The sequence below is a fragment of the Embiotoca jacksoni genome, unplaced genomic scaffold (genome assembly GCF_022577435.1).
Source record: "Embiotoca jacksoni isolate LCO1_2020_lvr unplaced genomic scaffold, fEmbJac1.0.p SCAF_9, whole genome shotgun sequence".
Lineage (NCBI taxonomy): Eukaryota > Metazoa > Chordata > Actinopteri > Embiotocidae > Embiotoca > Embiotoca jacksoni.
Window position 1 is genome coordinate 7,626,868 of NW_027185447.1, and position 144,179 is coordinate 7,771,046.

Sequence of the window (144,179 nt, forward strand, 5' to 3'; positions counted from 1 at the left end):
AAAGGAATTATGATTCTGTCTCTTCTAATAGCTTCTTCTTCCAACTGTGTTTAACTCTGCAACACCACAACAAATGTTTAATAAAATGTTTCATAATACATTTTTGCTGGCACACCTTCCCTGCAAACGAATCATGTTCACAGCATCCATGGTGTGAGCTGGTAACAAGTAAAAATGTATATTATAAACTAATAAATTATGTGATATTCTGTTAACTCAGAGCTGTGCAGAGGGGTGTATAGGTTTCAGAAAGATTTAGTGCCACTAGGATGTAGCTGGTGAGCGAGTCATTATTATCAGCTCTGCTTAGACTTCTTAAACTAGCCGTCGTAAAGACAAAATTTAAGAATATGCCTGTTCATAGGAAATATTTTATTTTGCGGCAGCACCTCCGAGCTCATCACTGGAATTAATGTAGAGTTGTGAAGCCAAAGTAGCCTCGTTCCATTATAAGCTGTTGAATTATGGACAAACTCTTCATTGAGGTGGTAAAACATTTCAGGCCTCAGTGAGGTGTAACTTTCACAATTTTTTCCCCCCCCTCAGATGATGGGAAGCTGTCCTTGGAGGAATTCCAATCATACTTCACTGATGGTATCCTCACTGAAGAGCAGATGGAGGAGCTGTATTACTCCATTGACAGGAAGCAGACAGAGTAAGCTCATCTTCCTTTTGGACGCGCTCCAACTCTGCTGCCATCGGTAGCCCCGCCTGCTCTCTTGCTGCCTGGCAGTGAGATGTCAATACTCCCTTTCATGAAGAAAGCTTTAATTCTGGGTTGCAAGCCCAAGAGTCTGCAGCAGCCTGTTGAGTAACTGATGAGCACAGATAAGAAACATGTAAACATTTGCCTCTGCCACTGGCTTACAGTTAAACTAGAAGAATGTACATTGGTATAACATTTTTTTTAATAATATAGCACAAACGGTGTTTTCTTTGATGTGTCTGTGAGAACAGCTGTGATGTAGAAGAAATTACCTGAGCTGTTGGCATCACTGAAATAACAACCAATCACAGTGATAAATGACCCCTCAGGTGTTACGATAGAAGCTACACCTCTTTTATTTCTGTACTGTCAACTAAACAGCTTGCAAAACATAACATACAACTAAGTACTCCAGCTATGCATTCATTTATCAAATTGATATGTTAAAAGTAAATTGTATATGAGATATCATTGTCAAAGCAAATCCTATTTTAAATAAGTCATGGTGTCACTGACCTTTTTGTGGGACATTTCTTTTAGCCAATATTTGCACATTCCAGCAAATTGACACCATTAAAAGTATGTCAAATGAGCTTTTAGCAGTTCTTGTTTTCAGTGTACTGGTGAATCTCCAGACAACTCATCCTGTTGCTTTAATCCTGTGGAAAAGTAAAGACATGAGGTTTTTTCTGCAAGGTCTGGAATATGAGGAACATCATTTTTCTGATCCTTAGAGGATTTATGGATGTTAATTCACAATAGATAATGACTTTGAGTTTATTCAGAAATATTGATATAACGATAGAAGCCACACTGAATAGAAAAATGTTTGTATGATGTCTGCAGGTTAAGATTTGATTTAGTTATGCCTCAAAAAACGAAGAGACATTCTGATGCAAATTGCAGCTATGGAGCACTGAGGGTTTTTTAAATCGAGTACCTTTATTAAGATGTCACCACGTCAAACCCTCTGCCGCAGCTCCAACTGCTGAACATGCTGCTATAAGCAGGACCAATTAACCGCCCAATTACAATGCGCCCGTTCCTCATTCAGTATCTTTCCATCTCATCTCTCCACAACCGGCTGAAAATCTGATGGGCATCACAGTTTAAAAATCTGTGCACTAGAAGAAAGGAAAGAGGACCGCCAAAGTCAGAAGAGATCATCATCTCAGGATGATGATGGTGATCCATCTAATCGTCTGGACTCTTGATCGACCAACACACACAGACAATCTGTCATCCCTAAACTATGCTGCTAGCAGGGCTAAAAAGGCAAAGCCTGGGCTCTTTGTAATTCTAGAGAGAAATATTTCAGGCTTCCCGATTATATCTATTTAATTAACATGCCTCTTTCTGTTTTCTTCTGATCGCCTCACAGCAACTTGGACATAGACAAACTCTCAGGTATGTGTCATTCTTCCTTTAGTTTACTGCTAATAGAATGACTTAAAGACCTTGTAAAGTAGATGTAAAAATGTGTTCAAATTTTTAATACTACAGAAAAACATGTTTTTAACCACCCAGCCACATACACATATGCATATAGTACATAACATGGGTTCTACTTTAGGCTACAAAAGATCAAGGCTTCATGGTTTTAGCTGTTTCTTTTTGCTTTGGCTGGCTAATGATGACCATAATTCAAACACAAGTATGCTTCAGTCTCAGTTATTCAGTACTTAAGATGTCATTATGGCCTTAGCCAAACTACTTTAAGTCTTATTAATGCCAACACTGTCAGCAGTGATTAATTTCCTTCTTGTTGAAAACACCACTGATCAGTCTGCTGATCAGACACGAGGCATGTTAAGAGTGACGAACTAAGCTTCGCCCTCTTCTCCTCCAGAGTACTTCGCTCCTCATCTGGGAGAATACGTCAACGTCCTGTCTGCTCTGGAGAAGCTGAACGTGGCCATTTTGAAGGCAATGGATAAAACTAAAGAGGTGGGTGATGATACATTTTGCATGTCAATACAAAATGTAAATGTTGCAAAACAGCTTTTAAAACACTTGTAAGCATCCCTCATCTCTCGAAGCATTTGAATGTTTTCAGTAGTGTCTCAGCTGTCAGTTTAAAAGGTCTTTGAGCTCAGTCTGTTGTAGCAACGTTACACGAGAAAAGAAAACCGCTCAGCATGACTGACCCTGCCTGCTATCTGCTCCTCCTGTCCTCTCTGAGAGAACATTTTCAAACATGAGCTCTAAGACTCTTACAAGATGAGCCGTGCTTTCAAAAGTAGCTTCTAAAAACATGGCGGATGTTTGTCTTTGTAAATCAGCCAGAAAATAACATTGTGGCCTCATTTGAAAAAGGCTGACTTACATTATATTTTTTTTAAAATCTTTTTTCACATTGTAAGTCAGAGTTACAACATTTATTACAAAATAATCTTTCTTCCAGAAATTTGTACAGAAGTGTGATTTTCCAGGAGCCCGACGTGATACATAAATGAGCCTTACCATTCAGACTGCTCACAGATGAAGTGAATAACGTTGATCATCTCATAAAATCATAACCATGATGTCAAGGTCAGGGTGTAATAGACGTCAGTGTGTGAGAGCAGCTACATTAATTAAAATAGAGCATATCTGTCCAGTCAGATGTGTTTGATATGGATGACTGAAAAACAGCTGAAATATGGATTTAGCTCCAGATAGAAAGTAAGGCTGAGGTTGATGGGAGATGATATTCGTTTTGGAGAAAATACTGGACAAATTCTAAATTTGACCTTATGATGGCGCCACATGGAAAGTTACTTTATCAGTGAAGTTAACCATCTATTCAGAGGGGGTCATTAATGTATAAACCATTTTTCACGCCAATCCATCCAACAGAAGACAATTCACACAGAACCACAGATGTAAACTTGCACTAGAGGAGGCATTAAAAGGAAACATTAGGTGATCATAAGAGTCAGTGGGATTCCTCATCTGGGGTCCATGAAGGCCAAATAAAGTTTGTAAATTTTTTTACATCTTTTCGGTAGGTGTTAAACTTTGGCCCTCTGGTGACATCTGAGAGGCTATTTCCATTTGGCCACATTCGAAAGAGGCCTGAACAGATCAGAGCTCAATGCTTCCTGAGTGTGTTTCCATCTGTACTTTTGCAGGCCACTTGTGGTCTGATCACGGCCAGGTTGCATATGTCCGGATTGAGGTAGCCAAATGGAAACAGGGTCTGAGAAAAATTAAGGCATCACCAAAATCTAGGATTATTCTTCAGGACATTATAAATATGTGTAAAAATGTTCATGGCAATCATCCAACAGTTGGTGAGATATTTCCGTCTGGACCAAAAGTGTGGACTGACTGGCAGACACGGCCTCACCAGAGGCAGACTGCTCACGTGGCTAATAAACCCAAGAGGAGAATCAACTGAAAAGAGAAATAAAACCAGAAAATGTTTGAATTTGAAGAAAACCAGATGAATAATTTATCAGAATTGTTGACGAATACATTAAATGATTAATTGAGAGTGGAGTAGATGTTGTGAAGTTTTCAGCATTTATGCAGACATGTTTTGATGTGGGATGTACAGTATGTGTCTTGTTTGTTGAGCCACCACAGGTTACATCTGTTATATCTTTTATCTTCAAGGAATGGCAATGATTGAATTACATAGTATTGTTTTATTCTCAGAAAATATTATTAACAGAGTATTTTTATTTAACACCACTATTCAAATATCTAGTAACTAGTTTAACCAAGTTAACATATCGCTGGTTTCATGACTCATATTATCTATCCTAATTGTTAAGAAAAAAGACTTTGGAGTTGCTGTTCAGTTCAAAAGAGTGAAACTTTGACGCCGTCTCTTTTATCTGTACTTTCAGATAATGAGACACAGTATCTCATAAAAATCACCCTCCTCGGTTTGTGAAGCATGCTAATTAGAGCCTTAGAAATCTTGTTATGAGGCCCAGTCGAGCTGAAGCGTACACTTAATATTCCATGAGATGTAGAAGGGATTTAAGTGTCTGCCCCTGACAAGTAGGGCTATAATCATGTTGTTTTAGGCGCACACAGTAGGGATCAGCATCAGAGAACGTCCACTAAGACTCTATCAATAGCTCAGCTCAGTCTTCATTGATCCCACACAGCCCTCCATGTTAAGCCAACTGGTGAATATTTTTGTTCTATTTGGCAACGGAGGAGAGTCACGAGTGGACCGAACAGAGAGACGCTTGGTTGTGGATGCAGAGTTATAATGAGGTTGTTTTTCTGTGATATGCAGCAACTTATTTCCACTGCAGTTGCTGATGATTGTCAGAGAATATAGGGCAGTAGTAGAGTGTAGATGACAGTAATTAAGGATGACAACCTCCCCCCCAGCTGTCAAACTGATCTGAAGTCAGAAGTCCTCTACATAAATGCAGCACAAACACATCACCATCTCCTTTTTTCCTCTTTCTGTTCACTCAGGTGCATACGTTTCTTGCTCTCGGTTTTATCTCCTTTCTGTCATCCATCTTCTCCGACATGGTCTCCCTCTCTGGCTCTTTCTCTTGTACTTCCCCTTCTCTGTATCACTGTAAGGTTTTGATTGCAGAATAGCCCTTACTTAACTCAGGATGCCAGTGAGAGATACAGCCAGCAAGAAGCAGCACAGCCTCCAAATGTCTGTCTTTTACTGGCTTTTTACATTACAGACAGATTCACTTAAAGCATTGGAGAGAGAGATGTAGATTTCCCTCTACCTACAACCAGGATAGAAAACGTAGCTGACATCTAGTCAGCATAATAAAGACAGTAACATTAACCATCGCAAATATAAAAAGGGGTGGTGTCTACAACAAGAGCTGGAAGCAGTATGTACATTATGTAGAGTAGTTCATCTTTAACTTCACACAGTTTTACCATTAATATTAATACTTCACTCAGATTACTACACTACAGCCAAAACAAACAACTAATCAATCACATATGAGCCAACATCTCTCCAACCCTTTTCAGTCTGTTTTTTTTTATTTTTTTTTTTTAATTTATTTGTTTGTTTGTTTGTTTGTTTGTTTGTTAGCCGGATTACAAAAAAACTATGAGCCCAATTTTCATAAAACTTGATGGAAAGATATACCTTGGGCCAAAAAAGAAGCCATTCAAGTTTGGAGCAGATCTGAATAATGTGCCGTATCCTCAAATTATTTTTCACCTTCATGAACATTGTGAGATATATCACATTTGGGTTACTTAATCCCATACATTTTAAATCCAGTACACGGTAGTAAAGTTATAGTAGTGACAAAACGTTGGTTATTCTAGAAATCATGTCATTATTCCACATTCACAGGTCCCAGTAATCATCTGGGATACACATGCATTTGTTCAAATTTAATGCAGCAAGCAGTTGTTATGGAGCACTCAGGGACAGTGTTTTCATACAGGAGAACTGGAAAATGTACAATTCACCACAGCGGTAAATATATACAGACATTATCAGAAAAGGGTGGACTATTGGCTGTGGCGGAGGTATGCTCTCTTCAGGTGCTTTTACTTGTAATAATGCTTTCATAATGCCCAGTAATGTGAACAGTAAAATAAAATGTATTTCCTGCTTTGTTGGGGTGCCCTGAGATAAAAAGAAGATATCCACTCTGGTGTTGCAGCTCATCTATCTCGAAAAGAAAAAGAGGATAAATTGAGAAGGACCGGGGCTCATTACTCATGTCGTGCAGCTCCTCCATGAAAACAGAGCACATAGAAATATTGAATTCCAACAAGCTCAGTGGTCATTTTTCAAATGTCTGCCTGTCATGTCTTCTGAACTCTATTTTGTGGCACCGCAGGGTGCTGGTGAGGGTGATGAGGTTCATTATCCACGAAGATTGAGCTGGAAAGGTTGTGTTTGTGTGGAGGAATACAGCAGCTGCTGCACTGAAGTTAATCATTCTCAGAAAGCTCTCTGAAAACTTGCTTGAGGCTCTATATGTTATCAAAATAGCACTTTCCACTCATTGGATCGATCATTATCACTTTTTGTGCTTTGCAATGATTAATTAAAGGAAATCTGCACAACACAGTGACATTTTCACATTATGCATATTTACCACTTTAACTTCATCTCTGTGTTTTTGTTCAGTTTTATTTGGTAGTAATAATACTATTTAAGCTTGGCTCCTTTCATTGAATACCATTAACAAGAGACCTGATAATTGAGGATCTTATGGAGTGATAACCTAATCAACCAAACATAAACAACCCGAAAATGCGATGGTTTAATTGGTGAAAGAAGATGGCAGTTAATCTGAAAACCAGTCACAATAGATATTTCTTTGATGTAAGAGAATAAGTGAATGATCGAAAACAGAAAATTTGATTTATTTTACCTACATCCTGGCTGATTCTTTTCCTTCATTTCTACTCTTCCTTCCAGGAGTATCAGGGTTCATCAGTGCTGGGTCAGTTTGTGACACGCTTCCTGCTGAGGGAAACCTCCACCCAGCTGCAGTCCCTTCAGTCCTCACTTGATTGTGCCATGGAGGCTGTTCATGACCATGGCAGCGCGGACAGGAGGATACTGAAGAAGCCCGAGGATCTGCCTATCCAGAGGATGACCAAACGGCCCGGCCGACGCATCCAGAAGAACATGTGTCTCTCCCCGACCGACCCCTACTCTGGCATGCTCACCACAGGTACTTTTCAGGAACACAGGGATAAAGATGCTGTAGGTCGATCTGATGCGGACAAAAGGTTGACAAAAGGCTGGAAAACACTTATAGTGGTGTACCCAAAACAAAACACTGCCGTGCATCTTTTTTTTATAAACTGTCATTACTCTGACGTCTTGTGCTGTGCTGTGCTGTGCTGATGTCGTGTTTCTGGGTTCAGGGGTCAGCGTGGAGCCAGACAACCATTGGGGCTCGCAGATCAACCAGCTGGAGCAATTCATAGACAAACTGGAGTGTGAGGTCTGTATCAAAGCTCCACAAGAAAGAGAATAAGTGTATTTCACTAGATACGGATTTATTGCTTGCAGTGCAAATAGTTGTTTAAATTGTTAAAGAAACAAAAAACAAGGATCTCATCCATGAATTTAAGCCCTTTAAGTACCACCGGCATTATTTCCTCCAGTCTGTAAGTAAAATGTGCCAGAAAGACTAATTTGCAGCAAAAAGATTTGTCTCATGAGGGAGCAGTGCTCTTTCGGGGGATCAGGTTTCACCACAGGCTCAGTTAGCCTTGCAGTATGAGACATGTTGACAGAGGGGATGATTTGTACAAAGTGCAAAGCTGAAGTGCAATATACACACACACTCAGTATCATGCATTAGTTATCAGCCTGTGACTACAGACTGTGCTCCACTCAGGCTGAACCCCGTGAGGAGGTTTCAGTGAGAAGCTGCAGTTTGATGAAAGATTTGATACATCGTGTGGATGTTGATGCATCACTGCTGCACAGATTTAAGCCTCTAAATGGTGCAGATGTTTTACATTTCCTGAAAATGTTCAAAATGTCACCGATATTTTGATTGCAGATCTGAAGAAGAGCACACATAGCTTCAGGGGGATTCATTTTTATTCTAAATTTAAAGTAATCATGAGAAAATATAGAAGAGGCATTTTCCAAGGATAGATATCAGTGCTTCAAGGATATTGAGCTAGCCTGCTAACACACTAATAATTATATTTTCTTATCTTGGTCATGCAGACAAGAATTTTGTATAACCTGGGGCTGTTGGACGGTGATGGACGGTGGACGATGGTGATCTCCTCCTTGTGAAAGCCAATGCTTTGTGACAGACTGTAACAATGTGGTTGAGGCAGATCTGCTGTTAATTTCTGTTCTGCTCATGGCTGACTGAAATATGTATTCCTCTATTTTCAGAGTCCACATCTGGAACCTCTCAAAGAAGACACATTGGCAGGGACATATAAATCAGTGAGTCCAGAATGTGCTAAGCAAAGGTTCACTAATACAGTGCGTACATACAGTGCAAATTGACATTATTTTATGATTCTCTCTAGAACATACTTCTGGTCCAGAGACAGATGTCTGTGAAGGAGAAAGACGTGGAGCAGTTTCAACAGGCCCTTAAAATCTACACAGATGCCACCACCAGCCACCTAAACAACCTGCAGTGCGTCCTTTTATCTGCCTCTGTGCCACTGTTTGCCTCAGGATCTCTGTGATTTGATGCAGCCACTTAAATTTTCCCACACATATCAGATAAGCCCGACTGCCCCCTCTTTGTTTCTCTGTCTCTTTTCATTCTCAGCATTTCAGTCCAGAACCTGCCAGACAGATCATGCTTCATCATGTATGAGTTTTGGCAGGACCGACTCTCCTGGATGAGGTAGAATCAGACGGGCTTTACGGCACATTTGACCAGAAAATGTGTTCTGAAAATTTCTCTCCCAGCACACACCTGGCTGCTCGCAACCTCTCTTTGAAGTGTTATTGCCTTGCTGAGAGGCAAATGGCAGTCTCATCCTTTTCATTGCTCTGTCCTCTCAGCTACCTGCAGTCATCCATCAGTAAGACCTTCCAGCGCTGTATTATCGACTCACTGGAAGAGCCAGAAATGGTCTCCACCATGCTTCTCCCAGGTAAAACAATGCTTTCCGGCTATTGAAAGCTGCTAATTTAATTCATAAAAGCTTGTGAATTTTATGAATTCATAATGAGTATTCATAGCTAAACTGTGAGAATAAAGTTCTTGATTTTTTTTTTTTAATTAACTTGGGTTTTCTATGGTTCAAGTTACAAATGATTATAGATAAAGTAAACTCCAGGGCTTAGTTTTTCTGGAAGAATATTTTGTGGAAATGTCACATTCAGTTGCTTTACAGGTAAAATATACATTTGATAATAAAGCTGCTATAATCATGATTTTTGTATGGACAATGGATCAAAATAACTATATGTATTTGAAAGGAGTCGCTCATAGTGATGAATCCACAGTTAAACCAACCGTGTAGCTCCCTCCAGCTCTAACAGAATATTTGATCCTCTATCAGCTGTTTGTTTTGGTTTTGTGGCCTTAAATTTTAATGTTGGTTCTCTCTTGTTGCCCTCATCAATGTGGGATCTTACAAGCAGATTTTTGTTCATCTAAAAAGCACAGCACGGCAAGCGCTCAGGTGGACAGTTGGTGACTAGCAGCTAAAGAGACCAATATTTTCCTCAGGAGTGGGTGGAAACCAAAACAGAGCCAAAAGCAGATTGAATATTGGACTTGCATTTATCAGCAGCACAGAAACATGCCTTCAAATAAATGCTAATGTTGCTCCATGCCTGCTGCATTATTGTTAAATATTTGCCACATTGCAACAACTTAAAGTTAATAATAGGATATCATTGCAATTACAACTCATTTCTGCTGTCCTCAGATGGCCAAAAACAAAAATCATTTAATGTAGGTTTAATGTGTGAGCAGTTGTGTATGATTTACCTGGAAGCCACACTTAAGTAAAAGAACAGGTATCTCACCAGATAATTACTTTGGTAAAAGTTAAAGTCGCCTGTTAGAAAATTACTTGAGTAAAAATCTTACAGGATCTGATATTTGCTGTACTCAAGTATCAATAGAATTTTTTTAGATATTAAATGTACTCAAGTGTTGGAAATATAAGTGAGTGCTGTTATTAAAAAAGGAAGGGGTCAGAATTTGGGGAGTTTAAAGTTTATTCTTTCAAAGCAAAGCTGTAACTAATGTTATTAATGTTATCATTATGTAGTCGCAAATCGGTAACATCTGCCATGCCTGGACTTTGGTGGAGACAGAAATTAAACCAGGATCTTTTAGAGCACTTGTTTGTACTTGCATGTCAAGTTGATTTACCAAAGATGTAGTTCGGAAGCTCGGACCACCGATTCACCAGACCTGCTTGTCGGCAGTCTGTATCATCAAGCTATCAATTTTACTTTCCTTTTTCCTTTTTGTAGAAGTTGTAAGTAACTAAGATGCTTAAGAGAAATGTATTGCAGTGAAATTATATATTTTAAGTAGTAAAAGTGAACCCTGACATAAATATAAAAGAAAATAAAAATACTGAAGTGCTATATCATAGTATTATTACTTTGTCACGTTACACCCCTGAGTGAAAGATACATAATAGATCATGGATTTTAAGCTTCTGTCTCGGTTGTCATTGCTCATGTGTTTGGCTCAGGCAGAGACCATAAAGCATTGTTGCTCAATGATTGTTTCATTTTACAGCCTCTTGGTGGATTATGAACAACAACTGACAGAGCAAAGCTGCTGCTCTTCAACACAATGAAAGCACGAGAAGAAGGCGATGGTATAATCCTTTCTTCTTTTTTGTTTTTTGATATTAAATTTCTCCTCATGGCATGACCAGGATTGTTTTTTGGATTGTTTAAAAAAAAAAAAAAAAAAAAAATCTGTTTAGATAAATCAGTCAACAGTGAAACAAATGAAAACCTTGGATAGAAAGACCTTGAGGTAATGCGAGGATTTATTGTGTGATCAGAATGTGTTCTGATTTTCATTTCACCGTATCGGCATATTTTCCAGCTTCTGATTTAATAGAAACACAAGAAATAATAATAATAATAATAAAAAAAGATTTGCATGGTTTTTATTTCTCAGCGCTAGTTTGTTTCACTCAAAGCAGCACCTTAGAGTATATATATAATGTCAGCAATGCCACAACAATAGAAAGACATGAATAACAACTGATCCGTCACTATCCATCACTTACTCCTCCGTACAGATGAAAGCAGAAATAGTGGTAGGGAAACCTTTCCTCTTGTTCTCTCTGTGGTATTGTGCTTTGTTGTCTCCTTCAAACCTTTGCTACTGAGTGTCATTTTGCTGAACGTAGCTCAAACATAGCTTAGATCAAACATAACTTTTATCATCTGTGTCACTCCTGCACTTTAGAAAAACATATGAAACATGGACCTTATTGTGAAGAACGGATATTTATTGTAGTCTTAAAAATGTAGAATTAACTGCTGTTATAAAAAAATCCAGAGCTGCACTGAGGTGTTGTGTGACATTAGTGGACAATAACAATTTACCAAATAATTGTGCAGTTTGCCTGTACTGTTACTCAAAAAGCCATTTTACATTTGCAGTGTGTAATCAGAGGAGTTTAACGGTGCAGTACAAACAAATAGAAGTTTATATTTTCAGTACAGAAATTAAGCAGGATGTCTTCTGTGTAATAATATTATAAAGAGCATCTGTTAGGATCGTGTACAGTAGCTAATGAGAGCTGTAAGTAATTGTTGTAGAACACTGGTAAATGTACAGTCTGATAGTATGTTGAGTTTTGGTTGCTCTGATAATGTGAGGAATGAATGTGTTCAGTCTTTTTTGAGGTATTTATCATTTCTTTTATGTAGAAAATGCAGTTGTTATGTGGATGCTATGTTTGTTTCCTGGCATGAATTAAAGTTTGACATGTTGATGACATGAAAAGAAGCATTACTTGTCTGGGATAAATTTACTGGAGTGATGCTTCATTTGACATGCCTCATACTCCATAATCATTTAGCATGAACACTCTCCCAATTTGGCTGTCTATTTAAGCAGGTAAAATGTCCTATCTGGGTCCTTTGCCTGTCAACGACACTCCTGCATCAACTGAACTCAAGTTTATTTATTTATTTTCAAGGCACCTTTAATGCAAACATACGAGAATGGATCAATATCTGACCGATATTCTGTGTGTGTATATATATATAAATATATATATAGACGTCACAGTGTATATATATACACCATGACGTATATTCTATATGTTACAGTGCTGGACACTGTTCACCAGCAACAATAGCAGTCTCGGAACTTATTGATCCAACCTCCAATAACCCAAAGTAATTCATAGAGCAAGATAACAGCACAGACAAATTAACAAGACTTAAAATTCACACCAATAAAACAACATAATTTTAAAAGAATAAATAAAGTCAGTTAGACAAATAAAAACAAAGGATTAAAAGTTATAAGACCAATGCCAAAGATTTGAATTAAAGAACACATCTGGCAAGTGGTTCACACATTAAGCAATCGCTCGCATCATGTTTATGTTTCTTACTGTCAAGTAATCCTCTCCTGTATGTCAGGAAGGGGACTTGTAAGGAATGTACAGCCTAACAATGATCAGCAGGAGTAAATAATCGGTTCTTCTTTGGTCTGAAGGTTTTAAAACTAATTTCAGCATTAAATTGTACTACAATCCTCGTGACACCGACATCAAAGACGCTGAAAGAAAACAAACAGGATTTCACCCGTCTTGGCTGAGGAAGAGTGACAGACTGAAATACCTTGTAAATCATATGAGCAGCTGGAACCTTTGAGAAATGTCTAAAAAGCAGTGGAGCAATTCAATCTCACCTCGTGTTGAAACTGGGGCAATTAGCTGCTTCTCACTCTTCAAAGCCGGTGTGCTCTTTTACCCAGTTTCCTCTCCTCAAACACAATCTGAGAGGACTCTAACCTGCAAAGTTTAAGCCCCAAACTTTCCATCACAGAAGCAGGTGACAGCTCACATTCACAGTGAATGTTCAGTCTTAATAGTACATACTCAACAGTTATATTGGACTTCATGGCATCAGTCAGTGCATTAGCTGCCTTAAATGAACTGATTATGTTGTGGATTTTTTTAGTGCTTTAAGAAAATCCTCCTCGTGTATATTCTATCGACAATGTAGCTCACACATGAGGATTTCCTTTTATATTACACTAGTATACTGTTGTGAACTGCACTTATTAGCAATAAGTGGATGTTCAAGCCCTGAATAGAGTTCAGTATAATATATTACCTCACTTTATAGTGGCTCAAAGTAGCACTCAGATAGGTCTTAAAAAGTAGAAGTTATATGTCAATTCTACTTAGTGTTTCACACGATTCTAATAAAAACCTGAAGAGCTGGAGGGCAGAATCTGAGATTGTTCTAGCGGGCAGAACCTTTCAGGTTAAATGGAAAATTTTCTCTTTGATGGAAACTGTAGGAAGTGAAGATGGTGAAGGCAGGAGGCCTTTTACAGCTGCAGCCTCTCATGGAGGGAAATTCTGCTGCCACTTCAGATCTCACGCCATAATCCTTCCCTGCTGCTATTATCTCCTCAGTGACAGTAGGGCTTCTGCGAGGAGGTCGGGACCAAAGCAACTGCCAGTTATGTGAGAGAAAAAACATCCTATACTGCATGTTCCAGTGTGAATAGACAGTCTAAACTAAAAAAAACATTCGGTCAGGTCCACCCGGCGATCAAAGAAGTTCTATTTGCAATCCCTATAGGAGCATATACAACACTACATTAATGATGTTATTTCTCTGTGTAACATTTCCTTGGGCAGAAAATAACACTGTATTTCCACAGCACTCTTATAAATGGAAGGTGGACATAAAAGAAGGCAAGTCAGTCAACCTGATGTGGATTAATTGCCTTTTAATGGATGCTGTTTGTGATGTTTGACGACTTTTCAATCTATGACGTTAATGCATTTCAGCGTCACTACACAGCTATTTGATCGACTAGGAGCGTACGTGTAATTAAAAATAAGTGGTTAGAACAGTAGGAGACAGAGCGAGAGGAAATAAATGGTCGAGAGAGAGAAAGAGGTTGAAAAGTGGTGGTGTGTGAAGAGACGGGGACGCACTGGCAGAGGAAAATCAGGGTCAACTGTCAGTGCGCATTGACGCTAAAAGAAAGCAAACACCAGCAGAAAAGCTTGAGCTCCTATTTTCTCAAGTTTACCACACACAAACATAAACATACACACCAGTATAGCCAGATTTGTGGTGCACTATAACATTACAGAAGGGCAGATGTAGGCGGGAGCAGGCGAGTGCAGCAGTGGGTACAGTAACATGTCTCTGAGCGTTTTCCTGGCCAGTTTAGTGACAGTCGATTGAAGAAGGATTGCTGACGGCCCAAGGCACAAAGTATGTTTCTGGAATTAGAAGGTGTTTGATCGGTCTTATCAGATGGGCTCTGCTGCCTGCTTTTTCATTGGCCGCACATTCACGGCAGCAGCCGCAGATGACAGAAAGCACAAGCGGGGGAGTGCATCTGCTCACAAACCGTGGAGCTTGTTGAATGTTACTCAGTTCACTGGTGTAGATGTGGATAAAGCGCAAGTGATCACGTTAACTTTTGGTTTCTGCTGCTGTTACTTTCATTTTACTACAACAAAGGCATATTATTAGGTCACACAAGAGCTTTGTTACCATAGAGATCATAAACCCATGAGGCATATAACTATGTTCCTGCTTATTGGGTTTCAGATCACTTAAAAACAAGCCTTGGATATTTGAGTTAATTTACTGGAAAGGAGAACATATCACAGTTTGATACTGAGTGACGAGCCGGATAGTTTGGCTAGACAAAAAAACACTTGAACAACCTCAGAGTGTTGGATAGGTTTAAGAGGATGTGAAATTAAAAGCATGCATGCATGGGGATCACAGAAAAACAACAAAAAGAAGGAAATTAAATGGAAAATCAGAGGTAAAATACAGCTTAGAAAGATGATGTGAAGCGAAGGAAATGAGACACGGTTTTGGTGGACGGGGTCTAATGAAAAGAATGATGAAAAGAAATATGATACAGGGAGGTATGTCAGTGGGTGATGGAAACAGGAGGTGGCTGTTCTCTGAAGACTGGAGAGATGGTAAATTGGCACCATAAAATAGAGGACAAAAATGGTGGGGGAGAGAAGAGAAAAATTAAGGAATTAAAAATTAGGACATGAAACTTTTAGAATCAAAGAATATAGGACAGCGTGGGGTAAGATGACAGAGCATGTCATCTGAATAACCCACCAAAAATATCAACACAACCTAAGATCTCGAGGTTGACATAATGAAAATGATTTCAGATTTATATATATAAAAAAAAAAGATAAAAAGGGTTCAGAAAATCTAACTTTGAAGAAAAAAATATGCCGTTTTAACAATCCATGTACAATATATGTCCAAATGTAGGTTGACACCCCTATCCATGTTATCGTTATCTGCATTGTTGAAATAAACCAACTGCTGCAACTCATGGCCAAAAAATTAAGGAATTAAAAATTAGGACATGATATACACTCACCGGACACTTTATTAGGTACACCTGTTCAACTGCTCGTTAACGCAGATATCTAATCAGCCAATCACACGGCCGCAACTCAATGCATTTAGGCATGTAGACATGGTCAAGACGACCTGCTGAAGTTCAAACCGAGCATCAGAATAGGGACGAACGGTGATTTAAGTGACTTTGAATGTGTCATGGTTGTTGGTGCCAGACGGACTGGTCTGAGTATTTCAGAAACTGCTGATCTACTGGGATTTTCACCCACAACCATCTCTAGGTTTTACAGAGAACGGTCCGAAAAAGAGAAAATATCCAGTGAGCGGTAGTTCTCTGGGTGAAAATGCCTTGTTGATGCCAGAGGTCAGAGGAGAACGGCCAGACTCGTTCCAGATGATAGAAAGGCAACAGAAACTCAAATAACCACTTGTTACAACCAAGGTGTACAGAAGACCATCTCTGCACGCACAACACGTGGAACATTGAGGCAGACGGGCTGCAGCAGCAGAAGACCACCGGGTCCCGCTCCTGTCAGCTAAGAACAGGAAACTGAGGCTACAATTCGCACGGACTCACCAAAACTGGACAATAGAAGATTGGAAAAACGTTGCCTGGTCTGATGAGTCTGGATTTCTGCTGCGACATTCAGATGGTCGGGTCAGAATTTGCCGTAAACAACATGAAAGCATGGATCCATCTTGCCTTGTATCAGCGGTTCAGGCTGGTGGTGGTGATGGTGTAATGGGGTGGGTGATATTTTCTTGGCACACTTTCGGCCACTACATAGCCACACTACATGTACGTACCACTGGAGGTTACCACTGTGTACCAAAACAAATTCCCCATGTACCACATCCCACTGACGATACCAACAATTTATTTATTTATTTTTTATTTTTATTTATTTAAAATTCACTGATTTAACCATGCAATACTGTGGGAGAGGTTCAACAGCAACAACATAAGGCTCTTAAGCATTAAAATATTCATCTGACTTCAGGTCCAGCTTTAACACTTTTCTATCGACTGTGTTTTAGACCTTTTAGCCCTTTCAAACTTTAAATCCTTCCATTTGATAAAAGCGGAGGAGTCTGAATATGACTGCATCGAGCCAATGTTAGCATTACTTAGTTCTCAATTTTTTTTTTTAATGATTATTAGTACTTATATGGTTGTCTTTACATCATTGTAATGTGATTTGTAAAACTGTTGTCTGTAATTAAAATGAAACTAAAGGACAATTATGTGGACTTGGCTCGGTTGGAGGGCAATTGTTAGGCCTTTAAACACTGCTATAACACTAGGTGGAGCTTTGCTTACCACCGATAGACTGTATATAGAAGAGGACGTAGCTTCTGGGTCTGGTCCATCTTGAAATAATCTCAACATTAACTAGATATTCAGGCTCAAGCCATAGTTTTGGGGGGTGTCTGTTTGATTGAAAGCCCTGTGGTGCAGTCAGGTTTCAGCTATAAGTGGGTGGGGCATACTGTTCTCCATTTCAATTTAGTCAAATTCACCAGTCACTCCTCCCCATCTCATCCAAAATTAAAAGCTTGAGGCTTCAAAAAGTCAGTTCACAAACCAACTGATGACATCATGGATGGTTGACGCTTGTTACCACCAGAAGTAGAGTTGTTCCCAAACCACTGCTTTGGAACCCAACAGCTGATGTCCTGCTTTCACTTCAAGCCATTGAAACGGGCGCAGCAGAGATAAAACACTCACAATGACGTTATCACTGCCTCCCCTGACTTATATGATGATATCTACAGTGTGGGAGGTGTAAGATGGAGAAGAGGCAGAAAGATCAGAGGACAAGAAAAAGAGATGTGTATACAGAGAATGTCAAAAACAGATAGAGAGAAAGAAAAATTAGATCTAGAAAAAAAAGATTATGGGATCAAAACGAGAAATGCAGAGGAGACTGAAGCAGCCTGTGAAATAAGATTACATTTATGAGATGGTTGTAAGTGAGACCAAAGCCGCAGGGAAAAAAGGCACAAGAGAACATCGAAGAGCAGTAAAAATAGAAAGGCTAAAAACAGATGAGAGCAATCCAAGAAACAAATGGAAAACCACATAAAATGAGAGTATAGAATGGGATATGTGTAAAAGAAAGCATATGAGAGAAAGGAGGAAGTCATAAAATTGATGCACAGACATTCAGTTGTGTGTTTTCTTACATGGAGAAAAAAAAGTCACAACTATTGTAAATTCTTGTAATCTTATGCTGTGTTCTGGTGAACTTGTATTTGCAGATCCTTGAGAACGGGTGTGTAGTCTTTGTCACGATCAGTGCAGGTATTTTTGTTTTGCTGCAATATCACAGATATCTTCTCAGCATCCACCAAAGGTTTGAAAAAACTTCCTGCTACTTTTAGTCAATAACTATTGCCCACTTACTGATGCACCTCTGAGATACTGGAGTTTATACCACCACATTTGAGAGCAGAACATTAAACTAATTATCCAATGTGAGTATGTTGCAGATTTAGATGCTACATTCAGCATCAGTCTTTTCTCTGTGACTTTTTTTGTTGTTGCATTATATAAAAAGCACCTCACACGTTTTAAAAGCATAGATAAACATCTCAAAATCAGACAAACCGGATGGTAATATTTTAACTTATAGATCATTTTTAGATACTAGTTTTGAGTAAAATCCCAAAAAGCACTATGGCACATAAATTATATAATCAAATTAAGCTCCACCAAGACCAACTACAGCATTAATTGTCAACTAATCAATATTATAACACCCTGAAATGGCCCATTCTTCACAGTGAGTCCTTTAACATTGAATTGAGTATTTGTTCCCTGTGGAATTGTTACTTTTTTAAATTTTTTTAAATGATGATTTTAATTCTTCTTCCATCCTGGCGATGTCACCTGTGGTTTGTATTTGCCTAAAATATAATGCTCGCTCACGTGTAACATACTGCTGTCTTCGATCAGTTAATGAAGGAGCCAAGTGTAAAACTATCTTAACCTAAATGCAGAGGACATGTAAAATCATGGATTTCGGTCACAGCAGGTTGTTAAACCTTCCTGATGCCACCCGTCACAGTTCCTACTGTGTGTGTGGGCTGCAGCACGACCTGTCTTCCTCCAACATCTGTCAGCACCCTCAGCACAAGAAGCTCTTAACATTGGTGCAATGTGTCAGCTATAATTTTCATGTCAGCGTAGTCCGACAAGCAGTATATTCTCTAGCAGCTGTGGTCTGAAAAACCCTCTGCAATGAAGTCACACCACACACATATTGGTGATAATAATAACAATCTCTGCAGTGAGATTTTAAACTGAAACGTACTGTAAGTGCAACATAGCAAACAATAAAATGATCCATATAAGAACTTCATAACTTAACTTAGGTGAGGTACTTGAGTACATATACACCACATCTGACTTCACCTTTATTGTAATATCTCTTCCCAGAATCACATGATTAATCAGAAGCTTTATCTTGAGGTTATGAAGCTTATCAATTAAAGCTACAAACAAGAAGAGAAATGTACTCCTATTAAAAATATGAACCCGTAGAGTTCAAAGTGCTTTTATTCAAGCAAAGGTAAAGTTACTGGAAGAACCAAGTACAATATTCACTCAAAATCACATCACAAATCAGTATTAATTTTCTCTCCACGGTACTTTAGAGGGAACTATTGCACTTTTTTTTTAATTTCACATACGTTAACTGTGACGCCGTTGCTTACAAATAACATAACAAATAACAAACTAAATAAGTGAATAATATTTTTATAGTATTTATCGTAGTTTTGCACTTTTGTTTAGTTAGTTCAATTTAGTATTATTCTATTTTTATCATATATATTGTATACATTTAATATTTTTTACTGTTATTTTTATAACTTTACCCCGTAGCTACAAATACTGCTGTAGTGAAAAAGTATCCAGTATTTTATAATACTATAAAACTGTAACTGTATAGTATTTTATGATATTACGACTGAAATTATAAGTAAAATGCATAAAAAAAGGAGGTGGGGGGAGAGTAGTCTGAATTGGGTTCTGGAGCCGTGCTCCACCTCATACATCGTACTCATTTGCCAGCCGCGAGTGATTCCAAGCCAGCGGGCAGCACATCCACCACGGCGGCGAAACTGCGCCACCTGGCTTCTACTGTGAGAACCTGCCCGGTCGGCCCCATTATTTCTGTTCACTCGCTCACCCGAATCAGATGACGCCCTGCTAGGGCAACGATTGGCTCTTGTCTCAGACCTTCCCCGAGGTGATTGGTGGAGTGACGAGCACCCAGCACGTGACCTCTACAATGAGCTTCCGCCCACCGAAGGAAGTAAAGCGGTAGGGACTTATTTATTGAGCCCGTTTGGCCACAGCGGACTGTGTCACGGTGCACTTTGTCACGCTTACGTAAATGGTGCGTGATCGTCTTTATCGTGAGACGATCTGTTTTCCTGCTCATCATTTTAAATACTAATCCTGCCGGAAATATTCGATTTTTTTTTTTTTTACTTTCTCTGTCTTCCATGTTCATTTTATGCTGTAATACCATGCCGGGGAAACATTGCATGCTGGGAAATAGAGCCGTAACACGTCACTTTTTGATTTTAAAGACACCTTTTTCTTCTTTAAAAAATAACTCATTGTAATATATATATTATATACATAATACACAGTATTATTGCATCACTTTAAAACAGAACATTGTGGTGAAAATGAACATGGAAGACGGAGAAAGTCAATTATTCCTCTTAAATAAAGATACCATAAAATTATCAGTTTAATGTATCGACAAATAAAACTATTGCCTGTAAGCATAAAATGTATCGTTTTTCCTTTTTTTTTGAGTTTCCTTTCCTTTTTTGAGCGTTTTAAATTCAATATTCAATGCTAATTAAGATCATTTAATAAAATCTCAGTGAGAATTGACTGATTATTACAGTTTTATGACAGTTTTATTATTACTTTCTAATTAATAATGTAAAATTGACACTATAAATTGACAGGTAAATGTGACATATACAACGAAAACCTGTTCATGTTGCTGTGGCAGCAATTATTCGGCTCCGTCTTTACATTTTCCCATGATCCTTCGCGGGTTTTGACTGTTTTAATTTCAGAACAAGCGGATTTATAAACACTAGAGAGGATCTTTGTCTGAGAAATGTGAGCTACCGCATATTTTTTTTTTTAAATAGTAACGTTACACTACATTTAACTACGCACTAATTTTTCCGACACCGTGATGTTGACCGGCTGCTCTCGACTCTGCTCTTTATAGTCCGAGGGCGCATTTAACATCCGGGCATTCAGAATACTTGCTCTCTGGGCTACACGCAGAGGACTCTGTTCCTCCCCACCCCGCCCAGGGGAAAGTCCCCGGACCCCGCGGCAGAAAGTGTCCTGGTTGAAACCAGTGTCGACCCGCGCTGCACCGTCATGAGCCGAGATGTTCCCCGGAACTGAGCTTGGTGATCGCAGGTCGACTTTGTCAGCGTTGATAGTAATGCAAGTAAGCAGTTACTCACGCCTTAACAGAACGGGGCTCATTCTCGGAATGCTCTCATTTTATCATCTTTTTAATCATGTAAATATGATTTAACTATTATTTAACTCGTTGTTTCTAACAATGCACAAAATGTATCTTGACAGCTCAAATAACTTTAAATAACTTTAAAAAAAAAAGTAATTAAATAATAGTTTAAATAATATGACGCTTTATTGTAAATCAAACAACCCAACTTTATATAGGCTATACAGATACAACTAAAATGGTTAATTGACAGAACATTAATTGACAGTGTTTTGCTAGGTAGGTAGGTAGTTACTTTATTAATCCCCGAGGGGACATTTTTTTCGCTACAGCAGCATACAGAAGCAATAAGATAATAATAGAATAATAGAAAAGCAATAAAATAGCAGTAAAATAGTAGTACAAAATATTAAATATAAAATATAAAATGCACAGTATATACAGTATATATATATATATCTATATATATTATATACAAGTATGTCAAAAAGTATTTTTTTTAACATAAATGTGCTCAGTATTTAATGGTTACGTGTTTCTTAAAGGTCAGGAATTGCTGCTTCTCTTTTCATGCAGCAGCTATTCTGCTGCTAATTTCCTGGTGATGCATTTGATACACTAGTTTCCCAGCTGAGGATGAGCGTGTATGTTTCATGTTTTGAAATGTTTAGGTCGCCATCTTGTGGTTAGAAATGTGACATGCAACCCATCAGCACCAAGCAGGGTGCTCACCTATTATCACCACTCAGTAAAAATAGGCAAATCAATGACATTAGGCAATAGCTTACTTATAATTTTTTTTTTTTTAAATTTGTGATTATAAAATGCCACAATCTCTTTCTCTTTTAGTTTAGGATAAACTCCATACATGATCAAATTTAGGAAACCAATAGGCTGCATGGTTTGATATTTAAAGTCAAACATCTGATGCTTATATTTTAATTATGACAGGTGAATAGGAAAGCTTTTACCAGCATAGGCTGTACATTTTTCACGTAGCAAATAAAACATACAGCCTTAATGAGCAGCAGTAACTAAACAACAGCAAAATATTTGTATATCCTACGCTTTAGTTTCATCACTTAGACTAACACGTGTCTGTTCATATTATCATGGAATAAGAGTACATTTAGTGTTGTAATACTGGCTCAGTTTGAACACTTTTCCACCATAAAGTTAGCTTATAAAATGGAAATCAAGAGGGGGATTAAGCGCAAGGTGTTGCAGAAACACAATGTGCCTCGTCATTATTACTCTTCACTGTGTGCATTGAAAATGGCCAGTAGGTCTCCATTTTCTCGGTGGTCTCATCTTTCTGGGGAGAACAAAAGGGCTTGTCTTTCCATGTTACCACCAGCAGAGGGAGCAACAGCATAGCAGCATCCTTCCTAATACTCTATGACATGAAGGCACACACTGACACACACAGACATACTGTATAGCACAGGATTAGGCAGCACACAAAAAGATTACAGCGTCACATGGTGGCCAATCCAAATGGTGCCTTCGAGTAACCTACTTCTCCCACCCCCCCCCATCAGGAGCTATCCCATCATTCATTGGGTGTGGGCGTAGGCTCACCCAGCAGCAGCATCACAAAGGTTGAGCCCCTCCCTGCTGTATGCCTGAATTAGGGAAGGGGGGGAGGGAGGGCGGGAGAGACAGAGAGGATCAGGGTCGGATGAATTCCAGTCTGACTGACGAGGCAGTGTGTGCAAATGAAGAGGCGAGTGTGTGAGAGAGGACGAATAAGGGAGGGCTAGAGAGAGAGAGTTGGTTGTGAGCGTGTATATGTCGATGTGTGTATGTGTGTGTGTGTGTGTGTGTGTGTGAGAGAGAGGGGACACAGAGGCTACATCCAGGCAGGAGGAGGAAGGGGACATAAAAAGAGGAAGGAAAAGGGGGACAGGAAGAAGAAGAAGACAAGACAAGGGGAGACACACTAAGAGGGAAGATGGCTGAGCCGGAGCTGAAATCAAGAGGCAGCCGGGAGAGCGTTGCCAAGGCGTCGAGCCAGGAGAAGATGGGGGGTAAGTACAGTGCATGCTCACACTCCCGTAAATACCACATGGTGGAGGGCTGCGTTATTCCACCATGCGCTCTGATGCAACATGGCCTGATGCAAGAGTCGCATGGCAGAGTTGACGTGGGTCGAGTGATGCATCGTGCTGTTTTTGGGTGTGTGGTGGTAACAGGTGATGAAGATGACAGATGTGGCAGTGTGACACATATTAAACAGAAGAAAGTGGGAATGTAAACACAACTATCTGATGCAGACTGTGTTTACATGAACAGAAAAGAGGAAGTAATCAGGATGATGAGGTGTTATTCTGGAGAAACTAATTAGGTTTGACAGGGTAACCTGATATCCACCTTTTCCCAAATCTGAATCCCAATGCATATCTATGTTTATAATGTCTGTTTTGTTTTCATGTTTATAGTCATATAAGTTTGGTATTGCATTTTGTTAAATAAACCAGTGGCTAAAGCATCTCAGCAAGAAACTCTTACTTTGATGATTTCCTCTTCCTGATGATCTCGAATGTAAAAACTCTTGTGTCTGATGTTGTCCTGCTGTCCGCTGACGTCTCTCCACCAGCTACTGAAGCAGACCCCGACCAAGATGGTCTGATTGTGGAGCAACCAGCTTCTCCATCTGCCGACACGGCCTCGGCTCCACCTCCCACGAGCCCCACCGACTGCTCGCCCGGCAAAGGAGAGAAGATTGAGCTGAAACGCAGCATCACCCTCTTCAACGGTGTGGGGATGATCATAGGCACCATCATCGGCTCGGGCATTTTCGTCACTCCAACAGGTGTGGTCAAAGAGACGGGCTCAGCCGGGCTCTCCCTCATCATCTGGTCTGTCTGTGGAGTGATATCCACCATGGGCGCGCTGTGCTATGCAGAGCTGGGCACAACCATTACCAAGTCTGGAGGAGACTACACGTACATCCTGGAGGTGTATGGTGAACTGGCGGCTTTTCTGAAGCTGTGGGTGGAGATGCTCATCATCCGTCCATCCTCCCAGTATGTGGTGTCGCTGGTGTTTGCTACCTACCTCCTGAAACCTCTCTACCCCAGCTGTGCTGTGCCCGACAGTGCCGCCAAGCTCTTCGCCTGCATGTGTCTTAGTGAGTAGATGATGTGGTGCGGGTGTTACCCTGCTGAGTAATAGAAACATATTCTCTGAGTCATTTCAAATGCAATGGTTTGATACACCTCACTGCAGGTGAGTATCTCCTGAATTCCTGATTGTACTCCTGTTTGTATCTCCTCACCTCCTGCAGCCTCCCTGACATTTGTAAACTGTATCAGCGTGCGGGCGGCCACCAAAGTCCAGGACCTGTTCACAGTGTCCAAACTGCTCGCCCTGATCATCATCATCCTCTTTGGCTTCATTCAGATTTCCACAGGTGAGCGCCACTCCCTGATAGACCGAGACTCTACGCACAAAGTCACAAAAAAGTCCAGATTGTCTTTACTTTTCCACAATCCATCCAAAGTTTTTAATTATTTAACTTTTGAATGTTTGTTTTAACTATTAACTCGAATTTCTTTTATTCATTCACAACTTAATATCAGTTGCATCACTGCCGTTCAGTTTGTTTCACAAACTGCTTTAAAAATTTTACACCTTATGAAAAGTTGTGAAAAGTCGAGTGGACAAACCACACGAGTTTGTTGGCTTATCATCCCTCCATTGTTAAAGAAAACCTGGTTCTTGTTTCATGTGTGTGATGACGCATGTACCAATATCAACAGTTATAGCATACTATACTTATTTTAGGCAAATCACCCCCAACTTTATTCCTGAATATTACTGCAATAAAATGTAAAACCTCAGAGTATTAAATACACATTATTGGCATGTAATAGTCTTCACAGCGTGATTTTAAACTCTCCTTACAAGAAAAATACTTTCCATTGCAAGTGTGTTTCTCAGCATGTAGCTGAGTGTGTTTAGTCAACCGGCCTCCCTTCCTCTCATTATTATTCATTGCAATAATGATGCTAAAAACATTATACAGTAAATTTAAAAAAAATGATTACACATTTTGTAGGATTCATTCAGATTTAGAGTTATCAGTCAATGATCAGTTATTGTCCCATCTTTATTTCTCATCTTTATATATGTATGTGAGGTTTATTTATTTTGTCTCTAATGATCAACACATTGTTGACTGACGCTAACGAGCCGAATGAAGCAGACTGCCCTCCTTTCAGTTTATTTGCACAGTTGCTGAGTCTGAACACAAGGCTCGTCTGTCTGCAGCAATGCCACTGGGGCTGAGCAAGTGTGCAGCCATGTGCATGTGCATCTATGTGGGTGTTCTTTGAAGCTCAACACTGCCGAGCAGGATTTCATACATGACTCATCTGCACAGGACGTATCTCACAGAAATGATAGAAACAGATTTTCAGAAAAATGACACGCCGCAGACAATAAATGACTCTTGTCGGTCAATGCAGTGAATATCATGAGCTAAATATTCCATATGGCTGCCCTAAACATGGCGGCAGACCATCACTGCTGATGTGCAAGGGCAGCTCCATCTTGAATAAGAAGAGAAATGCATGTACGCTTCCCAGAATTGTAACAGCGGAGCGACTGAATCAGGCTCGGTCACACCGTTCAAAATATAAAGCAGCGCGGGAAGACGGTGTGGCCATCACTTGCTCCATGCTTCATCTGCCGCTCTCTCCCCTTTTTGAAAAGGCCACGCCCACCGCCATTGTGCTCCACACTGTGTTACCATGGAAACTAGGTGGCGAAGCTTGCCCGCTGTTGTCACACTGTGGTCTTTCAGAGTGTAAGAGAAGGAGGACAGAGTGAGAAAATAATGCGTGTGTAATAAGCCTCAATGAAAGGCGAGTCATTACCATCTGAAAGCGACAGGTAGAGGAGAGACTTCCAGCTCCGAACTCTTTTGAACACACACACACACACACACACTCTTCAACAGTGTCCTTCACTGATGCACTGGATTTGTTCGCTGCTGTGGATAAATGAGTGGATTGAAGTTTTTATCTAAAGACATTTCTGCTCATATTTAAATGTCAGCTGTTCTGGACCTGATTATGTTTCTGTACATGAAAGGAGGCGGTCAACCGGCTAACTGCCGGTTGAAAATCTCAAGCATGTCAAAGGGCAGACAGCAACAGTCTGGTCTTGGTTCAGGAAATATAAAGTGGCAGCAGCTCTAAACGAGAATCCGTTTGATGTCCAACTACACAACACCTTCATGAACTAAAGCTGCCAGCGAGAGGAATGTTTATCTTTAGCCTGTTTTAGTTTTATTTCTCTGTCTGTGTATGTCCAGGTGATGTGCCGTATCTGACACCAGAAAAGGCATTCGAAGGCAGCAAAATGGGAGTCGACAACATTGTCTTAGCGCTGTACAGTGGTCTCTTTGCTTTTGGAGGCTGGTGAGGCATTTGTGGTCTTTTTACAGGCCAGAAATAGAAATTATGTATTCGTAGCCGCTAACTGTTTACAAGTAATACTAGTTTTTATCCAATTTTTTTTAAAAACGCTTCTCTTTTTTCCCCCGCGCAGGAATTACCTGAATTATGTAACCGAGGAGATGATCAATCCAGAGAGGTGACTTAAATATGATGAAGGTTGTTTTGACGACTGTACTGACTCTCCTGTAAATATATGCCAACAGCATGAATTCCCTCATCCGTGACTGATTGCATGGAGACTCATAAGTTTTATATCTTTATTGCATTATTGCAGTGAAAAGCACCATGTTTTGTACACCCTTTGTGTGATGCCAGAAATATAACATTTTACAGAGAAGCATGTGACGGTTCTGTTTTTTAAAATTGAGCTTGACTGATCACTCTGACCAGATATGACACTGTGCAGTCCTGTTTGCCATGGGACTGCAGGATAAATCACTGATCTCATAAATATAGTACAATATGACTGGAAAATAAATCTGCTGTTAGGTTGCTCTGTCTTCAAGTGACCTTTGACCTTTCACCCCACAGGAACCTGCCCTTGTCTATTATTATATCCATGCCTATAGTGACGGTGGTGTACGTTTTGACCAATCTGGCCTACTTCACCACCATCTCCCCTCAAGAAATGGTTGAATCCGAGGCTGTTGCTGTGGTGAGCATCGTGCTATGAAGTTATCTGCTTCAGTTCATAGCCACATCTTTAACTCGGACATGTTAAATCTGTTGTTTGTTTTTCACATAATGTGAACTGCCCTCATGCGTTTTTACCGTGCTGTTTTGCAGAGTTTCGGGGAGTACCACCTTGGTGTGATGTCCTGGCTGATTCCTGTCTTTGTGGGACTGTCTTGCTTTGGAGCCGTGAACGGGTCTCTCTTCACTTCAGCACGGTGTGTGTTAGAGAATAAAACTACATACTGTTTTGTGCTTATTAGGAAAGTAGGTGGTTATTCTAAGATCAGAGGTTGTTATTGTTTGGAGAGTTTACATAGCCTTACTATTTCATCACAAACATCCCACTAAAGAGCTTTTTCTTTTTTTCTTCTAGCTTGTTTTATGCTGGCGCTCGAGAAGGTCAGCTTCCTGCTGCTCTGGGATTGGTTCACACAGACATGTTCACACCGGTGCCGTCCCTCATCTTCACAGTAAGAGTCCTGCAACTTACAGTGCAATTTTGTTTTTTGTAAGTAACTTATGATGACATCCAAAAAAGTCTGTTTAAGGAAAATGTTTTTAACATCTGGCAGGGTTTTTCTTTAATTTTTGAGTTGGTGGCTAAATATAGTACAGGCCATAAATATGGCAGCCAAAAGCCTCATATAAGCCTTATGGAAACTATTTCCTGGAGGTAATTAAAAAGTTCACATTATTCAAAGCATATATGTTACAAAACCCTCTTAGAGTACAGTCATTTAGCATGTGTGTATATACTATATATGAGTCCTCCTTTTCCCTTGTATTAGTGTTTGCTATCCATGATGTACGCCATCTCCCAGGACATCTTCTCTGTCATCAACCTCTTCAGCTTTTTCACCTGGTTGTGTGTTGGTATGGCCATTGCTGGCATGCTCTGGCTGCGCATCACCAAGCCCGAACTCAGAAGGCCCATTAAGGTAAAGTATGAAAGGTTATCTCAGGAGGTAAATGTTTGTCAGAGTTTTCCTGTGAGACGTCATTTTTAAAAAGAATGTGAGACTCCCAGAAAGGTTAACCCTGGGTCTACCTGAACCTCAGCCACTTTCTTTGTCTGCCCAAAAGATCAGCAGGTCTCCTGGCTTTATAATTTTTTATTTTTTTTATTTATTTATTTTTTTTTTTTTAATGAAAGCACCATTATATTACTGCCCTTGTTATTAGTTGGAAGTGGAACCATAATGTGTTTCCAAGATAGGAGGGAGTGGTGTTTGTAAATGGCTCTTTGTTTCTCTTTCAATGTGGGAATATTACCTTTGTAGACTAGTCTTTCATCTTTCCTTTGAGTCAGAGTGCTCTCAGCCCATTTTTAAAGATAAACTACTGAAAAGTAATAAATAGATCATCTTTATATTTAGAACTTCTGTCAGGACAATACATTTTACTTCATTCGATCATAATGCTGAGCCATAGTGGCTGAGCATCACGTTTTTCTCAAATACTGTATGTATCTGTAAATACAGCCAAATTCTCAGAATGTAAACAAATGTCAGTTTAGTAGTTTAAAACCGATACTAAACAGAATTTAATTATGTCTGTTAGAATATAATAAAACCCCAGATAACAGTGCAATCACATGACAACTTGACTTAGATGTACAGTGGGTACGGAAAGTATTCAGACCCCTTTACATTTTTCACTCTTTGTTTCATTGCAGCCATTTTCTAAAATCAAAAAAGTTAATTTTATTTCTCATTAATGTATACTAAGCACCCCATGTTGACAGAAAAAAATAGAAATGTAGAAATTTGTGCAAATTTATTAAAAAAGAAAAACTGAAATATCACATGGTCATAAGTATTCAGACCCTTTGCTGTGACACTCATATTTAACTCACATGCTGTCCATTTCTTCTGATCCTCCTTGAGATGGTTCTACTCCTTCATTGGAGTCCAGCTGTGTTTAATTAAACTGATTGGACTTGATTAGGAAAGGCACACACCTGTCTATATAAGACCTTACAGCTCACAGTGCATGTCAGAGCAAATGAGAATCATGAGGTCGAAGGAACTGTCCAAGGAGCTCAGAGACAGAATTGTGGCAAGGCACAGATCTGGCCAAGGTTACAAAATAATTTCTGCAGCACTCAAGGTTCCTGAGAGCACAGTGGCCTCCATAATCCTTAAATGGAAGAAGTTTGGGACGACCAGAACTCTTCCTAGACCCGGCCGTCCAGCCAAACTGAGCAATTGTGGGAGAAGAGCCTTGGTGAGAGAGGTGAAGAAGAACCCAAGGATCACTGTGGCTGAGCTCCAGAGATGCAGTAGGGAGATAGGAGAAAGTTCCACAAAGTCAACTATCACTGCAGCCCTTCACCAGTCGGGGCTTTATGGCAGAGTGGCCCGACGGAAGCCTCTCCTCAGTGGACTTGAGTTTGCCAAAAAACACATGAAGGACTCCCAGACTATGAGAAATAAGATTCTCTGGTCTGATGAGACCAAGATTGAACTTTTTGGCGTTAATTCTAAGCGGTATGTGTGGAGAAAACCAGGCACTGCTCATCACCTGCCCAATACAATCCCAACAGTGAAACGTGGTGGCAGCATCATGCTATGGGGGTGTTTTTCAGCTGCAGGGACAGGACGACTAGTTGCAATTGAAGGAAAGATGAATGCGGCCAAGTACAGAGATATCCTGGAAGAAAACCTCTTCCAGAGTGCTCTGGACCTCAGACTGGGCCGAAGGTTCACCTTCCAACAAGACAATGACCCGAAGCACACAGCTAAAATAACAAAGGAGCGGCTTCGGAACAACTCTGTGACCATTCTTGACTGGCCCAGCCAGAGCCCTGACCTAAACCCAATTGAGCATCTCTGGAGAGACCTGAAAATGGCTGTCCACCAACGTTCACCATCCAACCTGACGGAACTGGAGAGGATCTGCAAGGAAGAATGGCAGAGGATCCCCAAATCCAGGTGTGAAAAGCTTGTTGCATCATTCCCAAGAAGACTCATGGCTGTACTAGCTCAAAAGGGTGCTTCTACTCAATACTGAGCAAAGGGTCTGAATACTTATGACCATGTGATATTTCAGTTTTTCTTTTTTAATAAATTTGCACAAATTTCTACATTTCTGTTTTTTTCTGTCAAGATGGGGTGCTGAGTGTACATTAATGAGAAATAAAATGAACTTTTTTGATTTTAGCAAATGGCTGCAATGAAACAAAGAGTGAAAAATGTAAAGGGGTCTGAATACTTTCCGTACCCACTGTAGAAATGTTAGCAAAAATTGGAACACCATAACTTTAATTCTGTTCAAATGTTTTACTTCAGTAAAAAGTATCAGCATCAACTGTATAGTAAGAGACAAAAATGAACCATACGATAATAAAACTAGAATTGTACAACATCCATCAACACATTCTTGAGATATCGCATTTATAAGGATAGCACGGACGGATGGACAACCTGAAAACATCATGCCTCCGGGCACCGCCATTTCAGAGGCATTAAATAATAAAGAAAGATGCATTAATGTGTACTCCAATGATGTAGTCAATAAAGGCAGGTGTAATTTAACTTTACATACAGCTGGGTAACTTTCCACTAGGGATCAATAAAGTCCTATCTTACAGTAGGTCATTAAAATGTATTTATTCCTTTGATTTAGTATAGTATTTAGATTTAGTCATTCATTTGAATCTGCAAAACAATCAGTGACTAAACTGATTAAAAATGTACCAGAATAAAAGTATTTTTTTTTCCTGCTGTTTATTGAATGGAGGTATAAAGCAGCAGAAACGTAATTGATTTAGTATCTGTCCACTGCTAGTTTTAACTTGTGATGATATCCACAAATACCTCAATAAGGCATATCATTTTAATTAATAACTGTATCATTCTCAACACTCTTATCACATCATCAGTGTTGCAGTATATCATGAAGTTATCGAGCCACAGAGAGACATTACTTTATTTAGTATTTGATATCCTTTATCCTTTTCCCTCTTTTATAACTGTAACCAACCTGCAGCTGTTATATTTTCTCTCTGCAGGTGTACCTTTTTATCCCCGTGACTTTTGTTTTGGGCTGTGTCTTCATGATCTTCGTGTCCTTCTGGGCAGCTCCGTTTGAGTGCCTGGTAGGCAGCAGCATAATTCTCACAGGCATCCCAGCATACTTCCTGGGCTACAAGTGGAAAAAACCTCATGTGGTCAAGAAGATGCTGGGTGAGTGAGACAGTTTTTGTTTATTTTACAGCATTTTTGTGTATTTGTTCAGGTGAGGCTGGAGAAGCATTCATTACAGTTTGTTATGAGAATTCATGTGAGAGTATCTGCTCGAGTGCAGCTGTGGGCACTGATACATCTGGTTTGTTTATATAGTTGGTGCAAAGGACTCAGACAAAGTGTTGATGCAATGTTTAATAAAATCCTGCTACATCTGACCTGTTGTAACCCAGCAAAAGAAAGCAGACGCAGCTAACATGACGAGTTGTTTCTCCTCAGAAATCTTCACGATGTTCTGTCAGAAGATCTTCATGTCTGTTCCTGAAGAACGGGGGCAACATGAGGCAGCTGAATAATACTGGACAAACTGAACAAGATGAAAGATTGAGTCAATATTTGTGTCTGAACATTCTTGTAATGTTTACATTCATTTATTGTGATTTGGCTATTTTTTTTTTTTTTTTTAAACAAAAACCTCTATCTAACCAGGCAGGTAACTGTGGAAGACATTCATATTAGAGAGAAAAAAAGATTTATGTGAATTTATGCTATTGTGTGTAAAGTATGAAGACGTATTTTATGTACACTGCAACTAAAATGTCAAAAGGTCAAATCTTAGTCAGGATTTGACATTTCAACAATTTCCACTGCTTTATTATTCTAAATTGAATCGACAATTATATCTCCTTTAATGTTAAAACATGCTGAAATGCTGCATGTTAGTTAACGGAGAGTCATGCTTTGATCTTAACATGTGAATAACTGCCACGGGCACTTAACATAATGCAAACACAACATCGGAAGCTGCACATATTGTACTCTAGTAGCCTAAAACACACAGGTTTATTGTGCACCTGCAGTGTACAGATGAGTAGTTTAAAGAGAAAAGACTTTCTTTACATTTGATAAAACTATTACCGAGAATACACACAGTTTATTATAGTTTACAGTTATATAGAATCTGAAAGCTAATGACCTGCAAGTTTAAACTGAGGACTTACTGATATATGGACTAATTTGATGTCATATAAGAAACATCACTGACACTGTATAAATATCAGTGTATAAATAAAGCCAGGTTTGGATGTTTAACACTAGTATAACACTAATTGCATTAGTCCCATACTAACATTTGTTAAATAACAATTAATTTCTATATTTTGTATTTTTTGTATTCATTTGTAAGATGAATCTGCAGCACTATCTTAAAGCACAACGTGAGCTACAGCAGTGTTTGTAATGTTTTCTTAAGATGTGTTTCTGTAAAGCAGGTCTCTTTCTTGTATCATGTCATTGTAGGATTTAAACAGCTCCTCGTAAACTTGAAGAAATGACAATGGATACCAGCACCTTTGTTTGTGAGGCATTATTAACAGGAGCTGAAGACCTGTCTAGATATCATTGTAGTAGTTGTGTTATGTGTTAGTGTTTGTATAGGATGCATTTGTTGTATGTTCGAGCTGTGTCAATGCTGATATTCCTTTTTATTTTTGTTTTATTGTCACTATAAGACCAAAATGAATGTTGCAACTTCAGAGACACAGGCTTTGCTTTTAATTTCATGGGAAATCTATCTATAGAAATTGGACTTTTAAACTAAATATCTGAAGTTTTCCTAAAGTCTTTTGCAAGCACTGTCCCATTCCACTCAAGACCCCAGAAGAGAGAAGCCTCTGAGGAAACTGAAGGAGGGTGGAAGTTGTGCAGGTGTCTGGATTTTGCACAGAACAGGAAGACAGTCCCCTTAAAACATCCACCATACCTCTCTGTACTCTGTGTCAGCCTCTACTCATTGTGCTGACAGTTCAGGAAGTTGTCAAATCAACTGGAAATGCACACACTGACACTGGATAATAAGACATATTGGTTCAGGGAACAATGAGGGACATTTTTTAAACATTAATGGAGCTGAACTTCTCAGAGGGAGACAGCAGAACAAAGGAAAGCCTGACAAAAAAAATTGCCTCTAAAAGGTTTTTTCTCCTTGTAGCAACACACTTTTTGTGACAAGAGATGAAATATGTTGCTTACTTTTTGGAAACACAAACACTCCTCCACCATTATCTTATTTGTTGATGGAAATGGAATTTGAAAGACACCAACATAGACATTTATCTACATGATAAGGCAATAGGAAGCACATCTGTAATCAATGGCCCTTAAAATTTCCTACATATTTTAAGAAGGAAGTTGTTATAAAAGTTTGGACATTTTTATTTAGCATAATGAACCTTCGCCACTTCATGATTTATTCATCTTCAACAGTCAGATAGTTGTATGCACAACAATAAATAACAGATGTTGACGAAATAATTTTATTATTTGCTCTTTTCCTGATAAATCTGATTAAATTCAAACAGCGAACACATTTTGTGTCTAAAAACACTCACTGATTCCAACTCTAAAGATAAACAGTTTCTAAAGGCCTCTAAATATATGACATGTTATGCACAAAATACTGTATCTGTGTGTGTTTAAAGTATTGCTATCAATATTGCATCAACAATACCTTTAATGGCCTAATGAAACGTTCTGAAAAAAAAAAAAGGAGACTTGTATTTTTCATCTTAAACTTGAGACTGTAACTGTTGTATGTTAGTGACCATGGCAGGTACATGTAACAATAAAAAATATTTTGTTCAAAGTTTTATTGTTTGTATTTTGCAAAGCCAACAAAAGAAAAGCTCCTTTGACGATAAAATCTGATTCCTCACTGCTATATAAATGCAGTGGCTTAATATATTAGCATCAGTTAACAAAGGGGCCGACCGCACTCTCTCTGCAGATAACAGTTCCAAAGAGAAGAAGCAACATACAAGATAGTTTCCATCCCCTCGAGGATGTTTCACATGCACAATTTTCTCAAAATGTCGTCCAATGGTGTTATCGTCCCAGCCATCAAGTGTTTGTGTAGTGATCTGAATGAAATGCTCATCCCTTCTTGTTTGTCTGCCTTGTTTGCTCGCGGTCAGACAATGATGCTTCTGATGACTGTGCTGTCAGGAGAGTTCATATCCGTCTGAAGAGGAAATGAGAGAGTCTGATGGCTGCTGATGGTAGAAGTATCAGAGCTGCTGGACACAATATTAGTGATGGGAGATTGGACAGGCAAGGAGCCAATATTGCACAAGTGTCATAGGGAGTATTATGTCACCTTCAGAGAAAAAGAAGGGTATGGAATCAGGGTTAACAGTTATTTTCATTTGTAACATACAAAATCAGCACATACAGAATAAAAGAAAGTCCAGTTTTTGTTTGGGTTTGTTTTGAAGAAATAGTTACCCCTGTTAGACGTTGAAGGTATGGCTTGTTTTAACAGAATCAAAATGGGATTTGTCTTGGATTATACACATCAGGATATTACTTAAGCAATATTTCACGTCATTATTGGCACTTCAGTGTTTACATATGTTTTCTTATCACCGTTTTTTAGCTTTTCAGTTCCGGAAAAAAAAAAAAGAGATGTCTGTACAGAGATTTAATTTTTTTTTTTTATGTGAAAATGAGAGACTTCTCGTCAGTGCAGTGCAACTTCTCACCAGCAGGTGGCGATAGAGGAACATTAATAGAAGATGGCAGCAGTATGTAGAGCGGTCCGGTCACTTTAATGCCGTTGGACTGTTGTAATCGGCCACAGCGGTCAAACAAACATCTGTATTTAAATCCATGTGCCTTTTAAAATTTTGCATTTTTTTTTCTCCTCTTTTCTTCCAGTATTTAAAGAGTTCAGTTCACACATGTAACTTCTTGAGTTAATGTTAATTCTATGCCACTTTTGCCTGTATTTAAGCAGGATGCTTCTTTTCAGATATACCCTGTTTACATATTCATATCTGGAAACTCAGCTGCCTTGCTCAAGTAGTAATGATGTGGTAATGATGGTGAGACCTTTGATGGTTTTTTTTGTCATTACAAATAAAAGTATTAGTCTTTACCTACAGTACAAGTCATCAGGATTTGACTGTATGTCAATGATCTCTATCTTTGGGTAGAGGAGGTGAAAAACAATGTAGTGAGTTTTATGAGTCAGCTCTAGGGGGCACTGTGTCATCATCATGACGGCAGGAGAGAGAGTGCAGGAGGGGGGGGAGAGAGAGAGCTGAGGGGGAGGGATGATAGATTCCATTTCTATTCTACCTTTAATCCAACTGTGAAATTCATAACTAAAAGGCAGTTCTTTTTTTCCATCTCAGGTAGTTCTCTGAAAGGCCGTGTACTACTGCATCAACTCTGAGTTTCATCATCGCGCCTTTAACAAAAAACATGGCCAGCGGGCAGAAAAATGTTCCTTGATATACTATTGATCTAGTATGGATTTTTTTTTAAAGAGAGAAAAAGATAAAATAAACCATGAAAAGGTTAAAGTTCATTAAGTGAAGATACTCTGGGAAGCCTAAACTCTTCACCTAATGAGCCACGTGACAGCAGTCACATTAACTTCTGCAACATCAAAGATAATTCTCCTAATTAACCTCAGACACATGCAGGGGGAATGCAAAATTATGTTTATAGGCTACTGCAGCTATCAGGCATCGCTCATCAAAATACTAATGAATCTGTTGAGACTTAATAATGTAAACCACAGCGAGACGATCAAAATAAGTAGAGACATGCACACCCACTTTTCCACTTTAAACATTTTATTACAGACAAAAGAAAACAAAAAGAAGTATTTGTGACACAAAAATGAATCTAATGCTCGTACATCAGTGATGCACCAACAACTTTCTGAAAAAATAGTTATTATTCTAATAATAATGTTGCTTGATCAATAATAATAATAATAATAATAATAATAATAATAATAATAATTATGCACCCTGATGAAAATAAGCCAAAATGTTACTTCATATCATTCATAAATAGATGTGAAACCTGCAACCAAATTAAATAGAATGACCATATTGTAAAACATATGATATTCAACAAAACAAAATGGGTTCTCTCATCACTGGCTTTACAAATTAAAGAAGTACATTTGGCAGGTTTATACACAAAATTAAAATATCTACCCCCATGACCGTTCCTCTGAAACGCAAATCCTGCTACAGTGAAAAAACAAAATATCTTAAGAATTTTTTTTTCTTCACAAAAAAAGATAAAGATGAGTTCAACACAATTCTAAAACACCTAATAAAACTAGTCAAAAACTTTAAAACCCACTGTTATGTTTTTTTCTTTAGTAACATTTCACATTTAGCAACTTTTTTTATTCACCTGTACAAGTGGTGTTGGGACTAAAGGGTTGTGGGCGGGGTTACAGGTGGGGGCGGTCCTTACTGACCGAGAGTAGGAGGAGCTAAAAGGAGAGGTTTCAATCATCGACCCCTACAGTCCTGAGGCCACTTGAAGAGAGTGACTCTCTCTATCAGAGCTCCGCCAGCTGAGAAGGAAATTAAGCATCTTTCAGTCTTTGCGTTTCCCTCGTATTTGGAGAGATACAAGACCAGTGAACACAGTTTCAACACAAGTTTTAGTGTGTGTATTCCCTCACTGAATCCGCCTGCACAAAATCACATAACCAAACAAAAAGGATGTTAAAAAAAAAAGCAAGGGACTGCAGCTAAATACACACATAAGAGGGATCCATTTTGGTGATATTTACAATCACTCTGTGATAAATAAAGGAAACAAGGGAGTCCTTTACTAAGGGCAAGGATGATTTACAAATGTCTTATGTGACTATACCTTCATTAAAATGTTGCTTTGCTTTCACTCAGTCGGGGTGTTTCAGTCTGTCCTGAAGTACATCCACCCCGGATGAGGTGACTATATTCTAGTTTCCTGCATTCGATTTTCTAAGACCCCTACGCTTTGAGTATGCTTTGAGCATTTCATCTCCCCAATAAGGGCAGTCCATGGCAAACACAGAGTAATGGAGTGAAGAGGAGAGAAATCATCTTAAAAAGAAAATTCAAAACAAAATCAGAAGACATTTTTTTGGTCTTCATTTCCAGTATGTTGGCATGAGCTTAAAGCTCACTGCCCCTCAAAAAAATGGAAAGTTCACTGATAAGGAAAAAAAAGCAAGAGAAGTGCCTCAGGCTTCTGGCCGATCTAAGTGCTTGGCAAATAGGTGAAGTTACTGTAGCAGTCTTTGGGATTTTCGAAATCCATCAGAAAAAAAAAAAATCAAAATGGTGAAGAAGCAGATACATCGATGATGTTGTTGTTATGTTAGAAAGCTCCCTGGAGTCTGACATTTGGAGGTCTTTCAACTTCAAGTGAGGTAGAGAGGCTTGTCCCGAGCTCCCATGCCACTGCTGAGGAAGAAAGGAAAAACTGTTTTAATGTATGTCTGGATGTATTGATACAACTCTGTACAGTTTTGTTCTGACTACTTTTCTGTTTATTCTATATTTCACCAGGAAATCGCTGCAAGATTATCAAATAGTTTTTCTAGGAACGCCTTGCTTAGAGAGCAACTCCAAAACAAACATAAAAGCTGTCGACAAACAACAGACATCAATAAGTGTGAAGTCAAAATTTGCAGATCACTCGGTACTTGAAATGTCAAATATAAAATCTGTTCTCCAGTTATCTTGACTGACACACTGGAAACAATTCAGCAGCCTCCAAAACTCCAAACTACTGTGATCTGACATTGAGGGTGAAGGTTTAAGCAAAGACTCAATCTACCTCAAAGAGTGTCAAACATGATTTGACCCAGGCATGATCCCATTTGACAAACAGATCAATCAGTTATAAATGCAAGCGATACTGACTTCCTCCTCGGCTGCTTCTCGAAGTAGTAACACAGAGTTTCAGGTGTGAGACAAAACATCCCTCTTGTGCCTGCTTAAATAGCTTGATTCAATAAGGGAATGTGCGCTGAGCGAAACACAGGGAAACTTAATTGGATGTCACACTTTTTCCAAGCTTGGTAATAGCATTGTTCTACCGCTGCATTACTCATTTCAATTTCAAGGAGATGCGTTGCTATAGCTGGGAAATTGCAGTTTATGATTAATACTGGCTGAGTCTCTGGGTGTGAAAGTGAAGTGGTTTACAGTAACTCATTTGGAAAATGAGTTACTGTCAGAAAACTTCTTAGTATTCTCAACAATCAAATGTTCTGGGTTGGATTTTTGACCAGCTAACTTTATAATGTCTATCAGGCAAAACTCATGACAAATTTAACACAGTAACTGGTGGGATGAGCTCACCTGCAATGGTTGGGTCCACAGTCCCTGTTGCAGTACTCGCTATCCCAGTCGGGGTTCTGACCGTGCCCTGGATTGGGGGCCCCTGGAGACTGCGAGCCCCCGACACTGTTCTGGTAATCAGCCTGAATGTGGGAGAATCCCTGCAGTTCGGAGAGAAGGAGGAGAAGAGGTTATATCATCCCGGCTTTCAGATGGCCAGCCATTAGAGTTTGCTGAGCCATGATACTGAATACGGCCAAATGTCGTTATATCAGTTGCTCGTGAGGGTGGAAAACAGATATAGCACTTTTTCTCTCACCATTTGCTCTCATTGCTCGATTAAAATGGTTCTCAAAATCACACTGACATGACAGCCTGCTGCTGGATTGAAGACATTATGGACTCCCAGGGAAAGGAGAAAATAGTTTGTTTGACACTAGATGGGTCAGTCTTCCATCAGTTAAACGAGTGTTTTAGGCCTGTTATATTATACAAGTGAGGTTTTTTTTCTTCTGACAGCAGCAACTGATGAAAAAAGTTTGAATTTAAATGATAGCCAGAAAAGCCTCGCACCCTGTGGCTCTAAGAAATATCAGCAATGCTAAATACTGGATGCATAACAATGATTAAAGATAAACAACAACTAGTTACAGGTGATATTGTTTGTATATCCAGAAATAATTCCATTAAGTGAATGTATGAAGAATTTTATGCGATTCATCAATTCACAGATTCTAATAATGGCTTGACCAACCTGTTGGCTGAGAGGAGGGGAATGCAGAGGTGCCTGGAGCCCCATTTGGTGTGAGATGATTGGCTGCGACTGCTGCATGCGGATTGGCTGGTTGAGCAGGGAGCTCTGGTGCAGGGAGAGCTGAGCGTGCGGGTGCAGAGGTGGGCTGATCTGGAAGGGTGCTGGGGGAGAGGCACTCATGCTGGGTGGGAGCATCTGGGACTGGCTAAGGGTCTGAGCCAGGGTGTGGCGGGGCGGCCCGCCATAGCTCTGGAGGTCTGACAGGGGGAAGGAGCCCGGTGGGCCCAGGTAGGGTGAGGAGGGCTGAGGGGGCACACTGTACAGGGGCTGCTTCGGGGGCAGCAGGTGGGAGGGCTGGCTGGTCTGCTGGGCACTTTTTGGTTCAGGGTCATTGTATGTCTGTGGATGCAAAAATACATCATTTTAATAAGACAGCACTCTATTAATGACATGTAACCTGTAAACTAAAAAACCCTCAAAACATCGCACTAACTCATCAATCTCAATCCATCAACGTCTGATCCCAGACACATCTCCTCTTTCATTTTTTAAATAGCAGCATCCATTACACTTAAAACAAAATTTCAAGCCTGGACTTGTATTTAAAAGTTTATAAGGCAAGCCGGCAAGCTGACAAACTTTCCAACTCACAGAAATGGTGTTAAAGCATAGTTTGGAATATATGCTTATTCGCTTTCTTGCTGAGATTGACAAGCTCGCGGTTTCCCCCTGTTTCTAGTATTTATGCTAAGCTAAGCTAACTGTCCAGTGGCTCCCCCTCTGTATTACAGTGACTTCAATCTTCTCCTTAAAGTAGAAAGTGAATAAGCCTATCTCCCAAAATGCTAAATTTACTGTAGGATTTTTTTGGAAAGCTTGCAGTCTTTGCACAGATCACTGTCAGTGTTGACTGAGTCTTTGTTTACCAAATCTCTACCATGCAGGCTGCGAGTAAAAAGTAATCCATATCTACCGTCACAATGGACATAATTGAAAAATACAGGAATGTTCTGTCATCATTCACCCTATTGGTCCAAATTCACATCAGCTGCTTCAGTAGAGTCCTGCTTGTTTTCTACTTACGTAAGGCAGCTGTCCAATACAGTTTAAGAGGACAGTTGACACTTAAAGCTCAAAATACCTTTTACGCCTATTGTTGCATACATTTTTTTTCTCTCTCAATTTTTTCAGCCTGTTCTTGCTCTGACAGCTTTCCCCAATCATTTTGCACCACTTCACGCACTCATATGGAGAGACTGACGGATGGGTAAACAGGGTGGAGCTTAAAAAGGGCTGCGGTGACTTGAAGAGAAGCACCAAACTCCACCAAAATCACCCAAACTTGACCTTTCTAAGTCTGGACAGCATCCACTCTGAGCAGGTGCAACACCCACAAAAAAAAATACCCCACCACCTCCACCTGCACCCCACGCTCCTCAGGCCTCTGTGATGAGCTGTCAGATTGCTCATCTCCAGCCATCAGTGTTGATTAGAAGGTAATGGAGCCCATTTGTATGAATAGAGCTGGGGCCGAGGTAATGATCAATAGACACTTTGACAGATAGATGGAAAAAGGAGAGTGACTCACACACATACATACACACACACACACACACACATACACACACATACATATATGCAGGACCCCGAGCAGAGAAATGAGGCTGTTTGCCTGCAGAACAAATGGAATGACAAAAGGAATCTTCCCCACACTATATTGTGTGTTGTTAATACAAGAAGGCACTAAACAATGCAATCCAGAGCCCTCCTCCTTGCATTTCTTTATTCCCCGTGCTACTAAGTTGGTGCATACGAGACGCCATCATTCACTGGGCAAAAAGGATGTCATAGATCTGAATTAGCAGGAAACTGTCAGAGGTGGAAACAGCAGCAAAGCCTGTGATTGTCTGCTTTGATTTTGATGTACTTCCTGTTGTGAATGGTGAGAGGGGGAAATCGATGATCTAATGCATGGCACAGGTGTGGCGTAAGATACATTTAGGATTGCTATTTTCTAAAGATACACACAGTATAGAAGAGATCTACACCTGATAGGATGTGTAGCACTTGAGATAGGGAAATGATTTTCTATCCACGACCCCTCATAGATGTTATGGCCATATGCTGGTGTGCTGTGACTGGCTGACCCTTCCCCCAACCCTATATCACCATACCAACGACAAATCCCAACCCCCAATATGCACCCTATGGAAATCAGGTATTGTTCCAAATATGGACTGCTCTTTTTGCATCAGATGCACCCACCCTCTCCACCACCACCACCACCACCACCTCATCCCGAGGAAGCCCCTCCCAGCCCATTAGCAGGGATTTTCCATCCAATCCATCATCAGTCTTGGCCAGGGCTTGTGTGTCATAAGTGTTACCTTGGAAACCAGACTGGCTCGGTACGCGGCCAAAGCTTTCAGGTACTCTTTCTTAGCCGCTTCGGTTTTCCTCTTGTACGCCTGTGAAGAGTAGAAAAATAAATAAAAACACTCTTTGGATGAGAGGAGAGGTTGACATGATCATAAACATGCAGACAATCATTTCTCAATATTCACATACACACGGGCTTTTTTAGGTCACTCTAACACATTCTTAAGCACATCCTGCACATGTGAACACGTACACACACACACACACACACACGCACACACACACACACACACACACACACACACACACACACACACACACACACACACACACACACATTAACATGTCCTTAATGTTTCCCTTTCCATCAGAACCAATGGTACAGAACATCTCTATTTCCTCATCACAGCACTAATACTCCCTCATCTCAATGTGTCTACCTCTATTGTGGCAACACATCATTTCCATTCCAATCCACCTGGAGAAATGAACTGGAACTTCTCTCTCTGTTCCTTTAGCTCCACAATAACACCATCACTACACCGATATTAGTGATGAACCAAAATGGTTGTTGTCTTTTCGTACATTAGGATGTGATCCCGTTGTATGAGTATGTATGAGTGTATTTGAACCTGCCTTCCATATTATTAAAGTGATGTACAGACCTCTGTTGTCGTACAAACTACTTGCTGCTGTGTTTTTAAGGAACTCAGTGTGTTTGCATAAAGAATGTGGGTTTATGAGTGAATATGGACATCCACGTGTGATTTCGCACACAGTTATCTTAGTCGATAAAGCACTTATGAATTTGATCATCAGTGGAAGTAACAGAACAACGGAAAATGGTTCTATTAGCCAAAAGGACCATAAAAAAAAAATCATGTCTATTATGCACAACATAAAGAGCAGAGAAATGTCCCTCTTAGTAGGTAAAAATGTTTTGATGGATTGTACTTTTTTCTATACTAGCGCTGCTCGAGTACACTTATCTTACTGTATAAGCATGTTTTTCAACACTATAGTTTGTTCATCTAACAAAAGAAGTAAAACTTTTAAATGCTGACTAAAATCGAGCCGCTGTACAAGAACTGTCAAAATAAAAGGATGTAAAACTGTCATAAAACATCGTTTTGTGTAACAGATGAACATTTCTAAATTGCTGTTTGTAAAATATACAGGAATGCTTTTAACTGTTTAGTGTGTAAAGGAACATTATCTTTACACTGTATAAATTCTTGAAATTAAACCCCGCATGCCCCAAGAGACTCGCCAGTTGTAGAAGAAACTAACTACTATGTTTTTTCTTGGCGCTGAATACTCATGAAACACAACATCACGACCTCCTATAACTCCGCCATCATTAGCATTTGCTAGCTATTACTGCTGAGCCGGAGATGACACTAAATAGCAACGAAGACAATAGATTGCTCTTCCTGGATAGCCGAGATGCCCTTCAGCTAAATCCAAGGGTGAGACGATAGTGGAGGGGGATCACTAATTTTGTATTCTAGGCAGGATCAAAATAGCAGGCGGGAGATATAAATAAAGAGAGTGGAAATGAGAACTTCACACATCCCAGCTTGTCAAAGGGCCAATGAAGATGCATGGCGTTGAAGCATCAGCTATGGAGGCTGAAGGGACAGAGGAAATGGGACACTGCCTCAGCCTAGAGTTTTGTGGGAGTTTTATTTTGGCAAAGATGATTTTCACTTTTTTTGCTATATTTTCGGAAAATCTTTTTTTTTGGTTTTGATTGACACAGCACTGCTAAGAAAAACTGAGATGTCTTTGCATGGTGACAGTTGGAAACAAGTAAAGCAACAGCGAGGATTTGAGCGTCTGTGTGTGTATCCATATGTGATTGTTTGCTTTAGAAGGGGTGCACTAGCACATAAGTGTACTTACCCACTGCATAACATATCAGTCTTAAGACTTCTGAAATCTCCCCAGGCATGTTTATATTTTTCCCACACTGACCATTTCTTGCCTTTAAAATGTCCTACTTTGTTCATGCTCAGTCTTTTTTACGGCTATTGTTGCACAGAATGGTCCCCACCCTTCCTTCCCTTCCCTTCGCTAGAATTAAATTTAGAGAGAAAATCATTTTAATGAGAGTCAGGGGAGTGGGGATAAACGGATGGATTATCTTTAGAAAGAGAAGAACTAGCTCATTAAGGTGAGCTGTATCTCACAGCAATGTTCTGGTAATTACACAGCAGATAATGCCAAAGAAAGACTGCTTGCCTGCTGCAGCACACATGCCATCTACTGGTGGGACACAAATTATAAATGTATACATATGTGTTTGTGTTAATGTACATTGTGCACATTCCCTTGTTCCTTTGCGTGGCAAACATCCTCTTACTAAGCATAAATATTATGTTTACACACATATACATATATATATATATATATATATATATACACACAAACATAATGTACTCACACATGTACACAATAAGATGATAATAAACTGGGCAAATGTTTTAAGCAATCTAAATGTTTAGATTCTTATCCATCATGCAATGACATAAACGTATCTGATCAATCCCAGATTTATTCTGCAGCATGACAATGACGCACAACATACAGCTATAGTGCTAGATAACTATCTTCCGTGACAGGAAGAACAAGCAGCAGATAGTATGTCCCTCACAGAGCCCTGATCTCAACATCATGGAGTCAGTCTGGATTCACATGAAGAGAGAGAAGACACTATGACAGAGTCCACAGAAGAACGGTGGCAAGTTCTCCGAGATGATCAGTACAAACAAACCTGCAGAGTAACTTTAATAACTGCGCAAATGGGCGTTTCCATCCAGTATTATTTTGATGTTTTTTCTTTTAACATTTCTTTTTATTTAAGTTAACTGATAAATAAAATCTGTTCATGGCATTATTTTTTTAATCCTCATTTTAGCTTTGGTGCCTAAAACATTTGTACAGGATTGCACAGTATAATGATTGTGCGGTCAATATCCCCAATTTTGCTTCATAATTTCCCTTGCGCTTGTTAAAGAGTTCTGTTTCCTAGTCTGGTTTACTGTTTCAGATCTTCCACATCTGTGTGTTGTGTACCTGTTTCTGTTCCTCTCCTAGGCTGTCCCACATGGAGGCCACAATCTTGGAGACATCCCCGAAGGTGGCGTTGGGGTTTTGGCCCTTAATGGCTGCCTGGGTGTCTCTGAAGAAGAGCGCATATGCTGACACGGGTTTCTGAGGCTCGTTAGGGTCCTTCTTCTTCTTCTTCTTTTGAGGTTTGGGTTTGGGCTTCATCATTTCTGCTGAGGGTCGCTTCTCACTGCTTATCTGGAGACAGAAAGAAGGATGGAGAGGAAGAAAGACAAAGAAACCACCGGTCATAAATCAGTTAATAATAACGCTACTGCTGTAGCTACTACAGAGAGAGGCTTAGGGAGTCTTTCAGTATGCAATGTGTTTATGAGCATGATGCATTGACTGGATAAGATTGTTTTTTTACAAGGTTACATATATATATATATATATATATATATATATATATATATATATATATATATATAAATATATATATATATAATATACTGTACACATGCACGCACAAATGCACGCCAGCATGCATGCACGCACATACAATGATACACACACATACACACACACAAACAAATCAATTTACAGCCATGGGAGCATGTGGACTAAAAGAACCTCAGCCAGACAGGCTCACCTCTGGGGTGCAGGAAGGTTTCCTTAACAACTTTTAAAACTGACCAACTTCAAAATGGGCAGAGACTCAGTGTAATTAAAAATTAATCTGAAGCGGTTACATGTGGTTTTGCCTTGGTAACATTTTGTCAGTTGCTAAATCACTGAATTCACGGATATTGTATATTTTCTTTTTTTGTCTGTTTCATGTCGACCACAAAGAATTCAATAACACGTCCTGAGGTAACCGTAAGAAAAGGATATTTTTCATAGTGCGTGCCCAGTTAGTTTGTCAACAATAATTCACTGCAATTTCCCCACATTCTCCGAAGGCAAAACTGCTCACATCTGCGTGATGTACTTGATCCAATACACATGAATACATTTTCATTTTCCATGCAGGGCTTTGACTGAGAGTCAAATCCAGGTCACCTGATCCTGGATGTGATTCTAAATGGAAATTGCCTTCTTTGCTGAGGAGAGAACACGTCGAGCATGGGAGAAAGAGGGAGAGGAATGGAGAGGAAGAGGAGGAGGAGGAGGAGGAGGAGGAGAGAGAGAGAGAGAGAGAGAGAGAGAGAAGATAAGGAGAAAAGAAAGAGAGGAGATGCAGTTGTGGGTGGATGGTGAGGAAAAAGTGACAGCTTGATGTTGCCATTAGTATCGGTGGAACATCAGTTAACCTGATTTCCTGGTTGCTATAAAGGCAGAAAAAACAATCCAATTTCCATCCATATGATAGAAAATATAACGACATGCTGAATATATAATGATATACATTAGCATTATGTCAAATGAAGGATGCTTATGTCACTCTTTATGGTTGTGGAGAGTTATTCAAATGTTGTGAGAGGCTCTGAGTGAAGCGACAGTGAATTCTTTTCTTTTTTTGGCAACGTGACACTGACTCCGAGGCCAAGTTTTGATTTCATCATGTTGTATTTTAGAATTTTTTTGCATCATTGAATGTTTGCTTTCATAATCCACTGATCCAGGGTTTCGGTGTTAAACCTCAGCAGGGGGGAGAACAAACCATGAAAAAGATTTGTCCCTGCGTGAGTATCAAACAGCGACTTGAGGACATTTAAAGACGTTCATTTCTATCTAATGCATACTTATCATGAGATTAAGCAACGACCATGTTTTCCCCTTTCACTGTCAACTGGAAAACAGGAAGTGACTGCCTTTGAAAATTGCATTGTTTCACTAAAGCACTTGCCAAACAACACACTTTATTCCACACAGCATGAAATTAACTAATCAAAATTCAAGGTCCAGGAGCACATTTGGCAGCTAAAGAAAAACTTCAAAATGGCTTTTGAGGTATGTGGAAATGAATGAATGTTCCCATTCAGGCTGATGTGAAAGTATTGCTTGTCTATTTCACAGCTTACAGGTAATATTCATTTTTTTGTGTGAGCACGCGTGGTTTCATTAAAAAATAATCATCCCTCACTTTTAGGCAATGAGGCAGAAGACAGGCATTTGAAACGACATCTGTTCCACCCAAGCCTTTGAAGTGAAAATAGAATAAACTGAAGGTAGAGCTAATGGAATGACAAAATAGAAAAAAAAGAAGGCTACATAATCTCGCGGAAAATTCACATGTATTCATACAAAGGAAAGAGTGATGACATACAACAGCTCGCAGCAGCATGCAATCAGCCAGGAGAATGAATGGCATATTCTCTCATTTCTTTATTTTCTTCTCTTATAATAAGAGATTCATGCTCTTGAACTCCCATATATACTGTAAGGCTGAAAGATGATATATCAATTAATCTGAAAAACTGAGAAGACAACAGTTGAAAAATAATGAAGATGGATCAAAATACTTCTAAAAAGACATTAAACCAAAATGATACTCTTTTTGGACAGTTTCCATCAAAAAAGGGAAAAATCCACCCGCAGATACTGAATTTGTTCTCATGATGTTTCAGCTTATATCTATTTCTGATACTGGTTTCCTACATTTCCAAGAATACCTTTAGAAAAAGAAGAACAACCGTAGGTGTGAATTATACTGCAAAACAGCTAACTAAAAGAAAGTCTTATAATGTCCATTATTTTGTTTTGTCTTAGCTAACAAATTACTGCAGAGTACCACTTCGCATTCTATTACAAAATTTGCCTAAAGGTACTAGTTACTGTTCTTACTTACTTAAACAATTTATTTGTGGTTCATGTAAACTTCCTGGTTATCATTATCATAGTCCAAACATCTATTAAGACAAAATGGCCTTTGTTTCTTCAAGAAGACTTAAGTGCAGAAATGGGAGACAGAGGCTTCTGAAATGACTATTATGTCTCCACTAAGAAAATGTAGTGGTTTTACTTGCTGGCTTTACAAATTATTGACAGAGGATAAACAAATACCGACCACGTAGCTACAATATCTAGCTTATTTTCCTGCGTTTTCTCATGGAGGGGCAGGGAACTGTAATGATTATGACAGCTGTTGTTGTCAGTTGAGAAAAAGAGACAGTCACATCCCTTATTCATAATGTAACATTTTGTGACTGCAATGCATTCTGGTCTATTTTCTGATGTTGTCAGTGGGGAGATTGTTATCTGGTCCTCTTCTATGACAGACTTCTGTTGATGTAAAATGGTGACACCGTGAAACTCTTTGACTCCGATCTGTTGACACCAGATCTTGATGTTTAACATTCAGATTTTAGACGGATGGAGATTTGTTTATGTCCTGCACCAGTGGTATTGTGCTGAAGATATCTGGACTCAACCTGATCTTATTTTAACTGCAATTCACCTGTTTGGTTATGAATAATAAGATTCGAAAGTCGACAAACGAGAATTACCATCTTGTGGTTGTTAACTTTCACCAAATGCTGAAGTTGCAGTTTACATCCATGTCTGTCTGGACTCATATCATATATCTAGTGAAGACTGTGAAAGAATTTGGCCAATGAAGTTGATTTTGATAGAACCACACTAACAAGCTGTTGTCATGACAGCAGGCAATGCTTCAAATGGATGTTGCTGCAAAGAAGCTACACATTCTAAAATGTGGATGCTTCACACATCTTTAACCCACCAGCACAGAAAAACTACATCATCACCCAGCCCATCACGACAAACCATGTAAGGCATCCACCAGTCCAGTAAAGGACAGTGTGTCTGTGTGACGGTTAGCCTCACCTTTGAGTTGAAAGTACATGCACATCACAGACAGAGGTCTTTTCACGAAGCCTTAACTATAAGTTTTTGTGCTCCCCCCCCCCCCCCCCCCCACCTGTTTTCTTTTTCTAAACCAAATGTTTTCTGATGCCAAGAGAAGGCAAACCATGACACTGACACGCTGTCCTCTAGTGGACTGGTGGGTGTATTACACACTTTGAAGTGATACTGCGTTGAATCATCACGGTTTCAGGGTGGACGGACACGATTTGTGTTACCAATGTAGAATCTGATCAAATGTGAAATACGGTCACAATCTCTCTTCTGTTCCTGAGTTATGGATTGGAATAATGAACAGAGGAGTCTTTTGGACGAACATTATCATGTCACAGTGAAGTTGACCTGACCTTTGGAGAAAAAATGTCATCATATCTTAATTTTATCCTATTAAACATTTTTTCCTTTTTTGCAGGTCATAGTAACCTGTGACATTTGACCATTCAATTCTAAAACGTTCATACTTGAGTCCAAGTGAATGTCCGTGTGAAATTTTGAAGAAATTAACTCTAACTGGACCAACAGGAAACCTGAAAACATATTGCCTGCAGCCACAGCTGTCGCTGGCACAGAGGCACGACAACAGACTGAATCCCAAAATGCAAACTGCATCGCTTGTACCAATTTTCTACCAATTGGAAACGTCAAATTCCCCATACACTGAGTGGTTCAAGATATCTCTCCAAACACTCAACCCCTATAAATCTGGAAATGTTCCTTTAGCTTCCAAGTGACTGAGAAATAAGGCCTGTTAAAGAATTAGTATTCACATTTATAATACTGAGTGTCAGATGATGATGTAGGGTGGGGTGATGCTGTGTGGCTACAACAGTTTGTAGATGGATGGATGGATGAATGGGTGGGTGGGTAGGTAGGTAGATAGAGAGATAGACAGACAGGTAGGTAGGTAGGTAGGTAGGTAGGTAGGTAGGTAGGTAGATCGATAAATAGATAGATAGATAGATAGATAGATAGATAGATAGATAGATAGATAGATAGATAGATAGATAGATAGATAGATAGATAGAAAGATAGATAGATAGATAGATAGATAGATAGATAGATAGATAGATAGATAGATAGATAGATAGATAGATAGATAGAAAGAAAGAAAGATAGATATAAAGAAAGAAAGAAAGATAGAAAGAAAGAAAGAAAGAAAGAAAGAAAGAAAGAAAGAAAGAAAGAAAGAAAGAAAGAAAGAAAGAAAGAAAGAAAGAAAGAAAGATACGGACATTTTTTTCTACAGTTACGCTGTTGGATGATGCTGATTTTATTCACGAGAACACACTGGGCAGATCAGGTTAACATCAGTGTTAAAACAAATCTACCTATTAAAGACTGAAAATTAGACATTACCACAAACAGCACATGGCTGTTAACAGGTAAGACCACCATGTCCTGTACAGAGCAGTAGAGTCTAAATATAATTTTGTACACAGCTTTCTAGTTTACCAGCAAAACGATTGAACTATAGTGTCAGCCTAAACTTGCTCATCCCATCAGCGTTTCTGTTGTCTGAGAGAGAGAGAGAGAGAGAAAGAGATGGAAGAGTTGGTAAGTGAAGAGAGAGATAGGGAGGAGGAGGAGGGGATAGCTGTAATTCTGAATGGACAGCACTGCACTGGCAAAACGAGATTAGAATTGACAGCCTGATAACTGCGTCACTATCAGCAGAGAGAGAGAGAAATAGAAAGAGCGAAAGAGAGGGAGAGAAAATGAGAAAGAGAGAGTTAGAGTGATATGCAAAGAAAAAGAGGGCGAGAGTTGATGTGAAGAAAATAGATAAAAGCTGAAGGGGGGTGGAATGATATAGAAAGAAGTGAATTGATAACAACAACAAAGATGGGGCAGGAGCAGAGAGAGTTTAAAAGACATGAAAATTAGACAATAAAACCAGGTAATAGCACGGGAGAGTACAAAAGTGGTTGTCCAATCACAGCCTCCTGAATATTTGCATCATAATCATCAGCATATACACTGAACAGCAAAGTGGAGAGTGCTGCATGGAGTATCGATTTTCAAAAGGCCATAAAAACAAACAGGGACTACACTGAGGTGATGCATAGATACACTTTCTCTTTACAGTGATGGCCGTTACAACAAAGCATGATGCAGATACTGAGGAGCACGACACTAAATCAAAACCTGAACGCCAACTACTTCCAAATCTGTATACACTGTCTCATGGCTTTCAAGCCAAACAGCTGTAAAATGGGACACACACACACACACACACACACATACACACACACACACACACACACACACACACACACACACACACACACACACACACACACACAGAGTCACTGTATAATCATCAACAGAGAATACAGGATCAAGATTTTACATGCTATTTTTTGCAGGTAAATATTGTCCGAATGTATGCTGCCCTTAAGAACGAGACAAAGCAAACATACTCCCCAGCAACTGACTGATACATAAGAGGCTCTTTAAAACAGCAGTTCAAGAACATCAATCAAAGGTCAGCAGTAAAATGATCTTTCATCAAGCACTGACGGGAAAATAAAGCAGAGAAAGCAGATTTAACGAGCAGATTTCTTTAATGAATGATATATCATGGTTTTTATCAACGCAGGATTGCTCAAATGTTATCTTAAGAATGAGCTTTTTAAAGTCTTACAGTCTTCGAGTTATTACATATGCTTACATATCACATCTGCCCTTAAAAAATGCCCACAATGGAAACAGAAATGTTGCATTTATCATATCCAGAATATTTTCTATTAACAATCCCATAATGCAATGTGTTGCATTTCACAGTTATCAAACACAAAATTATGATTTTTAAATGTTTGTAATCGCAATTCACTTCTCGCTATTCAATCAGCTGCTCATTGTTACACAGGAAGTCATGAAGGAGTGAATGATGAATTGATTACAGATGCAGTTTAGGTAACTTTGGCAGTGACAACTGTGGTGACTGTGGAATAATAGCCAATAATTGAATTGCTCATCCTTTAACCAGGAATAACTGATTTTTGGGGGGGTTAGAGAATACAAGCTGTAAACACAGCAGGTCTGAAACAAACAAAGTCTGATATATTATCACCTTACGAAGTTAATGACCAACTTGATAGCAAACACTTGTCCATATGCACATACAGAAGATATTGAGCAGCATCATTGTTCATTAGGAGTTGTTGAGTTGTTTTTGGATCCACTTGATTAATTAAAATCCAGTATTCACTCTCTTTTTAGTTCTGTTTTGCTCCTCACCAACTCCTTGGGGAAATATCTGGCTCTTTAGCGGCTAAATACTCCATTATATTCACCAGCTGGTTGCTAACCTTGTCTGTCTGCCTTTTGGTGCTGGGCATGAAATGTATTCTGGGTGGTTTTTTCAGCTGTTTCCATTGACAACGCCAGCCTGTTCTGGTTGAAAAAGACTGATGAGAGCAGTGACAATCAATCAAATCAGTAAAATGTTTGGAGCCAGAACAAAAACTTTTGAGCTGAAAGATGCTCGTTAGATTTGAGAGGAATTACAATATACAGATTATTCTCACTGTTCATTATTCAAGTGATCCAATATTAATACAAATGTTTATTATAACTGCTTTTGAGAATCAATATTAGTCTTAGACTAACTTGTAAAGTATATTTAGGTGCAGTTTCTTTTATATTGATATTTTGTAATATATTTACCTTTAAAAACATTTACCAGGGAGATTTAATAATAAAATATATATATTTGGTACTGTGCAATAGATCTCTTCAACAGAATGAGCATGGACGTCTCCACACCAACAGTGCGGCTGTTGCAGACTCAAAGCCTTTGGGGGTTAACAAACAGATAAATGGTCATGGTTAAAGCAGAAGCAGGGAGAGTAACGTAATTTCAGCATGCGGCATATCATTTTTCTGCAATTTTTACCACAAGCTGCAATTTACAACAGTGAGGCAAACTGCAGCAGCGCAACACAAATATCAGAACACAATGATACTGTGGCAAATGTCTGTTTGAGCGTCTACAAAGTCAGCAGGTTTAAAAATGTAACAGCATTTTTGCATCCAGTTGCCTGCAGCTTGCAAGGATACAGGCAGTACAGAAATGTATGATAAATGATGAATACTATCCAAAGTTTTCCAGACAACTACATGGATTTAAAACTCGTCAGTCCTCTCTACTTTAGTCTCAGATGATTTTGGAGCGTAAGGGAACAAAATGCTGAAGTAGGATTTGAGAAAAAGTAAGGAAGTCTTTGTTAAGTTAACTATAATTGGGATAGGGATAATGTGGTCTCACATTTATTTTGTATGACTTGCATTTAGTCATTATTTAGATATAATTTTCAACTACTATTTCAAAATGCACCTGTGTATAGTGCTCTCAGGTCTGTTGCCTTACAAAATGTTGGCAGGCAAGATGAGAACGTAAACAAAGCTGTTTGAAATCGGCATGGTTCGCCCTTCTGTAAACTAAAACTGCCTGTAGATACCATAAATGGAATCCAAAATTCAAGATGGTTGTTAAAATAGTTTCCTGGAACTGTTTGATTACTACACAACATGTGATAGTCAACTCTTACTCATGTCTTGTGCTGCCTGTCAATTATTTTACAATCACCCCCGTTTTAGACTTTTTTTGTGTATTCCCATCATCTAGTTCACTTTGAAGGTTTGATAGGTTAAAACATGTCTTAAAATATATACAGTGCCCTCCTCATCTGGAAGCAATTACAGCTCCATGTCAGACCGCCCATCTGTAAGCAATGAGCAGGACTGCATGTCAAAGCCGCTGCACAGATCTCAGAGTAGAACCAGGCACTCGTCCAAGGAGCAGCACTCATCAAATAAAAATAGAGCCCGGCCCAAACAATAATGAACCGGAAGTGCACATTCATGATGGTGATCTAAAAGACATGAAAGGACATCAGTGGGAAGCGTATAGACTTGATCCATAAAGAGGCCATTATGGCATTTGTATCCAGTTCTGGTACCAGGCCATTACAAACATACAATGTCTTTATGAGGTGGAGTGTTTCGTCTGTGTTTTCAGACGGGCAGAGTTGCATTTCTGAGCAGGCAATGTGGGTTTGATTTCAGCCAACATTCCCATTGCAGATATTTTAATTCAAACTCAAGCCCAAAGCCATTTCTGAACTAAGCTGCATGATTTATCTGACAGTGGAGGATGACTGACAGCTCTGAGGAGCTCCTCCCTACGAGCTTTGCCTAACAGCACTGGACCTACTTAATCAGCCTAAATTGCAAAGTCGAGGCCCTTGTATTTGGTAATGTGGTGAAAACAGTGGCAAGTGAGAGCTAATTAGATTAACGGTAGTTTAACGAGCTGTTGGAGGGGCCCCCGCAGATTGGATTTTAATAAATAGTGGCAAAAGCATCTGCTATGCACTTCCTGGCTCTGCTGGCATCCTAATTGGCCCCAGTGGGTTGCTGTAGCTCAGCACTGCATAGTGCAATTTAAGAAGAGGAAAAAAGGCAAAATGCTTATTTTCTGTCCAGGTAATTCTGGAAAACGATATATATATAAAGTCTTCATGATTGTATGGCTTTATAAGCAAAGCTCTATCAAATTAATACAACACTAATGAATCTGATCACCACAGAATATCTACAAAATGTCAAAGCAGAGAAGAGAGAAAATTTCAAAGTGCAAATAAAACAGCTTTGGACATATTCATCTTTTCCTATTGTTTGTTTTCAAGATGATATGTTCTCATGATCAGGTCTTTGTTGAGCGAACAACACAGAAAGGAAAAAACAATTAATCAAACATGAATGAGCGACCATAGCAGGGTTATTTCCATAGCAACAGCCCGAGGGGACAACTTGAACCCTTTAATGTGAGCTGGTGATGTCTCTTTGTAAACATCTGCGCAGCGGGGGGAGAAAGCCAATGAGAGAGCCTGGCAACAGAGGCATCACAGGGCAGCAACCTCTTGGTATCAATCGAAGTTTCCATTATCTAGTGTTGAAAGGACCAAAAAGTGCTCTGAAACATTGTATTCTGAAGTGTTTGGAGTTGATAAGACTCTTTGTAGGACTTCTTTCCAAAAACAGAGGTGTTGCTGTGCAAATATTGTGGCTGATAAAATATATGCAAATCATTAGAAAGAGCAATGTTACAAGATATAAGTTCATCTCTATAGACATAATTCACCTGGTTTTGCTGCTTAAACAATCACCTTAAAACTGATATCAAGGACATTTACATAATAAACACAGTTTCTTCAAGTTATGACTTTTACATGAGGCATAAATCGCAGTCATGATATTTCTCATACGCATGCCTTATGCAACCTGCAACCAGGAGGCTCTTTCAGCCTCCAGCTGTGACCAACAGCAGGCACTAAATGCACAAAGAGTACAAACAGCTTTTATCTAGGGTTGCTTGTTGCTGGCCATGAAGGAACTAGACTAATTGTCATTTTGCAACTCCCAGCTCGGGCAGTGGGGAATTGTTGTCAAAGCAATCTGCTATCTGTGTCCACTGATGTGATTAAAATGCATTAGTCAAAACTTTAAATTTACAACAAGGGTTTTAGAGTTAGGAGAGTAATATATGAGCTGGGGAGAAAAAGAGAACCTCGTGCTCAGAGGGTAACCTGATTGCAGTCTAAAAATGACTCGAGCACCATAAGTATACAGTAGCAGAATAGTAATTCAGTCAGCCACAAAGCTCTCAGCATGTAAAACAGAGCATGAGCAGCCTATAGTTGTCAGCGGTTCCTACTCAAGTCAACAATCCTTGAATAAATCTTCAATCAGTTCTCAGTCTAACGCATCAAAAATCCCAACAAACCCAGTAACAGCAGAGCAAGTAACAGTCTTTAAAAGCTCTAGAGAAAACATGAATAAGGAGTTTTTCCACTCTCCCAGTGCTGAAACAACTCATCAATGACTTGGCTGGATTTGGCGCCTGCCAGCTCAACCGCTGGCAGTAGCAGGTATCCGTAACCTTCTTACAAACACTCTCGTCCCAGACCTCATTGGTTCCTTGGGCGAGAGTAATGGCTTCTTTGCGCTGGGCTGCGCAGTGCTATTGTAGAATCACAGAGCGGTTAATTGAAACAAATGACTCTAATAATGGGACATTATCCCCACAGGCTGGCTTTGTGGTGGGCCTAATTAGCGTTGCGGTGGTGGTGAGGAGGACGAGTCACCACGCTGATCCCTCAAAGGAAGCAGCCGAGGCCCCCTTTTAAGTGGCCAGAACGGGATTCTCCTACTCACAGCGTGTAAGGATGCCAGGCTTTTGCAAAACCAATGTGGAAAACATAAACATGTTGGGGCGGCCTACGGGTCCAGCTCTGTCAGGTTCTGTGGCTGATTTTCCTTTCCTGCTTCTCAACCCTTCCTGACTGAACCAGCTCAGAAGGTTTGAGGTCAGAACAATGAAATGCATTCCTATTTATATTTCTGTTATGATTAGATATAATCTGAAGATGGTTTTCTTTATCTGATAAATCTGTGGATAGTTGGTTTTCAAGTAGAAAAATTGTGAAATCACAGCTTTTCTACAGTTACATCTCAAGATTGGATGTTTGTCCAACCAACAGTTCAAACCCCAAAGCTATTCAATTAACTAACAAAACACAGTAAAGCAGCAAAGTCTTACATTTCTGAGGCTTGAACCAGCACAAATTTAGCATTTTTTTCCAAAGGATAAATGACTTTGATTTTATAATTACTGTCAATTAATATTCTGTCAATTGACTGGTTGATTAATCAACTAATCATTTCAGCAATTATTAGGATTATTGACAATTTTTCACACAGTTGTCCTCTTGCATGTCATCACGCTCTCTGTCGGAGTGTCAATGGCCCGTAACTAATGGGACAACATGGGATATTGTTTTCCAGATTTATTTTGATCACCGCTGAAATCTGTTTTTGCCATTCCTAATTGTTTACCCTTGTACATGATGATCCCAGAAAGTCAGATATAATGCAGTGTTCAAATCTCTGTGACCAAGCTGTTTTAAATATTCATCAGTTGTAACAGTTGCCTAAGGTTATTTGAATTAGTACCATGAATATTCATGAACTGCAATGAATGTGCATTTGTTTTTAATGCTCAATCCGTTAATGCTCGTCTTCATTACTTCACTCCAAACCCTGCATAATAAGCTACACAAAACAAAGCTTTACTTTTTTAAAGCACGATTCTCTTTGGAAGCCTATTTGTCTCTATGTTTAAATGAAACAGGAGTGCCCTACCAATTATCTCTCTGTCATTTCGTTTGACAACTACAAGACACATTGTTCACCCCTGTTGTGGAGTGTAGCACTGAAGGGCATCTGTCTTTTTGTGAAATGGAAAGCCACAACACAAAATATTTCTACTGTTACAAAAAGTGATTTATCTAGGAATGTCACCAAGATGTCATATCTATCCCAGTGAAAGGCAGCGGAGCAAGCAGGTCATATGAGATATGTCTAAAACTTACACTGGAAAAAAGATTGCTGTTTCAATTTTTTTTAAAAGAAAAGAAACAACACTGGTAATCCAGCTACACTGAGCATGTCAAATCAAACTGCCATTTTCAGCTACATTTTTTAGATACAGTCTTCTCATTAAATAGAAGACGGGGCCTGGAAAAAAAAAAAAAAGGAAAAACTGGTCTTCCAGGTTCAAATGTACAAGATGTGCACCTCAGGCCACTGAATAAATTTCACTCTATGTACTGAATAAACACAATTTTACTGTGAACACTTCCTACATATGCACCTCTTCAGTGCATTTTAATTTCTTGACTTCATGTTTGAATATTACAGACCTCAAACAAGATTTTTGATCGCCTCACTGATCTCTTTAATGGCTTGATTGGTTCCTATATCTAACTATCACTGTGCTGTCAATAACCACAGATGTCAGTACAGTTTTTTATGTCACTGCTTTGAAATAATTATGGCCTTTTCTCATGCCGTCGATGTCCTAAATGCCAAGTGATGCACAATGAATTTACTTTTGCAGATTAAATGAAGTCAAATGAAGTCAAGCTAACATAACATTGTAGCAATCAGTGACTCTGACAAAGACTGATCCTGAAAACACAGGCGCACACGCACACACACACAAGGTCAACACACTTATACAGAGCACACATATGCTGTACAAATAGTTCCAAAGTGCAAACACACTGTACTTATAGGCACTAATGTACAGACACATATTGATGCCTTCTGGATGAAATTAGGTCTTTTTTCAAAAGTTAAAGCTCAATCAATGTTTTTATGTTACATACAAGTCCAAAACTACCAAACAAAGCTAAAAAGTAAGTTGGACAATATTGTTGCAGTTGTAATATTGGACATATTGCAACTTTAATGAATGCTTATGTTGCTTGTGGATATGTTGGTTCAACGTGTCCTTGAGTTCGCTGTACTTCGAGCAGCCAAAATAACAAACCATGAACCAAATACGTTGATCCAGCCTTAAAATAAACTTTAAAAAAGATTTAAAACCATAAATTATCCATGATATCAACAATAACCTGCCACTATCAAAAACAGAAGAATGTTAAAATTGCCATAATTTAAAGGCATGTTAGTTACACAGCACCCTGCCAAAAATATTAATCTAGAACTACATATTTAACAAAAGTCTACATAATTCCCACAGAAGTCATACGACTGAATATGTGACGTAAACTTGTGAAGCTGGCAGCTGCTTTTTTGGCAGCAGGGGCTTTCCTCCTCCTTAACCAGCCTCATTACACCAGTAATGAGACAGGGACTAGTGCTCTGTTTCAATATTTAAACACACTGGCACCCCTCAAGGCTCCATGTTGGGGCCGTTCTACAAACTCCTTCTCGACCTCTCATTACCATCTGCTGGCGAGGGTCCCTGCTCCTTTATTTTTTTTTTCTCAAAGACATAGATCTTGCTGGCATCTCCCCCCGCTGTACCATCAGCCAGACCTGAACGATCAGGGGGCTTGTTGAACATGAGATCCCTGGGTGCCACCTCTTCTCCGAGTACTGGGATAGCAGAAACGTTGACAGCTTGGGGTGAGAGGGGGATTCTCCCTCAGCAATGAGCATTCACACGACAGCATGTTACATTTCACAGTATCCAGTCATCCAAGACTTGGCTCTTTCTGCCTTAGTTTAGAGAAGCTGAAAGAGTAGGTCAGCGGTGTGGGGAGGAGTTAAGAGAATATAAGAGCGTTTATGACAGACAGCTCTCTCTTTTAAAACGCAAAGTGTTGATGCTTCTTCCTTATAAAAGGTGCAGTTTTAGGCCTAAGAAATGGTTCAAAACTGGCAGTTAAGACTATTAGGAACAACATGTAACTGCAGAAGAAAAGATCTAACCATGCACCTGAACAAAGTGCGAGATCTTCCAAGTGAACATAAAAAACAAAGCATGCACTAGCTCTAAATATTTGCCTAATACTCAATGCATGTACTGTATTTGACACCTGTTTTTTCCCATCTGCTAAACATCTTTTTAATGTACCAGGTAATATTTTCAGCTGCCTGTGGAGTCAAAATTAGATAAGAGGAAGTTGCCAGAATAAATTTAGCAGGAAAAACAGAGCTCTTGCAGAGACATATGCCTTTCTGCAGGTCAGAAATCTCAAGATTATTATAAAGCTAGTCAACTCTAAGTGAGGAGAAATTACAGACTAATGCTACAAGGAAGAAAGACTGAAGCAAATTAATGTGCCCATGGAGCATGATGATGGTCAGTCCGCTGCTCTCAATCTTGTAATGATTTAACTCTGTTTGCTGTAGGATCGATGTGAGCTGAAAAAGAGAATCCCAAAGCAGGGAGAAGTTTACAGAGCTTTAGCCTTGGGCTAAATGTTGTACAAAAACCAGCAACAACATCCCTCGAGATGAAGTGTATCTGTTGCTACAGCTGAGCTTGTACTTGTAGGAGGTTTAAAATGTGCAGTGAAGGATAGATGTTATTGAAGAGGAGTGTATCCTTAAGGTAACGCTGTCGACTTTTTATTTGCTTCTTCAGCGGCAGTGAAAGAAGGCTGTTGAATGATTAGCGTTTTGGTTTTCCAGCTATCTCCTCCAATTCTGTGAGTTTATTGTAAGGCTTTTGTCAATACAGTACAACGAAGGCTTGTCTTTTCATTTCTGACCCTGGTTACAGTGAGAGCCTATTTCCATCCACCTTTATTATTTTTTAAGCATGCAGCAGACATAAATTCAATCTTGCTTATTATACCTTTATCAGTATGAAATTAAGGTTAATTGACTTTGCTGGGGAAACATCAAATGAAACATCCCTAATGGAACCAAAATGAAAATAACGTCATCTCCAATTGCTTTAAAATATTTCTCAATATACGGCCTACTTTCCTATTCCTCAGCCTCAGAAATAAGCTCCTCTTGTCCCAGGAGATAATAAATGAATTGAATCCCCCCACTCCAACCCCACCAGCTCCCCCTCCTTCTTCCTTATCGGTCATCTATTTTTCCAGAGTAAGCTATTACTTGCTGGGGTTGCTAGGCAACAAGAAATATTAATAGCGGCTATTATTAGCCAGCCTCTGCTAGAGTAGTACTAAAATGTGGAAGTGGGAAACATGAATGTGTTACATAAATCTTTGGACCTTTCACGGTGTGTGCAAGTCTCTGTTTGTGCAGTGATTTATTGCAATGACGGTTCATTTATGAGAAAAGGGGGTGTGAAATAAGAAAATGGAACATTACCCTGAAGGGCTATTTGAAAATAAATAATTGCAAAGGTGAAACAAAAGCTGTTTAAGAAGCAGGCCCTCCTTCTCTGTTTGCCTCTAAAATGTTACTGGCCAAGCAGGGCTGCTTTGCTACATATGCTTGTGCATGGACATCATATAAAGCTTCAATTGTACATGTACTGTACACGTCCATCCAGAGATTCATGTTATAATCTTATCATCAGTTTAATCAAATGATTTTAGTCTTGTCAAACCATCCATCGACACTAAAAAGTAGATTGACTGCAAATGTTCCAGTCAACAGCATCGTTCTCCTGCAGCAAGTATATTCAGCACAGTAGCCAATGGATTGTGACCTAATCCTGAAGACTAGCTTTAATGGAGGCCTTAGCTACCACCCACAGAAAAAAAAAAAAAAAAAAAAAAAAAAAAAAAAACGAAGCCTGCAACTTATGCAGTTTGATTCTGAAAATCACATAAGACCTGATTAACGGAGGATAAATGCCAGGGATGCTCACATTAAAGCATAAATATTCATGATGGAGGGCAGAGAGAAAAAAGTAATATTTATGTCAGATGAAAGTATATAACGTTGAATAATTCACCACACAGGCCATCTATAATTCATCTGATTCGATCCTATGATTAAAGCACTTGAATGTGTTCGCCGGGGGGGTGTTTACATGTTCAGTCTGAAGCATGTTTAACACAAGAGAAAGTCCCTTTACTAGAAGGGGGAATAGGGGTCCTCAGAATCCTTTTGAAAAGAAAAAGTAGCTGACAAGGGATACCCCCTCCCTCCCCATCAAGATTTTCTGTTGAAAACCTGCTCCCCCACCCCACTTTCCCCATCTTATTCAGATCCCTTTTTGCTTTGCCGATCATAACGACTGAAAATGTGCAGCACCGACTTTCTTGCTGCCTTTCTTGGCACACGTTAAGGCAAGGAAATCTCTGAGTTGTGCAGCTGTATGGATATTAAAGAAGCTCTGCTGCAAAGGTCTGGGTGTTAAGGAAGCAGCAGCTCTCTGTATTCATAAATGTTGCATAAAGCACAAAGAAAAATGTGTCATTTGACTGTTTTAGTGCTGTTTATATAAGGTTATAGCTTCACAGTATTGCAGTATTTTAAAAAATGAACTTTCCATGACAAGAACATGTGAAACCTTCACACAAAATGCTCTCTGCGCTGACTTGCTGGCTAACTTCCAACTCTCTGACTGCAAAGACTAATAGCCCACCACAGCGCTTGACTTGCATGATCACAGAGGGCCACAGCTAAAAAGAGACAGACAAAAAAAAGAAGAAGATGTGCTCACCGAGTGCATAGGCCCAGAGAGGAGGTGAGTGTCCTGACCCAGCATGTTGGACATCATGAGGGCAGGCAGCTCGGGGTAGGAGTAGGTGTTGAGCAAGCCATTGTGAGGCAGGGAGTGGAAGGGGTAACCTGACTCATGCTCCATGAGATGGAGCAGAGAAGGGTCGGCGTGGTTCGGGGGTGTGATCGGTGGGATCTCATAGTCTTCGTCCCCTGCTCCTCCTCCGCTGCCTCTGCCCTGACTGGAGTAGCTCTGAAAAAAGAAGAAAAAAAAAGAAAGTAATACATTTTTTAGAAGAGGAAAATACAATCACAGTGACCTTTACCTAAAGTATTTACTCCTTTTTGCTACATTTTAGGGTTGCAAGAAGATATTTTTTTCCCAGCATATATTAACAAAAACAATGAAAAATGCCAGGACAGGTCACAGAAATACTTTCATACTGTTTATATGAGCATTTTGGAGTCTACAGTAATTTGCTTATCTGTGAAACATGGGAGGAAGCACACAAGAAAAATCCACAGGAACACATAACAATATAAAAACGTCTGTACCTGCATCTCAAAACAGTGTCACACTTAAATAAAATAGTAAGCACATATAGACACTTGAATCTTAAGGAAAAACAAGTACAAAGAAAATCCCATCAGACAACCACGTTACAATCATATGCAACATTTTAATGGCAAAATGAACTTCAACAACAATCCAGGAAAGAAGCAGCAAACAAAAGATGTTCCAGAGTAATTAAAAAGCATCATAATTAGCTTTTAAATGCACCTGTTGATTTTTGTTGTTTGGATTTGTGTTTGCTGCACTCAGACACTGAACTGCAGCAGGCAATACAGTCTGTTTTGCTGAAAATAAAAGTAATTAAAAATGCAAATTGTTGCGCTTACAAAAGTGTAAAGAATTTATTCAACACAAATGTGCACAGCCAATTAATTAGTTAGACAGTTAGACAAGAACAGCTGGTGGACAGAAGAAGTTGCTTCAGAAGTCTTGACAGCTTTGAAGCAACAAACTGTCAGCCTGTACGCCTTTAAAATACAGTTAATCAATTTTATTACGTGGAAAAACACCACTGACAGTCACTTAGTGGCCATTCTGTAATCTCATAATTATAATGCCAATCATATTTTTAGAAACAGAAACACTGAACTAAACAAACTTCCTCATTCTAAAACGTATGCAGAATATCCAAATGACCCCGCGGCAGTTGAAACAGCACAGACTTTTTGGTACTAATAAGGTGATACATGAGCAGTGTCTTTTTCAGGGCCTATCTTGACATAATATTGCACTGAGAAATATGATTTTGTGCTCTCAAAAAGCATACTGAGGGTATTCACCAGGGAGTGAAAAGCAATTTTGTCAGAGGCAATCTGATGCCAACTCCCCTTTATAATGACTGAGGAAAATTAATCATCACAAATAATATTCCAGTGTCAGCCATTCAAGAGCTTTTTAATAGAATTTTTATTATTCATGTCTCGTGGTACACATCAACTAGTCCGTTCTGCAACATTTCAGAAATCAATTCAATATCATCTTCGTGTAGGCTGTCATCTCGCCTGCCAGTGCAGCAATTCATCTTGCAAACAAATACTTTTAGCAAACAAATGGCAAGAAACGTTGAGGAATAGCTACGATGTCCCCACTAGCAGAACCAGTGCTTGAAGATAGGATAAAAGTCTCATAATGTGCACTATCATTAGGGAGAAAATAATAATAATAAAAGGGAGTATGTTTACTATCAGGGGGCGATGTGCTGTTTTCTCTTCCCATAACACTCACACTCAGTGCTTGCTTAGAAATATTATCACAGACAATTCCTTTTCCCTTGATAAGTTTTGCAAATGTCTGTTTCTTTGGCGTCTAGCATTTAGCACTGTTGTCGTTTGTTATTATTGTTAACAAACATGTGCTGCAGAATAAATTCAAATAAAAATACAAACAAATCTGTGCAAATCTGTGCATCAATGCCTGCCACATACTACTACAGTATGATATCTAAGCATGCATACATTAAACTGAGGCTGGAGGGATCATCAGGTGACTGGTAAGTGACTGTCTGTTGAACATGTGTATTTTAGTAGTGATGCACCAAGGAGAGACCAACAGCTAAACCAGTGCTTACTTCAACTTCGACTTCAACCTTAATGTCAGTCCACCATATGACATACAGACATACAGATGGTGTGCAAAAACAAAAAGGCAAAACAAGTAGCATACATAACACAAACCCTTTACTGCATATACTGTTTACAGGTTTTGTGAACGCAACATTAAAGATGAAAACTGTTGTGTTATTAGTTGAAAAATCACTGATACTAAAGTGGACACTGTTCATAGATAAAGTATATGCATGCAGAGGTTAAGCACTGCTTGACTAAAATGAGTTTCAAGGCACAAAGGTTGGGAACTAGTACTCTGATGTAGCCCTGTCTAATCAACAAAGATCAAATGAAAGAGGAGTAGAGGCCTGTTTCGTATAAATGACTAATTAAACATGTTGAAGCACAAAAAAAAAGCTTACGAGAGGACATTAATTACTCTACTTCAGCAATTAGACCACTGTGGGCGCAAATTTAACTTAGCAATCATTTGACTTTGGATTACATTTTAGAACAAAAATGCTTACGTGCAGCACATATCAGTTTCTGATGAACACAGCTATGTTTCTTCACCCCTTGTTCAGTAATGTGTCAGATGCCACATTGAAGATGAATAGTAAATGTTACCAATACTGTTGAAATATCTCTAGGTTTTTGTGGGACGTAAACAATTGAGGATTGACCCAATAATATAGTTGCATCCTGTGTTTTTGGCCACTTTTTCTCCCCAAGATGAAACATAACTGTTGTCATGTACATGCACCAAGATTTAAATGCTGTCAGAGGCTATTTTATGGCCGCGCCTCTCATCGGTTTTGTGATTTTTTTTTTTTCTCCCCCCCCCCTTACAGCTTCTTATGATGCCCTTGGAGATAAGACGCAGGACAAGGACATCACAAGTTTAACATTTTCAAACACAGATAAATAATTCATAAATATACTGTCTTTCAGGACATGGAGAAGAGTGGATAAAAGAGAAAGGGGTCAGAAAAAAACCGCCAAATGTTGATTCAGCCTTCTCTAGCTATAACCTTCACCCCCCTTCTGCAGAGGTGAAATTTCAGCAAATCTGTCATTTTCCTGGACAAAGACGCTACTTTGGACCTTTGAAGACTCCACATATTATATATTATTTTTAAATGTTCTGTTTTTAAACTTGATAAACATGATAGTACCGAGCCTTGCACATCACTTGTGACTCGACATCAAAACACCATAATGTTCACAATCTTTAACATGATTTAGAGATGTGAGATATTGCGCTGAGGCATATTGACTATCATCATGCATAAACCATTTGCCAGTTCTTTGAGAAAAAAAAAAACAGGAGTGAGATGATTCACTGCATAGGATCAGTGTTGAGTTTTTATCGATGGGAGATCCAGGCTGACAACACAAGCATGTCCTCTGATGTTCAACGCTAACATCTTAAAGCAAAACTGAAAACTGGTTGTGAGAAGAATTTGAAGAAAACATAAAACTATATTTACTGTTTGTTTTGAACCTGAGGTAAAATCACTTATGTTTGCATTTTTAAATCAATAAATATCTGAGGTGTCTCGACCTAAATTAAACTAATGACATTACTGCCAAGCAGAAAAGGAATGTGAAGTATAAACTACAAATCATGCTTGGAGGGAAAAAGAAAACCTTCTGCACTGCATAAACATTTTTATTTTTAAATCAAGTTTCACTTAAAACAAGTGTGACCGAAGTCGATCAACCAGTATGACCTGGACAACACACTATTCATTGCACAGTTACATTTTTTTTACTTGTAGTGTTATTTAAAAATGAGCCATTAAATATTTTGAGTATTAACCACACTGTGTTTGTATTGTTTTCTTATAGTTGTCAATAACTGTAAAGTATTTCCAATTTCAACATCCAAATATTTTAGTTATTTTAGATCTTATGCATTCCAAATTAAATAATTCACATGCAGAGGTGCAACAGAAAAAGCAGTAAAACTCTGCTTTTTCACCTATTTTTAAGATACTGAGACATCAATCCCAAAATTGTATTCGAGTTTAGTTGAATAATGTTTTTTTTTTAATTGAAATGTGCTTTTATTCAGCAAAATATGGCATCACAAAATGTATTATTTAAGTACAGAAAGTCACCAGTCATACAGTTTTTAGTCCTCTTCCTTGCATGTAAACATTTCTCTGATTTGTTTAGTTTATGGACACGACATTATTCATGTTCACATTCTCAGAGAATAATACACACAGGCTGTTCAGCCAACAACAGAATTTTACCTTGAGATGAGAGCTTGTAGGTGGAATGGTCTCTGAAACCAAACATTGCTCCACCTTGTCAAGTAATCTTAAGTAATTAAGTTATCTGTAAGTGGAAAAACATTAATCAGCTTAGCTAAAAGTATTTTTGACACAAATGGCTGAGAAGATGAGATGAAGTCATTAGCCTGGTGATGGAGTCATTCGGGGCCTATGAGGTGTTTAGTGGAAGACAGCTCATCTGGGAACAATGATGTGTTCGTCAAAGGGAGGAGAATGAAAATGTTGCACAGTATACCAGAGAGCCTGTCATGGCTGATTGGGGGCAAATTGTCCAAAGACAAGAGCTGTCTGTCTTTGATGGACTTCGTTACTACAGTATCAGCTTATTTGTGATCTGAAACACTTTTAAAAATAGCTAATCAGAAAAGAAAAGAACATCTTCCTTGCGTTACCAAACCCCATAACTTTGAATGCGTATACAATGTCCTATATGGAAAGTCATCGAGCCATATGCTTCCTGTAAAAAAATGACAGAGCAGCACGGTTTAAGCGACAAACAACAGCTGGCCATGCATACATAAAGGTTTTCATGTCCACTATCTGTACTCCAGATAGATGGATGGCAACAGTAAATCTTTTAAACATCTTCTGGGGAATTTGAAAATTCCCCTTCACAGATAAATCTTGCGGAGCAGAGAAAGGGCAGAAATCAAACTCATCATCAATGAGTGTTTGAGCCGATGCGTGCAGCACAAGTGACCATTACAGCGATGGTCTGCAGGGTCCACAGAGGCTATCTGACCTTGCTTTGAGACGACAATAAACTCCATTTGGGTGATGTATCAAGAAAAGCAGCCGTTGTGGTACAATAGAAGGAGAAAGGAATAGCAGATCCACCGGGTTGACTGACAGAAAGACAGAACTGGGATAAGTGAAGTGGGTGTGTGTGTGTGTGTGTGTGTGGTGCATTTCACTAAGTCCAATAGTAGCTCAGGGTCATAGGTAGCGTCCGTCACTAAAGGACAGGTGGGCTGTGGCGGGCTTCAACCAATAGCGAAGGAGTGAGCTAACCTCTTCTCTGCTCCCCCATGCACTAGTAATTCTCTCAAATGTCACATCAAAATGGATCTCATTTAGGTGGGTAAAAAGGACCTGACTCTCCATTGCAGATGTGGGTGGACCTGCACTGGATTGTACATGAACTCTAAAAACACGGCCGCAAAGGAAATATTTTGAAAAGGTGTGAAGAAGGGCCGTGTGCCACACATTTAAGTCAGTTCAATTCAAGAAAGAAAATAAAAAAAGAAGTCAGTTATAGATCAAAGATGAAGGGTGAACAAATATCTCTGATCTTTGTACTGCAACAGAGAAGTAGAACATTATTTAATGTTGGGACCAAAGGCTGAGTTCCATTTTTTGTTGTTGACAAATACGGTAATACCGTGGTCTTAGACACATTTCCTATTCTTATTCATTAGAGAGAATCGTATAAATAAATAAAATATGTTGTCTCGTAGTCACTCATCCCCCCCAAGGGAACATGGAAGCCCCGGTAATCACATATGGCACAATAGCTTGCTCATAATCCCCTTTATTTTTATTTTCATGATGTCACTCTCTTTAAGCCCCTTGCTTTATGAGTCGCAAACTGAGTGGAGAGAGGGGAGAAGAGGAGGAGCGCCGAGCAGAGGAAAAAGCAAGGGAGGGGTGAAAACAAATGATGTGGATCCCTCATTGTTCTTTCTCTATGCCCTCATTCCAGTCAGGGCAATAAGAGAACATTGTGATTTACTGTCAGTGAAGCGCAAGAGTGCATCAGAGAGAATCCACTGCGGCAGGGGCCATTAAAATAGATTTAACTTCCCACAGTATTAGGCCAGATGTCTACACTTCTATTATATTTCAATCAGCCATGACCTTGGTCTCTATATGATGAGAAAGATCACTAAGAGAGAGGGAAAGAGAGAGTGAAAATACATGCGGAAAACCAATAGGAATATCAAACTACTTAGTCCTACTAAATCCCTGCGCTCCGTCGTGCTGCATATACAGAGAGAGGCCGGGACCGAAATAGAGCCAAGGGTTTCAAGTTCTCTTAAAAGAGTGTATGAATCATTGAGTGCACTCTTGCTGCTGATAAGTTGCTGTTTTTGGGGAGTGCTGTTTTTCTGCGGGGTATGTATTTGAGGTGGAATCGAGGGAGTACGCCAAAAAGAGTGGGACAGTGGGTCGTTTTGATGTTTTCCAAAGCCTCTGATATCGACAGATGAAAGAGGAATCTGTTCATATTCTTCGGAAAAGGAAAATGTTGACTTCTCACATCAACATGGACCCCTTTCTATTAACATTAAAACAAAAAAATCATCCTGCCGCAGACTTTAGACTCTTTTAATAGCTTTCTATTCTGAATGAATCCTCATATAATTTATCGGTGGCATCGTTCCATCCATTTCAGTCCTATGAAAGCAGAGCAGAGGTCACTGCTTGTTCTATTTCAGAGACTGATGATAATTGGACTTATTGGCTGACATGGACTGACCTACATAAAGAACTACCAATCCTTGGTTACAACTGAAATGTACAATCCCTCCTAGCATGGGCGTGGATGTTGTGCGGATGCTCTTCTGATGTCCCTCCAGCATTGTTTTCACATATCAATGACCCAGTGTTGGTTGAGAGTTGAAAACAGAATTCAGCTTGAATTCGTGAAACGGAAATTGTACACTCTCTTGAAATTTAAATACACGCCGCACAATATGTATCTCGACCGCATTCTGGCGACCTTGCCAGCGGCTCTGTTCAGCCTCAAAGAAGTGAGATGTGTGTTGGCGTTTTCAGACCCTCAATTTTCATTTTTCATCCTTTGTCTCAAATGTCCCCCCATCTTTTTCGTGCAGGGAGAGAACACAGATAGCGGATAGAGAGAGAAGCACACTCAGTGGAATATAAGGGGATGTTTGGTGGGGAGAGTGAGTGTTGTGAAGTGAGGAGAGTGTTGCAGTTGTGGTGGTGGGGGTATAATGGTGCACTGTGAGTCACTATTAAGTAACGGTGCCTTTTCACATCAGCATCGCCCACATTGGGTGTACAGTGCCAGGGTGTACTGAGGTGTCTCTGACTCAGAGAGAAAGAGGGAGAGAGAGAGAGGGACGGCGATAGAGAGAGACGAGAGATGGAGGGTGTGCTGGTCCTAATGGCCAAACAACATCTGGATTTCTATTAATGGTTGGATGACAAAACATCATCATGTCACAGTTTTAAGAGATCTATCTGTCTTTGTTGTTCAAGGGGAACGGTGAAAGGAAACAGCCAGCCAGGCTCTGTTTAAATGTAATAAAATCTGCCAACGCCTCCGAAGCCCCATTAATTTAGTAATGAGTTATATCTCATTTGTTTAGTGTCTTAAAAAAAAAGTTGCAAAGTAAAATTGGAAAAATTTTTGTATTACAGGTTTTTTTTTCTACTTTCAGTTAGCAAAGCTAAACTGTCTGCTGTTTTCAGCTTCATATCTAGTGGACATGTTTTATCTTTAAGTTGTATCAAACATTTATTGACATACTGTACTTCCCAGCATGCATTGCATTTGGTCTAAAATCATCCAATGTCTGAAAATGTCTGATGGAGTCTTGTTATTTATCTTATTTGTCTTTGCCACTTTAGATGTTTTATTCATTTATCAGCACTGATCGATATACCTTCTATCAGCATAGCAACAGATACAATAAATGTGTAGTTGATAAACTGCTTTACAAAAATAGAATTAAACATAGTTGAAAACCTATATTTAAACCTAAATAACTTAGTTACTGGCTAAATTTGATTTCTTTAGTTTACTCAACTTGCTTGGTTTAGTTGAAAAAATAAGTTTTACATTTGAACAAGTGAGGAACAAAATAGACAAATAAGTCACTTACTTTACTTAAATTCTTATCTTGAAAGACATTTTCAAGGGTAGTTATTTTATTTGATGAGCTGTGTTTAATTACTTTTTATGTGCATTTTCTTCAAAACATTAAGTGAAGTGAATGGATGAATGAGTTTGCGTGTGTGGAGTTCAGCTGATGTGTGTGAGAGCGATACATTTTCAGGAGAAAGGGGCTGGGTGGGTGAACAAGGGTGAAATAACTGAGAAAGAAAGAGTAAGACGGAGAATGTGAGTGTGGGGGGCGCGTCGGAGTTAAGAAATACACAAAAATAAACAGACAGAGCCGTAGCCTGAAAACAGACAGAAAATACAGATGAGGAGAAAGAGAGTGAGAGAGCCTGCATCCAACAAGTTAGGTTTCTATTCTGATCTCGACCATCAGCTGCTGTTCTCTTACAGCCGGCCAAATCAATAGAGACACATGGCTCAGCAAGACACCTGGAAGCAGAAAACATAGTGGCATAAACAGGCTGAAACTTGCTGCTTCTCCAAAGACCAGTGGCCCCTGAGCTTCCTCTACTGCAAAGGGATACAATGCAACAAGTAGAGCACAACAGACAGGAAGAGTAACATACATAAAATGACTCCCCCTTTTCCTGCTACTGGCCTGTTTTCTCCTTTAAGCTCCAACTCTAACCAGCTACTGTATTTCTCTAAATCATACGTATATACACATGTACATGCATCCACACAGCCAAACCAGCTAAAACAGAAATATACATGCAAGTACAAGTCTGTGTGATCATTCAAAGTGATCAGGCCTGATGTGAATCCAAATAAATAACACTTATTATCCATTATAGAAAATGACAATTTGTGTTGGGGGAGGGGTGCGGGGGTTTGAAGGAAGCCATTTTGGTTTTGGCTGTGTTCATTTTCATGAAGCTATTACAGTGCAGCAAAAATATACACTGCAGCCAGCATTATTTTACATATATATGAGTGGTAGGTGGATAATGACTGAATTGCAATCTTCACTTTATTATTAAGTTTGAAATTATGTTCTTCCACGGGAGGGAGATTTGAGTGTCGCGTCTATGTCATTTCCAGTCGACACAGAAGCTGCAGTGCTGGTTGTTAAAGCACCCTTTTCATGCTTTTGGAAGAGAGATGTTCATTTAAGACTTATTTCGGTAAATGATGTCCTCATTCTTAAATCCAATCAGACAGCTGTGACTGACTCGGTTGTTTTTATAACTGGGGAATCAGCAGTCAATGGGCACATAAACCTGCATGTGTTTGAATCACTGAAAATATCTTTGATATGGGCAGCTTCTCAGAGGTCTGCAGCCAGGGTATTTTGGATGATTTAAAATCTGCATTGTTCATTACAGCATTTTCAGTCAATCAGGATAATTGAGATGTTTAATAATTTTTAATTCAACAAACTACCCTCTTCGTAGCTTTGTGTGTGGGCAGATACAATAAAGCTGGTCAACAAATAAACCCACCCACACTTTTTGCTTATAAGCTGAAACCTCAAAAGATGAACCAAATGGAAAAAAACATCAATATCATTAAACTGTCTAATAGCTCCATGTGTGCAGTTTATATGCACGTTTTGTGCAAAAATCATACAGTATTCTCAAGCTTTGGAAACATCTTGTTTGAATGGACAGATTGTGTCCAAGCATGCAGTGAACGGTCCCTTTAAAGCTGTTTCTGATTAGCGGTTTTCTCTTTTTAAAAGCCCAAAGATGTTATGTGTAATGCAATCTTCTGGCTTTGTCAAACTGCTACCTCAGTGTGTACGCGGTGGAAGACCCCAGACATGCAAACAAAGGACTCTCTGTTCTGGCTACAAGCACCTTTTTCACAGGCACACATCACGTAAAGGCTCGGGTGGGCATCTTACCGCAGTGTTAAAACTTGCATTAAGGCATATGGGCTCCCTCTTTCACAGTATGCTTGCGCAATCGTAAAGGTGCGTCTGAGCATTGTCCTCAGAACAAAAGAATAAAAGTCTTACTGCAGGGCGATTCACCCAAAATAAGCAGAAGACAAACAGCAGAAAATGTTCTTTTACAAACACAGCTGGGGAATGCTTATTAAAAATGATAAATAAATTAAATAAGTAATATGCACACACCAGAATGTAGGCATCTATTCAGCATATTCATTAGACAGTAATCACCATTTCAAATTGATGCAGAAAGTCATTGGCATATTTGTCTGATTTAACTTCAAAAGCAAACCATATGTAACAAACCACTGCACAGCTAATGCATCCAATTAAGCATCAATTAAGAAATGATTGACTCACATGCACGGCAAGCAGTCAGAGGGATGAATTTGGCATGACGCATAAAGAAAATGCCCACATTCCTTGAATGTGATGGCTTTGAAGATATTTATAGTTTAACCTCTTCATACCCTTCAGTTGGATAATCACTATGGCTCTTACCCAAGTACTGCACCAACAAAATTGAAGAGGAACATTGGAGTTAAAGGAGTTGTCAAAAGAAAGAAAATGTTGTGCCTTAGAATCAAGATCAGGGTGAACCACACAGGTATTTTTCAACAGGGCAGAAGCAGAAAATAGCCAGAAATGTCTGTCACAAATTCTGAGAGCCCAATGCGACATCTTTTTATTGCTTGTTTGGTCAAACCAACAGTCCAAAATCTAAAGATTTTAAGCTATTAAGTGAGAAAAGCAGAAAATCTGAGACACTGAGAAAGCTGGAGCTAGGAAATGAGTGGGAATGAAAAAATAACCAATCATCCAAACATTTGTAAATGTATTTATTCATTTATTTTATAAATTTAATAGATCTTTTGCACTTTGAAGGTGAAAAACTGTGCTGAGAACTCTATGAAACCATTTACCTCTGAGCAAAGGTGCACATCCTCCCTCTTTCAAATCTCAAATTAAATGTTCTCTATTAGAGGATCGAAAGCCAAACAGTGAACTCTGTGTTCAGAGGGCTTTTCAGAACTGGTGTGTAAGCTTCCATTTGACGGCACTGACAGAGCATCAACTGCAACTGACATGTTTTGAAAAGCCCAAATTGCCTTATCCACTAAGAACGTATTTGTTGACACAACACTGCAAACCTGGAGTGGGCGTTGGTGATTGACACGTGACCGCTTCAACAGAGAAACTACAAAGCTGGACATTTATCCCAATTAGCACACACCCCTGTACGCACGCAAAGTGACATAATTAGGGCAGACGATGAAATGTGGCCAACAACGATGGACCTCATGGTCTGTGATGTGTGCTGTAAGTAGACAATAAGCTGCTAAAGCTCCCACTCGACCCCTCATTATAGTCACTCAATCCCAACTTCAAAGAAAAGACAACCTTTTGGCTATAGGATGATGTGTGTGTGTGTGTGTGTGTGTGTGTGTGTGTGTGTGTGTGTGTGTGTGTGTGTGTGTGTGCGTGTGTGTGTTTGTGAGGGTTTATGAGAGCATAGTGTGTGTTTAAGTGCACATACATATGTTCTTGTTCATCAATCTGTGCGAGGGCCAATTTAAGTTTTACACCATGAGAGTGGGTACATTTTTGGAAAGTGAGCACATTTTGGCCAGTTTTCACTTCTTCGAAGAGCTGTTAGAGAGTTAAGACATGTTTTTAGGGCTTGCGTTATAATTAGATTCATTTTAAAGGGTCAGTTACGCAAATTAAAAAAAAGAAGGTAGCTCTATTGAAACCGTTTAAAGCACTGCTTGTAGATCACCTAAAATAGCCAGGAACTGGATGGGCTGGTGAGTTTTTCATACATCATATTTACGATACTACCTATTAACTTTCATTCATTCACATTGTACAGGGGGTGGTAGATGACGTTTTAGGGGAAGATCTTAAACTCATTAGCATAGAAATCCAAAACTATTTGCATGCCCAGACTGCTCCAAGGGACAGTGGGTAAATATGTTTTTTGCAATATGGATGCACTGACCCTTTAATGTACGGAAAGGGGTTAGTTGTCATGGTTACATTGAGGGTTATGGCAAGAGACTGCATTATGTCAATGTGTGTCCTCACAAGCATAGATACATGAACACATGCGAGAGTGCACAGTTTGCATGTGAGTGACACTACACGTCGCCTTGGACATGTGCTTATGACTTATGAATAACTTTATGTCAGAGAACGTGTCACTTCCTATTACAGTTAATGTGTGTTTGTGTGAAACAGAGACAATGTGTGTGTGACGTCCTTGGCTTTCTGCCTTTGTCCAGTGACTCTCTGACTTATTTGGCAAGGCGCTAATTGACCTGGAGCCTCCACCTCATCGTGTTTTGTCAGAACATGAAGGCCCTGCTGCTGGATCAACAAATCCTGGAGCTCCAAATTCTGCCATATGTCCAGCCATGTGTTCCCATCTACCAGCTGGGAGCACTCAGCACTGTGCCTGTCTAACTCTCTGACTGTGTGACAGGGGACTGCGCCGCTCCAGACTGGGACCAGTGCTTCAACGAGCTCAGAGTGGTGAATGTTACTGCTGGCGGTTTAGCAGTGAGCGACGTGTCTAGTGCGGTGGGCTGACAAGTCACCAACACTGTCGGGGCTGATGGTTTAATCCCTCCGATGTTAAAGATATGTTAATGTACTTTGGGTAAAATCATCTATCAAAAGGCACGTGTTTGGTGGAGGCTAAAGGGATACTTAGGCTTATGAGGAATTAAATGTTTTCCTCCTGGGTGCAAAGGGTTCAAACTCATGGATGCCTTTTATAGAGTGATGCTCATTTCAAGGCTACCAATCATTCATTTAATACCAATCATATAAAGACTTTTATAGAAATTTTCCACAAGATCTTGTAAAAGACCCTGTTTTTGCACACATTGGCATAAAGCCTAAAAGATCAAATGATACAGTAATGAAGACTTATGAGAGCCGCCGTGGGGGGGAAAGTCCATTTTTGAAATTCATAAAGTTTTCACTGAAGTACAGAGGCAAATTTGAGGCCATAATTTGGACATATCATACCCACAATAGTTAATAGAGGCCGTGTTGAAAGGTGACACATGACTGTAATTTGTGTTTTCCACTCAAGTTGACCAGAAAGTGTATACATTCCCCAGTTTTCATTGGCACCGTCTTCGCTGACAAATATATACATGCCAAACCATAAATCTATAAATTCTTTAAATACTGACACCAGCTCCTTCAGACAGTTATTTATTATTTAATGTCTGTGGGGTTTATAGGAAAAGTCTTACCTGGTTTGGCGACCGAAACTCTTGGTTATTGTCATTCATGTACATGTTGTCACCATCAAACTGTGGACAGAAACAGAAAGGAGAAATAAACATGGTATGCAAGAGGAGAGGTTTGTAAAAAAAAAAAAAATACAAAAAAAAAATACAAAATTGGAGGCCTCTGGAGGAGGTTCGAAGAGGAAAAGCTCTTTACGGGTGGCCTGAAGTGTGAGACTAATGACTTTGTCACTTTGGTTAAACCTCATGGTGGCATGGCAGCGTGGGTAATTACTGTTCGTCAGCGGGCCGGTAATTAGGCTACATGAGCACAGTGACGAGAGATGGGCTTTTCCCTGTGGGCTGCGCTGTGTGTGTGAGAAAGAGAATGAGTGTGAATGAATCTGAGTGTGTATAGTAGTAAAGTGTGTGCATGTCTGTCTTTTAGGCTGTTTATCCAGTGTGTGTGTGTGTGTGTGTGTGTTTGCGGCACCGTGAGAGCATGCTGTGTCTTCGGGATAGAGCTAATCAGGCAATGAAAGATCACTTGCTGCAGGTGCCAAAACACTGCTTGACACGGGGTTAGGACTCACGTAACAACAAGCGACCCCTCGACCCTCAAGGGTGCTGGGAAACAGCACCAGGTCACCAGTTGAGCACTACATGCAACATGCTAGCTCTGATGTCTAGTATGTAACTGAGCTACATCCCTGAGGGTTTCCCCAGTGAGATCAGCTTAAACTGTGCTACAAATGAAGAAAAAAAACAACACCAAATCTGTTTTTAGCACCACAGAAAATGAGACTCTGCCCTACAAACGGCTCAAGAACTGAACCTGTGCAGAGTTAAGTTGAATGAGAAACTGCTACTATGTTAAGAAGAGCCGTATTGTAAAAATGCCCTTGGTTTCCAAAGGCATTAAGGTTTGTCATACCACACTTGCAGCAAATGGAGCAAACCTTTTCGAGACTGGATAATAACGCTTGTGAGCACTTACACGCACACAAAAACACAATGTGTCAAATAAAGGCCCCTTTTTTGTTTGTTAACTGAGGTCATTCTCTGTAGTATCAATGCACACAAGACATGGGAACAGACAGCAGAAACAACATGATCAAACTAGACAGCACTCATGTCAAATTCCTCAGATGTGAAGATACGGGGGGGGGGGGGGGTCCTTTTCATTTGGGGTGTTCTGCTTTGTGCCTACAGAGAAAGTGACCAAAGGCTTGGAAAATAAACACACGCTGGATATCATACGACATACCTGCTCAAAACAATGACCAAATAGGTAGGCTAATGGGAGGAAATGGGGAGGATTCCTGGATGGGGGACGGGGGATCTAATATCTACAATCGTAGACAGGATTAAGTCGAATTGGCTAAATGAGCATGTGAGCGGTGAGAAAGAGAAATTACTGAACATTATTGCAGGAGAAAGGCCGGGGGAACGAGCGCCTGCCTCAGGGCAATGGTTGGTTAACGATGCATATCTTGGAAGCCCTAGTGAGGATTCACTTGGTTATTCTAATGATTACATTTACATTCAACCACACATGCAAACATGAAACTGAGACAGGAGCTGCATACACACTGCATTTAAGCCTCATTCACACCTCGCATGATTAATCTAAAAGCACCACACCAGCAGTAAAAACTACATGTTTGTTTCAAGTGAAATTGAATGCTGACTAATTCTTGAATGCTACATGCCGGACATAAAGACACTAATTTGCCTAATTAAGCATGGCGGTATCTATCCCCTGACTGAACCGCAGCGAGAAGAGTCTGAGGCTCACTGAGAGGGCCAAAGTAATGTTGACCTTGGTGACACATCTGCAAAAAACTCTTCACTCCTCACATGAAAGCCTCTTGTCCTCGCCTAACTGAGCAATTTCATTCCATTGAAATCCACTTTGATGCCATTGGTGACGTACAGCCATTTTAAGAGCTTCTTTAGGATAAGATTCTCTTGGGTAAAAAGGGTGTGTAGTCACTGAACAACACTCCCATGTCTTACATTATAGCTCATTTTCCAAACTGAATTCTTCCAGTGCAAATGCTTGTTAACTCTTCTTTCCGCTTAAAAGGACGCAATGAAGTGAGATCATGCTCATTTTCCCCAATTACATCTATAATGTATTATTCACCAAAAAAAAGGGCAAAATAGCCTAGAAAGGTCAGCCATTTTGTGCTTCAACATGGCTGCCCATATATTGCGACATAAAGCTCTTTCCTCTTTCTCTTCTCTCCATAGCTCTCCTTTGCACTTCCTCGCTCTCCCACTTAAAATGCCAATTTATCCTCGGCTCAATGCTATCAGCTCTGCCATTACTCCCCATATACTGCAGGAATCATCTTCTCTTTCTCTTTTGTTCCTTTTCTCCTCTTCATCTTCCTCTTTTCTCTCAATCTCTCCATCTTTCTCGCTCTACTCCCTTTTCTCTGTTACTGTTTCTCACCTCCTCCTTGTTTCTTTCTCTCTTCTCTGTTCGCTTTCCCGTGTTCTCATCATCCCCACCTCTCTCCGTGTTACAACCTCCCTACTTCTACTTCTCTATCTCCCACCCTGCCCCTCTTTCCCCCTCTTTTCTCTTTTTATTCGGCAGGCCTTGGCATCGCTTTCTCATCGGCAGTCTAATTGGGCATTCTGCCTGAGACAAGGGCCTCATTAAGCAGTAATTACACACATGTTGTTTTCGGCAAACATCTCTATTTGGATTGCTTTGCATGGTAATTGTTCAGCAGGGACCACTGCTCGCGATGTTTCCCTCCGTGACACACGTGGTGCTGATGGAGAGGAATAAAAACATGGAAAAGACGGGTGGAGAGGCAGGGAGGGGTGGAGAGAGAGAAAGAGAAAGGAGGGGAGGAGGGAGGGGGGTGCAAGAACAGAGAAAAATTATAATAGGTTGTGGAAGAGAGACAAATTGAGAAATAAAGAATGCATACATGAGAGAGAAGGAGGATGAGAGCAACACTGAGGCAGAAAAGAGACAAGCTGAAAGGATGAAGGCAATGCTGAGGCAGTAAATGGAGAAAGACAATGAATAAATGACAAAAAAAGAGGTAGACAGATTCAGCATGAGAGGAAAATGAGGTGTAGAGGTAGAGAGAGCGTGAAAAAAGATACAGAGAATGAGTAAATGAAGAAGAGAAACAAGGAAGTAAAGACAGTGACAGAGGGAGACAGAGAGAGAGAGTTCCAGAAGTAGGTCATGCCTCGCAATCATCGACAAAGCTGAGCGTTTCAAAAATAATGAAGCCACAAGGTGGAAGTAATGCTAACTAGTATATCCAGGGAAAACATCTAATATTTACACAGTGCTAATGGTGCAATACAATGCGGGGATCTTTTAATGTTGGGGTGCACAGGGGAGACAGCTGATAGCAGGATTGGAGGCAAAATTACAGACTCCACTAAAGATTGTTTTTGATTGATGGACAGCTCTTCACTAAGCCTTCTAACATCTGTTTGTGAAGAGAGTGGGGTAAAGGGCAGCTGCATGTGTGTCTGCGTAGTGCCACAACTGTCCAGCCATTAAAGAGAAAAATAACCTTGTAATGAACATTTTTTTAAAAACACGATCTTGAAAGCATTTATTTATGAAATTAATTAAAATAATAAATGAAGCTAATTATATGAACTACACAAACACAACCTTTTGTCTGCTAATATTAATAACTGCACTGCATTTCAGGTTTGTTTATAAAGCTTTTGATCACAAGCGGTTCTCAAAGGGTTTTACGAGTGGTGAAAAATACAGAGGTACATTTACTTTAGGGTTATGTAAAAGGGTATTTCCATCTTTTGCTCCTTTCTTCCTCTTAAGAGAAAAGAAATTCACTTTTTACTCAACTACATGTATTTGACACATTTATAGTTACTAGTTACTTTACTGCAGATTCAAATTTTACAAACAAGTATGTGAGCAATTCAAAAAATATGACATGTTACAGATTAAACTACTCAACTACAACACAACTACTACATTCATTTAATATCTATATTATCTATGATATTAAAGTGCTGTTTATATTCTAAAGTATTATTGACAATTCAGTTGTATGAATAAAATACTCTGAAAAGGGAGTTTCTTTTTAAGACACATTTTTATTGTATATTTCACTGTGACAGCACTACTGTGGAAGATATTAGCACATTTTCTAACAGCTGCACTACATTCTCATATACTGTAATGCAGTGAAAGTAGTACAAGTGATATGATAACATGTCACTGAAAACAAAAAGCCATATTTTTACTTTTACCCTATCGACATTTAACTAGGCCATTGCAACTTATGTAAAAGTTGTAACAAAAAAAAAAATAACCCTGACAATGTAACACCAAAGAAAAACCACAACAAACTTTTTGAACTTTTCAATTAATAAAAGGGAATCTATAAGCAGAATACTTGTGACTTTAAAAGCCTTTGCCAGTACACCAAGTCTCTAAAAATAATTCTCTCACCGAGCGGAATTAATAAGCCCAGAACAGTACACAGCCATTCTGTGAAGACAGGGGGTGTGGTGGTGTTGGTGGTGGTGAGGGCTCATGCAATATGTATGCCTGTTTGAGCACCCTTCTTCCTCATCTTCCCCCTCTTCTCTTTATTTCTCTTTTTACATCTCTCTCGCTCTCTCTCTCCAGTCCTCTGTTCAATTAAGCTGTAGGAGCGACCTAACAAACCTCAACCTGAGACAATGTGCCACTGAATTTTGATGTTGCCTAACTTGTCACTGCTGGTTCAAAGCCACAGAGGATGAGACAGACAGAATGACACACCAACCTGTGTGTGTAGGGAACAGACACGCACAGACACACTCACACACACTTAAAAACAGTGGAACATTGAAAGACAAGAGAGTGAGAAGCAGAAACAGCTGGAAAGAAAGAAAGAAAGAAAGAAAGAAAGAAAGAAAGAAAGAAAGAAAGCTGTATTAGGTAGATATTCAGAGTAGCATGACAGGAGGAGGAGAGAGAAAGAGACAGAGAAGAGAGACTATAGTAACAATTCTGGTGTTGCACCACGCCCCAAGCAAACAATGAACATGGGCAAACAATGAACATGGCACACACACGCACACACACACACACACACATACATACACAAACACACTTTCACATTCACACACACAAAGCCCATAAAAAGCACAGCCTGTGGCCATGGCGACACATGCTCTGTTGTCGTTAGATAAGGGAAACAGGGCCTCTTCCTGGGTGTGAGTTTGATCCTACACACACACACACACACACACACACACACACACACACACACACACACACACACACACACACACACACACACACACACACATTGAACACACTGCACTCACACTACACGTGCACGCTTAGCTGCAGCAGCACTGGGGTCACATCCACCAACACCCAGCATCTTGTGTATCCTCACCTTTATCAGCTGCATGGTTAATTTTCATATGTAAAACCTGGGCTTTGTCTATCCGAACACGTGGGGCTCCGGTCAGTGGACCACACAGACGACATGGTCCGATACGGACAAGATACAAGGAGCAGCTTCCTGAACCTGTCACAGGATTTTGATGGAGTTCTGTTTGGAGTTGTTTGGCTTAGAAAGTATTCGGTTATAGTAATAGAGAACATGAATCAGTGTCGTGTTGCATTCCTCAAAGGGTCATTTCAAAAGTGTTAAAAAGACGAGCTGCTTTACTTCTCCAGCTGATTTCCTGAAAGAAATATTTGGTAGTATTGTCAGCGATGGAGCAATCTATCAGCTCACATTTGATGAGTATCAGTTCCACAGTGTGACAACACACACAAACTTACAGCACCCTTATCACTAGGAATAAAAAAAAAAGAGGCTTTTTTCACAGAAAACACAATACAGGTTTCAACCGCTTCCGGCTCCACCGATGCCTTGTGATGTGCAGGGAAAAAAAAAAAAAAAAAAAAAAAAAAGGGCAGGCTGAAGCTCCCATTCATCCACTTTGCTGTTAGACTGGAGCAACCACAAAACAGAACCAACAGTCAGGCGCAGAGATGGTGACAGATGGGAGGGGAGATTGAGATTGTGTGTGTAGGATGGGGGTGGAGGGGAGGCGGGTAGGTTGGTGCTAAATTAGGTTTTGTTTCCACCGTGAACTTGGGTTCACTGTGACTTAGTGAGTTCACAACGGGATACAAATCTAAACAGAGATGGTGGCGCACGATTCACTGCAATCACAGGTCAATGGCTTTAAGAATGTGATGAGATTTAGCTGTTTTCATTTTCTGTTATTGACATATCTGTAATCAAAACAATGTCATAAAGCAATCGGATATTATTTATCTTTGAAACGTAGGAACTCAAGTCTAAAATAAAACCCCAAAATATGTTTAATACAGCATCCATCTTAGGATCGTGTGTACATTTTAAACTTACAAGTAACTATATTTGTGTTGCAAACAGCAGGAACAAAATGTTTTTTTAATTAACTTTAATATTAGAAATCATGCAACACGGCATCAGTAAACAACACACATGTTACACATGTTTACCAACCCGCCAAGACTGTTATTGTTTTATACTAAAAGATATAGTTGCTGATACTATCCAACATTGTGTTGCTGCTTTTTAGGAGATACGCCTCACATTTAACTTTAAATCTCTATGTCTAAAATTTTCTTTGGCAGTCCCATTTCTTAATTTAAATTGATTATAATCAATATTTTTACAGTGGATCATATGACTACATGTACTGTATATGAAATTGGTTGCTTTAAGTGTTGAATCCTCAAAGAATCATCACTCAACTCTAAAGTTCCCCTCAGTTCTCACATGAGCATTTGTTTGCTTCAGCTCATTGATTTGGTTTTCTGGCCGCAACTTTTCTATTTCAGTTCACTCTCACCGTTCTCATCTGTATTATTTTCTGCCACAGCAGCCAGCTCTTTTCAGAGAAAAACCTCTGAAAGTTGACAGTGGTGGAGCATTTAGCAACAAAAGAACCTGATATCGCCCTTATTGTTTGTGTGTGGGTGGGTGGGGTGGCGGGGGGGAGGGGGGTGGAGAACAAAATATAGCTAAAAGCAGAGTGACGATTAGACTTAATACTGATTGGATGAACTAGAGAAATGACTTCAAATGAATGCTAATGTTCCTACAAAAATGATAGAGGTGTAAACATGCTGTTTGCAACAAATTAACTGGTGATAATAACTCAGTGTTGTGTTTTTAGCTTGTTTCTGCTGAATCCATGTAGCCAAAGCATCTGTTGTTGCAGGTTTGTAGTTCAACAGCCAAACGCTTCTCTATAAAATTATACAGGTGCAGCTTCGAGTCAGAGCTTCTCTCCCTATTGGACTTGTTGGAGGAACCATGGCTGCACAGCCTCAAAGAGGTGTCAGCACACGGTTTGATTGTGTATCATCTGTAACGTCAGTCTGTCTGTGCAGAAACTTGAACAGAGTGCAAATGAGGTCACAGTCATGGAGTGAGCCACGTGCGAGCACATGTGCAAAGGTCTATCAGAAAAAGTATATCAGACCAAAGTGACACCCACATGGCCTCCCTCATCCTGCTGTGGTGGCATTCAACTGCCTGCCTGCTAACCAGTGCTGGGAAACACCTCTTTAGCATCAAGGACAGTAGCATCACATGCAAGTAGCAGCTAGCCCCAGCAGGTGTTGGTGCGCTGAACTTGACAACACGGGCGCCACAAGGAGGAAAGTAGTTACCCCACCGGTCTACCTGTCACTTCGACTGTCTGGGGTGAGAATGTGTGTATTTGCACGTTTGTGTGTCTGCGTGTCTGTACAGTACGTGTGTGTCTCTACGTGAGCCTAGGCCAGTGAGGTTTCTCTGGCAGCAGGAGAGGATGCAGAGCACAGGCCACTTTTAACTGACTGGGGTAAACAGTGATAGAAGATAAAGGGCAGAGTGAATGTCACATTACCCCAGCCCTTTGCCTCTGCTCACCGCAGCATCAGATAGCTGCAGCAGGAAAAAAAAAAAAAGTCTGGTTTCCTCTAGCATATAATTGGTTATCTCATTGCAATCTACTGCTCTCTTGCCTCTGCACACAGTCAAGTATGAAAGAGCAAAAGGAGAAGAAGAAAAAGGTTTGACTGTTCTGACAGCGACTAAGATCATTATAAGCATTAGAACCACATCAGTCTATTTCCATCGGTGTTAACATGCCACGGACTTAAATATGCAGCATAGTTCAGAAATGAACAGACACGAGTAGAACAACAGTTCCTGATATTCAGGTTGTGGTCTTGTCACTTTCAAACAAATAATTATAGCACTTGTAATGTTAACACAAAAACACTTTTACAGTATATTAAAATAAGAAGGATGGTTCATTAATACCATCAATGTCAACACCTGATTATTAATGTAGTTTTGAGAAAAGAAATTAAATTCATGTCATCTTATTCTGATATAAGAAAGATCCTTTTTTTTTTAATTCCATCATTAGCATATTCTATGAAAAATAGTTCTGTTTTACACTTATTGTGATTCATTGGATGAAAAAAGTTTGTAAAAATGAACTCTAAAGATGCCATAGGCGCTTTCAGATTCAAAGTTAATATGTTTCCAAGAAATGCCGCAAAGTGTTACTTCACTTTAACAACTACATAGGCGTATCTTGCACCTTTGAATGTTTTCACACAAATGTTGCCGCAATAAACTCCTGACATCATGTGTAAATTCCAGTAAAATGCCAGTCTGTGAATAAAAATACATGCAATATGTGTGTTGTACGGTAGAAAATAAATTAAGATTTTTTTTTCTGCTAATGTATGTCTGTATATGTGTGTGTTCTTAAAGGTAATTTCACAAGTTCAAGTAAATATGTCTCCCAATGAACTGCAGTTTTATCTTAACTCCGGATATACTCAGTTTGGAGCCTCCAGAATTCCTCCGGGCCCAGGTTAGTACCTGAAGGTACACCTTTCTAAATCAGTTGGCTAGCACAAACAGAAAAGGTTTCAGATATGGGGGGCTTGGCTACTGTTTCTCACCACAGCAGTGGGCAGTCTTTTCCTAGATGGATTGATGCCTGGAGGGGGGGCAGTGTGGAGCCTAACCCCTCGTTCACCCACAGTGTACCGGGCCTGTGGTTAGAGAGAGAGACGGCGGGGAGAAACAGAGAAGAGAGAAAGAAGACAAAAGTAGGGAAGGAAACGAGATGGCGGGGCTTTAGTTTGCGAGGCACAAGCAGGGCATTTGTAAAGGGAACATGGCAAGCCCCCCCCCCCCCCCTCATGAACCTTTCCCTCCTTCTCCCTTTCTCTGGATGCTCTGCTCTTCCCCTCGTGCTCAGCGCACGCGTGCAGGGGGCGGAGTAATGACATGAGACTTACACAGTGACTCTATGCAGCTGAATGGAGGTTAATGAGCTGACATCCCCTCCACCCCGAACACGCCTCCTCCCCATGCCCACCTCCTGACTCTCTTACACACACTGACAAGCATATACACAAAACCCCTACAAGACAGTGGGGCTGAACGCTGGCACTGAGCCAAGGCTCTGCAGATCAAAGGAACATCATGGGGCAAGACTGGAGTTTACACTGTCTCCATGTACAGTACATACAGCTCGCAGCAATAGTTGTGAACAACTGTGAGAGAATTCTAACATAATGTACATAATAATTATGACCTGCAAACATCAGCTAATGAAATCAAGAGCACATATAGTGGCCCAATGAATGAAGATGTAGTGATCATTAAACAACAGCAATCAGAGGTTGAATAATGTCTGGTTAAAATTTTATTTAGACTGAAGGTGGTGCCATGTTGTTACCTGATTTTAAAGAGTCTCTGTGCGTTACAATACCCATACTACCATATTATTTAGTATGCCAGATTTAGTATGTCCCAATACATAGTATGTTAAATGCAGTATGCCAAAGGTACCAGGATGTCCTGCTACATTCGGTCGTATGTTGCAGCGTGCAGGCCAGCATGGTTGTCTGGCAGTTCAGACCCACAATCTTCTGCCGCAGTTGAAGATATGTCACATCGACTGAGCCACCAAGAGAGTTGGTAGCGCTAATGATCCACCCAGCTGCATTAAAAGGAAGTGTTCTTGTTACAAATTGCATTTTAAATGTTGCGCTACGGATCGCAAGGGATATGACAAAGAGGGTCAAAGTTCAGGGTGCATTTCTATGAGAAAGTAGTATGTCACAGTTGTATGCATACTACATGCAACAGTATATATTTTGTTAGGGTAGCTGTAACGCATATTAAAAGTAAAAAGAAAAAAAGAATGCGATTCAGAACGCAGCTTTTGTCTATGTACGAGGGATTTTAGGACATTAAATATGCTAAGGGTGCCTTTGAATTTGCTCATTCATTTTAGAGGTATTTGCTCAACGTCTAAAGTGCTGGGCAACTGGAAGTTTTATTCTGCTGCACTAGAAGACAAATCAGGGAATCATCAAAATCATTGGATTTCAGCAGAACGAATACGTTGGCACCAGGTCAGTGCCAAAAGCCTGAAAATGTGATGATACTTGTTTTCCAATGGTAATGTTGGTACTGAGGGTAATGTACTGACGTCTGTAGGTAACGGCGATACTGGACAGTAACAAAAGCATGAGAAATGTTGGTGGCAGCAGCAGGTGCAACAGCACTTGTAACAAAATAATAGTAAGTAATAGTAAGAGCACATCAAAACTGAATAATTCAGTGGTATTGGGACTTACTACCAAATTTCAGAAATCATGACATCACAATTCATTAGGATTCATCTTCAGGGAACCATAAATGTGTCTACCAAATGTCAGCCCACTTGATTTTTGACCAAACTGACAAAGATGATCAACTACGACTGTCAGTTATGCTGTTTGCATGGATGAAAATAATGTCCGACCACAAGTGTCAAAATCCTACCAAACACTACACAACAAAACACAACACAACACCACAGTCGATTTATTACAGACAACACCACAAACCACAGGCTAAACACTAACAGAAAATAGAGCACTGTGAATAACCGATTAGACCCTCAGATGCTCCCCCATTTCTTGGTTCTCACGTGGTGGTGTGTGGGTGTGTACGATGTTGAATAAAACCTCAGTGGCCTTTAAGTTGCATCACTGGAAAACCAACATGTAAAGGTGACAATGTTTGACAGATAAAGAGTCCATCTGAGCAGAAGAATCCACAGACATAAATAAATAACAGAAAGGTAATGAAAAAAAAAACAGCCTGGTTCAAAGAAAAGATTCAGAAAACCTTTCAGCAGAAAAAAAACAAAACTTAGATGAATGCAAGTTCTAGTAAACGAATTACATTTGTATGAGGCCATCTGAGAATAAATAAACAGGTGCAGGTGTACTGAATGCTGACATCAGGCAAGTGAATCGGGCATTTTGTTTGTTTGCCAATGAGACATCCCAAGACTGCTCGTGTTGAATCTATGTATAACATAAGCACTTGGTACTCATATTGTCGTCTGACAGTTTCATTACACCTGACTGACGAGAGACAGGATACTAACGTTTAAGCTAGGAGCTTTCAAAACTGGAGTTAGAGATCATTTTTTTAATCAAAATGTCAGAGTAATGTACCCTGATGTAGCTCAAATGCCTTAATCACCTCATATAAATGAGTAAAAAGCAACTGTGTAAAATAACAGCCTTCATGGAATAAAAGACTTTTACCAAAAGCAGAAATAGAATTGATAATGGTGCAGCGAAACACTTTCACAGAGCTTGAAAACAATGGAAGATGGATGGTTAGTCATTAGCACCCATTGTGAATCTTTCCAGTGAGTAATTTGTGGGAAGGCTTGTGCATTTTTAATAGTCTTAAACTGAAGAGCCCTAAGAACACAAACTCCATAAAATAATAACAGGCATTTCACCTTAGCACTATCTGAGCCTCTCAATTATTTACCACTAATGAATTGCTTCGGGCAATATTCTTCCTAAGTACAAAATCAACCATCCCAGGGAGGCTGAATCAGCTTGCTGAAATACTTAAATACATTTACTCAATTATGCTCACTGTTTCTGATATGAAAGAGACAAGGATGTCAAGCTTTCTTCTGCTTGCTATTTCATGTGCTCTGTTTTAGCTTTGATATTTCATGAAAAATCCTCCTGTGGACAACAATGATTAATTGATAAAACATTTTTATAGAAAAGCAATAACAAAGTTCTTGACTTTTCCTCTATTTTGTATCTGTGGTGTGGGAGGATACAATAAAAGCATGTTTGCTGTTATTGTGGTGTCTAGCCTTAGTCACATAGCAGTGTTGCAGGCTAGTTGCCAGGCATCTACCAGGCAATTTGCACCGGTTGCAATTCTGTGCTTCTGTTTTTGGATTTTTACATTCATATATGTGAGTGTGCTCGAGCAAGTGTTTATAAATGCGCATATTTTATATCTGCGGTCCGCTCAGAGTAACAAACTGAGCATTCAGCTTGATTCTTATACGTTCAACATTTTTATCAACACTTAATCAGAAAGCATTTCCAACCATGATACTTCCACTGCATAATGGAGCCGGTCAGACCCAACTAAATGTGGTAAAGTCCATGCTATCCAGATGTAATCATTAGTCTTTGGCTGTAACTGGAGGGAAATTAAAGTGCAAAGGATCCCGTTCCTAGACAGCTGGTAGTTGTAAATTCCTATCAGGGAATAAAAAACAGGGAAGGAGGGTGAGAGTTTGAAAGAAAACATATACTATTTTCATTTCAACTGCTTTAGGGATTAAGGCTTGGGGCTCTAGAAAAAAACTGCATTAAAATAATCCACCATTTGCATGTTTTATCTCACAAAGGAGGCTCACATAGACACGCATGCACACCAACCCCCACTCTCCCTCCCGCCTTCTCCTCCTTCCCCTCCCCCATTCTGGGTGAGCACACACACACACACACACACACACACACACACACACACACACACACACACACACACACACACACACACACACACACACTCATACGTACGTCACACATATACACACTGTCATCATTAAACACACACACACACACACACACACACACACACACACACACACACACACACACACACACACACATCGAGATCAACTTGCTGCCATCTGCTCTACGCGCTCTGTACAATCCTTGCAGAATACATTATTCACTACAATACATCACATCACATTCCCTCAATGTCATAGCCTTGCGCTGAAGAGTGAGAGAGAGACAGGAGGAGAGTGGAGAGCAAAACAGCTATTGTACTGAAAAGGGATTGAGAAACAGAGAGAGAAGATTTGACCTGTTACTGGTGCAAGACAAAATTAAAAGACAGCTTTATTTGGCTTTAAGGTGAAAAAAGGCTGTCAGCGAAATGTGTTCCTGTTAGAGCTACCAGGCTATATTAGAAATCCAGACTAGGAGGACAATGTACGAAAAGTGAAGGATAACACAGGCTAAGAAAGTGAGAGGAGGTCGGACTGGCAGGAGGATAACTTTTGGTTACACAGCATGGTCTGCTTTTGTGAAGGCCAATCTTAGTACTGTTAACAAGTGTCAACCGCATGATCTGATAAGTGTAAACAAATCCTGTGAAAAAAACATCATACTTACCCTAAACGGAAGTTCTTTCATCAATTATCAATATTTTGGCACAGTAACGGTGAGTAATGAGTATTAGTAACTCAGTCATTGAGGAGCATTTACTAGCTAAAGATCCCTTTCTTCTTCGGGACTTGGTGAAGACAAACAAGAGCAGAGTGAAGATTGGACTTTTTATTTGCCAGATGGTTCACTGGGAATTTACAGCAACAAGGCAGTGTGACTTTATAGGTTTAATCATTTTTGGACATTAGTGGCATAGAGGATAAGCTGTATCTAGCTTTGCCTACATAAATTATAATTGGTAGTAGGATCAATTATTTTAGTCTTTTTATGGGATTTGTTGATTTTCTGTCTGCCCCTCCCCGACCGGTCGAGGCAGATGGTCGCCCACCTCTGAGCCTGGTTCTGTCAAAGGTTTGTCTCCCTGTTAAATTGGAGTTTTTTTCCTTCCACCCATCACTCGTGGGAATTGTTGAATTGTTGGGTTTCTCTCTATAATGCTGTAAAGTTATTTTGTAAGGCATTTGTTGTGTTAGGAGCCCTGAGATGACTTGTGATTTGGCACTGAATAAAATTGAATTGTTGACAAAAAGAAAAATATAAAACGATTGCAGTCGTATCTAGAGAATTGTTAATTCACTGTGTATAACTATTATTGAAGTGAGGTTTTTTGTTTATTTAAAAGGTAGACATACATAAACGTACAATAGACTGTTTAGACCAGGTTTGTTTACATGTTTATTTTCTCCCTGTTAGTTCTTGTGTGCAAATCATGAACATGTTTGCGCATGTGTGCGTGTCGCCATTGTGCTGTGGCAGTACAGAGGGAGGGAACAGCTGGCAGGCCCACACTTGACTACGTATTGACCTGCTTTGCATTCACCTGTTATTCAGCCAAACCTAATGTTTCCACTCGGCTCTGCTGCAGCTGAGCTGCAATTAACCTCGCAGTGAGTGCAAGGCAAGCAAGTCTTAAGTAATCTGTCAGAGTAGTTTGAAACTTTTGCTAAATGTCATTCTACCTTATCTTGTCAAATTAATAGTTTTTATTTTACTTAAATTTTCACACTTTGAAGAAAAGAGAGGAAAGTGTTGCTCAAGGAAAGACTTCTAACCCTTCTAACATTAACAGTACCTGTGAATGGCGCCTATATTCACACAGCATACAAGTTTTTCACTTTCTTAAGGTGTCTGACAGGGTGCACATGATCTCCTGATTGCAGATAATTAGCCTCTGCGAATGTTGTTTGCCCGTCTAAACCATTTGAATGGGAGCAAGCGCTGCTGCTGCATCCAACACTTCCCTTATCTGCAATTCACTCCTCCACTTCGCCTCCTCTCATTTTTTCCCACCCTCCATTTCCCCCTCCCTGCACTTTTCCCAGATGCCCTCTCAGCTCTTGTCTGTGTTTGGGCTGCGACTGTGAAGGGTCACTGACTGGCTTGTCTCCCATGTGGAGCAGTGATCATCTATGTGTGTGTGAGTGTGTGTGTGTGTGAGTGTGTGTGTGTGTGTGTGTGTGTGTGTGTGTGTGTGTGTGTGTGTGTGTGTGTGTGTGTGTGTGAGAAAGAGAGAGAGACAGCACACACTCGTCTATGGATAATTATATGAATGAGAGAGTAAGAACAGCAACAAAAAAAGAAGTGTGAGTGTGTGAATTTATCCCAATGTGTGTGCAGTTGAGCCTGAGTGCCTTTCCCACTGCGTGTGTTTCAAACTGTTTGAATGTGTATCTTGTGTGTGTGTGTGTGTGTGTGTGTGTGTGTGTGTGTGTGTGTGTGTGTGTGTGTGTGCGCGCGCGCTTTGCTAGCTCAGTGCCAGGTCTCTCTAATGAGTCTGTCAGGCGCTGTTAGCGACGGCGTGCTCCCCTGGCTCAGCGCACTCCTACAGACACACTGTGATTAGCCGGGCCAACGGCACGCCACCGGGCCAGATTAAACACTCACCACGCCGCCAGGGAACACACACACACACACACACACACACACACACACACACACACACACACACACACACTCAGCACAGCGCACATTAGAGAAAGCGTCACACTCACTCGCACAAGCCCCACACACAGACGTACTAAGACACACAGCTTCATCATCATTGTGCCTATTAGCCCGCTCTGATACAGTAACACGTACTTGCCCTCCAGAGCCAGGTGTTGGTGCAACTGGAATTGAAAATTAATGTGAAATATAAACATAATACAAGCCACCAGTGGCACGGGCAAGAAAATGCTAGTATTTCATTAATCTGTCCGCCTTTATTGAATTCCTGTCTGACGCTAATCTTGAACATCACTCAGAAATGAAGGCCAACCCTTTTGGCTCCAACAGCTTTCAACATCTTCATTAAAGCGACATGATTCACTAATTACAGGTAATTACCCTTTAATGAGCAGCCCAGATGAATGAGCAGATATGCAGAGGAGGGGCGGGCAGGAGCACACGTCGTTTTTCATTCCTCAAGGGCCAGCAGCGGACTGACTGACTGACTGACTGACTGACTGGGTGTTACAGCTTGACATGGCTAGAAAAGGCTGGTCTGACTGTCACACATCCTACATGTGGTTTATGATACAATATACTGAACATGAGTTATCTGATTAAGGGGACCAGATGGGTGCACACTGGGTTGTCTTAGTTCACACACGCACACACAAACTGTGGTGCTGTACACTACACACAAGTACCTCCGTATCGGCTTCCCCAAACTTTTTGGTTTGACACTCATTAATTAGAAGCAGAGCCTCTCATAGGTTTCACAGGACTCTAAATTCTCTGCAGATTGTTTAATTTGAATAAATCTTTGCGCCCACAACAGTTTTTCCAATTTGTCCTGAAACAACAGTCGGGTGCCCATATGAATACTGAAACTCCGCCTGTTGATACTAGCCATTAAAAAAAATCCCTTCCAAAAGTTGAACGAAAGCTAAAATGAGCCTCCAACCTCCAGTTTGGGACCTACTTTTGAATATGATATTAAATTAAAAGTATGTTGTGTTTCTGTATCATTGATTGTGGCTATTGTAAAAAGTGTTGTTTTTTTTTTTTTTTATAGAATTGACATATTAACAGCAGCAGTTTGGTCACCTTCTGAAAAATGAATGTGACTACTTACACTTTAAAGTCATGTTAAAGCATGTTATTCTTCACAAATCATAAGAAGTTACGTCCAGTATCAAGCACTGCAGCAGTGTGCTCTAACTTCTTAATCACTGTAGACTAACCTGTCAGTAACCTGAGATAGACGAGCAGTGATTACCCTGACACCAAAGACAAATGTGGGTTTTTCCTGGGTCAACATTTAAAGGGAATGTTACTGACACTGTTTAGGAGTGAGATGTGTAACACATCGAAAGCTGCAATGGGTTGAAGCTTTTCTAACTGTGAAGGTGTGGGAGGTGCAGACTGCAAACTCAAAACAGAGGCGTGTTCATTGTTCCTTTGTTGTTTAACAAGAGGAAACAAACTCGCCATTTTTTCCCCTCTGCTTCTCTCTGTCTCTGAAAAACGAACAAGCGAAAATGAGATTGATCTAACAACCTGCCAACAGTGAAGTTTCTTATCTTGGGCCTGCAGAAGAAAGTTCCCACAAGAAGACACTGTGCACCAATTTTCCCCTCCTTCTGATTCTTCTCCTCCCTCTCTCTTACCGTCTCTCGTGCCAAGTGGCCTATTTTTACCCCTTCGTGTGGCATCTCAGGGTTTTCCTTGTCACCACCATGTTTCCTGTCATCAGTGTGTCAGTACAGTTGAACAGTGCAGTTACTCAAAAGGCAGTGACACTGTTTGACTAACTGTTTTTCTGTCTTCTCAGATGTGGTCACAGATCTTTGTTGTCAAGGTAGTATGGCCTTGACATATATATTTGTTTGCCTTTTACACCTCAATAATGACAAATAAAAAAAGGTATATTTAGGTTGATTAGATAAAATGTAAATTTTAGGCCAAAAGGCTGGGAACATTTTCTTGGTTCACTGTCTTCTCTTTCTTTGCCTGGGTCGTATGATGAGAATATTTACGGGATAATATATACTTTGTTTACGATACACAAATTCAGTCACCACGCCAAAGTTATTTGTACTCCTACATTGACCTCTCATCTGAACCTCACCCTCTTCCACCAAAACATATCTATCATGATGCCATGTGCAACAACACAACACTGTGTCTTTTCTCTGGCTGAAATGTGCAGAATGTGATATACTGTACTATGTGTCACAATAGAGGAATTGTGTTCCTCGAGGGAAAGTATGAGTTGGAAGAGGAAAATATCAGCGCAGGATGTATGCTTTCCAACCTCATAAGACATTCCCGTTGTGAGTGAGGGTTGCTCGTGGAGACATAAATGAGCAACATGATTTTCTCGGATGTGACTGTGTTGCCTCACCCCTATTGCGGCAGACTGTAGTGACTTTTATATTAAAAAAAATTTGAAGCACTTTACTACAACCCATTTTAATAACCTTTCTCTCTACAGGGCAATTAGGCCTAAACATTTCAAACGATCCCAAATCAGTTCCAGATGCATATGAGTGAGTAAAATTCCTTTATGAAGTACAAATATACGTTTGGTCTTAAAATGATAAACAGTGAAAGGCCAATAGACTGCATGAAGTTAGCTCTTTGTGCTCGTCTTGTGTGACACACAGAGCCTCTTTTGTTCTGCCACTCACTACTTATGTTACTGTAGAGCTCTAATGCACACAGATCGATAGCATACTTTCCATTTCAACACATCGAGCTGATGTTCGGACACATGGTTGGAATTGATCCTGTTCTGTCAACACAAAGTTTTAGGTCTCGATGTCTTCTTTCATCTGCAAAGTCTTAAAATAAAAAGATTTTATCACGACCATGTTCACAATCTCAAATCTCTTCGTCGCTTGATGTTGACGTCTCTGTACTACACATTGAATACCTGCATTGCTGATGACGTTGTGAGTCAAGGTGCTTGTGAAACGGAGCAACAGAGGCACAGACATATCAACATCAAAACAGAACATCTGGCCCATTTATATGAATCAAATTTTAAAACGTTCTGTCACTTTCAAACGCACTCTTGTGCACATTATAGACATTTTATGATGGGAGGAAAAGCCAAATACTGGCTCAAATAAAACTAATCTGAAACAGCTGTGAAGTCATGATGACCATAAAATATGTTAATACACCAATAAAACGACCAGTGAAGAACTATATATATTAAAAAAACAACAACAGCAACAACAAAAAAACCAGATGCATATCGCCCATCAGTCTAAAACAAACAAACCAGCAAAATCAATTTCCTTCCCCCCACAGGATGTCCACCACATGCGAGCAGGTTTTTACGACCACGACTGAAAGGTGCAAAAACATCAAGCATGTTTGAAGTGAGCTCAACTATTAATCTGCACATGTAACAAGCTCATAGTACAAGAGGAACACTGTCTAAATATACTGAAACCTTTACACATGTGAAGGCAGAAAACAGGAACTCTCATTCAAACAGGTCATTGGCTGCAACACACTGTATGACTGTAAAGATTTTAATCTCAAGGTTGCAGCAAAATGCGCAACAATGGTTCTTGTTGCAGAAATTCTGTGACAAACGTTACTTTACTTGTTATATAATACATTTCTGTCTGGCAGAAACACCTTCCTGGAGTCAAACTGAAAATGTCAAATTATGTCATGTACACTGACAGCTTGCCCGCAGGCTGTACAGCATGCCTTTACACCTTAGACAATTAAATATGTCTATTAAGATCCTTCTTCTACATGACTGCTTGAGTATGAAAAACAACACCAGGAAGCATCAGAATGTGTTTTCTTCTTTGGAAATAAATTATATGTTGCTCTTTAAAGATGATACATTGTAGGAGGAAACTCTTTACATTTTGTGAAGCTCTCAGCCCACACAAACACACTAGGTGCTTCTAAGACCAAGATAAAATGTTTTCAGTGATAACAATAAAGTAGCTCTTCTTGGTTCGATGAGCCAAACCATCAGCTCCTGAAAGGCAGAGATGGAGAGAGAAACAGAGACAGGGAGGGCACTAATCCCATTACCGTCTCTTCCTGGCATGAGAGAATATTCATTTCTCTGTGGCAATCGTCAGGAGGGTGACAACGGGGAAAAAAAATTTAATCGTACATCCCACCATTTTATTTTCCATGTAATTAAATCAGTTAAATGTTATAAAAACATGTAAACTCCATCAATGACTTTGAGCCATTTGCATTTTTAATCAGGCCAGATTAATTCTAATAAGCGTGCTGGGCTAAGGCGATGACAGAGCAGGCCTATTGTGTGTCTGTCACACTCATTTAATTCTGTCATTATGTCCCATATCCTATTATGTTAATTGGCTTTTTATTCCCAATCAACAACCAGCCAAGGCTATTAAGTAATAATCTCCGACTAGAGCACTTTTAACCTTCAACGTGTTAGAAGTTTGCTACCTTAAAAACAACAAGTGGCTGATCACAGGGAAAATGCAAAATCAGTGCTGAGCTTATTCAACCTGGCTACCTGCTCCAAATGAAAAATGACTGTCAAGATGCTGGATGTTGACACTTGGCATCGGGTGTAAAGCAAACACATTAGACAGAGGAAATGGGCATCACCATCTTCTCCTGCAAAGTAACTAAGCAAAGAAGATGAATGTGTCTGATGTGTTCAGCCATTTCCTTTCGCTCCCTCTCTGGGGAGTCACTCGAAAACGAAATCTCTAAAGAAACTGAACCTGCAGTTTAATTGAAAGCCACTGCTGCAAACAAATAGGAGAAGGGCTTAAAGATTACAGCCAATGAGACATGCAGAAAGCCAAATATCCCTGACAAAAGGATGATAACATTGTAAGTGAAAATAGCAGACATAATCTTAAAAGAGCAGTAGGAGGAACACCATCTGGAAAAAAAACTTGTATTCATGATTCATTAATGACACTTAATGCTGCACGATGAGTTCCAACACTAAGTTTTATGATATTACCTAGTCCATCTCATCTTTTACTTTTTGTCTTAAATCTCATTCATTACTTTGCCATGTCTGAGTGGTTTGTTTGCTCCAAAGATAATTCAATTAACTAAAGCATAATTTCTGCCACTGAGAAAACAAAAATATAATTAATAAGGCCATACTCTGCATAAGGCGAGGAACCTTTTCCACATCCTAATGCGGCCTCACAGAGCAGTAAACACCATTTGCCCCCCCACCCCTCCAAAAAAAAAAAAAAAACATGCCTCAGCAGCAACGCTAGGAGCACCTCTGGAAAAAGCCATCACAGTACAATAACACTGTTGACTGTGTTTCTTGGTTTGTTTGTATACAATATATATAGATATATACTGTACTGTATATTTATATACATATATATATATATATATGTTGACTGTGTTCTTGGTTTGTTTGTATATAATATATATATAGAGATATATAATGTACTGTATAAACTGTGCATTTTATATTTTATATTTATATTTTTTAATGCTATTTACTGCTATTTTATTGCTTTTCTATTATTCTATTCTATTCTATTCTAGTATTTTATTCTATTATTTCTATTATTATCGTATTGCTTCTGTATGCTGCTGTAGCGAAAAAAATTTCCCCTCGGGGATTAATAAAGTAAATACCTACCTACCTACCTACCTACCTAATGTGTGGTGTTAATGCAAAGATGTGGGACAGTGAATCCCAGTCACACCATTAGACACCATGCAGGACTTGTGGCATCAAATATGTGGTCGCACACATTTTCAGCTCAGTCACAATACTGGCTTGGTTAAGTTAGGTGACCTTTCTTTGAAATAGTCTTTGCTACAGGAAATGTACTTTTCAGCTGTCATTGACAGTTATCTGGCAACCGCAATCTCATTACAGTTTAAATGTGTTTCTCACAAGACAGTAAAAGAGTACAAAGCAAACATTTGTGGGAAAATATGGAGGGAAAAAAAAGATAAATCCCACTACCTTTTAAAGATTTAAAGAACACCGTAATCTTTTTTTTTTTTTTTTTTTTTTTTTTTAACATAATCTAAGACTGGCATTACTTTTGTGAAGTGATTAACTCCTAATTCAAGACCGTTATTTTTTATTTTTTAAAGTTTCATTTACTCCAACTTAATAAGGAAAGTAAATCTAAATCAACCAGATACTGAAACAATGGAGTACAAATATATCAAATGTGGATTTATATGATCAAAGTTTGTTGAATCACTTTTTAACACTAAAATAAACATGTCGATTTTCCAAATTGATTACAATATATGTAAATGTCCAAGTATTACACACAGAAATGTAGGTGTTACATAATAGATGTTCAATATTTATATAAAACAAACTTCTTCCTCTTCATTAGAAGCATTAGGTGCAGGTGTTCTACACAATTTCTTCTTTTTTTTTAATGAGATATTTCTCAGTTATTGTCTTTGCTTTGTTGATCTAATATGCAACTAAGTTTAACAAGCTTGGTTTACTAAAAACAAAGACTTTACACAGTATACTCATCCATATAATATAAAAGGTTTAAATTTATCTGTGATGCAGTCGTTCCTTTTGTTCGAGGCCGGTATAATAATGGAAACAAATGTCTTCCATTCAGTAGCTCAACATGTACAGTAAACAATGCCAGGAAAGCAGTGGGGGCCGGGAGGGCTTTGCCTGAATAGAAGCCTGCCTTGTGCAATTGACGGTTGAACCTTTTAATGTTCACAGTGTCTTACTGCCGTCTCTCCTCTCGACGAAACGCTTGTGCAGTCATCTCGCTCATATTCTTAACTCTAAAATTAGCCGTGGAGTACAGCAAGCTGTCAGTGCTGATTTGCCTCGACAGGTACAGCTCCAATGTATTCATTTTCTCATACGGGAGAAAAGTGCTTTTCGAGGTTTCAGTACCCCCCACTTTGCCTATATCTCTGTGCATTAGTGTCTTTTTCAGAAGCCACTTCATGCCGGAAGAGATTTTTGAGAGATTTTCTCCAGCCCCAAAAGACAAATGCAAAAAGGCAAAGTGTCGCCTCTTAAACAGTCCAATAACATGTGTTCTTTATCAAACAGAGCGAGCCGCAGTTTCTCAACTCTTACTAGCTAATGTCAGCAGTTATGATACGTCGAACCTCGGCGCGCGGCCGTTTCACACTCCCACAAGCAATTTCACTTTTAGCGCTCTGAAGACTTCATAAACCTTTTCATTTCACAGTCAGACCTCATGAAAGTGCCGTGTGGCCTCACAATTTACATTTTACTCACTATTTATCTATAAAGAAGACTTAATAAGTTCCCTCTTGAGTACACACGAGGTGAGCGTTACTATGGGGACGGAGAGTGCTCCTCTGTGCTCCATGTCACTGAGGCCTGTTCCATTGTGGCAAGAGACAACAGCTGTCTTTACCTTTGGCAGGCAAACAGACTCATTAAGGGCAGCCATGTTTGTTTTTGTGCCCGATACCTAGCCCTAAGCAAACACTGCCATATCTCCACTCCACAGCTCTTGCAGTCTCAACATTTCCTTCCCTATTGCGGAGGGAGGCCCTGGCACGTTGAGCATGCTGCACGTTTTTTTTTTGGTTTTTTTTCTCCCCGCAAGCTCTGGCCAAGCTGCCAATTGCTCTCAAAGAATGCGTGCTTAATTGAGAAATTTAGTCGAGGTTTGAGCTGATGAAATGCTGAAATGCAGCTAGCACACTGTAGTGATGCTATGAATGATGTGTATGGGTTATGTGCATAATGTATGCCATTATACTGCCCGATATCACGTCTTCTGGTATGTTACAAGAAAGCCTCCTTTGTTTGTTGTGCTGTCGACGTGATAAAGGCGTCATTATTTGGTCTGCTCACAGCTAACAGCTAAAATCTGCAGTGAAAGGTTTCATTCGCATATTTTGTCCCCTCTCAGCAATGTCTGCGGCTTGAGTGACAAGGCAGGTTGAATTCATAACGCTTTGACAAAAATTCCATTTAAGAGGGAAAATGGCATTGAATGTCATTCCATTACTGCAGATGGCAAACATGGGAACACTTTAACCCAGAAGGCATTCACATTGACTTATACAAAACAGCAGAAAGACTTTTCTTCTAATATATGTACAGTACCTGAGCATTTTCAGCAAGAGCATCTTAAGAGTAGTCTTCCAAAATGTACTTACTTATTTGATTTCATCCCTTTTCACTATTTGTCAAGCCCAGAGTCACAATGCATTGTGAAATGAGTTCTTAATGTGGAGTAATGAGGCTGTCATGGCAAAGCAGTCTCTGCTTGTTTGAGTTTGACTCATGTCGTAGATTCAATTAAATCAGCTGAAGTCAAGCTGGCCTCAGGCCAGATCGGTAATGGTTGACCTCATTCAAACAATGCTCTGACATATTGAAACAATAAGAGGAAGGGCCTTGAATCAGTTGCAAAAGCAAACTCCGCTCAAAAGCGATAAGGTAGAAAAATTACAGTGAAGTCAACGAAATGTTTGAAAGCTTCATGAAGGCGTGTCTTCATGGGTGCACATAAAGTGTTTCTATCTTTCTGGTGCCAGACTTTTTGCTTGTGTAAAGCATTATAGGACAGGATGACTGTTGTGAGTGTGTGATGTCATTAAAATTACAGACCTAAAGGACAACAAATGCTGAGGATTGTCCGACACATATAAACGTGGTAAATAAAAGATAAACATCCCTATGATCAAAATACTAAATCACATGTTTTGTGAACTTCGACTCTTCCTTTGCCTGTATAAAACTAAATTGCTTGAGCTTCAGCGATAAAACTATATAACACGTTTTTAACACAGCTGGTCCATTTCTTCTTCTGGAGGTTTACTTGTCCCCAGAAGTCTAAACTGATTTATTTGGATGTTGAAATGCCTGGAATCTAAATTATGACACAAACACTCCCAAGGCTATGTAAACAACCTTTCCAGTTCCAGTCTACAACCGTGCTTTCTGAGCAATAACTTGAGTGCCAAAGGCAAAAGCACTTCTCACTTTTGGAAGGGTCTCCACTGTCACAGTTACAAAGAGAGGGCTCTCCTCGGTCTGGTTAACAGGCAGTAGGTATCTCTGAAAAGCTTATTGTGCCGTACAATGTACAATCAATTACGTTGCCTATTTTAAAGCATATTTACCATTCATAATGTGTGAATTAACAGTTTGGAGAGACAGAAACATCCTGAGTGCTTTGTAGAATAAACAAAAGTGCGGTAACAAGATCAAAACGGAACATCTTGCTTCACTCACTCGTTTCTCTATTCACCAGGGCACTAGCAGTTACAGTAAACAGATAAAAGAGCACACACACACACACACACACACACACACACACACACACACTCAAGCAAACACACACACACACACAGAGTAACGGCATCTCATTAAGCAGTGTTCCCTCTGGCCCTCATTCCATTAGAAATTAAAACTCAGGACAATTAGTGGCATATTGGTCTCAGCTCAGTGCACTATAGTGGCACTCTCAAGGCTCCAAGATGACTTAATTACAGGTACATCTGAAAACAGTGCGACGGCGCTGCGACAGAGCACACAGTGAAAACCAGGAGCAAGTGTCAGCCACAACAAGGTTCACAGAGATGAAGAATAAATTGCTGGAAATAGTTCTGTATACCTGAAAAAAAGAAAATCACAGATACATAAGTGTTGGCTGTGTTAATGTGATAATAGAAACCTTGGATATTTTTAGGGGTTTTAGAAATAATACTTTAATGTAATATAATGTGCTTTAACTTCAACTACTCACAAAACGTAGATCACTTTGAAGGACACCAAACAGGATGAGAGAGGCTAAAGGTCAAATGTTGGTGAGTTCAGATTTCACTGGATAGCACTCGTTTCAATGTTTAGGAGATAGTTCACTCTTGAGCTGGGGGGTAGAGAGGTGTAAACATCTGATAAAGATTTAATTTGTGCTCAAATTCTATATCTGTGGCCTCTGAACTGGTCAGGCTCTTTAAATCACCAACACGTAGATTTGACATAAAATCTTAATTAAGTCAAACCTGAATCCAGTATATGAGTCTCACTACAGTGTGTCTCTATGGACGTAAGCACAGAAAGCAAGTTATTCAATCAAATTCCTGAAGGAGCGCAGACAACAAACTTATTTCTGATGTGCTTCATCACTCTGCTCATGACAAGGACACATTTTTCTGTAATTGAACCAACCCTAGTTTATGTAACGACTGACCGTTCTGCCCTTCAAGCTAGAGAGAGACAGAAAGGGCGATTTGATCGCCTCGTGTACTTGCTGTTGTCACGTGACACCATGTCCCATTATATTGTGATGTTGTCATAGGAGGAGAGGAAATGAAATGCCTTAAAGCTATGTGGGGAGTGTGTGTGTGTGTGTGTGTGTGTGTGTGTGTGTGTGTGTGTGTGTGTGTGTGTGTGTGTGTGTGTGTGTGTGTGTGTGTGTGTGTGTGTGTGTGTGTGTGTGTGGTGGGGAATTTAGAGATGTAAAAGTGAGTGAGTGTGCGTGACCCTGTGTGTGGTCCTGTGGTTCAAAGTTTGTCTTAAATGTCTTAATTGGGCAACTTGGGATTTTTTTGTTATTGTGGCCATCCAATAATAGCATCTGTTGTCCCAAAACATGTCTAGACTTTATGGACAGTTTCATCAATGAGAAAAGATGACTGACAGAAAAAAAATTGTCAAATGTCCCCGGATGATGACACGACTATGCAGTTATGGTTCTCTGAGACTAGTATCTCAAACTTGCATTGTAAGGCTAAAACATCACGTGTAAGCCCACCAATAAATCATATTGAAAAACTTAAGATGAGCAGTCTAACTGTGAGGATGTAAATACTGCCTAGAAGAAATGTTGATAATTTCAGTATCATCAGTATTACAGGAGGGTATCTAGATGTTAACAAGACTATCTCAGAACCTAGTATATGACTGGACCATAGACTGTATAAAAAGTGGACGTAGTTCTGGGTCTGTCAAATGGGTCTTCCTATTAGGTCTCAAAAAGGCATGTTTTTGGGGGTGTGTCTGTTTGATTGACAGGCCTGTGGTGCAGTCAGGTTTCCGTAATTGGTGGGCGGGGCATAGTGTCCTCGGGTTTCCAATCAGATCAAGTCAGATCCACTTCTCGCTTCCCCCAGCTTGCCCAAATATGGTCACTTCTGCCTCCAAACCACTCCGAACTGGCAAGATGGCTACGTCGAACAGTTGGGTCACCAACCACTAGGTGACATCACTGTTGGTTTCTGCTTGGACCGGACACATTCAGGGCTTTTAATTTGAAACAAGGGCTGTACATTTTATAACTCAGTCATGTGGCATAACTTCATCACTCAGTCACTCACTTACTGCCCCATCAGTCCAGCCAAAAAGTAAATTAACGCTTGTCCAAAACTGTTTATTATACTACCCCACTGAGTGAGGACTAAACCAGTAACCATTGAGGCTGTAGCACATGTTTTAAAACCCTCTTGATCTATCAAAATAAAAGTGAGCATGTTGTGTATGGTAACAACAAAATTTCAATGACTGACACCACTCACTGACAACCACTGCATTGGTCCTACAAGAGGTCAACGTTCCCCCAAGACCTAAAACTGATTCGAGCTGAAGCCTGCCCTCAAGAGTCTACACCAAATTTATCTCCTTAACAACCTCACTGTGGTTTTCTTGCCTTGTTTTTAACTCTGGTTTGATACCAGCTTGAACCTATAAAAATACCAACAGTACATGCAGCCTGAGAACAGACGAGACTGTAGCTATTATCCACCTCAACTCTTAAAAGCCTTCTTGTCCTGCCAATAACCATGGTACTTGAAAACTTTGGAGATAGCTCAGCTTTGCATTTTGATAATTTTTTTATGCAAATGTAGTCATTGCCTGATGATATATGAGATGTCTGAAAGCTCGTTTCCTACATGACAGCAACGTGAACACGTCTCCCCATGATACACTGTGCTTGAATAAATGATCATTGGTACGACCTCCTATGGTGTGAAGAGGTCGCAATGGTTAATGAGTTCAGTGCCACATGTATGTGTGTGTGTGTGTGTGTGTGTGTGTGTGTGTGTGTGTGTGTGTGTGTGTGTGTGTGTGTGTGTGTGTGTGTTATGAGCTATCACTGAGATACAAAACAGATAAGTGCAAACTGTTTTTATACAGTGGCTTTTTTTTTATCACTTTCATTTATTCTTACATGTGATGGGGATTTTTGGCTCAAACCACAAGGCGTGACAGAAATTGTAGGGGAAACACTGCATGAATTCAGTCACAGTCTAAACCTGCTTTTCATGCAGTCTTTGCCCCTCTACAGTTTCTTGCGGTGAAGTGCAGTTGATGCTTTTGCTCTAAAACTGTACCAGATTGCATCATTTTCCACCTGAAATATGTACACCGTTTAATGAAGTTGCTGTCAAGCTCCAAGTGAGACCAGTGAGTATTTAACTGTGCGTGTGTGTCAAAACATGGTTACAGTTTTACACATGATAATGGCTGAATCTAGATACTGAGAAAGGGAAACGCTTTTTGGTTTTTAACAATGGAAAAATTGGGGACAATGAGTGATGAAAGAACCTGTTGTTTTTTTCAACAAGTCACTGTGTCAGTTGAGAATTTCCTTTGTGTGCGTCTCTGTGTTCGGGGGATGTTGCATGAATGGGCAGTCAGCATTTAGGGTTCAAAAGAAAACAGCAGCCTGAGCTCCTGTCTGTGTGAAAACCAAGGCTATGGTGCTCTGTATCAAGTGCCATTGTTTTGGTAATAGTAAACCTGGGGCACTTGCCAGGAGGCATTAGTCATTCATCTAACAAGTTCCACAAAGCAAACCACAAAGTGCTCCACTGTCGACTTCCTCTTATTGAATTCCGAGCACATAAGCACATTTCCAAGTATCTTAAAGTGAGGTAGAAACTTTCGGATGACTAGCTACCTAAAATATGAATGCCATGTTTGTGTATTTGTGCATTGCCATGACAGGAGGCCAGCTCCTTTGGAAGCATGTCGTTTTTTTTTTTTAGAGAGAAGTGAGGGAGAGAAGCAGTGAGGTGGCGGGTGAAAGGCGGATAGGAGGGGATTAGGGCGGAGTGCAATTATTCAGCAGGCCAGGCATACGACATGATCTCTAATTACCCACAAAGCAATGTGTAACCCAAGCCACAGATTAGGCTGCATTATCAGGCTTAATAAAACATGACCATCTCTCAGTTTCACTCCCTTTCCATGCCCTGCTGCTGCAAACACTTGTTTCTGGCATTCCCATTGCCTTTGCAAAGTAACTGACTGAACTGTACCTGTTGCTGCAGTCAAACAGCAACAGGTACAAAAGCCCAACAAGCAAAATGCATGGTCTGGGTATCAACTTTAAAATTAAAGGATCAAGTTACCCAAATTGGAAAGAACATATTTTCACACTTCATGATGCAGAGGTTTTTTTTGTCAAGTGTCACCCCTCTTATTTCACCCCATTACATTGGAGTTATCTGGAATTAAAATTTGTGGCTTTTATAGTACTTAGAAAATTACATTCAAAATAATTCACAGCAACACTTCATTTCAGAAAGACTTGGGTAAATAAATTCATCCCTCTCGAGGTTCATGACAATTTTTTGTTTGCTTGTAATTTGGGTGAACTGACCCTTTGGGGCTACAGCCACACTAATTTGTTTTGTTTCAAAATGTGCAACTTTTGCTCTATTTGCGTCATTTTTGAGCCCATTAAAAGTAAACTTTTAAGAACGTTGTGACCCCATTTTAGTTCGAAAACTCAGGGATTGTATATAGAAATGGAGACATTTAAAAACACCCACGTCCGCTTCCCGTTAGGTCTTCTTAATCCCAAAGTGTCCTTTCCTTATTTGTCACGCCCCAAATCACATGACCTTTTTTCCATAAGAAAACAAACGTCAGCATTGACTACTAGTGGTTAATTCAAAATGGATATTAAATTACAGGTGTTTCTGACCTTGTTGTCTGTGCCAGCAGCTGTTGGGCAGTTAAATTCTGCATTATAAAATGCATTTTATTATGCTGGCTATTGACTCCAGCTTTGACTCCAGTGATGTGTAACAACCAGTGTTTGGTGACCCAGCAGATTCTGTGACCTACTCCAACACTGACCATCTCACTTCTCATGACTCAAATGCGGTCTATCACCAGTTGTGAGTGGTATGCTCAGTGTGTTTAAATGGCCGTGTAATATGCGGTTCAGGCGTGTTAGTATGGATGGAGATTAGCCGGGAGAAATTGCTAAAACACTTGTGCTGACAGAGATAGTTTTCCTTAAAACAAAAAACTACTGTAGACGTAGCCTAAGTCAATTACTAAGATTAAAAAAAAAATTATATTACAAACAATGGCCTTGTTTTAAAATAAAACAGCCACTATGCCTCTTTATCCTTTGCCTTGATTTTAAATCACTGAACTGGCAATAGAAAAAATACTGGTAATATTAGTAGTAGTAATAATCTAACAATATAATACACGATATGGCAATAAAACAGTGACAGGGCATATATGCTGCTCTATGAGTACTTTTACATTCAAGACTTATTATTTGTCATTACTTTTACTTTTCAGGAAATGTTTGCCTACTTTTCTGAAGGGCCTGAATACTTCTTCCACTGTTGCCGACGTGCTGGCAACAGAAACACAAAAGCATGCATGCATAAGCATACACCTTCATATATACTTGCTGGGTTCACGTGGGTTGTGCCAGTAAGTGCTGCTTTAGGCTATGGTTTTTCACTACTGTCTACTGTGTTATTAGCTATTCTATAAAAAGATGTGCTCAAGTTTCCCTTTCCTGTGTGTTAACAAGTCTTCTGAGCTGCTATGAGACTGCTGAAGTCTAGTTAAGAGACAGACGGAGTCCCCAATAGCATAACACCATTGACCATATGTCATAACTTCCAAAATCCTACTTTTCTTTTCTCTGTTTGTTTTTCTTAGCGACATCACTCATCGGCATGGCTTGTGGCCAGTTTGAGATTAAATAGGTCGACAACACAAAGACAGGGCCTCTTTCTCCGGCTTTCCCTCCCTTTTCTCAATCCACAAGCCTCCTCTAATCTCTACTTTCTATTTTCTTCAACATCTATCTCTAGTCATTTATCTTCCACTAACTCTTCACAACTTTCCCCTTTTTCTCCAATTCCCATTACTTAAACTAAACAAATAGCACTGAAAAACTAAAACCATGTTATTACCACTCTGTACTTTCTGTCACACTTCACTCTCTGCCCATTGTAAACGATCATGGAGCTCATCATTAGCTCTCAGGGAGGAAGAATGAGCCACAGTTTGATTACCTCGGTGGCTCTGTGGGCTCCCGCAGTCTGCTGACTGAATTGGACGCAGACGATTACAGCCTTGCACAAGCAATTACATCTGCCTGCTAAATATCTCACACTTAATAAATACATGCTCCTGACAGACAAGGGACGGGGGAGACAGTCACAGTTGGGAAAAGAGGAAAAGAGAGTGAATTCTGGATCGTATGGATTTATCAACTGTCTTCATCAAGTGGAAACTGACTCTCACAGTACAGTTAGAATTCATGAAAGACACCGGTGCTCAGATTATAAATCAAATATCTGATGGTGAACAGCAACCTGAAACGTCTATCATTTTAATTGAAAATTCTACCTCCCGTGAATGAGATGACTCCACACTGATCAAAATGTTTGGTTAAACTTTTCACTAGAAGGTTTCAGTACATTGCAGTCTGTATGTACTGTTAGCATGTTAATCTGGGTTTGGACCATTAACTGACCCTTCCTATAGGCACTGTCCCTTTAGGCCACAACGCAAATATGGCACTGACACCAGGCTGATAATATTTGTGAAGGATATTCAGTGAAAACAAGGGAGGGAAAGAGCCTTCAATCGCTGGCAAGGACCTTATATCATGCCCCATGGTGTTTGCACAGGACATACCTCAGGAAGCTGAGACAACTGGGAATGTTTGTCCAGCTTTCAGCCTCCTCCATGCATACATACATAGTAGGTAGATATGTGCATACATGTTACATATATGTAACATCTACTAATTAAAGTACATTCATACACACGATTGGCCTGACCATCAGAGGCAACATGGGGTTCAGTGTGTTGGTCAAAGACATGTCGACATGTGGACATGAGGAGATGGGGACTGAACTGCCAACCCTGGGGTTAGTGAACAACCTGCTCTAACTGCTGAGTCAGAAAGGCCAAAAATGCACATTTAGAGTGATGTAAAACAAAGTGAAGCAGAAGGTTCTCACAAAACTGGAGAATATGTGGAATTTGTACAAGATAGATCGATCGATCGATAGATCGATAGACAGAAGATAGATGAATAAACAGACCACACTGCAACCCTACATCTCTTCTGAGTGTTTGCAGCCATTAGCAAACATAATCAACATTTAACTAAACACCCAGGGGCCTACTCTGCAGCAGGTGCTGGTTCTGTTTCTTTTTCTTTCTTCTTCTGCTGTAAGAATAAGAATGCCATCGCACTGCCCCATGGGAAGGCCCGGGCTGACTAATGTAAGCACACTACAGTGGGGCGGCTGGTCTTAATTATGGTAACAGACGCTGAGGGGGATGCACTGGTACCCACCAACGAGAAAGTAGCTTAGTACTGCCACGGCCAATAATTAGCACATGGGTAGCCCCCCACCCCCACCACTACCACACACACATTCATATAGTCTCATAACCTACATCAAACACAACCACTGCATTTAAAGGCCAGACAAAGAGACACGAGGCATTTAAATGGTGAAAAAAAAGCTATATATGATCCTTTGTCTCAATCCCTTTTATCAATAATCATGTTTGGCTGTCTATATCCATCAGCTCTGATCTCCAAAAATTTCTGAAACAAAGTTACAAAAAAGAACAACACCAAAACTGATGTAGACACCTCATGGTTGGTTGGGGAAAGGACTTTTAAGACAGAGTCTCCGACGTAAAAAAAAAAAAAATTACAAGGCAAGAAATCTCTGGCTGAATCACAGAGCTGGTATATGGCACAGTGTCGGAGCCAATTCTATTTATATTGAAATTATTTCAAATGGTCGGAATCCCTATTAAAATCTCCTCCATGTTTCGGGACAGAGAGAATATGATTTAGTGGCTGTTTTTGCTCTGCCCCTGCTCGCTGTGTGTCACCGGCCCTTACTGTGGTATGCATGGCCTTCCTCTGCACAGGGCTATGAAAGCAATTGTGATTGTGATTCCGTAGTCAGCAAAACGCTTGAATGGCCCAGAGTTAGCATGCACGGGCACACACACACACACACACACACACACACTCACACACACACACACACACACACACACACACACACACACACACACACACACACACACACACACACACACACACACACACACAGTGTCCCCATACTGGGGCACTGATTACTTCAACCCATTTGACTCTCACTCATCCTTTGATTCTCTCTTTCTGCCTCTCTGTCACATACCACAGACTTTGTCATTAGCTAATAGTGAAAGCACCACTCAGCATGAACATATATTACAGCCAGCATTACAGGGACTGTTTAATTTGCCAGCCAGGTTTAAGAATTCAAAGTTATAAATATAACCTTTGTACATTTGGCCAAACCTACCAATAAAGATGCGTTTGTTTATTCAGGAGCTTGTTTCTCTCGAGGTTGATCACTTGATGGAAACTCAGAGTCCTCCCATGCAAAGTAATCAAACCTTCACACAGCATACACAAGGCAGTCCTGTAATAAAAAATAAATCTCGGATAAGGTATTCAAATGGAGCACATCATTCTCCAGCTTATCTGAGGCAGAGACCACCAACTAACAAAGCCAGCTCTTCAGTCATGCCCTATCTAAGCAGCTATCAGTTGTTGGGAGGATATATGAGCTGGGTGGGGCCTGATTGTATAAACACAGGCCCTACTCTCCCTGCACTCTGCTATTGCTGTACTGTAAGCACCTCACCCCAGCAGCAGCAGCACTAGCAGCAGTCAGCACTGTTTGATTAAGGTATTCAAATAAAGGAGCAGACACTGTGTTCCCATTTCACAGAGCAAACTAAAAGCACTGGACACACGAAAAGCCACAGCGCAATTACAGCTGGACATGTTGTATAAGACAATATGTATCTGTTTACTTTCCATGTTTACTACCATACATAAATTGCAAATTAGCACAGCATTTGCACTGTGTATGAGTAATGTGTGTGCCATGCAGCCAGCTGACAGAATTAAAACATGGTACAGTTTCATATCAGCATCAGACCACAAAGCTGTTATTATGATAATATTTTGTGTAATTTTTCCTTGGCTTTGGGAGACCACCACCGTAATAAAAGACACTCACAGTGAAAAAAAAATGAGTATTGACAGCATTGGAGTAGACATCTTCAGGGTTATTTATAGATCTTTTTAAAGCATCTTCATCTGCACTTGCAGTACCTTCTGTGCTCATTTTATGCATCTCTCCTTTTTTTTTTTCATTCTTACCTTTTTATCTGTTTTACAATGCAAGATGTTTCAGTAAATACAGCATTGGCACATGCTGATTCAGCTACCAGAATAATTGATGACAAACAACTGTTTTCAAATCTCGAAGAAATTTCACATTTCCAGCGTTAGAGAAGTTATTGTTGATCATCAGCACTGCTACAGTATGCAGTGATTGGTAATAGGAGTAATTATCAACAAGGTGAAAGACAGATTAATTCAAGAAGCACTACAAATCTAACATGAACAATTATGAATGAAACAAGCTGCAGCTCCAAATGAGTGGTGGGACGGAGGTTGAGAGCGTGACAGCAGCACGTGTTCCCTGGAAGTCGCATGAACTTGCTAATTACTCAAACTCGGCTCGTGTCCGCGCACAGCATCCAAAGTGAGTCACAGCACACAAAAACAGGTTTGCAAATAAACAGACTATAAAGCAAGAAAGAAACAAGCACTTGCTCATTTTTATCCAATTAAACTTGCGTGTGACTCGGATTAACACGCTAATAATTTCACAGCGATAAAAGGAGAAATGTTTTCTCAGACTGTAAATTGCCTTTTTTTCATGATACTGGAGCAGCCAAAGAAGAATAATGGTGGTAAATCTCATCTGGTGCTCCTTTTTATTCAAATTATGTTGAGTCTTTTCCAATAATGTTATCCCAACAGAATATACTAAAGCTAAACTGGAAGCCAACAAATTCAGAAAGCAAAATATCCACATAAATATGCAAAGTGAGCTCTTAGAGACAATTGACCTCAATGCCATGATTAGCCTTTTGCCTCCCTGCTGCTTAAGAAAGAGACCTGGGCAGAATTTGAAACTGGCCAACCAAAGCTGTCAGAGAAGATTAGCAGCAGGCAGATGTGATCTGTAGATACAGTACCTATAACAAATCAGATGTCTATTTTATGCCACAGTCAGTTTGACAAGCTTTGAGGGGAGGAACTTGACCTCGTGCACTGTGTTAACAGGACACCAAATGATCCCCGCTGGTCCCAGCCTCATTTGCATTGCTAGTGAAGGTAGTTAGTGTTACACATGATGATAGCAAATTATACCTCCCCTTGTGGAAAGAACCCGAAGTAAAGGGATCAGGGGGGGTTTCAATAATTCAAATGAACACTTGTAATTTTGAGGGGCGCCACACTTTTGTATCAGTGACAGTCATTGGTGTCACTTTCTCCCTCATGAAAGCTTTTTACATCATTTAATATCTAGTGGCTTTGTTTCCAGGATTCATGCAGTGTTTGGATATCAGCATATTTTTAGGATTATCCGCATGGAGGATGATCCTAATTCATGTGACCTACAAAAAGATAGCCTGTGCAGAGGAGACAGTTATATGAGCCCATTTGTGTGTCACAGGTGTAAACCTGCCTTATCAGTTAAGGTTTTATATGAACCTTATTTCATTTATGATCGATTGGGAGGTGCCAAATAAAACTGTGTTCTCATTATCTGTCTTTTTCACTTGAACTAGCTTTGTGCAACCAAACCTAAACAAAGATGATTGTAGCATTATTTTTTTAAGATCTCAGCAGGGAGATGATCTTTTCAGTTGATTACTGAAATGTTCCGTTGACTCACAGAGATTTTCCATTGACACCCCCCCCACACACACACACACACACATACAGTAAAAGACAAACATCCCCAACTGTCTTCTATAATATTCCCATCATTGTCACACCTGAATATCTGAGTCAGAAAGTACTCCAAACCATCTTTATCTCATAAGAACTGAAGCAGCAGGTCAACATCCTGAGCCGTGACAATTTGTCATATAACCATGGTAAGTGACAACAACAAACTCTAATTCAGGGATTGCAGGTGCATGCTGTTAACACTAGTGGAAGCTGTAAGTCTGTTAATTAAACAGTTTTAAATAGTTTTCCTAGTTTTTCCACAGGGCATATTTGCTGTTTGTGGTACTAATTAGTACTTTCCCTGTGATCTTATCTCCCTCTGTGGTGTCTTAATCTCTTATGGTAGGATACATTTAGATTTCCAGTGCTCCTCTGTCTTTCTGATTTTTACAACAGGATAAAAACTAGTTGTTGTTTTTTTAGCAAGGGCTGATTCATTTATTTATTTATTTATTTTGGAAAATGTCAGACTAAAAAAAAATATCCATATATAATGTAGTTTTAAATGCCACTTGCGCTCCTTCAATGGAGTCAGTGCAGGTCATGCCAAAAGCCGCGGGGTGTCAAAACTGAGGCAGAGAAAAGAGTGATACTTGTAGCAGCCAGACTCTTGTGGTTTCTCGTTACAAAGTAATTAACAGTACATTACTGGCACACATCCATTTAATCGTTGAACTCCCAGCGGAAAACCATGTCAGTCATAAGAAATCATTGAGAGGGAGGATAGTATTGGATCAGAGAGCAGAGTGGGGCAGTATGGATTCTATACAGCCCCTGGTATTCCACATCGGGTGAGACACTTAATACCAGCTTTGTGTAAAACACAACTGCACGATCTCACCGAGGAAATAACACAACAACTATTATGCCTGCAGGGTAAAAAAAAAAAAAAAAAAAGGAAAAAAAGTTGAACTACACATTTTCTTTTAACATAGAACATTTTAAGATTACAAGCTTTAGTCTAATTTAATACTAATTCTCTGTCTTGTTCCAGACTAAATTAAAACCAGTCCATCCTTTACTTACTTTACTTGCTGACACTTGACATTTTTTAAAGAGTGTGCAGCTGTGTGAGCGCCTGTGAATAAAACGCGTCCAAAACATGCGTTTGCATTGCGTGAACATTGCAGGCAGAATAGGTTCATAAAAAGACAGGTGAGACCTTCACAAATTCAGTGCACGGGGCTACACAGAGTGCTATTTACCTTGTTCGAGTGGTAATAGTCCAACGAGCTCAGGCAACTTGGATCAGTCGGTAGGGAGCATGAACCCACATTTGCCGGGGGCGCAGGATAAAATCTCACGTCCATCTCAGGTTGTGCGAGACTGAAGGCATGAAATCACTTTCAGCGTCTTTGACTCACTGTTGTCTTAGCAAACACAACGCCAAAGCGGGAGAGACAAAAAGAAGTGGGGGAGTTTTACTCGGTACACTCTTCCCTCAACATCCGTTCGCGGCCGAACTTCGGCACCAACTCTGGTGATGCGCAGTCGTCCTCAGAGCCCCGCACCAGGATGCGAAACACTCACTCACTCAAAACGTAGAGTACAAAATTCATGGATACGCACGTGTTGGCAAAATAATGCAAAACCTCCAACTTAGATCCTGTCTTATTAGATATTTTCACGGCTGAAACAGCAGCTCTTAAATCTGCAGCCTCTGTTTCCCCACTGCTCTCAGGACTCCATACAGGCTTTGTTGTGGAGGTGCATATTCTTGCATTGGTTCCAGTACAGAAGTGGTTGGACTTCCCTCTGCCATGCGACCTCTGCCGATAATAAACGGGAAAGAGGAACGGAGGGAGAAGGGGGAGGGGAGATTGGTGGCTGCCTTGGCAACCGCTCTCCTTTCTGCAACTGCGCGCTTCTGATTAGCTGGAAATGTAGTAGTGTGCACGGCCGTGCATTATAAAGCGCACTCTGCTTCCATCAGTGCTTCATAAAGGCTTCCATTTGGGTTATTGTGCCAAGGCGGATGGGAGGAGGTTGTACAGAGTCTCTGTAGTTCGACCATGTTTTTATATATTTTTATGTTTCATTGGCTGTGCAGATTGTAAAGCTCCCCGAGGAACTTGATATTAGGCTGTATAAATACAACTTAAAATTTGATTTGCAACCAGAATTCCTTGTGTTTAATGTCGAGGTTATTATACAAAGCTCATCAGGTCCAAAGCAGCACTTGGATGGGCCTCTGTACTCCTCTCTTTACTGTAATGCCTATGAATAGAACAAAACAAAGGGACATAAGTATTTTAATCCAATGTTTTACAGGGATGAAATCAGTTTTAATAATCAAAGTTGTTTAGCTCACCAGTAATTCATGTATTTGAAGTTTTACTATTATTTTGAAAAAAAGAATTGCAAAATAAATACGCAAATTGCAAAAAAAAAAAAAGTGAACAGCAAACAATAACAATGCAAAGCAGCACACTTGTAACTATCAGCACTTTCTACAGTATGTAAGATACAGTATGCTCAGGGTGGAATATGTACAAGAAGGTTTAATCTTGTATTGGCGTACAGTTGCAAATGTGTGCTGAGAGAAGCCGGGGATGTGAGAGCTGCCTCTGACAGCTCACTGAATGTGATGGATAGCACACCCTTGCCCTGTGATGTGCATGCACATTTGATGTTGAAATGGCCTATCCATGGGACCATTGTCTTTCAATCATGTCAAGGCAAAGTACAGAACAGAGCACATTTTCTGCTGCCGAGCGTTATTACTATGCCACAGTTTACAGCACAATCTATACACCCTGCCTGCACAGAAATGTTGTTCAGCCTCCCGATGCTGTTCTGTTTAAAAGATACCCAATTGTATCTGTTTTTAGGACGCATCTGCAGTAAAATGGCGATAATACAGACTCTTTATCACTCTTTAATAGCGTTGCAGACAGGCTTTCATTAGCTGAACCTGGATGTGGATAAAGGAACATGTAACACAGAGAAGAGTACAATTGTTTTCACACAAACCATGACAGCAGCATCTGCCCACTGCTGCTGCGGTTCTTATGTTCCCGACCTTCTGGAACTCAAAAAGCTGGGTTATTATTTCAGCAAGGTCTATTATGGTACAGTGCAGCCTCTCTCTATTTTCCAGTGCGGGCCCTCACTGGTAGGCACGTCCTGCCACTTTCCCCGGCCCGGCACACAGGGGGTTAACCACGTGGCTCGGTGCCATGGCTTCATGGGAATGGAATGTGGAGTGCTGTGTGCGCAGGGCTCCTTTCCCAGCATCCCTCACTGCCCAGGCGCATGCTAATGATCAGTATTATTGAAGCACAATTGATGGGCTAGCAACCAAACAAGAGAAACTAATTACTACTAAGGCTTTATTGTCCTTTAATTACTGAAGCTCTATGGCAATTAGTGCTGCACAAAGACGCAGCCCTACTTTAATCTCAAATAAAATGTGATGCAGATGAAAAAAAAAAATTTGGAAGATGAAAGGTAGATAAGATAATTTGGCTTTCGGGTTTGCTCCGCAGAAATGATGCCTGATTTGAGTAAAGCGCGGGACAACAAAAGAACTGCTGAGGGCTGTGCTAATTTAAACCGAAAATCATCTCACAACAGACTCAGCATGTGATATTTCTGTGACCTTGGACAGATAAATCCCTCCCAAAAAGTGAAAAACCTCTTTCCAAGTTACAGTAGGAAACAGTCAACCAAGCCCCTGGTGTGTGATGTAATTTAAACGGTGAATTTCAAAGTTAAAGAACTGCATCTTTACAGTGTCACTTACTGACTGTTTTGCACCCGTTTGAGGTTTATTTCACACTTCTGAGCAAACTATTCACAGCTGGTATGGGCAGGAAAGTGAAACATACTGTACAGCACATATAGTTCCTGCATTCATTATATATGTTCTTATGCCCTATATTGATTGATTCTCAAGGACACTGGTCAGTTTTAAATAACAAAGGGCATGATAAATATGAATGACATTTTGTAGCTGCATCATTTTCATCCTGATTTACTCGTGTCAAATGTTTCCATGTATTAGATACACTGATTTTTTTAATATACTGAAAGCACAGTCTCCTCAGGCTATTACAGTTTAATCAGTTTGAGCAGTCACTTCCTGTGCCTGTGCATTCAAACTTTTTACAGTTTAAAAAGTATCATGACCTTTTAAAACATCATTAGTCCTGATTTATACATCATTAAATCAGTTTCATAATTACCATATATATATATATATATATATATATATATATATATATATAACATACAGTAGCATGAAGTTACATGCTTCTAGTCTCTACATATCTATACTGGCATTCATAAACTATTAAATCAGTGATTTGCACAATCTACAACCCCTTCACAAGTCCTTCTGTAAATACAATTGTACATAACTACTAATGAATTTCAAATGCAAACCAGACATACAAAGTGCAAGCGGTTTCCACTGGAAAGCCTAAAAAAACTTAAGCATCAGAAATATTTCTAATCTGTACCAGCCCACAACAGCAAAACCTAAATAAAAGAAGTTAGTCCTTCACAACACTTTCTACACAATACCAGTGACAGTTTTACCTGTTTATATATACATCATGTCTGTTAGTAAAAATAAAGGAGATAAACTTTAAAATCTGAAACTAAAGCTGCAGTTCATAGAGGACAACATGGGACTTGGAATAGAGAAAGAGACAGTGTAAAAGTCTATGAGGAAATAAGTTATAAATAAAGGTGGACAGGAAAACCTACAGTGAACAACATTATGGTTAGGATGTTGGTGCTTTTTTGTTCACCACTTGACTGTTTGGTTATACATCAAGCAATTAAATTTTTTTTGTTTAAATAATACACAGCATTGCACAGAAGAAGCAAATTGAATGATATTTCAGGTTTTTATTTATTTATTAAATGATTCTGAGTTGATAGACTTTCAGATTTTCTAGTTTCCAGCAGCCAGCTGTTGGACTATAAACTCAGTGAACAGCTATACACCTCAATTAAAATCAAATTAAAAAAAACGTCTGCTTTAGACATTTAAGCACATGTAGACCGTATTTGAGATGTGATCAGAATGACTTTGTAATGAGGAAAGTAATGAGATGGACACTAAATATTCATTTTTATGTAGCGCAATGAAATCATCTGCATCATAGAACTGAAGCTTTTTTTTTTTTTCCACTTAGATGATTTAGAAAAACATTTAAACTTTGAATTATGCTTTGGATGTGTTGACCATAGATTTGAATAACAACAGATTACTTTCTTTGTCCTTTTTGACCATTTTTGTAAACAATACTTTTCTGAAATTCTGTTCCTGCATGGTGCACACATCCAGAGAAGAAGGCGAGCATGTGGTACCTTCACTTTCTACCATTTAGCATAATTTGATCAATTCATGCAAACCATTAGCTGAAGGGCAGCTGAGGGAAGGTACATACAAATGATACAATTATATTAAAGCCTCTCTATGTTGGTGTCTCTAAAAAAAAAAAATTCAAAAAACAAATACTTTCCTCTATATAAAGTACTTTGAGTATTTATATGATGCATGTATGTTATATATACATTATAATATATTTTCTGCTGAGGTACACTGTATGTTAAAATAAGATATAGCTCTTTTGATTTTTTTTTATTATCTGTTTGTCATAGTTTTTTAGTTTCATGTCACCACTGCATTGTTGAGGTGTGCACCACCAACAACAGTGTGTCCCAATGTGTCCTCCTCATCACACACCACCTGTCTGTTATACCTGTCTGGTAATAATGGCCTGTACAGTAGATAAATGCAAGGCTGTGAAGTCACACAGGGCACATCCAGCTAAATTCAGCACAGAGTTAAGGGATAAATGTCAAAGGTTATTCATTTACTGAAAATCATTTCATAAAATGTCGATGGACCTGTCCCACTGCTTCCCCTTTAAAATAAATTAGTAATAATATAAAACAATGAATTGCTGTTGGTGAAGAAAGTTAAAATGAGATTTTTAGGAAACACTTCCCAAAACAAAGATTTTGTGTCTTTTAATTACCTGAGGAAAACTTCAGGGCAGTGTTCTGTCCGACTTGCTGACCTTTGAACCCTTTGCCAGGTCATACTGACCCTGATTATTTCCGCAGGGCATGGGAACCAGCAGTGTGTCCTGAGTGTGTCAACAACCTGATCCAAGAGCACAAACATCAGTTAAGATAATACGTTTGAGCTCATTCATTTACGAGAGAGCAAAAGAATCAGTTGTAATTTTCCATTTTGCGTGATTGCATTTGTACTGTGGCAACGTGTTACGAAACATGAGCCAGTCTTTTGTTTCTTCTCTAGACTTCCGTTGGACTAGATGTAGTGATATAATGGCCTCAGTGCAGCTCTGCAGACAAGGGGATCATGACCTAGTTTCCCCAGAGGTCAGCGCTCATACTCTGTTTCTGGATTTAAAGCCTTTGAAATGTGAACGAGAGAAAGATTATGTGCATATGCGGTTTTTCTTGACTCATTCCACACAAGGAAAATGCTGACTCCCTCACAGAAGTCAGATACAGTATAGTACGCATGTAAGTCTGAACAAGCAGGGGAAAAATTGTTAGGATATTATTTGACTGACATCATGTCCTCATTGTGTCATCCACCTTGCAAATCACCCTGAAGCATAATTAAGGAAAATCACCACAGGGCTTACATGCATTGACTCTTGATTTGGTAAAAAGAGACGTGTATACCTTTCCCCTCTGCATGAAGGGCTGCAGGAAGACAGAGAACCTCAGTGAGAAGGAGAGCAGACTTGTCAGTCTGACCACGTTCCATTTAGCACTTCATTTCAAGGAAATTCAAGAGACTCTTCTAATTGCCTATAGCATTTCAGCTCTCATTTGGAGGAAGAATGTATTGCAGTCTGCAGGAGCTCACTTCAGTGTTTTTTCACATCATTAAAAAGGTCAACATGTGCACATGGTGATAATGTCGAGTGAGTTGAAGTTTAAATTTTTTTTGCACATTGTTTGCGTAAAAACAATGTTCAGAGAAAGAGTGTGTTGTTTTAATTGCCCGTGTTTGGTATGCGTGATCACAAAAAGTCTGAAATTTACTCACGACTTCTTTTTCACATTTTACCTGATGCATACGACTGAGTGCTTGTTTTGTGCACGTGTAGGAAAACAGGACCTATTCTTAGTTTTACTCTATGAGGCACATGGCATCATTTGCCAGCGAAAATTGTTTGTCATTCAAGCGGAGGAATTGTGACTCATTCCTATATAAAGAAATTCAAGCATCCAATCATGGTCCCTTTCAGATGAGCAATTAGGATTCTTTTTGAGTAGCTCAATTTACAGATGTTGTTACTGAGTGGTGGAGGGAGGTGGGAGGGGGGGGGGGGGAGAGAAGAAAAAAATGAGGCTAATTTAAATTCAGGCATCTTTTTAATGTGACCTAACAGCAATAACAACCAATAAATACATTTTATTTTCTAGTGACTGCACTTTTTGGCATTTATTTGGTCACAAGTCAACATTTTATTTTTAATATCAAAATTTTTCAGGAGCTGTTAACCTTCACAGCTTTTTTGTAAAACATATTTTTCTGTTAAACAAAATATCACTAACATGCATGCTGGTGAAACAATGTTTTTGCTTCTCATGTATCATCCTCTGGCTAAATGAAGCATACAAAATTTGTATCTGGGCTGAAGGATGATGCCTGCACTGGCCTCTATCCTGGTCCTGTATAGCTGTGAAATAAGAAGAGCACCATAGATTTATTGGAGACATTGAAATGGTTTGTTTGGCCTCAAGTTTGTGGATACATTTGGAAAGTTTACTTTGCTCCAAACGTATTGGAAGTTAAAGGGATTTTCAAGCTAAAATTTTACTTTTTACTCTATGATAAAGAACATTTTCACCCAAATATGATTAATTATCAAAAATAGTGGATGTTTCGATTATTTCACCCCAAAGTATTATTTAGTGAAATAATGATGGGGGAATATTTCACCCATATTTTATAAATCCACATCAAATATAAAGATCTGATAAGCAGATTTTATTTTATTTCATTACACTTTGTTTAGCTTCTAAATATGATACACATTTTATAATTATTTGTAAAACTAGTCCCACATGTCTTTGGTATCTTTGCAAATTTTAAATACTATATACAGTAATGCGATAATTGCTGTGACAGATAAGGGTGTTTGTGTTGGTTGAGAAGATTTGCAGGTGTTTAAATATGTCTTGACATAAGTCATAAAGCGACTACAAAATCATTTGTGCCAGATCTCCACGTGTTGAGAAAGCGACACAAATTTTGTAAGAGTGGGTTAAAATATTCCTTCAACATGAAAGACTAAACTTACAGACTGGGGCTTTGTTCTGGAAAATATAAGTGTATGTCAAAAGAAAAAGTAAAATCCACAGCTATTATTTAACTGAACTTCAAATAAGAGAAACAGAAAGGAATATCTTGTCCACCAGGCAAATGACTACAGTGAATTTAGCATTTAACTTACAATTCAAGGCTTCACTCCAAATGGCTTCTCACCTTGGCTTTATAAAGGGACAATAATATTATAATCTCAGTCTACAAGTGGATTTGTGCAGTGAGAGGTGTCTGTGATTACAAGATATGCAGAAAAAATGTGCTTCATGGTCAAATTGCTGTAAAAATATCAGTGCACATTCTCATGGTTGTAATGTATCAAACAAATATTTGCAATTTTGTAGTAAGTAAGCATCAGTGTCATTGCACAATGCTTTAAATCAAACAGTTCGAGGCTTGGTGCAGTGCGCACACAATGATATACTGTATGATTGCCAGCAAACCAATCTAGACTCTTTATTTTCTCTCAGTGCACTTTCACTCTTCCCTGCCATTAAACACCTGGGTGATTTGAAAGAGATGGTTATGCAATTTTGACCTATTGTGGGGAAGGTGTCTGTAGGGAAGCCTTAGTGCCTCATGATGTATAAGCACATTTAGTAATGACAGTTTGGACCTCTGTCAGCCTGGTAGGATTGGCATTGTCACACAGTGGAAAGCAGCCTGGAGAAAATAGTTTCTCATCGGATCCCTTGAGAGATCGGAGATTAGAGTTTTATCGACGCTACCTTGCAACAGGATGAAAATTTTCTTCTTCAGACAGGCAGAGTTGAGCCAAAGTATATGTACTGTATGGGTCTCTGTGTTGGACATGACTGCTGGCATGAATAAAATATGGCTGTTGAACATGCTGTTGAACACTTTGAGAACAACAATATCCTTTTAAGAGTAATTTCACTTAGGCTGTGTCCTCGTCAGCCTCACCCCTTCTTCCTTCCCTATTTTTTTTACAGACACAAACAAACACACACACACTCGTAATTTTCAAGGGTGAGAGAATGCTACATTGCCATTACCAGTGAACACAGAGGCTGGGAGGAGGGAGAAGAAAGAGGGAGGGGGTAGGGAGGAGGGAGGGATGGGATAAAATCCATCAGATTTGATGGCATGGTGATGTAGATAATGTTTTCTCTTTTTAGCTCAGCTCACAGAAAAGAAGGCAGAACACAACCACTTTCACTCTCTCACACACGCTCTGTTTTGAATGAAAGAGAGCACAATGTACCGAGTTTGTGTGTCTCTGTGCACAAACACTGTGCCCTTTTACCTATCAGAATGATTGCCCCACCATTATGTGATTTAATGGTAAAACGCATATACTCTTAATCCGGCTACACCACTCTGGCAGAGGAACCAGGCTTATAGTCGACGGGGAGAAAAAAAAAAGAACGTAATTATCCAGTTTCTCATCTGTTTGCACAAATAGGACAGAAAACCCCTCAAAAACTGTTCAACGCTACGGTAATTTGCCGCAGAGAAACATTGGAAAACAAATGTGTTCAGGAAATGTAGATGGGTTTTTAAGGTCTGAAAGCCACAGCTGCTTGGCAAGCAGGAGCTGGCTCCTTTTGTCTTTTATCTTCTTCTGTAATGTGCACAGGTGCTGCTTAATTCAATTGGAGAACGTTGCCATGGTTTTACATTAATATATTTCCATGTTACCATTACGACTGTTGTCATGGAGATGATAGGACCTATTTGAACTGAAAGCAGTGATGGTTTTATGGGGGTACTGCTCTCTCTCCCTCCTCTCTCTCTTTCTCTCTCTTTCATTTGGTTGCTCCATGTCAAGTCACATGGTATGTAGCCAGATTTAAGGCTTGACTTCACTGTTCAATCCCCCCACCCCTTTTTTTTTTTTTTTTTTTTTTTTTTTTTTTTTTTTTTAGTGCTGTAACTCAGTATTGCTGGAACAGAAGATGCATTTCAATCGTACCTGGCAACCAACAGATTCAGGGATAAAACACAGTTCTTACTTGCTCATAACGGGACTTTCACAGCACTCTGTTCTCCCGTGGTAATGCAAAAATAAAATCCTGTATTGTGCACAAGAACCATTCAAAACATTGAAAAGAGTTTTCATTAATGTTCCCATTGACTTTCATTACCGTTGAACCCATGTTGATTGAATGTCTTTTGAATCTCCAGAGAAAATGGTTACAGGAGAAAATGAACAGGCTAATCAGGTGCAAAGGTTCGGTTGCACTGGAAATGGAAATTTGCTCAAAATCAAAACAACTATGTACAATGCAGACATTTTTTTTAACATAGTCAACTACGAACATCTAATCGAGACACGGTTATTCCAATTAAAGTAATTGCACACTTTCATAAAATCAATACTGCTCCCTGGTACCGTAATTGCTTCTTTCAATCAATTTGATGCATTTTCTAGAACAAAAGGCAAAGCAGGAGTATTCAATTTACTCAAGCATACCAAAGTTGATGGAATGCTTGTATTGGCTATTAAGGCATTGGTTGTTTTCTTCTTCTTCTTCTTAAGGATACCAGTGGAATGCCTTCAGAGGCAAGTTCAAAGTCACCTTGTTATCTCTGGATTTTGTCTTCAATACCACTGTAACTCATTATATCGCCACGCTCAAGAGGAGAAACATATTAGTACCCTGGTACCTTTCTGAAATGAGATGCAAAATGTATCACAATATGCAGTAACTTTGTTGAAATCGACCTTAGTTTCTGCTAATGAACAAGCTTACAAACACACACACACACACACACACACACACACACACACACACACACACACACACACACACACACACACACACACACACACACACACACACACACACACACACACACACACACACACACACACAGACAGACTCACACACCCTGGTTGAAGGTCCAAACAAATATAGGGAAAATCTAACAAAAGCAGCCATGAGAAACTGGGCTATACTGACAGCTTTGATCCATCAGCAAACCATGATGCAAAGCAAAGTCAAATGTGGCCTACTTTTCTTTGCATTAACCGAGCTCCAAACATTTCCTGAATTTTCACTCATCCAGTATTTTAGGCTGCTCTTCCCTCAGCATTGTTTTGAAATGAAATAACTTAGAATTAGAAATGGGCTACAGTCTGTGTGTCGCTCCTCTTTTCATTCTATCTTAGTCACACTCACATACACACACACACTGTACACACACATATACGCACAGATAGACAGAAAAACCCATGTTTAAGGCACCACCATTTTCTCTTCTCTGCATTTCACTCCTTTTTCTTTCGGATAATGAAAAATGTCTGATATAAAACTCTGGACTCGCAGTGCAGCACCCAGCTTTCTGCTATTCTTATACAAACACAAAGTGACAAGATGGTTACTCTCTCTGCACACTGACAGTTCATTCCGGACTAGGAAAAATGTCAAAAATGTTTAGTCACGGCTGAGTGGACTTAATTACCATCCTCTAGGCTGCCTCAGAACTCAGTGCCACTAATGGTCCCGAGCTACAGATAAAATTCCATTTACAAGAATGTTGCAGCCACAAGATCTGATTTGGCTAATATGAAATATTTACTTAGATGTAATTAAAGTGACAATGCTTATCACCCATTCTGGCCTGAAAAAGAAGGACAACACAATGATTGTTGGCCTTTTAGATCAAGTCGAGATGGAAATTTAGCATTTGCTGTGTCTGGGGATAATTCGGATTGTGTTAATATGTTGAATTTGAACTCTAATGAATGTTTGCATACACAGACACTGTGGTTCTTAACAAGGTTACTTACAGAGATAAAACAGGCAACTTTTTTTTAGGAACCTTTCATGTAACTTATGTAAAATAATAAACTGAGATGTCCTTCTAATTAAGACAAACATTATCAGAAATCCTCATTATTAAAAGTATTTACAGTTTTCTGTTACATGTAAACATCCTGCACTTTATCTGTTATATAAGACAGTGTAAACACAGGATTTAAATTTGTGCTATCACTTCCAAATGACTGAAACGTCTATTAGTAGGTTGACTACAATAATCAAACCTAAATTTTCAAGGTCTTCGGCTGATCTTTAGCAACACTTGTTAAACCTACATTTACAAGCCTCTGTGGACATAAACAAAATTTACAAATCTGCAGAAAGAGCTGTTACTTATGACACTGGACAATATTGTATTTCTGAAATGAACTGAATTAAAGCAATATTTGATACTAAAATGTAATCATTATGACCTCCTGCTCAGTCAAATATGAATGTGCTACCTCGTCACTGGCAGGAAGTGAGATTTGACTCATTCATGGCAACAGGAAAATTCAATCAAACAACATCAAATGTTTATACAAGTCTTAACAAGTACAAGACCCTGAGCACAACACTATGGCCCGATCTTCTGTACCAATGCAAGTCTCCTGCATGGGAGCAAGGCTACTGTCTACCTGCTGGCCTTCTTAAGACCCCATGTTTGTGCGGCTTTATTTGTGAGGACATTCATTGACTTAATGCATTCCCTAACCCCGTACCGTAATTTACCTATAATTCTTTCCAAACTCTGTCTCTGAGGCTCCTGCCACCACAGTAAAGTACAGTGGCTGTCAATTTAGGCTGCTGATTACCTGTCTAAACAAGGTCACTGCTTTGGGAAGTCAAATTTTTTAAGATGTGAGCACCACAAATAAAATTCCACTCACTTCTATTGTATTAACATAAATACAGTCAAACAAAATCGAACATGCTGCTGTTTAGCAGAGTGTTTCAAACTGGTATCACACTAAAGGATACAATACACCCATCAGTTCACCACATTGTCCTGTTTTACCTTGCCTGGGCATGAAAAGTAAAGGGACTTAGTCAAGGGGTTTAGCCACCAAAACCTACGTGATTAGGGCTAGAAATAATTCATGATTTGGATTAAAATAAGTCAATTTTATGTAAGTAATGTTACGTTACTTGATGCACATTACATTAAGTATTTTGCACCACTTAAAAGAAATCCACCTTCTGCCTACATGTACTCAATCTCTTTTTGTACCTTATTGAATGACTTCCTTCTTCAACAGTCATACTGTGCCAAGGCCAAGCACAATGTGACACTGAGACAGTATCCTCTGGGGCACTGACAGGTGCATGGGGTGACACTGGGTTGAGTGCTTACCACAGTCATCATCTTTGTTCAGCATGTTATCATGCTAACATTTACTATGTAGCACATAGTATGTGTATGTATAGCATCATTACTATCATTACTTTTACAGGTATTTAGTCATAAACCAAAATATATCACAGACAGTATTATAGTTTTGACCAGATGATATCACTAGATAGAAAAGTCAGTTAATTCATCCTCAGGGGGCTTAGAAGGTCTGAAATAAATGTCATTGGAAACCATCCTAATACATAAACACATAAACAAACAGTTGTCAAGACATGTCAATATTGTGAAGATTCATGGGGATTATGAATGAATGTCTGTTAAAAAAAAGATTTACAGCTAATAGTCAATTAAATATTTTAGTCTGGACCAAAGTGGTGGACCCACTGACCGACCATCAAACATGACGTTATGTTTCGTGGTAAAGCGCACATGAAGTCACTGTTTTCAGACTCACAGACAAGCTGCTGTATGGGCCATTGTGTCTCTGCCCATCCTTCACATCCATCACGTGAAAATGAGTTCACATGCATCACCGCTAACATAATGTTCTTAAGAAGCTGAGAGAAAGGCTCACCTAACATGCAAGATGGCACAATAAAGAAGAACCCACTGACATTAATGAAAATGTATACCATTTAAAACTAGTTGAAGCGATGGCTGAGAGGAAGACAGAGCATTATTTATTAATAGTAAATGGCTAAGTGACTGGCTGTTGATGGCATGGGCTATTTTAATACCGTCTCCATACACATGATGTTCTTTGTTGCCAGGTTTATAAGGGAAGGAAACTATAACATTGACTTCTGTTGTTGGTTTCATATCCATAATTTTTTTGGATCATACTGCAACCTAAAGAAAAGTCTATGGCCAAAAACAGGGACGGTTTTCATCAAAGATTCACAGAAAGAGATATTCTAAAATGATTCGGTGAATACCAAACCCACATTGCCCCCAAATTAAACAAGAAATATTTTTTGGAAAGACAAATGACACTCAAAAGACAGCAATTACAAGATTCTCCAAAGCTGACAGGTCTTAATTGATAGATTGCATATTTTGCCTTTATGACAAAACATGCTGATTATCACTTACAAAAGTGCTGGACGGTGATTTTTATTTAATAATAATAAGTGTCAAAAGGGTGTTAAACAAGTACCTGGGCATTGTTGTATTCCTGCTTCTCCTCAGTCCTAGTTTTATGGTCAATATTCCCTTCAGTCTTCATCCTCCCTCCACCCCTCCCTCCCTGCTCTCCCTCTCTCCTCATCTCCCTCAGTTTGTAACCTGAATACAGTAGCGCAGTGGACCAATCGATCACAGGGAGTCCTTTTTTTTCATCCCGGCAATTTTCCTCTGAGGAAAGGGGGAATAATGTGAGCTAACAGTGTGGAAAATCAATGCTCCACTGGCATAGAATAACTTGGACTCTGGCTGGCAGAGAGTACTGGGCTCCATGAGGGCAGTTTGAGTGATAAAGCCACCCCACGTCCCGCCTCTCATCCTGCATGATATGCAGCTGCCCCTGCAGAGCTACCCTCACTCTCAACAGTACGTTAGCAGTTTTATTCCCTAAATCCCGTGGATTTATAAGATGTACACTCATGCTATGAGTGCATAATGGTTGTGAGTGCGACTGAGTCTGCATGTTCGTGTATGTATCAGTGTTGTGTGTGTATTGAATGCCTTCACATCAAAGTGGTATCATGTGCATCTGTAAAAAACCTTTAACATGTAAATCACTCTGACCTGTTGGTGGCTCAGTCATTACTAACTCACGCTGTGCAGCCAAACATGGTTCAAAGCTTTGTTTTATATTCTAGTAGAGATCACAAAGTTTCCAAAGATGCAAAATAAAACATGCATGAATTTATAGAAATTTGTATAAGAGGATGCACAAAATAGTTTCAGTGGATGGTAAGATGCAGCCTTAAATATCTTCAGAGAATATTTCTCAAGGATTGAAAAATATCTTTTAATTCCACATCATCAGACTTCAGTGTCTTGTTTAAACTCTTCATTTAACTTTTTTAGACTATGTAGATCTAAGAAAATTTTTAAACTGAAGGCAGAGGTGTTTTAAAGTATCCCCGGTGTGTTTCACAGAAAGAGATACATTTCTAATCATCTCAGTATACATCAGTGGGGTAAAGTGACATCTAAACACTGTCACTGTTATACACTCATTTAGTCTGTACAAAATTTGGGTACATGCAGTACAACAGGAAAGCATTGTTTCAGTCTGTGAAATAAGTTTCATAATCAACAAGAAACAGTTTGACACCCTATCCTTTTTCATAACAGTACTGTCACATAGACACCGCAAAGTGTGCTTGTCTGCATATATAATGTGTGAGTGTGTGTGTGTGTGTGTGTGTGTGTGTGTCCTTTCAGCGGTGTACAAGCCCTTCTTCAGCACCACCCACACTGACCCAGGTACTCTCAAACCTGCTGATGTTGCTTTTAGTGAAGTTATTTATCTTAGATGTGCTCCAAGAGAGAAAACGATGAAACACAAATTATAGACAGACAGACAGACAGACAGACAGACAGACAGACAGACAGACAGACGAAGATGTCAGGTAATGACTTTTTTTTTACTTTAATTCAGTTTACTTGCACTGTATCGGAAGGCTTATGCATATGATTTTATATTACAAAACAACATAATCAAGCAAGCTGGTCTCTTCATTAAAAACTGCATGTTGTAACAAAGCATGGATCCGCTTGGGAGACACCAGTCACATCTCGTCTTGCCAATTACACTTTGCATGATTCCTCCCCCAAATTAGGATGAGCCAAGATTGAAAATGATTCTTGGCATGTCGTGGGCCCTAATTATCCATTGAACAAATGGAAATATCATTGATGTTGTGTTCTTAATCCACCCGTAGACAGAAAGCAACAAAGCACCCTGACAGCTTTTTGGCTTGTGAAATATAATATGAGAGTGCCGACTAGTATAAAGTGAAGAGCAGCCTGAGAGCCTCAACACATACCTTGTCATTAAAAGTATATTTGTGGATGCACCTCTCCAACTTCATCCTTATTTTCTGATGGGATAACATGGTCGGTTACTGATGAACAACATGACAAAGACATCATGAACGCTAAGCTCCTGGGTGCTCAGGAGTGACAAACACCATGCAAAACAAATAGCATTGTATTCCAGGAAGTTTTCATTTGTGCTGTTGTGTTTGAAGAGCAGAATTCAAATCATAAGAATGTACTCAGTGTGAATACAGGAAAAATACAACCTCTCAAACACAGATTGGAAGAAGAAAATATCACCCATCCAATTTTCAAGCGAGACACAAACAGATCCCAGCAGCTACCTCCAAACACTTTGCTTGTTATTCACAAATACACGCCACAATGAAACATAATATTATTTTAAAAGAAACTTTAGATATGTTGTGCATCTGCAAATTTGACTTTATAGAAATAGCAGTGAAATAACATTACCATAAGCTTGGTGCAATGCATGCATAATAGATTGTTGTTTTCACTCTGCATATGGTAGGAGCTGGATTCGCTTCAAAGTGCACCAAATTTGCATGATTCGATGTGAGGGATTCTGGGATTAGAGAACACCACTTCCTCCCCCCACCCCTCTTTCACTCAGCTATAGAAAGGTATCACATTCCCACAGATGGTGGGGAACATTGTGAAAATACTGCCATTACGATACAAAAGAGTAAGCACAGGAAACTAAGAAAATAAACACAGCACAGATTTGTTTTCTTTCTTCTACTCTAATTTAACAGTTTTATTCCGATACATGCTTTTGGATTAAACAAGTTTCTAATAAGTCCTGGCATCAATGTTATAATTTTCAGTTCAGATTTGAAATAATATTTTGAAAAGATTTATGAAAACTGTGGTCAAACATTTCAAAAATTGTTCCTGCCTCTGTGTTTTGACACTTAAGATATTGTGATTGAAAGGAAAAGTGACAGCTCCTACATGCGCCAGGAGAGACCAGCATCAACAGACGACACACTCCTGTAGAGCTGCTTGTTGCTGACTTTCTTCACCCTTGTCTCCGATCACTTAAAAGTGACAGAAAACAGAGAAAGAGGAAAAAGCCTGTTTGAATGTAGACAAGCCCCAGAGGCTGCTACCGAACACTGTCTGGCAAATATGAACAAAGTGATTCACAAAGTATTAACAGTACTCAGCGCTGTGGTATTTATGAGAAAATAAATGGCACGAGAGGAGTGAACTGCTCTCCTACAATACATGTGAAATATTTTTCTTATTTTACCTCCTGTTGTCTTGTCATTGTGTGATTTTGTCCCTGTGCATTACTGAATAACATGAACTGAAGGCATATGTCACAAGCGATGGGGGTTTTCATGGTAGTATTTACTTTTGTGCAAATTACATGCCCATCAATGATGAGCTGTCCTTTTTCTCACTGGATAACCTGATTATAATTTAGATCAGGATGTCCATCTGTTAGGTGAACACCCACGCAGGGCGTCATGCATATAGGATGAATGAAACCGCAGCATGTTTTTCCCCCATTTGTTACTGAGAAACAATGCTATAGCGAGGGCAGTCAAAGAGAAGGTTTTGTTTGTGCCTGTCTTCTGCAGTTTTACCATTTATTTCTGTTCATTTGTGGCATTTTGTCCCAAACTGGATAGATCTGCAGTGAGATGACATGGGGGGGGGGAGAATAGATGGCCTGCACAATATTGCCTCAGAGTGAACAACCCTCAACCAACTAAATCCAGCATGGTTCTGATTGTGATTTGTGGTGATGAACACAAAAATCAGCAGTTACTCACGTACATCATTAATATGATAATAAAAAAACCAAGACTAATTGGGGGTTCAGATCGAAGACATCCCACTGCAGGGGGAAGCATTGACGGGGACATGTTGTTTAATATTCTGGTTAAACATCGAAAAATTATCCAGAAATCCAGTTGGATTAACAGATTAATGCCTTTAAAGGTTTGTCATACACCAGAGCACTGCAATGTTGACATTACAAAGTAATCTACCAGGAATGTGCGCCTGCATGTATTTGATTGGCTGCAGCAGTTGCCACATGATGTCACATTGCAACAAAAGTTGAGCTTGGTTTAACTTGTCAGATGACCTTAGCTTGTTTTGCTAGAGCCGCCTGCTTTTGCAAACCCACAGCATGGACAGGCTGGTCCATAATAAATGAGGGGGCTGCTGGTGGTCTGAACACAGCCATGCAAGTTCTATTGTTAAGCTTTAATGTACACAGAAGCTAAATGCTAACATGCACAGGCGGTGCTGATTTTAGCCAGGCAGCTATATTGTTTTTCACTGTCGTCGTGTAAAGCATGCTAACATTTGCTAATCAGCACAAAAACACTGACTAACCTGATATTAGCAGGACTAGAAATAAAGCTGTCTGGGTACACTGATTAAAGGTTTGGTTCCTCTCAAGATCTCCTGGTGCTATCAAGCCGTGCGGATCACTTTGGATTTTGGTTTGATTTTTGTTTGTGGTGCCTTTGAAGCCTCGAAAATTTTATATTTTAAAAATTCAACAGTGCCTGCCCCAGTTATGGCGAGTAGTTCCCAGAGCTCAGTCAGCAGGGAGGTTTTCTTTGGGTGAAAGACATTCAGTTCAAAACTGCTTAAATTTGTCGCTTAAATCTCAGAAACAAATCTCAAAACCTGATTGTAAAAATGACTATCTCCACCACTTGAGATAAGCAGGAAAATATATTTGCACTGAGTTTTTAAGACCAGGCCCATTGAAATCCAATTATCATTTGTCATAATGACTGCCTCAGTTGTGTACTCGCAATTAAGCTAGACTGCTTTGCTGATATACAAAATTCCTCTACAGGTTATCATCAGTACTATTTTGGATTAAATATGTGTTTGATCAGCAAACCAAAGATTTTTACAAATCCACAAGTGACATATTTTCTGGGATAATCTGGTTCTCTGCAAAAAGATTTCCTCATTGCAGGTGAACCAGAGAATCTGACAGTGAGAGACAAGCTGTTGAAGTGTGTCCTTGCGGCAGGTGGTGGAGGATCAGGTCTTGTGATGCCCCTGACCTAATATGGCCAGGTCTGGATTTATCAGCTGAGAATCAGGTGCTTGCTAAATATTTAGGAGGATGAAGACTTCCTGCTGGGCTGAGGCACTCATCATAAGGCTCGGCTCAAGGCTTCTTTCCCCGCGTCTGTTTTTCACTCACACTCACTAGCTCACTCTTGTGTCCTTGTTTAAGGCCACTGTTGACCTGTTTTCTGCAAATGATCAAATCTACTGCTGGCATCCAAGACATTTTGTGGAAGAAAGTATTTTGTGTGGGAAGAAATAGTTTTATATAGGTTTCAGGTCTCTGAGAGGGTTTCAGGTTTACTTTTATACTACAGACTTTTTAACCCTTTAAAATGTTTGAGGTGAGAGCCACGCTGATCATCTCTGGTTAAAGTTAATAATCAATAATAATAAGTAATTTGGGGTTAGCAACTCAGCACTCAGCTGATGGCTTTAGCATGCCTATACAAAATGAAAAAATGTTGTAGAAACCAAATTAAACACCCATCATATAGTTCATTTTTAGAGTTAAATTCACCTTGATGATGAAAATCTCTCATAATTTAATTGAAAATCTTCCCCTGTTTGTTTTTCTTTTCTGAGCCCACACACAGTATGTAGCTGAATCCACGCTGATTAAATTCCCCCATAAATGACTATACGTAATGAAATGCAAGCAATTAAAGTAAAAGCCTGATCAAATGGTGGCTCACTGTCAGTCAAATATGGTGACATGTAATTGAAAATGTGCCCTTTCTCTTGCTCTCCACTGCCCCTGTAATATGAATCCGTTTAAAAACAGATCAAGTTTCCTGACTGTAACGGCGGGGTAGATGATACTTAATCAACTAATTGACACAACAAAGACCTTTTCAAATGTGTGTGTTCACTAACATCTGGTCCTTCTCATGTTTTAGGCTAAATTATTTAACAGCTGTAGCATTGAATGTTACTGCAACTCAACATTTCAGCTGCTGATGAACATATCAGGCAACAAAGGTTAAAGTTTAAAGTAAACTCAACACAATATAACCTATGTAAATAAAAATTTCCTTGACAGTAACCAAGCTGGCACCTTCTGACAAATCGATTTTTTTTTGTGACATAAAAAACATGATGTCTCAGTTTCATTGATCAGCTATAGCATTAAATGTTATTACTCGTCAGGCTTTCATGGATCAAAGGTAATTATACATAATTCACCTTTCCAAAATCTCGTGGTGTCGCTCTGTTCTACAAAAGCAACAGAGAATACAGAATACAATTTAATGGATTACCATTTTTCCTGTGCCTTATGACACAATGACACAATTACCTTAAAGCTTATTTTCAAGGCGGGCAAAAGAGGATTGGTTGACAGAAAAATAAGGCAGATAATATTCTTCCATGTATTTAACTTTGACAAACTTGCAGGCTCAAGGCGTTAACCGTTTCCGACTCCTTTCTGTCATGCCGAGAGTGGGAAGGGCCCTGTATACTGTAGCTACAGGTCATCTTTGCCCTACAGATGAACTAAGTGACAATAATTGAGTTAAGAGGGGAAACAAATGATGTCACGAGTGCATGAAGTGGAAAGAGTCGACTGATTTATTTTCCAAAACAATACATGCCAGAGCAAATCAGTTTTATTAGGAGGTGTAGGGGGGGTGTGGGGAGTCAAACTGTAGCTGTGGTTCACTGGGTTTCACTGCAGAAGCAGCACAGAGGGTGACTGTGTGTGCCAAAGATTAACTGCTCCACACGGAGATAAAAAGTCACTTCTATCTGTGATTAGCAAAGAGTGACAAGTCAGGGAGTGGTGGTGGAAATATGATGAGGATTTACTAATGCAAAGGCGGCAATAAGACAATCTAAAAATCCACAATAATAAATAAAATTACTGGAATGAAAAAGTAACTTTTTCTTAAAATGAAAGCTAATTTCGTAACTTTAATTTATATGGTTATTATGTGTACCTTTGGACAATTTTGCCATTCTTTATATTTTATAAGATCACATGTTTGTATTAAAAATAGAAACTGCAAGTCTGCAACTGTCTAATAAAAATATAAAGTGGTAGTATGCCAGTGAGGTAAAAGTACACGACCATTCAAATACAGTACTTGAGTAACTGTGTGTGTGTGTGTGTGTGTGTGTGTGTTTTATGGCCATTAAACACGGCATATTATATTTTCTTTTCACATATCAGTTAGTTTTGTCTTTCAGGCTCAGTGAATAAACATATTACGTCATTGGTTTTCACATTATTAACTGTTAATCGAAGCATCTTAATAATTCTCTGTGCGACTGCAAAAAATAAGACGCTTGTCAAAAACGGTTGAGTACCCTATATTTCACTGTAATTACATCCTGCATGCAACTATGATAGCATCACTAATTCTGATTCCACTTACTGTAATACGATTTTTACTAGGAAACTATGTGTGTTTGTGGTAATCTGAAACAATGATCTTAGAGGAAATTTATGTAACTGCGGTCTCAGACAGTATCTTTGTTGGAAATAACATTGCTTCTAATGGCGCTAACATACAGCTGAGGTTGTTCGTGTCACAGTATCAACTCAAAGAGGAGCACTAATGATGTGAAGTAGGCCTGAAGGACACGTTGAGTTGTTGACATTCAACTGTAGGAAACTCATTTCCAGTGTGGAAAAAAAAAAACCAGATGAATGATTAAAGTAACAAAGGTTCTGTGTGCTCTTGTCCTTCATCTGACTGACGACTTCACAAAAGACATACTAATTGTGTGCTGGATGAAAGTAGCCATAATTATTTCCCCATAATGGCACAGATGCATCCATTTCAAAGGAGATTGCAACTTCAGATGAAGTTTATACTTGATGAAGCCTGAGTCAAGGTTCTTTGTTCCTGAATGTGTACATTTGAGTGTTTGTGCATTCGTGATCCTTCATGCAACTATTTTGATGAATTTATATTTATATTTGACTGTGATTAAAATTTGGGTTATGCACCCTGATTCTGTCGTATCTTCTGTATTTGTTGTTTTTATTATTTCATCTATCATGTTCATTATCAAATTTATATATGGTATCTGTCATATTTATCATTCTATCTATCCCCTTACTAATACTTACTTATTAGTAATAATTACTTACTTACTTACTAGTTAATAAAGTAAATACCTACCTACTTACCTTACAGAAAAAAACACATGAATTTCACATGTGAAACATTCCCCCATTGGAAACATTTGGTTTTGGATTATTTTCACGGTGTAATGTATGAAACTGAGATTGATTCCGATCTGAAAACTTTTGCAGATGTTTTCCCCATGTTATATGGGAACACGAGGTAAACATGTGTCATACATGTAATCACATTTGTCCCATTCGGAAAACATGGTAAACTCATGTTTTTTTTCTGTAAGGGTCGTATCTATCATCGTATTGATTCACTGTATCTGTCATATCCATAGTTTTTCAAACAAAACTGCAACGTTTCAAACATCAAAGGCTTCATGTCAATCACCTTTCCTCACAACTGATAATTCTGTTCATAGCATAAGTTTAAACTGGATCTAATCACATCTGCTCAAAACTTGAGCTACACTTAAAAAAAACAGCTATTGTCCCAGGTTTAGTGTTGTCAGCAGTTGCAGGCAAACTGCACTGGTAACTTCTGTAAAAAGTTTCCCTGTCTGTAGGTGTGTGGTAAAGCTGTTGAGGTAGAATATGACTCATTATCCCAGATGACTCGTGGTGAGTTAAAGTCACACCGAGGTTCGTAATATACCCTGATTTTCATACTGACACAGGACGGGTACAGTCTTGACAAAACTGGAGCGTCTTCTTTTTGTTCCCCTTTTTAACTCTTTATTTCAGGGTAGGCGGGCAGGGGGGTGGACGTTTTTAAACTGCGCTCTGAGACTGGCTTATCTCTGAAAAGCTTGATATGAATAACTATATAGAAGAAACTAGAAAGTCTGTTAAATATGTGCTTAACTGCAACAAGAAATACAGTCAGGGAAACTAGCTTACAGGGATATGGTAGCTTTAGATATCACAGCAAATGATGCGCTATGAACGCAGCCCAAATGCCTTAGGCCAATACAGTGACTAATGCATTTAGCTGTGATTAAACAGCCTATATATTTAATGTGAAAACTGGTCATGTTTCACAAGAAAGAAAAAGAAAATCATCAAACTCGGTTAAATAACTTTCATTCAAAACTATTATTTTGGTTCCACCCTAAAAAATATGAATACACTCACTTTAAATGTATTAAATAACTCAGCTTTTACCTGTGTTTTCAGTAAAGTGCAGTGCATTGTGGGAAAAGATGTTGCACTAACTAACTGTTTTCTTGTTATTGTGGGCTAAGCTTTTTCCATTGTTTGTCACAATCCAATCACCTACAAGAACAAAAGGAGGCTTGAGCTCAAGGAAAATGTATGACTAGAACAAAATGTACCATAATTGTATGCTGCGGCCCTACACACACACACACACACACACACACACACACACACACACCACAATTTAAATAAACGTAACTACATATCGTGTGTATTTGCACTTTTCAAATACCACTGGGAAAATGCAGTTTCTGGGTCATAGCAAAGAAAAAATGAACCATAAAGAAATGCATTTAATTCTTTTGACTTTCCAATACTGCATGGAATTATGCATAATGCACTGTTAAGAGTATAATGCATGATGACGTCCAAAACACGCTTTGGAAAGCACTCTTTGATGTCTTATCACTTATAAGACGTCCCTGCGTGTGGTGCTATTTGATAATTCTGTATCTTACTACTACATATCAGATTGCGCTCTTTGTATCCCTTTAATGGGAACTATAAATATATTTTACAGTGCTTCATTCAAATAGAAGACATCTGTGTGGAAACCTGGTCAGGGTCATATTCCCATGTGCACGAGCAGAAAGGACATCAGATCCCAATGTTGACACTGGACTCATTTATTGATGTTTGCTGGTAACGTGTACGAGACGAATGCAAACAATGTTAACGGCATCCTTGAAGGAGCTCATTCCCTCTGTATTTTCAGGTCAGTGGCTTTCATCAGATGTAATGGTGTGGGTGGTAAATTATGAATGAAGAACCACTCTGTGGACGAAGAGGATGATGCAGATTATTCATCCCTGCTTCCTTCGATGCCACTTCTCAGCAGAGGGATTTTACGTCAGGGGGATGAGGAGTTTATTACTCAATAGAGGAAAGTAAGTAGATTACAGGCTGCAGTCAGCGACTGGTATCACTATCTGGATTATGGTCAGTATCGGGGGGGTTCCCAAACTTTTAAATGTCAAAGACTTCCAAATCAATATACACTCAGCCTCCAGCTTGTGTACGATAAAATCTTATCTGAAGTAGCTTGTGCTGAGATGTTTTATTATTTTGCAAAAGCTGTTGTATCACTGACACTTTGTATGTTTGTCAAATGTATTCATCTGTTTTATTTAATATTTATTTTACCTGGATAAGCTCTGAGATCTCAGTGTTTTGCTATTTTTTTTAAGAGCACATGATCTTCAAATACAGTTTACAAAGACCATTGCTTGAATGGCTAAAGATGATGATACTGAAGAAGGCTAGGATGAGGAGCTCAAAGATCATGAAAATAATGGTGGCAGAGATGATAATCAGATGGTCAGAGCACCCCGAACTTCAGGCTCACTTCCTTTATCCTCACTTCCTTTGTTTTCCCAGACTACAAGCGAGCTGTTTAGCAGCAGAATAAATGTGTTTAATTTACTTTTAAAACATGCCTGTGTCTGGCAGTTTGTGGGCCCCGGGCTAAACATCAGCGACGTGTCAGGGAAGAATGATTGCTGCTGATCATGCAGTATGCTGGCTGCTGATGACTTTATCGGAACAGATCAAGTTATGGATGATTAATTTAGACACTGAATCAATGTGTGTTGCTGCCTTCATCAGGGCCTTGCTGACCTTACAGGCCTTCAGTGGGTAGCGTAAAGCGACATATGTAAAAAAGGGTCTCTGTGTTTAAAACGGTTGATTACTTTAAAGGAATTAAATGTCCTTCTCAACACCATCGCTTTTTAACCATTAAGAAATGTCCTTTGACAATTCTTCCTTCACATTTCTTTTTTTTTACTTTGACTTTATTTACCTACATTTCAGCTCATTGGGTCATGGTGAAACAGTAATAACCCTGAAAATCAGCCCTTTAACTCAGTAAGTTTAGCAAAAATATCTCTCTTTTGCCAAAATATCTCACTTTATGTACTAAAATATTTCAATTTATCTGTTGTCCCAATTCCTGCACTCATGATTATAAAACTTCAGCAGCCAACTACGCAGGACCTGAATAAGAAACACTGATGCGGTAGATCTTCAGATCTGAAATGATCCCGTACTGTTTCCTGTCTGCTGCTGGATGGAGGTGTAGGAGGAGAGAGCAGGCAGATGAGGAGACAGAAGGGAGGGGCCCGGAGAGGAGAAATGAGGTTGAGCTCTGATGAGGATGAATAGTGAAGAGAGGAAGAGAAAAAAGAAAGGAGAAGGGTGGGATAAAGAGAAAAGGGGGGTAGAGACTGAGAGGAGGGGAGAAAGAAGGGGGAACCAAGAATGTGGGGGAAAAAAGGTAAGGCGGGGAGGGAGAAAAAGGGTGCCGAGAGGGGTCTAACTCTGGCATAAAAGTAAATTCAAATACATTATTCATGGTTCTCTGTGTCAAAATATCATTTACGTGTGCTGTGTTGACTCATGGCTCGTAAAATGAGAAGGACATGAAAAGCAAGAAAGGAAGGAGGAAATAAACAACTCAGGAGGCTCTCTCTATTCTTGGCCTGAAAATAAAAAAAGGAACCCTGCTGTACTCTCCCTCAGCTTATTAGGCGTCAATTATTTATCGTACCCTCTGTTTACTATTCTTCATCCACGTAATAAGCAGCCACCTTGTCAGAAAAAGTCTCAAATCCGTCTTCAAAGTTTGCAGGTTTGAAAGGGAGATCTCATTCTATAATGCAATAGAAATAAAAAATTAATCTCTTGTTATTGACCTTAAAACTCCGCACACAGTCATAGGTATAAGGGGGACTCTTTTCAAATCAACTCTAATTATCCTGTCAATGAATCTCTGAGTCTTCAATCACCTGCTTAAAATCTGGGCCAAGATAACCAGCTGTTTGTGAGGTTTCTTTTTTTTTTTTTCATTTTAATCTTTTGGATTTCCTGTATAATGAGTGCTGCCTGCTACTGTACCATCATCAAGTCTCTCTGTTTGGGGCCACTGGCTTCACATTGACACCACAGCAGCCCCTACAGCTGCACAGCAGTACTACCACTACCATCAGCATCAGTCATGTTCAATTAAAGTAATAGTGGTTTTCAAACTGCAGGTTGATTGCAAGATAAATCCAAGGGGTCATGAGAAGATTAACAGGATGGGAAATCAGACGGAACCTTTATCGTGCACACAAATATATTCATTTTTCAGATGTTCCTTTTAATCTTTGCTGGTGAATTAGATATGTTTACCTCTTCAAGCATCTTAAAATAATCCAGATACGGGCAAAAACACACACACACACACAAAAGAATATCAATTTGTAAATGTCAAAGGTCAGTCAAGCAAAACAGCGGGTCACAAGTCACACACTGCTTTATGTTGGTTTACAAGGTAAAAATGTAACGTCTGATTTTGGAGCTGCATGCTAGCATTTGAAATTTGTTTAGTGTCAGGACACTACAGTATGAAGTTTAATGCCAAAATATCAATAATTTTATAATAATACAGCTCTATTTTCAGAATAAGTACAATTTTATGCAGCTACTATGTAAGAGAAATTACTGATGTGCATGCAAATCCACACGTTAACCCCAACACAAGGCAGAGTTTTACTTTAGGTACCATATTACTCTGTGTTATATGTATTCCTTTTATTTGTTTGCATACATGTAGAGTGCATGTGTTTATATGCACATGTATATATTTATATATATATATATATATATATATAAATATATGTATGTGTGTGCATAGCCAGTGAGGGTGGGGGCATGTATGACCTGCTCCACTTTTATTTTGATTTATAAGGCTCGTAGAGAGCATCATCACAGAATCGCTTCATCTTCTCTCCTTTATTACACCACATTTGTTTTCATTTTACTCCCAAGGCCTGGCTGAATACATTGCAGATTTCCCATGGGGCTGTGGGGCCAGCTTCTCCACCACAGGAGACAATGGGATGATGGGGAGGGATTTCTGAGCATGCTTCATCATTAGAGGCATTAGTATTATTTTGACTTGGAAACATTTTCAAAGGATTATCATTATTCTTGGTATTAGCATGGTAAATAGACACATCGGTCAGGGATGCTGATCATAATAACAAACATGATAATTGCTCAAGCCTGTAGTCATAATTAGAGACGTTTAAAGAGTCAGGTTTCCGAGGAGGCATTACTGAAGAGCTAAATTTTAAAAAAAAAAATCCAACATTTCTAATGAGAGAATAACAACTCTGTCTCACACCTCCAACCTGAAACTTTCTGATTCAACAGCAGAAAAACAAAATGTCTCCTGCCCTCTTTAATGATGCAGCTCCTACCTGCCTTTGATGATTTAGGTGAGACAACGAGCCACCCCCACATCCCTTCAGTCATTTCAAACGTATCTTTATGCTCGAGGCTAAAGTGGGACACAAAATATGATTCAGTCTGAAGAGGATAACTAAGAATAGAACATTACGGTAGAGATAATATGGCAATTGGGTTTAGCATACAGAGGTCAGAGGCAGGTTAATGCACAATGTAATACATGATTCACTATATGGGATCCTTTGGGGGAAGGGCCTGGAGATCAAGGGGTGGCTTTGAGACTTGTTTTGGGTCAGTCTGAAAAACATAAGAGCACAAGATGGAGAATTATGTCCATTTATCATGTTTGTCGTATGACTTTGGCCTGAAGGTTTTGTTTTTTATAACTGCTCAGGAATCCTACATCAACTATAATTTGCTTTCAAAACAGTACAATGATCTTTGAAAAAGGAAAATGATTTTGCAGATTCATTTAATATCTCTAAATTATACAAGAAGCTATTTTCTTTTACTCTCAAAAAACAAATCTCCTTAACATTTGCTGTTGAATCTCTTTAAGGATTTACAAAAAGATCGATGTTGAATTCTAGGGAGCAAAGCATGCTTAAAACCTGCAGTTAATTCTTAATAGTTGCTGATACATCTTCATTTTACTTCATGTCAGCCGTATTTTCCCTTTCCATTGCTCGATTATATACAGATATCAGTTTGCTGTTGTTCGTGATTTTATTCCATCTGTGAACCTGTCTTTGGTGAAAATAGAAAAGGGAGGCCATTAAAATGGGTTGACTTCCTCATTTTGAGCTCTCAACATTTCTTACAACTCCACTCATCACTGCTGCAGCTCTAACTTTCACTTACAGTCATACCCAACAATCTTTTTTCCACCTCATTCACGTGTTCAGCATTCACAGCCAGCAGTGAAACTGATAGCATCTACATCATTTCAAGGACATACAATAACACCCACTAGCCGAGCCTTGTTACATGAATACATAGAGGAAAGGTTTCCAGCAACACTATTCCATGATTGAATTCCCAAGGACAAGAGCAAAAGACTGGGATAAGGGAAAGGGAGGGGATGGAGCAGGAACTAGGGGTTTCTACGGTTTGGTGTGGTGACAGTCCAACATGAAATATGTCTTCTTTTTTTTTTTTAAATACTGAATTGTTAAAATAGCAAAACCTTGTTTATGTTTTCAGCATATACATGTATATGCAAACACGTGCAACACACACCCTTGAAAGTGTCACATATGTCAGATAGGTTATGAAAGCCAGTGACAATAAGAGTTGATCTCAGATCTTAAAAAGCCCACAGATGAGATCTCATTGGCTACTGAGCTGGCTCTAAGCAAGGCGGGTGGACATGTAAATTGCATGGCCTTTCCAGTCCTGGGGGTAAAATTACTCCTCACTGCTCACTGCACCCTGTATAATAACCTTCTGGATTCTCCCTGTTTGAGGATTTGGGGGATACCTGTCAATCAAATCAAAGGAAGACAGAATACATTTACATAGTTACACCACATTGCAACATCTGAGAGATACTGAAAAGATATATTTTAAAACAAAGATGAGATTTTGACCCAAGAAAGTATTTTATATTATCAGATTGTCTTTTTTTTTTACCTAAACACTGAGATAATAACACAAATAATACATGTCTATCAATAGGAAATTATTTTTATCTTTAACTGGAATTATGTTCGATTTTAAAACTTGTCTGATTGGTGGAAGATTACAAAAACAGGTTCAGGCTGTTGAGATCTCCAAATGAAGACACCCACCCATAGGTTATAAAAGGTACTGCACCCCAGCCAGAGTTATTTATTCTACCACAAACCTGCTGTATAAAGATGTATAAGATTAAAGTGCACAGTTACAGCTGGCTTCAAAGAGTGACCACCTGGATGATCACATAAAACTTTTTACATTTTCCAAAATAATACTTTTATAAATGTACCTTTACTACAATTGTTATTGTTGGTTTACGAATTATAGTTAGTTATATGGTTATTATAATAGTCATAGATTCTAGTTAGTTATATGGCTGTAGTTAGTAAGTATTTTATCAAATTTTACTCACAAAGTATGATATGAAATATGATCCATTTATAAAATTAGATGCATTGAATTTAACAAAGTTTAAATGAGCTCTTTTCAAACCAACTACAGTATTAAAATACTATTTACATTTTGATAATATAATAATAATTATCGTATGAGTTTGGCCCGAAGGTTTTGTTTTTTATAACTGCTCAGGAATCCTACATCAACTATAATTTGCTTTCAAAACAGTACAATGATCTTTGAAAAAGGAAAATGATTTTGCAGATTAATTTAACATCTCTAAATTATACAAGAAGCTATTTTCTTTTAGTCTCAAAAAACAAATCTCCTTGACATTTGCTGTTGAATCTCTTTAAGGATTTACAAAAAGATCAAAGTTGAATTCTAGGGAGCAAAACATTAGCTCCCTTCAGACCAACTACAGTATTAACATACTATTTACATGTTGATAATATAGTAACAATTCTGTGGTATATAATCTTGAATCACGATGAGCTCTTTTACTTGGTTTTGTTGTGAATATTTATTATATATTTATAATTTATATATTTATAAATATAATATATATTATTTATTATTTATATTTATTAATATATATACATTTACTTCAGATTTTGAAGGATTTTTTTTTCCCCCTGTGGTATTAATACTTTTACCAAACAGTAACAGATTTGAAATACTTCAGTTTTTTTTGTCTCCACTCCCATAAAAATTAAGGTGGGTGGTTTGTTTGCAGAGGAGAAAGATTTCAATCTGTTTAAAAAAAAAAAAAAAAAAAAATGTCCCTCTATAAAATCAACAGACGTCACATTGAACAAATAAAAGCTTAAATGCTTTACCCATTCATGTAATATTGACATAATGTGTTTTTACCTGGTACACCATGACGCAGCGCAGTAGATATCATGTGTTGGCACCACTTTATCGGGATCAGGGTGCTGGATCAGAAAGTCAGACAGTCTAGTCTTAACGGCAGAAAGAGCTCAGCCAGTCTCATCTGAAATCTAATACAGACAAAGCAGCGTGCTGCCTCATGCAGAAAATAAATGTGATTGTGTGAGTAAGTAGCAACAAGCCTGTCTGTAACTGTTTAGTATGAGAACAGAGTTGAACCAACAAGGCCTTGAAGTGAAAATACTGAAAATACATGAGTGAAGGCAGCAGCTCACTTTATTGAAGTCAGCATGATTTTAATTATTTGTTATTCTAAACAATTAATATTTCACACTTGCTGAGGGACTGCACAAAAGTTTGGGGGTAAAAGGACATCAGAAGTGTTGGGTTACCATTCAGCTCATACTGTAAATCAGGTTTTCAGAAAGACTGAAAGACATAATAACATGGTGATAAAAGGTGGCACCTTACATTACTACAAACAATTTAAACGGTTATGTTGTTGTATGAGTAACACTAATAAAACAGTGTGTCGCTCAAAAATGCACGTAGAGTAGAAGAAAGCATGACTGCGGGTGAAGAAGGGAGAAACAAATGGGCAATTTAAAATGAATTGCAATTTTGTAAATATTGGGTACCAACAGGGTGCAACACTGGGAAAAAAAGTGAAGTTTGAGAAAAATGGTATGACTATGGTTTTATGCTATAGGGTTTTTTGGCAGAATTAACATTAGACCGGTCTGATGTTTCTCTGAAAGTATTGTGTGGTGGATCTAAACATTTCCTAAAACAATCCAAAATGCTCCAAAACAGTTTCAAGAAAACAAAAAAATGTGAACTTTAAAGAAGATAAAACTGATTTCAGGGCTGTTGTATAAGGCTGTATCAGTTATACATGACAAACTTGCAATTGAGCGTAAATTTTGGGTGGAAACTCACTTTACACTACAGTGGTTTCCTCTTCTGGATCTCCAGGAAATTGATTCCTCTGTTCGGGGGAAGAGAGAGACGCAGCAGAGTCCCACGGGGAATCAGAATAGGGACAAAACAGACACTGTAGCTAAGAAGAGGAAGAATTGTAAACATCACTAGTGTGAAAAATAAAAATGAATATTTAGACATGGGGAAAAAAAGATGACAATGACAGGAAAGAGAAAGAGGAAGAGGAAGAGGAAGAGGAGCAAGAGCAAAGACAGTTGAGCCAATGGGACAAACTGCTCATCTGAACCCAAGAACAAAAAACACTAAAAGGTCTCCATAAAGGATTTATAAACAGTAAATTACACTGTGTTTATCATTTAGAAGAATGGCTCTTTTTATAAAGGTGTAATTATTTCCCTAGTAGGTAAATTTTGTCTGCACTTTTAATAAGAGCTCCATTTATATTTAATATTAACCCAAATGGTAAGTGTCTGCTGATCTCACTTCTTTAAAAACCTTTCCTAACAAGGATTATTTCAGTTACTCATTCTTGATATTCATGGTGGTCAGTAAAAGGAAACTATCTGGACAAGCAGCACGTAAATAAACACCTTACATGACATCTTACATGATTGTGAGCATAATATTTGTTTTTAAAACAGCTCTATTGTCTTGGTAAGACACAGTGTTTTTCTGTTGTGCATCATCAGTGTCATGGAGAATATGACTAAACCACCTCTCACATAACAGCTGACGTGTAACTCCTGATTATTCCAATAGATGGCAACACAGGGTGAGTCTGAGGACGCTCCATGCTGAGAGGTTTGTTTGAATATACACCAAATATATCACCTTTGTCAGACACATAGTGTTGGGGGGATTTTATTTTTAAATTAATTGCTGTACAGATTAATTAAAGGCCCTTAACTGGGATTTGAGTTCATAGCATTTCGTAAAAAAAACCCCACCAAAAAAACAGAAGCCACTGTGCCAGAAAACGAGGCAGGAAGGACAGACAAATCCTGACAGTTCATGCAACGAAGTAACATCTAAAACAAAAATGAATGGCAGCATACCAAAGTAAAGTGGAAGTAAAGTGCAGAAGCACGATCAATAACAGCTCCAACTAATAATTACTTCATAACTTTATCATCATCTAGCACACCTCAATCAAGAAACCAGTCACATCCCAAAATCATTCTTAATAAAATGTTTTCATTTTGCTAGTTTGTGTTTCCATCAGGTTAAAGTAAATACATCACTATTTGGGCTATACAACTGCAACACCCTGTAATTTTAAAATAATAAAAAAAAAATTAAAAAAAAAAAAAAGATCCTCCACCTTCCAGTCAAAAATAAACTCAATTAAAGCTGCTGTTGGAAAAAAAAAAAGAAAAAAAAAGCGTGTCTACTATCACTTCTTATGTCAGGGAGCGTAACTTGACAGGTACAAGGACCCAGCATCCTCTGACTGGGCTCATCAGCCTACACTGTG

At 39.3% G+C, this 144,179-nt stretch overlaps 3 protein-coding genes across 5 annotated transcripts in view; 2 read left to right on the forward strand and 1 right to left on the reverse strand.

Annotated features, from left to right (window-relative positions):
* Positions 1 to 12,102, forward strand: part of LOC138192686 (N-terminal EF-hand calcium-binding protein 1-like) — a 20,575-nt gene extending 8,473 nt beyond the window's left edge. Inside the window, exons 3-13 of one of the 2 annotated variants that reach the window (XM_069140250.1) lie at positions 547 to 655; positions 2,088 to 2,113; positions 2,556 to 2,653; positions 7,080 to 7,338; positions 7,535 to 7,614; positions 8,355 to 8,408; positions 8,532 to 8,585; positions 8,672 to 8,784; positions 8,923 to 9,000; positions 9,162 to 9,253; positions 10,867 to 12,102. In XM_069140250.1, coding sequence (XP_068996351.1) covers positions 547 to 655; positions 2,088 to 2,113; positions 2,556 to 2,653; positions 7,080 to 7,338; positions 7,535 to 7,614; positions 8,355 to 8,408; positions 8,532 to 8,585; positions 8,672 to 8,784; positions 8,923 to 9,000; positions 9,162 to 9,253; positions 10,867 to 10,895 — 992 coding nt within the window. In that variant the 3' untranslated portion in view covers positions 10,896 to 12,102. The remainder of the gene's footprint in view (positions 1 to 546; positions 656 to 2,087; positions 2,114 to 2,555; positions 2,654 to 7,079; positions 7,339 to 7,534; positions 7,615 to 8,354; positions 8,409 to 8,531; positions 8,586 to 8,671; positions 8,785 to 8,922; positions 9,001 to 9,161; positions 9,254 to 10,866) is intronic. The other variant, XM_069140252.1, reaches the window with a different exon arrangement.
* A 10,777-nt stretch (positions 12,103 to 22,879) lies between these two features.
* On the forward strand, positions 22,880 to 33,088 carry LOC138192786 (large neutral amino acids transporter small subunit 1-like). Its single transcript, XM_069140449.1, has 11 exons — positions 22,880 to 23,253; positions 23,823 to 24,356; positions 24,513 to 24,638; positions 26,547 to 26,652; positions 26,783 to 26,827; positions 27,223 to 27,346; positions 27,478 to 27,581; positions 27,740 to 27,836; positions 28,155 to 28,304; positions 31,379 to 31,553; positions 31,833 to 33,088. Exons 1-11 carry the CDS (start codon positions 23,178 to 23,180, stop codon positions 31,907 to 31,909), a joined length of 1,614 nt encoding a protein of 537 aa, XP_068996550.1. The 5' UTR covers positions 22,880 to 23,177; the 3' UTR covers positions 31,910 to 33,088.
* Positions 33,089 to 36,175: 3,087 nt separating this feature from the next.
* Positions 36,176 to 112,539, reverse strand: LOC138193230 (TOX high mobility group box family member 2-like). 2 transcript variants are annotated; one of them, XM_069141131.1, is made up of 9 exons: positions 111,956 to 112,539; positions 84,106 to 84,198; positions 75,141 to 75,200; positions 61,684 to 61,935; positions 44,910 to 45,140; positions 41,840 to 41,920; positions 39,453 to 39,851; positions 38,720 to 38,859; positions 36,176 to 37,816 (listed from the first exon to the last, which is right to left on the reverse strand). In XM_069141131.1, exons 1-9 carry the CDS (start codon positions 112,058 to 112,060, stop codon positions 37,774 to 37,776), a joined length of 1,404 nt encoding a protein of 467 aa, XP_068997232.1. In that variant the 5' UTR covers positions 112,061 to 112,539; the 3' UTR covers positions 36,176 to 37,773. The 2 variants fall into 2 exon arrangements, with proteins under 2 accessions (XP_068997232.1, XP_068997233.1); XM_069141132.1 differs by lacking the exon at positions 84,106 to 84,198.
* Between the last annotated feature and the right edge of the window lie 31,640 nt (positions 112,540 to 144,179).

Excerpts from the sequence above, each read along its gene's own strand:
- LOC138192786 (XM_069140449.1), top strand. The coding sequence starts at position 23,178 with ATGGCTGAGCCGGAGCTGAAATCAAGAGGCAGCCGGGAGAGCGTTGCC. Across the intron at positions 24,357-24,512 it reads CTTCGCCTGCATGTGTCTTA|CCTCCCTGACATTTGTAAAC; the intron begins GTGAGTAGATGA and ends CACCTCCTGCAG. Across the intron at positions 31,554-31,832 it reads TGTGGTCAAGAAGATGCTGG|AAATCTTCACGATGTTCTGT; the intron begins GTGAGTGAGACA and ends GTTTCTCCTCAG.
- LOC138193230 (XM_069141131.1), bottom strand. The coding sequence starts at position 112,060 with ATGGACGTGAGATTTTATCCTGCGCCCCCGGCAAATGTGGGTTCATGC. Across the intron at positions 61,936-75,140 it reads AGTTTCGGTCGCCAAACCAG|AGCTACTCCAGTCAGGGCAG; the intron begins GTAAGACTTTTC and ends TTCTTTTTTCAG. Across the intron at positions 39,852-41,839 it reads GAGCCAGTCTGGTTTCCAAG|ACATACAATGACCCTGAACC; the intron begins GTAACACTTATG and ends TTGCATCCACAG.